This window comes from Rhipicephalus microplus, chromosome 3, assembly GCF_043290135.1.
Source record: "Rhipicephalus microplus isolate Deutch F79 chromosome 3, USDA_Rmic, whole genome shotgun sequence".
NCBI lineage: Eukaryota > Metazoa > Arthropoda > Arachnida > Ixodida > Ixodidae > Rhipicephalus > Rhipicephalus microplus.
Genome location: NC_134702.1, coordinates 179938166 through 180077368, shown reverse-complemented (window position 1 = coordinate 180077368; position 139203 = coordinate 179938166). Strand labels below are relative to the sequence as shown.

General features: G+C 45.6%; 2 protein-coding genes across 9 annotated transcripts; both read left to right on the top strand.

The window, feature by feature from the left end:
* Positions 1–613: 613 nt before the first annotated feature.
* LOC119185076 (uncharacterized) lies at positions 614–38942 on the top strand. Of its 2 annotated transcripts, XR_012894452.1 has the most exons (7): positions 614–851; positions 943–1116; positions 1882–2065; positions 28965–29042; positions 29125–29347; positions 35186–37342; positions 37835–38942. XR_012894452.1 is itself a non-coding variant. In XM_075890609.1 (6 exons), the coding sequence occupies exons 1-6, from the start codon at positions 709–711 to the stop codon at positions 36256–36258; spliced, it is 1875 nt and encodes a 624-aa protein (XP_075746724.1). In that variant the 5' UTR covers positions 614–708; the 3' UTR covers positions 36259–38942. The 2 variants fall into 2 exon arrangements, 1 of the variants encoding a protein (XP_075746724.1); XM_075890609.1 differs by having other exon boundaries at positions 35186–38942.
* Positions 38943–60837: 21895 nt separating this feature from the next.
* LOC119185074 (uncharacterized) lies at positions 60838–138729 on the top strand. Of its 7 annotated transcripts, XM_075890602.1 has the most exons (6): positions 61054–61192; positions 96790–96898; positions 100655–100732; positions 100809–101031; positions 108290–108449; positions 120959–122115. In XM_075890602.1, the coding sequence occupies exons 4-6, from the start codon at positions 100972–100974 to the stop codon at positions 122041–122043; spliced, it is 1305 nt and encodes a 434-aa protein (XP_075746717.1). In that variant the 5' UTR covers positions 61054–61192; positions 96790–96898; positions 100655–100732; positions 100809–100971; the 3' UTR covers positions 122044–122115. The 7 variants fall into 7 exon arrangements, with proteins under 7 accessions (XP_075746722.1, XP_037290098.2, XP_075746716.1 ...); XM_075890607.1 differs by lacking the exons at positions 96790–96898; positions 108290–108449; positions 120959–122115 and adding an exon at positions 137489–138729 and having other exon boundaries at positions 60838–61192; XM_037434201.2 differs by lacking the exons at positions 96790–96898; positions 108290–108449; positions 120959–122115 and adding an exon at positions 115832–115968 and having other exon boundaries at positions 60839–61192.
* Positions 138730–139203: the final 474 nt, after the last annotated feature.

The window sequence follows — 139203 nt, the reverse complement described above, 5'->3', positions numbered from 1 at the left end:
TCGTCGGGAACAACCATCTTTTAATATAGAACTGACGTAGCATATACATAACATATCAAAACCACTTGATCTTTAAGTAAGCACCATGAGAAAAAAAAAAGCATGTTTCCGCCTTCTTGGCAGAGGCAAAAGCTGGCTTCACTTCTGCCGGCAAGGCGTTGCGGGAGCTTCCACTCCAGCAATTTTTTCTTTAATCCTCCTTGTCCTAGATGCCAGAGCGGCGCCTCCTTGCATCCTCACATGTCAAACCAAAACCCAGAACACAACACGCACCTTTGATATTGTTTTTAATTTAACAGCATACGCGAAAAAACAGGCGATTGTTAGCGAACGAAGCGAGAATACTTACACGTTAAAAGCGATCCCAGGCGTCTTCTTGATGCGATTTGTGCATCCATAAGCGACGCACAAAGTCACCATGGCCTTGTAAAATCTTTAAATGTTTAACAAAACTATGTCACAGTCTCCAAAGGCCACTGCGATGGTGGAGCTACGAAGCGCACTTTGTCTGCTTCTGAGTCTTTCCTTTTCCAATAAGCGGCGACCGGCATCACTTATCGTGGCGTATCTCCACTCCAGTAGATATATGGGGAACGTGCATTGAGTCGGTGGCACCGCTGCGCGGGAGGGAACGAAACGAAGTGGCGTGATACGTGCAGCAGCCGCTCCACGAGCCGAGCCGTGTCACGCTGGTCAAGGAGCTTTCCAATGTCGCGCATGAATTGCTGCGTCGTCAACTGCGCTAATAGCTACGAGAAATGCCCTCCTGGAACAAAGTTCTTCCGTTTTCCGGGGCGACAATGCCTCGTAGACCAGCGGGAACGGTGGATTCGCAACGTACGCCGTGTGAAGTAAGTGATCCTGTGCATGGTTATGGAGTACGTGTTGTTGCTAGTTCGATCTGAATTTACGCCCCACGCTAGCGAACCGGTGTTTTTACAGTGCAAACGGAACCGAGTGGCAGCCGGCAAAGTGGTCTCGGGTCTGCAGTGCACATTTTGTTGGCGGAAAGTCATCGACGGATCCAGCTTCTCCTTCGTACGCTCCTGCTATTTTTCCGCCAACGTATTGCAAAACTTCAGCGATCGCTGAGGACAAGAGGTCGCGCTATGAGAGGTCAGTAGGCTTTTCCCGCGTTCAACAATAAGTGCAAGGTGCGAAGCTTTCAGCCTGTTGCACAGGCAGCTGGAAAGCCGCGCGATTTGTGCAACGTCGTGGATATCACGCGCCGCGAATGCTTCGAGAGCGATAACTTTTTTTTTTTTTTTTTTGAAACTGTCGCTAGTTTGGCTCTGTAGAATTATGGCGCAAACGGGAATGGTCACATGGTTAAATAATTGGCGGGATTTCTTCCCTGTATCTTTCAAAAGCGACACGCGTTGGGTATTGAATTACATCAGCACGTCTCCAACAGCGTGAGTACGAAAGAACAGAAATATAAAGGAACAGTACTCGCTTTTTGTATTAATATTTGTCCGCCGCATATTGCGCATGTTATGAAGTGTAGCAGAAATAAATTTGAAGTGTTTACGTGCTTTCTGCTTTTGCTCTTGCCTCACCTATCACTATCTGCTGCTGAGTTACAAATTATGCAGCTGAGCATGAATCATGATTCTAAAGGGACCACTAAACTTTTGTGAAACTGCCTTGTAACTTGCACTGAAATGTGTACGGTACATAGAATTGATGCTTACACCACATCCATTGAAATAGGCATTGAATGCGGCTGGTGTGTTTAGCAGACCCAAAAGTATCGTAGCAACAACAGCCACTTGTGCTGTATCATAATAACAATTGGCTGCTTTTGATCTCATATGTGCTACAAATGGTACTTGTCTTTGGAAGATGCAAAACATGTATCCTGATGTTTTCCATCCCCAGGTGGACAAAAAGGACTCGTGCTTTATTTGCCATTTCAGACCCAAGCAGTGTCAGTTTACATGAGGATGTTGGTGAAGATGAGCCTGTAGACAGCTCCATTTCATCAAATGATGATTGCGGAGTGGTCGAATCACTACCAGATGTCCCACCCCAGTGTGACGAAAATGAACTGTCGAGGCATGAGGTATGTAGCGCAATTTTTTCTTCACAGCGTGTCTCAAAATATTGCCCTAATGAATGTGTGTCTGAACCACCCATTTGTTCAGGTTTCAACACAAACGGAAGAAAGGTGCTCTCACATGACAGCATCGTTTGTTACGTTAAGCTGCTTGCTTGACAGTCGTGCCTGTGAGGCTTCTGTTCAGTGCAGTCACATCCCTGTCCCTCAAAGTGAATCATGTGACAAGAGCACCGGTACAGTAATTGTGCACGAGTTCTCCCCGAAGGCATTCTGCGGCTATGAATCTCTCTCTCCTGGCGAGGAAAATGATGAAGCCCTAAAGTGTTTGGTGGCCGCGCTAGCGATACTTACATTACGGCAAACTGTGGTCTGCTTGACCTGCTCGAGGAAGACGACCTGGTGTTGGCCGACAAGGGCTTCCCCCACATTCGCTATGACTTAGAATCTCGTAAGGTTAGCCTAGAAATTCCCCATTTTGCTCACATGAATGAACAGTTCACTGCTCCAGAAGTTGCACGCACATATAAAATAGCTTCCCACCGAATTCATGTGGAAAGATGTATTCAAAGGATCAAGGCGTTTAACATTCTGTCAGGAAGGCTACCACAAGAACTTAGAAGCCATGTTGACAAGATAATTCCATGTGTTGCCGACTCGCAAACATGCAAAAGCCAATATTCAAAATTCAGCAGTGATGGAATGTAGAGTTTGCAATGGTCCTAAAAGCCACCATATTCAACACTTTTGATCCTATTTTAAACATTACAGGCTGCAAAAATGTACTTTCGTGTGTATAATTTTGGGAGCATATGTTTTTTACTTCATTTATTGGGCTATTTCTGTGTCCTACTGTAAAGTAAAAACTGTGTGTACAGATTGGAGGAATAGTTTTAGTTGTCAAATGTTCGTGCATTTCATGCATGCATTCATGTTTGTAGTCTCAATGGGGAAGCTGTAACAAAAGTAACTGCTTATATGAATGTAGGCATGCGTGAAATGAAGCTGTGAATTGGTCACATGCTGGTCTGTCTGTGCTTGTGAAGCATACAGAGTAGGACGTACACACAAGGGATAGTGTTCATTCACAGTTTCCTGCTTTTATGTCATTCATTGGGGGTTCTTCCTTTACTTTACTTAAAGATGCCATGTTAACAAACCAACGAAGACCTTCACTAGTACTCCTAGCAATCTTGACTTAAGTCAAGCAGCCAGTTTACTCTTCTGGATTTTAAAACTCTTCATTAGTGTTTTTAAATGCACAGGTATTGACCTATCACATTAAAAAGCTGTCTTGATTACAGACACTGTGCATCATCGTATAATAACAAATGTAGGAGCTTGTGAAAACTTCACCGTGCACTGTAGTGATGAAGACAGAGGATGACTGAGCAACAAGGCGATCTGGTGATGCAACATCATAGAAAAAAAGACTGATTGTATTTGCACTGCACCATATATGTTTATTTCACTTTGAGAAGAATGACTTAAAATGAGAGGAAAAACATAACACACTGCATGAAAACATGTCAAAATATTGGAACACAACGGTGTATCACAGAATAGCGTGGTTGGCCTTGGTTTTTGGCACACTTGGGACGGAATGTTCATTATGTCAATTTTGTAAAATATGACATAAAATCAATTCAACAAATCAATTCTTTGTAAATTATCACAAGCAGGAGTACACAAGATATGTTTATTGCACCGTGAGCAAAAACTAATGACTTGCCCTGCCGTGGTGGTCTAGTGGCTAAGGTACTCGGCTGCTGACCCGCAGGTCGCGGGTTCGAATCCCGGATGCGGCGGCTGCATTTCCTATGGAGGCGGAAATGTTGTAGGCTCGTGTACTCAGATTTGGGTGCACGTTAAAGAACCCCAGGTGGTCGAAATTTCCGGAGCCCTCCACTACGGCGTCTCTCATAATCATCAGTGGTTTTGGGACGTTAAACCCCACATATCAATCAATCAATCAAAAACTAATGACTTAGAGTGAGAGAAGCAACATGAATACCATGCTGCATAAAAAAACTTGTCCCAGCGATATGGGAATGCAGTAATGTGTAACAAATTAGTTTAGCTAGCCTTGCAGGTATTTAGCACACTTGGGAATGAATGTTCATTACCTCATTCTTGTAAAATTTAAAACAAAACCATTCCATCTTAGGAATGATGAACTTCAAGAATTCTTCATTTCGCTTCACTTTGATCACAAACAAGCTGGAGTGGGGAGTACACAACAAAGTGACATAATTCAAGATTCAAAACGTACAGTGACACCTGAACTTGTGTATAGTATGCATGATTTTCTTTCAGTTGCAGATCCTCATTTACCACATGCAAGTAGTCCACAGCTAGAGTTGCATTTTCATGAATTTGATTATCCCGACATCGAAATGGGCACTTGATCTCAATTAAGATGACACCGTCATCCTGTGATAGGCCATCCGGGCTACAACAAAGCCAGCTCTGCACTTTGCTGATGACAAGACCGATGCGGGTGCATGTGCTGCCCGTTTCTTTCTCATAGGTCTTTCTTGCAGTGGGTTTCATTGCAGTTCCGTACCTGCAAGCTTCATTGTAAAAGTGCTTCTGGTGCATAAGGTCATGGGCGAGCTTCTCAAAATCCTTTTCCCGCACGCGAACCCTGTGGACTTTGGCGCTCGCAGAAAGTCTTTCTTTCCTGAGTTTGTGCCAGTCTGGGCACAAGCTTTGCTGAATGGTCCTGGCAGCTATAGCACTGCACATGTCCTCGTCAATCATGATGTGTTCCATGTTTGTAACATCTTCTATTTCACATTCTAGTGAATAATAACAAACTGATGAACACAAAATCTTTGGAAGCAGCTCATCGAGCCTCTTTGCATTTTCTTTCAAATCTAGAAATGCTCCAGGCATAACTCCTTGTGAACTGTTCACTTTCAGGACATCTTGCGATATGTATGATGCGAGAACTGGGGGAGATGTTTTTGGTTGGAACATTTCCTTAAATGGCACGCCTTTTGTGTACAGCTTTAGTTGCTTGTTGGAGGGCGACTTCCATTCGTTTGGTTGTGACGTCTTTGTGACGGACTCTTCACTGTTGACAAAAGCTACAACTGCTGCTGCATGCTTGCAATGGCCTTCAACACTACCCCTACAGTTGCAGTGAGCTCTGGTGATCAGCCTAGTTGCATCAAGCTGAAAAAGAGAATACTCAAGTTACACCCGGCCTACGGGCAGTGCGATTGAAAAAGACGCATTTTTGGTGTTACCTGTCTTAAGTAATTAATGGTGAAAAGTACACACATGCATATTACAGAGCACATGCACTTAAAGTTACATCAACCAACAGTTATTTTGCAGTTCACGGCGATGCCCATACAATTTACTGGATGCCGTCGCCTGGCTGTACGTGCGTTACTGTTACGCGGATCGTACTTCAGACAGTTTAATACGTGTCTAAATGCGAGCATTATTCATTCACGCTAGATATCACTTGCAAAGATGACACGTAACAGATTTACTCAATCACTCATGCAGCCCGGGCAACGTCCACAAACAGAACTGCGACATAGTAAGGTTCGTACAATCGTTACGGCATCACTAAATGCGAGACGGGAGGTGATTGTACGTACTAGTGCCGATCGCACTCGGTTGCCCTCAAGACAACATCACACTACAGCACACGTCTCACGTTATTGTCATCGTGTGCTCGGTAATAAGCAGGTAAAATGATGAAAAAGCGTTCGCCCAAACCTCGATGATGATGGCATATGCTTCCTGGTTCGCGTTGGCTTGTCCCACACACCGCCCTTTCAATATACTCTGTCCGACTGTGGTCTCTTCAGTCACGTCAAAAACGTGCCTGCTGCGGCATAATTTGCCTCCTTTCTCTTCGTTTGAAGCTCTGAAAAAACGCTGCGCATTTAACTTTATTGAAGCCGGCGCGCTTTTTAATACCAGTAGCCATTGCGCGCACGCACGTCCGCCAAACGCAGGCGCAGCAGAAGGAGAGACGAGAATGTGTATCACGTCAGTTGACAACTCAGTGGCCACTCGTGGCGCTGACGGCACGCTGGCGCACTGCATTAGCACGCCACCTGTAGGTGCTGCACGTTTCCTATAGAACCTTCTTTGGCTGCTGTTCAACAGTATTGAACAACCTCGAGTATTATCGTAGATCCTTTACTGGGCGATTTCCTGCTTAAAAGTTCGATAGATCTCTAGTGCGGACTTCTTAATATGCCAATTCTCCACATATCGATCTCAGCTTCCTTCACATTCTTCTTACCGATAATTCTTTTTTGTTTGGCCCCCTGCTCTTTTCCAAGTATTTACCAGCCAATTTTCTGAGTTGCTTCCTCCATTTTGTATCGACATTCTTCATGTACAAGTGGATGAATACCTTCCTAGCCCAACGCTCCTCCCCAATTTCTCTCAATCGCTTCTCAAATTTTATCGTGCTGCTAGCTTCCCTGCGCTCAAATGATGTCCATCCCATATCACCTTGTACTCTCTGATTTGGTGTATTCCCGTGAGCTCCTAAGGCAAGCCTACCTATTCCACGTTGCTTTATTTCTAATCTTGCTTGAACTTCTCATCTCATGCACAAGACCGCATTGCCGAACGTCAGACCAGGAACCATGACCCCTTTCCATATTCCTCTGACAACATCATACCTATTGTAATTCCACAGTGCCCTGTTTCTCATTACGGCTGCATTCCTGTTACCTTTAGTCGTCGCGTATATTTCGTGTTCTCGGCCCCATTGCTTATCCATACGCCTAGATATTTGTATTTATCTCTTATCTCTAGCGTCACCTCCTGTATTCTAAGCTCACTACCTTCATTGTCATTAAAAATCATGACTGCTGATTTTTCCTTACTGAATCTGAAATCTAACCTATCTCCCTCATTACCGCAGATGTCCACCAATCTCTGCAAATCTTCCTTGTTGTCGGCCATCAGCACTATGTCATCTGCGTACATCAATGCTAGTAGTGCCTGTTCAATGAGTTTTCCTTGTTTGACGAAAGAAAGGTTGAAGCCCAGTCCACTTCCCTCTAATTTGGCCTCTAATCCTTGTAGGTACATCATAAATAATAAGGGTGACAGAGGACAACCCTGTCTAAGCCCCCGTTTGACCTCTGCAAGCTTGTATACCTGTTTTTCCCACTTTATAACTACCTTGTTACCTTTATAAATATCCTTTAAAAGATTAGTGATTATATGTCCCACGCCTAGTGTGTCCAGTATTCCCCACAATTTCTCTTGAACCACGCTATCGAACGCTCCCTTGATATCCAAAAATGCTAGCCACAGGGGCCTGTGTTCTTTTTCTGATATTTCGATGCACTGCGTCAGTGAGAAAAGATTGTCTTCCAACCACCTGTGTTTCCGAAAGCCATTCTGTAGTTCCCCTAGCAACCCCTCATTCTCTATACATGCCTGCAGTCTTTCCTTTATAATCTGCATCGCAAGCCTGTAGACCACTGATGTCACTGTTATAGGACGGTAGTTGTTTATGTCAGCTTTGTCCCCCTTTCCTTTATAGATCATGCTCATCCTGCTAAGTTTCCATCCATCGGGAACTTCCCCATCGATTATTAGTTTGCTCACTGCCTCTCTCAAAGCCTGCTTAGGCTTCGGACCTAATGTCTTTATCAGCATAATTGGATTGCCATCTGCCCCTGTTGATGTACTGCTAGGAACCCTTTACTCGGCCCTTTCCAATTCTCGTTGTGAAAATGAAGTCATTGCGCCACTTGATTCATCCTTGTCTATTGTGGTGCATAAAGCACTTCTTTGTTGAAATTTTTCTGTCATCCTTGTTCTTATATATTCAATAGCTTCGTCCCATTCTAGCCTAGCACCTTGGGCAGTAGTTATAAACCTCTGCTCTAGGCTCGTCTCATTTCTAAGGAAGTTTAGATGGTTCCAAAATTTCGCAGCTGCCTTTCTATCTTTCTTACGTACTTCTGCCAGCCACTGAGCTCCCTTTCTTCTAATCTTTTCATTGATCAAAAGGGATGCATCCCTTCTACAGCTTAGAAAGGTTTCCCATTTTCTTTCAACATCATCTGTCGGTTCATCCCGCTGCTTAGCATGTCTGTGTTCCCTAGAGGCTTCCTGACGTTTTGCTATGGCTCTCTTAACTTCCTCATCCCACCAACTTTTGGTCTTGTGTCTTCTTTTCCGGGGTGACTTGTCACGCGTCTTAGCAAGCTCTAGCTGAAACAGTCTAATTAGGTTTGTGTATGTCCACACTGTTTTATTATCCTTCGTGATTACTTTCTCAATTTGTTTAGTGGCTATTTCAATTTGCCTTTCTGGATAAAAATTTTCCTGTAGTTGCTGATCTTCTCTCCTTCCCTCTTTCACTGCTCTTCCAAAACTTACCTTGATACGTTTGTGATCACTACCCAGACTTCTGGAGCCACCTTCATCTATGTGCATTCCCCTGAGCTTATCATACATCCTATGTGACATCAGTGTATAATCTATCGTAGAGTGCAGCCTTCCTACCTCCCATGTTATTTGCCCTTCACACTTCTCAGTACTGTTGCAAATGATCAAATCAAGCCTTTCACACATATCCATGATCATTTTGCCTGTCGGGTCGGTATACCCATCTATATCTTCTATGTGCGCATTCATATCTCCTAGTATAATTATCTCGCACTCTCTTCCTAACTCCTGAATGTCCTTTGATATACACTCTATCATTGCCTGGTTTTCCTCTCTGGTCTTTGCTCCCGTCCACACGTACGCGAAACCAAGGAGTGTCATTTGACCTGCCACTTTCCCTTTTAGCCATAAATGTTTCTTGCACTCCTGCTTGACCCTTTGCCAGTCTGTACTTTTATGAATGAATGCCCCAATACCACCCCCCTTTCTGCGGCTTTCTGTTCTACTACAATATTCCCACGCATAGTCCGGATTGTTCGGAGGTTGTTCCATGTCCCTGAGATGTGTTTCTACAAAACGGTATACCATCGGCCTCTCTTCCCTTAGCTGTTCTTCTATCTCTTCCCACTTCAGCCTGTTCCTACCATCCTGCATGTTAATATACCCTATGTCTGAATTGGCTCGGCGCTCATGGCTACGTCTATTTCTGCCCCGAACTCTACCTATCTTGGATACTGGTGCCACTTTGGAATCGTACCTGTCCATACCACCTGTCAAAGAGTCTCCCTGGTTATTTTCCTCGTTACTAGCTATCCTGCACCCCGAAGGGCCCGCTTGCCCCCCAAAAAAGCTACTGCGCGTCCTGCAAGTCGCCAACCCACCTCATGACCTAGCCGCCCATCGAAGTGAATTCTGTCTCGTTGAAAACCACCCCACCTATGCACCTTTCTGTTTATTTCCACCACCTCGAAGCCTTTCTCTCGACTTATCTGCCATATCTCTTGGTTTGCGTTGACAACTGCTCTTTTCACGTTGCTATCACGCACTGGTACCTCCAGTATCGTGCATATCACTACCTGTACCTGAGGAGAAGTAGCGCGCATGTCATTGAGGCCTTTCGCCAGTGTGGTTGCTAGTCCTGCTGTATCTTCATTTAAGACATCGTTTAAACCGCCTGAAATCATCACGAGGTTTTGTCTATCAGCTGTAGTTTTGAGTTTTGTGCTCACTTGCCTCATGACTGCTTCCAGCTTGTGTCCTGGGAACGCCCCTACTGCAACCCTCTTGTCACTTCTTACCCTCTCTTTGATGGCTTCTGTGCATCGACCTAAAATTCGAGTCCCCGGTGATTATCACATGCTGTGACTTTTCAGCTGGAGCGTCCTGCACCTGGGGGCTACTTGCACGTGTGACGCCGGCTGCTTTGTCCCCTCCCAGCTCCACCTCTACTTCGCTGGAGCTGGACCTTGCGACAATTGAACCGGCTGAACCTGTTTTTTCTAAACTTACTTGCTCTTTCTTCTCCGCCGTTCTGGTTGTCGGTTCTCTACTGTTCTCTCCGTAGGTCGCTTCCTGTTTACCTTGGCTAGTGCTTCCTCGGCGGACTTCAGCCTTTCTCCCATTGCCCTCGTTTTCTCTTGCTCTGTCGCCAACGCAGTCTCGAGCTCGGCGATTCTCATCAGTAGTTCACTCTGGGCAACCATCATTTTCTTCATTTTTTCCTCGACCTCACATTGCCTACACTTCGTGTCAGCCTCTTCTCCATCCGCTTCTACACTTGGGTCCACTTTCAAACCCACTCCACATCCCGAACACATTACAGTCTTTTTAACCATGTCTTTCTGACACCAATTGTCCCTATACTCGATAATTACTAAACTCGAGCCCTGCCCTACGAAAAAAAAAAAAGAAAGTCTAAGCTCTACTACAAAAGTTTGCGTGTTCAATGTACGCGCACCTCCCCCACGGGGTGGCAAAAAAAACAACAAAAAATTCAAACACACACACTATCTAATAAATACCTGGTGACTGGCCCCCGAAAAGGCCGTACCATAAAATAAGTGCTACGAAGATTTCAACTGCTGCCTTATAATTATAAGGACAAGCTCAAAACATGAAAAAAACACTTATCTGCGCAGTCGATTGGGAGCGCTAAAAAAACACGTCCATCCACTGTGACAGTACAAACCGAACAGTAGTGTCGGTCGTAAGCGCCATCACGCAGAGCTTGTTTAAAACTGAAAGCACAGTTACAGATTCGCTGTCCATCTACTCTTCATTTTCCTAAGCCTCTATTCAAATCTAATTTTGCTCAGAGCTTCCTTTGCTTTAGTCTGTCCATCCCATATTCCCCATCACAGCCTCAACTGTCGTCTTCCCGTGATTTCCCAACGCGAGGTGTCCCACATTCCTTTGATTTACATCCATTCCTGATTGCACCTCTCGCTTCATGCACACCACTGGGTTCCTAAATGTAAGCCCTGGAACCATTATGCCTTTCCACAATATTGCCACATTCCCTCCTCAAGGTTTGTTATCACCCCGTTTTACCGTCAGTAATTCCCAGCGTAAACCGCGCCTATACTGTTGGAGAACCTTAAGGAGTGCAGTAGATCATTTTGTTAAGATTACACCCACTTCGTAAACGTTACAGATTATTCTGGAACCTACGTCGCCGCTAGCAATAAGGCTAGAATATTCGATGGCAACTGTTTAAATGCCGGACAAGCTTTGCCGCTTGTCAGTTGATTGATGGCCGATTCTCTGCTTGCCGCTGCATTTTTTCTCAGCATATTTCTCTCCAAAGCTGTATACAGTCATCACCTGTGCTCACATTCTTCAATATGTCCCATGAAATTTCCTGATTAACGTTGTCGTAAGCCCCAGTGATGTCCTGATAATCTATGTAATAGTGTCTCTTTTCTATGTTAGATATTTCTATGCACTGAGTAAGAACAAGCAGGTTATCATCTAACCGCTTGTCGATTCGCAATCCATTCTTAAGTTCTCCCCAAATATCATTTTGCTCCGCCCATGCTTCTATTTTACTGCCTGCATTGCCAACCTGTATAGCACAGATGTAATGGTTGATTGATATGTGGGGTTTAACGTCCTAAAACCACCATCTGGACAGATGTAATGGTTAGAGGGCTATACAAGCGAATGTTAACCTTTTCTTTCTTGTCTTTATAGATTAAGTTCATTCTACTTTTCTGCCAAGTGTCTGGTATTTCTTTCTCCTGTGAGTACTTTTTACGGATTTCAGCAGTGCTTCTTTAGTGCTGTTTTCTAGTTCGTTAATGAGGCGGATGGGAACTCTGTCTAAGCCCGTAGTAGTCCGCTTAGGTTGTTTTCCTTCGGCCTTCTTCCATTTGAAATTCTCAAGTACTATCTCTTCCTCGGTTGCGCTCTTTTTCATACTTCTACTCACCTGGCAATGCCCCTGGGCAACCTTTTTAAACAAATCTGCTGTTACTTTTCGTATATAACGTAATGCTTCGTACCCTTCCAATTTATTTCCTCCATCTACCATGTGTTGTTGCATTGTGACAGACTTCCTAGCTAGCACTTTTAGGAGGCTCCAAAATATTCTAGGTACAACCTTCTTTTCGCAGATCTCTGTCGTCTGGCAATCACGTTCACCTTTAATTATTGCTTCGACCAATTTCTGCACTATGGTTTTTTCTGTAAATATACTTCCCATATTTTTGACTTCATCGTGTGGCCACTTCTGTCTTTTTGCCTGTCTGTACTCCCGTGATGCCTCACGCTGCTTCTCGATCGCTTCCCGGATTTCTCTGTTCCACCGACTTTTACGCTTTCTTTTTCCTTTCCAGCCAATAGTTTTCTTCTATTTTTCCATCTTCCTCGTCATTACACGTAACAGCTCAATATACTCTCAGTGTTTGCCTAGTAGTTTCCCTACTTCCTCCTCAACTCTCACGGCTGTATTTGTTATTTGTGTGTCATTTAAATACGAGCTTCCAAGCTTTGACTCTATGTTGCTATTATCAGTTTTATATCCCATTTGTAGTGTTATGCATTTATCATTACCTAAGCTTTCAATGCCTTCCTCGTCTATTCTCATCTCTCTAAGTTTGCCATAGATTCCCTCTGTCATAAGACAATGATCAATGCTCGGTTGCCTCTGTCCGACATTCCCCATAATCTGCCCCTCACACTCAGGCCTCACATTAACTACCTCAAGACTATGTTGATCGCAGAGATCTGGCAATAATTTGCCACTGGTGTCTGAATATCCGTCAAGGTCCTGTATGTGAGCATTCATGTCCCCTAAAAGGGTTATTTCAGCCCCATGACCAAATTTTTTTATACGGTGCATATGCAATTCACTATCTTTCACGTTTTATTTCTCCCTACTGTTCCCGAAACCCAAAGGTGCTCTGAACATGTTTGCTTCACTCTATCCCATTTGGCTTTGCTATATTAACATTCCAACACCCCCACCTTTCCTTTCTGATATGCTCCGGTTGCATCCTTCTCTAGTATAATTCAGAATCTGTGGTGGCTCTCCCTTGTTTAACTGCTCCTTAATCTCTAACTATTTTGCTTTTTTTCTGCCACCCTGCATGTTAATGTATGGTGTTACAACATGCACCTTCTTCTTTCTTTTGCCTTTTCCCTGGTTTTTCCTTATACCACCTGTCGAAGAGTCCTCGTTGTTTTCCTCGTTACTAGCTATCCTGGACACGAAAGTGTTCCCATGCCCCTTTCTCAAAGAGCTACTGCGTATCCTGCGAGTCGCCAACCTACCTCATGACCTCGCCTTCTATCAAAGTGAATTCTGTCTCCTTGAAAACCACCCCACCTATGCACCTCTCTGTTTTTTTCCACTACCTCAAAGCCTTTATCTCGACTTATCTGCCATATCTCTTTGTTTGCTTCGACAACCGCTCTTCACAGATTGCCATCACGCACCGATACCTCTGGTATCGTGCATACCATTACCTGTACCTGAGGAGAAATGGCTTTCATTTCATTGACCCTATTTGCCAATGTGGTTGCTAGTCCTGCCAATTCTTCATTCAAGACATTGTTTAGACGGCCCGCAATCATCACAAGGTTTCGTACATTAGCTTCAGCTGTGAGTTTTGCACTCGCTTGCTTCATCACTGCTTCAGCTTATGTCCTGCGAACGTCTCTATTGAAACCCTCTTGTCGCCTCTTACCCTCGCTTTAATTGCTTCTGCACATTGATTTCCATTCGAGTCCTTGGCGATTATCACGTGCTGTGACTTCTCTGCTAGGGTGTCCCTCACATGGAGGTTACTTGTGTTTGTAACGCCAACTGCTTTGACCCCTCTCACCGCCGCCACTACTTCGCTGAAGCTGAGTCATGTGACCAATTGAACCGGCTGAACCTGTGTTTTCTGAACTTGTTTGCCCTTTCTTCGCTGCCGTTCTGGGTGCCGGTGCCCTAGCGTTTTCTTCGACGGCCGCTCCTTTTTCACCTTTGCTAGTGCCTCATCAGTAGACCTGAGCCTTTTTTCCATAGCCGTCGTTTTTTTCTTCCTTCTTCGCCAACGCAGTCTCCAACTCACAGATTCTCATCATCAGTTCACTCTGGGCAACCCTCATTTTCCCCAGTTTTTTCTCTACGTCACATTGTCTACACGTGGCGTCAGCCTCCTCTGCATTTACATCTGCACAAGCCTCTATTTTCAAACCCACCACACATCCTGGAGGAACATTTTAGTCTATTTAACCATCTATTTTCTGACACCAATTCACCAATGTCCACACTTTTGACACAGATTCAGCAGTGTCGACCAATTCACCAGTGTCCTACTCGATAATTACAGGACGCAGCATATGGCCAACACAGCCCTAAGCAAAAAAAAGATCGAAGCTCTACTACGAAAAATGCCAGGCCTGCGTGGAAGGCCCAGCACAGTGAGAGCAAAAGCTAGAAGAGTGGCTTTTCAGATCCTTTTCTAAACACTCATTGGATAACTGCTGTAAGCACACTTGCTTGGTACCCACTACGGCATTAATAATTAAAATTATTGTGTGGTAGCCTGGTATTTGCTTTGTTATTTTTCATCATTTTTTTGAGAACCGTGGTATTCGCTAAACACGTGCATGGAAGTTTGTGCCAGTTGTTCATGCAGTGGCTGATGACAATGAGGAACTGTGCCTGAAGTGTGTATGCGCCACAGTTAATAAGTGAACAAGAACAAGCTTTTGTAATGGGCTCTAGCATTGGACGACCCATTCGTTACGCTTTTCGCATTATGCGGTGACTGGTTGTTGTTTCCCTGTTCTAAAACGCTTTATAAGTGATATTAACACGATTGCTTTCCCAACATAAGCCTGCTTTAGGTAAGTTTGCCAACAAGTCCCAAGCACCGGCGTGACTCAGTGGAAGAATGCTGTGCTGGCACCTAGTGAACCCGTATTCGAGCCGTACTGTGTCATTGGTTCCAGTTTTTTTTTTTTTGTCTAATTTTATGCGTTGTGGTTACGGACACTGGCGGAGGCGGACAACTACAGTAGCGTGTGACCCAAGTTTCGATCTCATAACAACTTTCGCTGTAAAATTTATGTGGTCGGTGTACTAGCACTCTCATCACGTGCTGGCAGGAGCAAAAAAAACACAAAGAAGAAAAATACTAGGTCACTGCTCCCCCCCAACAGCCGTACAATGTAATAAGTGCTACAAAGGTTTACACTTCTGCATTATTAATTATTAAAAGCAAGCTCGAAGCATGCAAAAGCACTTATCTGCACAGTCGATTCAGAGCCCTCACAAACCACATCCATCTGCCATCAAACCAACTCGCCAAAACTTTTTCGGGAGGAGCCTTCTTCCTCCGGCCTCTGCAGTGAACTTGCAGCACACGGACAGGCACAGTTGAGGCTGGTACGGCATGTGAATGTGCCTCCCGGGCATGAAGACCAGTAGCAATCTTTGTAATATTGCCACATTGAATATGCAGCACCAAGAGAACAACGAAGAACACGCGCAGCGAGAGAAGACGACGAGGTTCTCTTCCGATCAGTTTTGCCAGTGTTCTGGTACAATTAAAGTGAGTTTCCTGTATTCAACTGCTGCTGTTTTTGCATTGTGACACTGGTGGAGGTGCTGGGTACATGTTCGGGACGCCTGATAATAGCCCCGCATCTAGTCCAGAAAGACTTCCGCACATCGACACCCCCGTTCACCGTAGCAGCCGGCGCCTGTTAGGCCTCAGCCCGGAGTTCGGTGGTTCATTGCCGGAAAGCGTGACTGTGCCAGAAAGCTTGACGGCGCCTGGAAGCACTGGCCCCAACATGTCCAGCCCAAGCACGACACAGGTGACTGCTTTGAACCCTCGACTTCCGGTTGACTTCCACGGAAACGCATATGAGGACGCACATGACTAGCTCGAGGAATTCGAGCACACAGCGAATGTTAACGGGTGGAACACCACACAGAAATTGGGCTACGTTTATTTTCCGCTTCAAGATGGAGCTCGAACATGGTTCATGAATCGCGTGTGGTCGTCTTGGGACGAGTTCCGGCAGAAGTTCCTCGACACGTTCGCGAGCACTGAAAGACGAGAAATCGCACAGCGTCTCCTCGTGTCACGGATTCAGAAACCAAATGAATCCGTTACGATGTTTGTTGAGGACATGGCGGGGCTATTTGAACTTGAACTTTATTTCGCATCTATACATTGTACAGATAACAGGGACACAGACAAAAAGCCACATTACGGCTTGACGAGGTCTGTGCCCCTTTTCTTTCGCAACAAACAGTTGGCGGGCAAGATCAAAAATGCAATGCAAAAACAGATTCATGTACACACATGCACAGTAAGAAATAGAGATAATTTAAAACACTTGCATCCGAAAACAATGAACAAATTTATATACAAAGTTTGAAACGCGTCGCTATACACCTTCAACACAAAAATACACAAAAATACATAGTAAACATACGAGCATAAGAAGTGTTCACTAATGAATATACAAAAGTTCAAAAACGCTTCGCCTTGTACTTTTAACATAAAATGCATGTTCATTTAAAACACAATAGCGAATAAGATGTATGATCGGCACATCCAGATCCTTCGGGAGGGGAAATATGGCAGTTAATGAAGAGAGTTTAGCAAAGATGGTAAGGCATGACGTAGCATTTGTTTTCCATAATTTGTTCTACAATGTGGAACATGCCAGGTTTCTTTGTGACATGTACTGAACGTGCTTGAATTTAATGTGAGCCTTGACAAATGCTCTAGAAAACCGTCGAGGAGATCCTAATATGCCCAAAGCCAAAAAGGTTAGCCACCTCATGCGGGGCGTTAAGGAGCAGCTCTTCGCTGGTCTCGTGCGAAACTCATCTACAAGTGTTGATGAATTCTCCAAGGAGGCGACATCTATCGAACGCGCACTGCTACGTTATCGCCAGTATGACCGCCCAACCCACAGTGCACCGATCAGCGTGGCAGCCACGACCACAGCAACGACACCCGAAGAAGGTTCTTTGCGCCAACTAATACGACAAATCGTACAAGAAGAGGTCAAGAAGCTCGTCGCCAAACCGAATGACTGCGCGATCGCCTCAGTAACAAAAGTTATGCGCCAGGAGATCAGGCAAGCGCTCTCGCTTCCTGAGCAGAACACGAGCACCTCCAGAGCAAGCTATTCAGACATAGTCTGCCGACAGCCAGCGAACGTGCCGACACCGCATCAGTACCACCAGCAACATCCGCCGACAGCGCTTTGGTACTACAGAGAAACTTCGACGCCGAGGCAGCCGCCACTTCGCAAAACTGACGTTGGGCGTATCCTTGACCCTCTGCTTTCATTGTGGGGAAACGGGCCACGTTGTTCAGTATTGCCCGTATCACGTCGCAGGGTACCAAGGGTTTCCTTCTACCATTTCTCGGCGCCATTTCAACGAAACACGTGACGTCGACACGAGTGTCATGACCTCGCGGGATGTTCCTTTTGGGTTTCGGTCGCGCTCACCTTCTGGTAATTATTCTCCATCCTCTAGACAGAGCACCACTGACATGCCAAGACGGAGATCTCCCAGTCCACGCCGGGGAAACTAAAAGCAGCGACCTCAGTGGGGAAGCTTGCAAATCGTCCAAGTGCTGAAAATCCCCCTCTACTGCCGAGCAAAGAGACACAAATTTTCAATGATTCGATGATAGATGGTGTTGTTACTGCCGAAGTTGCAATTACAATTGACGGACATGACGTCATGGCATTGGTCGACACTGGCGCGGACTTCTCAATTATGAGTGAGAGTCTGGCAGACAAGCTCAGGAAGGTTACAAGACAAGACCGCAGATTAGAGGGACAAGACCGCAGATTAGAGGAGCTGGAGGGCAGCTACTCACACCTACCAGAAAGTGCACCGCAAGAATGAAGATAGGGGATGCATCCTTTGTCACAACTTTCGTTATTCTTTCCGGGTGTTGCAAACAGGCAATCTTAGGGATGGATCTCTAGCGTCAACATGGTGCCATCATCAATATACCGGACGGTGTACTGACCTTTTCAGCGGATCAAAGCGCAGCGCTACACCGAAAATCCCTGCGAGTCATTGACGATGTGACCGTACCTCCGTTATCGTGCCACCTTGTTTCAGTCACGTGCACCGAGCAGAATACTGGAGAAGGAATCTCTGAACAAGTATTGACGCTTCTACTCTCTCGCAGTGTTGCAATTGCCAGAAGTATCATCAATGTTGTGTGCGGTGAAGCGGAAGATCTGTTGACCAATTTTACCAACGAGCGAGGACACATTACACAAGGCACTGCAGTTGCCTACTTCGACGAGATCACCGAAATCCGCGAGTGTTGCGTAGTACAACAGGACGAGCCGCAAGCCACGTCAGCCCCATAACCTATTGACTTAAGCACGGATTCGTCACGAGCGCAGAGACAGCATCTAGTAGATCTTCAGCAGTTCAAAGACTGTTTTTCATCAACCTCGAGGGTCACTCAAACGCCACTGACGAAGCTTCGGAAATAACGGAGGAGACGGCAAGGCCAATACGACAGAACCCATACCGCGTAGCACCGCAAGAGCATGAAGCAATTTAGGAACAAGGGAAGAAAATGCTCGTTGATGACGTCATCCAGCCGTCAAAAAGCCCTTGGGCATTGCCGGTAGTGCTGGTTAAAAAAAAAAGACGGAAGCTTTCGATTTTGTGTTGACTACCACAAGCTGAACCGTGTGACAAAGAAAGACATATACCCATTACCGCGCATCGATGATTCACTCGACAGGCTGAGGTATGCACGCTACTTCTTTTCAATGGACCTCAAAAGTGGGTATTGGCAAATTGAGGTCGACGAGCGAGATAGAGAAAAACGGTTTTGTAATGCCTGACGGGCTTTATGAATTTAAAGTCTTGCCGTTCAGATTGTGCTCAGCCCCTGCAACATTTAAGAAACTGATGGATACCGTTCTGTCAGGCCTTAAGTGGCAGGCATGTCTGGTCTATCTGGACGACGTCATTGTTTTTTCAAAAATATTTGAGGAACACCTGAGCAGGCTGCTATCGGTATTCAGGGCAATAAGGTCTGCCGGCCTGACACTGAAACCCGAGAAGTGTCATTTCGGTCTCAAGGAGCTCCAATTTTTAGGCCATGTGGTGAGCCATAAAGGTGTTCGATCTGATCCCGATAAGATTGCGGCCGTCAGAAAATTTCCGGTGCCAAAAGACAAGAAAGCAGTCAGGCGTTTCCTTGGCCTATGCGCATACTACCGAAGGTTTATTGCCAATTTCTCTCACATAGCCTCGCCGTTAACTCGACTCACAAGAGAAGACGTTTTGTTCGCATGGGGCGACGATCAACAGGTGGCATTTGACGTTCTCCGACAATGCCTGCAGACTCCGCCTGTGCTTGCTCACTTTGATGAGGATGCTCCTACCATGGTCCACACAGATGCTAGCAACGTGGGTTTAGGCGCTGTACTCGTCCAGTGGAAAGACTCAGCCGAGTGTGTGATCGCATATGCTAGTAGGACGTTTTCCCGCGCCGAGTCCAATTACTCCACAACGGAAAAAGAGTGTCTTGCTGTCGTATGGGCGATTATGAAGTTTCGTCCATACCTCTATGGATGTTCCTTCCACGTAGTCAACGACCATCATTCCCTCTGCTGGCTGACCAACTTGAAAGACCCGTCTGGTCGGCTCGCACGGTGGAGCTTACGCCTTCAAGAGTTTGATATGATGGTCGTGTATAAGTCCGGACGGCAGCACGCCGACGCTGATTGCTTATCAAGGTCACTGATAAAGCGCGACGATGACACTGAAGATGACAGCATGGCGTTTGTAGGAGTCGTTGACACCACTACGATTTCGTACAAGCAGAAAGAAGACAGCGAGTTGCTTCCCCTTATTGAATTTTTGAATGGCCGGGCAACAACCGTCCCTAGAAGATATGCAATGAGCCTCTGCTTACGTCGTGGTGTTCCCTATAAAAAAACTTTTCTCCCAGAGGAAGCACCCGCCTACTTGTCGTTCCGACGTCAATCCGTGAGGAGATACTGTGTGCTTGCCACAATAAGCCAACGTCTGGTCATCTCGGATACACACGCACATTGGCCAGAATCCAACAGAAATACTACTGGCCGAGACTTCCAGCTATTGTGAAGCATAACGTGCACACGTGCCTCGATTGCCAACGACGAAAATCGCCACCGTTAAAACCATCTGGACTATTACAACCAATACAAGTGCCCACGGTACCTTTTGCCCAAATTGGAATGGATCTCCTTGGACCATATCCGACTTCCCATGCTGGCAACAAGTGGGTAATAGTCGCCACTGATTAGCTTATGCGCTACGCCGAAACAAAGGCTTTGGCTTTGTCATGTGGCACCGCCATTGAAACCGCACGATTCTTCGTAGAAAGTATCGTCCCGAGGCACGGTGCTCCGACAGTCATAATAACGGATCGAGGTGCCGCTTTCACGGCCGCGCTCCTGAAGACAGTGCTTGAGCTCAGTGGAACAGCCCATCGGGAAACCACTTCCTATCATCCACAAACCAACGGCTTAACAGAACGCCTCAACAAGACTATTGCTGACATGTTGAGTATGTACGTTGACGTGGATCACAAGAACTGGGACATTATATCGTACATCACGTTCGCCAATAATACAGCCCCGCAAGAAACTACACGAAGAACGCCGTTCAGTCTCCTTCATGGCCGTGAAGTGACGATGCTTGATGCCATGTTACTGCACGACTACAATGACATCGATTTGGACGCTGCATCTTTTACCCAACGAGCAGAAGCGAGGCAGCTTGCGCGCGTCCGAATCACCCAGCAGCAAAATTACGACGCCAAACTTTATAATCTGCGACACCGACTTGTCGTCTATCGGGCCGGCGACAGTCTGGGTATGGAGTCCTATCTGCCGCCGGGGACTGTCTGAAAAATTGCTAAAGAAGTATTTTGGCCCCTACACAGTTTTACAACGCCTGAGCGACGGTAATTACATGGTCGTTCCTGACAGCCCCTCGACAACTCGCCAGCAAAAACCAGAAATCGTGCACGTTGTGCGAATGAAGCCCTACTTTTCGGACTGATTTACACCATACATCTACTACATCGTCTTTTGTAGAAGAGCATTGGGACGCTGCTCTCTGGAGGGGGGCAAATGCCACATTGAATATGCAGCACCAAGAGAACAACGAAGAACACGCGCAGCGAGAGAAGAAGACGAGGTTCTTTTCTGATCAGTTTTGCCAGTGTTCTGGTACAATTAAAGTGAGTTTCCTGTATTCAACTGCTGCTGTTTCTGTATTGTGACAATATTACCCACAGTCGAACCCTATGCAGGAGTATGCACAGTAGTAGGTATGATGGCTGTAGCAGGAACAGCAGAAGAACGTGCCGTTTGGGCAGAGGTGCCTGACGTGTGGTTCGCTCAAGTCGAGGCGCAGGTTTCCACGGCACGCATCATTACGGACCGGATGCACTATGACTACGTCGTCGCCCATCTAGACTCTCACTATGCGGCTGAGGTTCGCGATATATTTGCGAATACCCCGGCTGATGACCGTTACCTACATCTGAAGAGAAAACTGATCCGCCGGCTTTCACCTTCACAAGACGAGAAGGTGCGTCGCCTACTCCAGCACGAAGAACTCGGTGACCGCAAGCCATCGCAGCTCTTGCGTTACATGCGTGACCTCTTGGGCAGCACCCCGGTCGACGACTCCTTCCTCCGTATCATCTGGCTTCAGCGTCTACCCTCACATGCGCAGGCCATCCTCCAGGTGCAGCCGAATCTGCCGCTGGACCAGCTCTCTCACATCGCTGATCAAGTCGTCGAGATTTTGTTGCCAGCATCGCCTCTCACCGTCAACGCCGTTGACACCTAACAGCAGCGTCCAGCAGCGAGCTCACGCGCCGTGTCGACGAAATCACCCGTCAGCTAGACTCAATTCAAAGGCACCTGGATCAAAGCCCGAAGCTGCGTCCACAAAAATGCTCCCAAAGCCAAGACAACAACCCCGCTTCACCGCACGGAAATGATAACGGCCCCTGCTACTTAATCATCGCTGCTTCAGGGACAAAGCCCGGAAATGTCAACCATCTTGCTCAGCTGGACGTCAGGGAAACTTCAACGGCAGCCCGTAGAGACAGCCGCGAGCTGCCAACTTAGAGGTCGTCGCATATTCGTCACCGACCAAGTCACAAAGTGGCCATTCCTCATCGACTGTGGCTCCAACATCTGTTGCTTTCCCCGAACCTTCCCGCGTGACAAGCGTCCTTGCACGTCCTTTGAGCTCAGTGCGGCAAACCATTCGATCATCAAGACCTACGGCTCGCTCCGCCTTAACATCAACTTCTAAAACCTGTGTCGAGATTTTCCGTGGAATTTCGTCATCGCCGACGTCGCAGAGTCGATCATCGGGTCCGACTTTGCGTACTACAGTCTTCTACCTGACTGCCGATATGACCGACTTATCGACGCTACAACAGGCCTCTTCACGCCGGGCCAACATGCGACCACCCAATAGCCTAAGGTCAAGGCACTCACCATTGGGAATCAGTCGCCATACCATGACATCCTCGCAAAATTTTCCGACCTGACTCGACCTAGCGGGCGTCCGCGAGAGGTGCGCCACTCAACCATGCACTACATTCTTACTACTCCCGGTCCCCCGGTCTCATGCCGCGCCCGTCGGCTAGCCCCGGACCACCTACGAATCGCACAGGCCGAATTCGAAGCCATGCTCCACGAAGGTACTGTCTGCCGCTCGGAGGGGCCTTACGCCTCACCGCTTCATCTGGTACCAAAGAAGACCAATGGCTGGCGCCCCTGCGGATATTATCGCGCCCTCAATGCCCGCACTGTCCCCGACAGGTACCCCGTCCGTCATATACAGGACTTTGCACACCGTTTAGACGGCAGCACTATCTTCTCAGTGGTGGACCTCGTAATAGCCTACACACAGATTCCTGTAAACCCGGATGACATCCAAAAGACCACAATTATCACGCCTTACGGTCTATTCGAATTCTCTTTCATGATTTTTGGTCTACGCAACACGGGGCAAACCTTTCAACGCTTCATTGACGACGACGTCCGCGGCCTGGACTTCTGTTTCGTCTACCTAGACGACATCTTGATCTTCTCTCGCAACGAAACGGAACATAGCTAACACCTTCGTCAACTGTTCCAGCGTCTCGACGAATACGGCTTACTCATAAATGTTCAGAAGAGCACGCTCGGCGCCCCTGTTGTCACGTTTCTTGGCCATGAAATCTCTTCAGAAGGAACTAGACCCTTGCCTGACCGCATCCTGGCCCTGCAAAATTATGCGCTGCCTGCCACAGCGAAGGACCTCCGCCGTTTCCTGGGCATGTTCAACTTTTACCGGCGCTTCGTGCCTAAAGCGGCCACATATCAGGTCCCTCTCCATGATGCATTGGCCGGCCAACGCAGCAACCATCCTGTCACTTGGACCCCAGCCTTAACGCAAGCGCGAAGACTGCAAAACTGCCCTCTGCAACGTTACGCTCCTCTCCCATCCCAAGCCAGAGGCGCCCCTGGGTCTTTTCACAGACGCCTCTAGCACCGCCGTCGGAGCCTCTCTCATGCAGCGTGTGGGAAACAACTGGCGCCCCTTGGCGTTCTTCTCGAAGAAACTCTCTTCCCCGAAGCCGCCCCCGCCTTCCGTCAGCGTCGGCGATGCAACATCGCCCCCTGCGGAGACGACCTGGCCAGCCTACTACAGAGAGCTCCTTGCCATCTACGAAGCAGTGCAACACTTTCGCCACATCCTCGAGGCACGGCACTGCATCATATACACCGACCATAAACCTATCACTTACGCCTTTTCCCAACGCTGCGAAAAACTTCCACCGGTCCAGCAGAACCAGCTGCCCTTCATCGCTCAATTCACCACAGATATCCGCCACATCAGCGGAAAGGAAAACGTGGTCGCCGACGCACTCTCTCGCGTCTCGGCTGTCGAGCTACCAACCGTTACAACCGACGCCCTCGCCGAAGCTCAGAAAATAGACACCGAACTCCAGCAGTTCCTCAAGAATGGCTCTTCCCTTCAACTTCAAAAAGTTACCATACCTGGGTCAACGGACGCTCTCTACTGTGACATATCAATAGGTTGAGTGAGACCATACGTCCCTTCTTTGCATCGCCAAAGCCTCTTCAACCAGTTACACAACCTCAGTCATCCCGGCATCCGAGCTTCTACACGCCTCGTGACTGACCGGTACGCGTGGCCCTCAATGCAAAGGGACTGCCGCACCTGGGCACACACATGCATTCAATGCCAGCGGGTCAAAATCTCCCGGCACGTCACGTCGCCACTCGGAGAATTCCCCCTCCCGACAGAACAGTTCCAGCACGTCCACATCGCCATCCTTGGCCCCCTCCCACCAGCGGGCCCTTACCGCTATTGCCTCACCGCCATCAATCGTTTGTTACACTCGTTGGCCCGAGGTGTGGCCGCTCGAAAGGATCACCGCAGAAGACGTCGCACCAGCCTTCTCCGGCTTGGTTTCATGCTTCGGCACTCCTCGTCCAGTCACCACCGATCAAGGAAGGCAATTCGAATCTCAACTCTTCAGGATCCTCGGGCTCTCCACCGGGTTCGAGCGTTCACGGACAGCTAGCTACCACCCTCGCGCCAACGAGATGATTGAACAGTTTCACTGGCAGTTCAAAGCAGCCATCATGTGCCACCCTCACTCAACCTGGCTCGAAGCTCTCCCTGCCGTCGCTCTCGGTCTGCGCGCAACTTTCAAGCCAGACATTCAAGCCACGCCTGCAGAACTCGTCTACGGGGAGCCGCTTCGCCTACCTGGAGAACTCCTCTCCGCTCCGACCTCTGATGTAACCAGCTCGGATCCTGCAGACTTCGTCGTTCCACTCCGTTCCACAATAGGCGCGCTGCTCCCCTCACCATCGGCTTGCCACATCAAGCCGACCCCGTTCGTGTTTAAGGGCCTGGCAACATCGCTCGCATGCCTTCCTCCGCGACGACACCGTACGCGCACCTTTCCGGCCGCCTTACTCCGGACCTTACAAAGTCATCTGTCGCGACGACAAAACATTCACCCTGCAAATCAGTGGAAAGGATGTACGCATTTTCATCGACCGCCTAAAGCCATCATACATCCTTTCCTAGGAGCCTACCAACCCCCGCACGCCTCCCGTAATTCGCCGACAACAGCCCGCAACGCCTAGGCTCACACCCTACACCACCCGCCTTGGACGCCAGGTGCGGGTCCCCAAACCTCTTCAACCCTGAAGGCTCCTATCTGCGTGGGGGGGTTGGTGTGGTGAAACGGGTCGGCGCCGCTTCTGCGCCTGCGTGTCGCGGGGATGCCTCCAAACACGGGCGCCAGCGATAAGAACACTCTCGCCCGAAATAAGCAAGAAAACTGTGTGTGTGCCCCGATTCAAGGGCAGTCATTGTAAAAAGTTCCGTGCGGAAACATTAAAGTTATGTTATCTCACAGAGTCTTATCTGCCGCCGGAGACCGTCTGAAAAATCGCTGAAAAGGTATTTTGGCCCCTACACAATTTTACAATGCCTGAGTGACGTTAATTATGTGGTCGTTCCTGACAGCCCCTCGACAACTCACTAGCAAAAACCAGAAATCGTGCACGTTGTGCGAATGAAGCCCTACTTTCAGACTTATTTACACCATACATCTACTTCACCGTCTTTTGTAGAAGAGCATCAGGGTGCTGCTCTTTGGAGGGGGACCAATGCCGCTTTGAATATGCAACACCAAGAGAACAACGAAAAACACGCGCAGCGAGAGAAAAAGACGAGGTTCTCTTCCGATAAGTTTGCCAGTGTTCTGGTACAATTAAAGTGAGTTTCTTGTATTCAACCGCTGCTGTTTCTGCATTGTGATAATATTATGTCACCTAGAAAGAGGTGCCTAAAAAGTAAATTACAAACAAAACAAAATCCGCGTGCACATCACATTTTTTATGTGAAGGCGCTGCAGCAGATGGGTTACAATGTCAACGAAAACACGCCTTCATTTGCACAACACACTTTGTTCTCTTTATAAGCCAATTCATTCTGTCATGAAGCTAACAAAAATGAATTATCAGAAAAATTATATCTGATATGACATTCTAAAATCTTAATTACCATTGCGCGAAAAGGACCGTTTAGGTACATTCATTTTCTCATGTGAGTTTAGAGTGAAATGCTTGACATAAGAGCTTTAACTGCAGTTTAATTCGACGCAATGATAGCAATTCCCATCCTTGTACATTTTATTTTTGTTATAGCTGTCATTTTTGAGTAATGGCTTAGGACAAACCTTAAAGCGCTTTTCTATATTTTTTAATTTTTGTCACCTAAAGACATATGACAAGGGATCTCATACGGAACAAGCATACAGTGAATGTATGCTAAATACACCGTTGATTGTAAACATGCCGGCACCTGTCTCAGGCTTCGCTGTATAAAGTATAACGATTTGGCGACCTTCGTCACCACTGAATCAACAAGAGCATTTCATGAGTGGTCCTCCATGGTTTTTTATTCGTTCTCCAGCTACCTGCGGCTGCCCAGAAAAAACCTGCTCTTCTTTTCCCCCTTGCAACACCCAGGTTTTCAGGGGGGTTCTTCAATTCCTTCAGGGCACTGGACAGCTATTTGTAGAAGGTGGTCGGCACGTCTTTCGCCATAGACGTCACTTTTGTTTTCTTACCCCGTCTTTAAATCTCTCTCCCTCTTCTCCTGCAGACCCCGAGCCATTCTTCAACTTAGGGCTGCAGAAATAGCATCTTTTGCACTCCTCATGCTCCTCCTCCAATCGCTCGCAGCATTTCAGCATTGTCTTCGTTGAACCTTATAGTGTTTCGAAATATCAATGCTGTCTTTTTTTACATGAATAACCGTTTCACACCACGCTTGAAAACAAAACTAGGGCTTGAATAGCGCTCATATACGCACTCATTTGGAAAATAGGCATTTATAGGCACTATAAAAACACCATAAAAGCCCTACTTAATCTCTAATTTATGCTCATATAGCAATATGGCACGGTAGGAATGCAAGGAACAAAATAGGCATTTGCCTATAATTCGATCTCTAGTTATCACCATAAAATACTTAAGGTTATAGATGATCTGTATGATCTGAAGCCATTTTAAGTGCATGAGGCACATGGAAACTGCAGCACCTCACTTAAAACCTATTGATGATGCATTTGCCTTGCTTGAATGTTACATGCTGTAATGAAAGTTAAAAAAAAAGAGTGGTTGAGTATCCTAGACATTGTGGTACTCTCCTTTGGAATGGGTGGCCAGGGCTCAGACATAAGCACTAAAATGGAAATTTAATTTGTTTCATTTCAATTTCGTTAGAGCAGCAATCGTCACACATGGCAAAGGGATGGACAGTGTTCTTGTTGAGTCAGCATTGCTTAAGCACTCAAAACGAATATCTTAAATGTCTATAAGGTCGAAGATATTCTTACAATCGTTTCTAGCACTAAAAAGGCCTATATGCAGTACTGGAGAGGTATTCGCCTAAACATCTTCCAGGATTGATTATAATATAAAAGGTTCAAAAGCAAACATGAGTATATACAGTCAAACCCCTTTACAAGGGACACTGATGTAATATACAAACGGGTGTAAGTGACATTAATGTGTCCCTTTCAAGGTTGGGGTGGGTCACAAAATGCATTCGTGGTGCCCTGCTTATGAGAGACACCTCATAAAAGAGATGAGTATTGCGCCCAGGTGCATGCCTGGGGTTTCAACAGTAGTGGGTTTGACTTGTTTGAGCACAATTAATGTAAGTTATATAAGGTGAAGCACAGTACAGTGCCAGAAAAGACATGTGCCAGGTGATTTTACTGGAGGGGTTTTATGAGATCTTTTGCAGCAGAGCTGTCGTGGTCGATGTTCGCCATATGTCATTGACATGTAATGATTACCGTCATGTCGTGAACCGGCACCCACTCAGTCGCCGCCTGAGCACACAGTACGAACGATTAACGGGAGCAGCTGCAACCTGCGACCCTGTTCCGTATTTGCTGCCGGTATGTACATTTTTAGTGGACCGGTGCAGTATTAGGATTTTTCCAATTTCCGGAAACGTTCTACACTGGAGCTAGTAGGGGGTCCCTCCTATGTATGGCTGACGCAGAAGCCTAGCTAATGTTCCAGCCGCACACAGTCGTACCATGCACGATTAACGTCCCCTATCCATAGCTGGTCTCATTGCAGCTACACGGGTTCGAGCGAATAAGGCGACAGGCTAGGTCAACAACAACACTTTATTGCTTGGCATTAGCAATAGCGCGCAAATGTCGTGAGGAGATAGTACAGAAAATAAGGGTAGATGCTTACTTCTTGGTCGTTGTCGTCCTCGGCTCCCAGGAGGGTTGCGGGTTCGGCCTCCTTCGTTCCTGGCCGGAATCAGAAAGGGCGTGCGGCCGTTCGCACGCCAGTTTTTCCCCTTCCCCAGTTTCCCTCTCCCTGTCGAGAATAATACCTTTTCTCGCTGAGGGAGGGCAAACCGTGTTCCGCACGCCGGAAAGGGGAAATCGCGAGCGCCGGCTGTGGGGGTATTCCCGCACCTAGGCTTTCGCGTTGCCGTAAAAAAGGGAAAGGGAGGCTGGGCGCGCGTGCTCCCCCTCAAGCTCTACTTTGGAGTTCTACACTGGAGCTGTTCTTGTCGGAGAGTGAAGAAGGTGTGTGGTTAGAAAACACTTCCAGAGAAAAAAAAAAGAGAAGGATAGAGAGACAGAGGCTCAAATAGAAAGATAAATAATAGACAGCAAGCATAGCCATGTATAGTAATAGTATAGAAAGGGTGCTAAGACAGGTGAAAGAGTAACAGCCTTGCCAAGCCAGGGCCAGCTTGATGCCCATCATTTTTGCTGTGTTACAGTCTTGTGTAATTTTGTGCAAGCCATGCAGACCTGTTCAACATATGTGAAATATTTATTTTAAGGATTTCCATAGGTGCCCATTTTGTTGTGTATGTCCCAGTAACCCATCCTTTCATACACTATTGCAGGATCCTAGACTGTTGCTCTCTGGAGATGGAACCATTGGGTGCATGCCAAGACCATGTCATAGCAGCAAAAGAGATCACGTAAGAGGACTTTAATTCTTTTTCTTGGCAATAATAATCTTTGCTGTTGTCACACGTAACAACACAAGCCGACTGATTTCAGGATGACATTGCAGCAGAGGCAGTGTATCGGTCATCACTATATCTGGCCTGTCAGCCGGGAAGAGCTGTAGAAACGTCACGAGAGCTGGCGTGTGAGCTGCACCACGTTGCAAATAAATTGGTTCAAGCTCAAGTATCAACCCGACATGAAGCATCACAAGCAAATGGAGAGAAAGTTCTGTCCACAAGTGCCACACAAACAGATGTTCAAGCTGTTGCTTCACGTATGTATCTGCATTCATGGTAAGATTGAAAAAAAAAAAATAGAAAACAGTGTGGTTTTGCTCCAAAGTGAAGAAAGGAACACTAAATTAACAAATCAGAATGTTATATGAGGTAAGGTTAGCAGCTCAATCCTCTGGCATCCCATCTGGTGTCACGCTAGAAAACAGTGCCATTGAAGAATATGGCCGCTCGTGTGAAGTTTGTGAATTTCGTGCTATCTGTCTCTTTAAGGGCTGTAAACCACCCCTGATATTTTTTCAAACACTTCAAGTAAACACGCGCATTGTGTGTGGAATGCCATAGCGATCAACAATTCTACAGGTGGCAGCGCTACGTGCTGCCGGCGCTCCTCATCCAAAAAACTATCCCTCCTTTTTTCCGGGACTTTTCAGGCCTCCGCCTGATGCGCCGTTCCATACCTCTGACATGCCGAGCGAAATATGCTGTGATTGGTCGAGCAAGAGCGTAAAAATTCGAGTCAGTCTGCAAGCAGCAGTTCGTGCCGCTTGTTGTTGTTTGTCGTGATGCCCACGTGCATGTGCCTCATCTCTGGCGGAGGTTGTCTGGCACGGCGTGTCCCTGTATGGGTCCATCGCAACAGCGATCCTTTGAAGGCGTGTGCCCAATGCAGGGTCCATATCGGCACAATTACCGCAGCCACGGTTCGCGAACAAGCGCTCAGCAATATCACAACTGACGGATTCTACAGCCGGAGTTGCGGCAACCGAAAGTAGACGGTGTTTCAAAACAGCGCATCACTGATCACGTACGCCATGCGAGATTGGGAGGCGCACTCGTGAGAGGGCAATGCGGCTAGGGAGAGGGTACCAAGGGAGGGAAGCGCAGGAGAGAGTGAAATCAGTAATCATTGCGGTTTCAATAATCAAATGTGTCTAACTCCGCTATTACTGCACCGTTCTGAAACATTCTCACAGCTTCGTGTTCGTCGTACACTCGTGCGCAATTTCCCCATCAGAAATGAATTTCGACCTCTGGGTGGTTTATCGGCCCTTTAAATGCAAGATACATGGTGAGAGAGCAGAAAGTACAAATGGTACCAAGATATGAGCCCCCCCCCCTGTTGTGGTGGTCTAGTGGCTAAGGTACTCTGCTGCTGACCCGCAGGTTGCGGGATGGAATCCCGGCTGCGGTGGCTGCATTTTCGATGGAGGCGAAAATGCTGTAGGCCCATGTGCTCAGATTTGGGCGCTCGTTAAAGAACCCCAGGTGTTCGAAATTTTCGGAGCCCTTCACTACAGTGTCTCTCATAATCATATGGTGGTTTTGGGATGTTAGACCCCACATATCTATCAAGATATGAGCCATCAGCTGATGGCTGTCAAGATTGCACGCACAACTCATCCCCCCTTCTCCCCTCTGGTCCTCTTTCAATTTTTCAGCTACACTTGGATGAGCATTAGCATGGTTGAGTGGATTTGCAAAAACACAAGCCCAGAACACCACCTGTCTAGCTCGAATCAATGAATTGCAAAGACTTTGTACAAGCCCCTTGTGTTCCAGACTGAAGCTTAGCACTGTACTCAGTTCAAGCGGTGTAAGTGTGGTAGGACTGCCGACAATTGCAGGAGTGGAACAGCTGAGCCATTGTGAGCCAGACTCACGTGCGCCATCCTGTGCCGAACCACCCCTGCTGGGTCAAACTTGCCGTAGTGCGCCACAGCACCAGAATTTTGCCGCAAAATGAGAAAGCGATCAAGCACCGTACCTGGAAACGTGGCGGGAACCTATTTTTGGTTTGATTGAAACGGTTATTGTTTCCGTTTCGAAAAAGTTGTGATCAACCTAGGAGCAGCCGTAAACTTTGATCCTAAAGCTGTGGTCACGATTGCTATGCATGCACGATCACTTCAGGCATTAGTGCAAATAGCTCATGAACCCTTCCACATGCTGCAGCACTCTCAACATGAAGAGACAGCAAGAGGAGCATCTCTCCCGGTTTTGTAGTGTTGCGCGATATCAAATCTAAATGAATTGGCTGCCAGCCGTACAATTTCTTGCTGTTGCATTCATTGGTTCGCATATTTTGGTGAAATTGTTTTTTAATAACATAATGGCAGCATTCGAAAAAGGAATCAATGATGGCAGTAATGGCGCTCGAAAGAAGGGGGCAGTGTCCGTTTCCCAGAACAGCCTAGGAAAGACATGTGCACATGACTGTTCATTGAGCGTATGCACGTACTCTCATTCACTTGGCCACTGTGCTTGGTGCTCATTCAGGTAAGCCTTGGCTCGTTCAGGTAAAGAAAAGAAATGGGTGGCTGTACATAACTAAAAAAAAACACCCACATCTTCTCACAGGAAGAACTTGGGCAAGTGCGTTGCAGAGTAGTTGGGGTATGTTGCGTAATTGGGTATGGTTTGGGAATGCTTATTTGTTATTTCGTCTTTATCATTCTTATTTATTGAATGAAAGAGAAGTGTTGCTTTCAATGAGTGGTGAGACGCTGATGTTGGGTTGTGCCCCACTATTGGTTGAAGTAACTGCTGCTTCCATCGCATCTATTTGAGTCGAACAAAGCGTCAAGTCAAGCGGAAGCCAAGTAAAGACATCCTTGACTGAATTCTAAACACGCAATCCAGTGCCTACATATAAGGGGTGGCCAGTGAACGATTGTGCTGCGTGAGCAGTCGGTTTTTACTAGCAGACGCTACCTGCGTCGGCTTTGTGAGCAGATTAGATATTAGCTGAACCTCGTATCATTTTCTATGGCCATATGATCAGCTAAAGTGCAGGCTAGAGGTGACTGCAAATCAACGCTATCATCGCTAAATATTAGCAGTGGTAGTGTGCAACAAGAGAAAGTTTGTCTAGAATCGAGTCCATATGAAATGCTGCTGAATAATTGACAAAAATAATGGAATTGAAAATCGAGTACAAAAGACTTGTAAATATATCTGCTCATGCCTTCAAGCACCAGCTGCTCTACAGTACCCGTCTCCAGGCTCTCTCGCCTTCATTCGTACAGCACTGTGTCAGTGTTGCTTTTTGTCCTTGTTTGTTTGTGCGCTAAAAAGTTAAAATTAATCATCAGCATGCCCAAATATATCTTCTTTCACGTTTTCACCATGATCTTACATTGTTTCCTGCAGTGGCAAGCGTGCACTTGCTGGGCACTTCAGTAGCCGAGATGCCAAGGTATCACAACGCAATTGGGGTGATACCTGAATGGAGTGCAAATTCTTGCTCTTTTCTGCATTGTCCTTTTTTTGGGGGGATTAGGGGCTTATTGAAGTATGGTTGAAGCTCCTGACCTCAAGGGCTGAGCTCAGTGGGCTGGTTATATTTTTATGCTAACAGTTTGGCAGTCTTACAGACTGGCCTTCTCTGTTGGAGCCATGGCTTGTTGATGTATTCTAGCAAAGTTCCAGATTTTAAAATTGCTTCAATAAATTGTCTGTACGAGCATGTTGATCATTAATTTCTTGTGCCAGCAGCGATGCAGCCTGTGAATGATCGAAGTAACACTTGCCGGAAATAGATTCAAACCTTAGATCACTGGTTGTCGCGAGAATCGTCTCTTTTTGTTGCGTGTAAACAGGGAACCATGACCCTAAGGTCTTCAGCAATGTCTTAGCAAATAGAGCTGCTGTGTTTTGAATGTTAAAGAGCCTGCAAACAACCCCAAGGTCTAAAAAATTTAATAAAGAGAAATATGCCCACTTTTGCTATGTGAACAAGCTTCTGCTAGAATTTTGTGAATATGTGTTCTAATAAGGAAGTTAGAACATCTAATTCAGCCGGTTTCAAATTTTTGTGCGGCCACTCGCCACTTATTTCTGGGAAGCAGTAGCCCGATGCCATAACTCCGGTTGCTTTGGCGACATAACACGTCATCCTAAATACGTCACCAGTATACTACAACCATAGACAGAGCGGGGCTTCCCCCTCATGAGTTCTTGTCATAGCAGTGCAAACAGGAAACACTAAGCGAGGAGCACTACAGTGTGATACGTACACATTTTTATCTTGGAGGCTTTCGTTCTGGCAATACCGCTTCTCCCCAAGTCTCAGGCTCTACAAAACGACAGAGGGCAGCAGAAAAAAAAATAAAAATGAGGACAGCGCAGGGCCAAGGCACTGTTTCGTAGGGCAAGGAACCTGTCGACGAGCCGAGTGGTGCATTGCCCATGGGCAAGCTTTGGTCAGACTGTGCGTACAAGAGGAGATGGTCAGGCAAGGGAAACAGGCGTGGGAATGTTTTTCGAAATGGAGGATACGCGCGTTGTACAGTGCTGTAATATTCGACAAATGTGATCGCGGTGGTTAACTGTACGAATTGGCGAGCTTGTTTGGTGGGTTTATAAAAAGTTTGCTCCCAATTACTTGCCCTTTAAGAATTGGTTCTGTCTCAGTTTGTCATGTGTCTTTTTTTCGTGTGGAAATGACATAATCTTCTTTAAAAAGAACATCCGCTTGCTTTCAAGTTAGGATGTCATTGAAAGTTTTAATGAAAAGTGTACCATCATGAGATTAGCATTAATTTTAGCCAGCCCATCCAAACTAGGTTGCACCATTGACCTTTTTTGCTTTTCAGTTACTCTTCCTGACAAATTATTTTCAACTTCAACTACTAGCTGTTCATAAGTTGGATGCAATTATTCGACTAGGTATATTATGATTCAAATTCAAGACTTGAGCACTTGTACACCCGTGATTCGCGGGCTTACCAAACGTTATGAATCGTGCTTAACACTCGCCATATTAATCAGTATAACCAATAGTTATTTCCCCTTTCTTGCATTTTGAGTCCTGAATCACCACTGAAGGGGGTCGATAAGTACTTGGGGATGCGGAAATATTTACGTGTGTGAATTTGATGCAGTGCCCTAATACGAGTAGTAGGTATAGTATTAACCAGTAACAGTCGCTTACAGTTCAGGAGAAGACTGTGCGAGCACGACTGCCTTTCAGTGGTAAATGGTTGGTGCGCTGCAGTTATTTGAGCGATGCTGACAATATTTTGATAGGTTTCAACTTAATATTGTAAGTTTTAAAAACAGTTCCTTGCAAAATGCACACACACTGTGGTAGCTTGGCATGCGCTGTATCGCGCTGCTAAGCTCGAGGGTGCGGGTTCAATCCACGGTCGCAGGTACTGCCTTTTAATGGGGGCAAAATGCAAAGAATGCCCATATACCTAAATTTAGGTGCTTTACAAAGAATCCCAGGTTGTGTGAATTAATCCTCTGTCCCCTCATTACAATTTTTCTCATATAACCAGGTCATTATATTGGGATGCAAGACCCCAGGAATCGATTGAATAATGCGTTACAGTTCTTAGTTGCTCTGACAACCATGAACTGTAACGCCATCTTAACCTTTGCAGTCTCCTATCTCTTCTTATTGATTTTTTAGTTTGCTTCATATTAACTTCTTGCACAATTTCTTTTTTATGCTCCAAATTTTGAAATGAGTCATGGTTCTCTTGTTGGCCGGTGTTCTATGAATTTTTCTGTACAAAAAATTATGGGCATGAAATATTTTAATGGCTTAGTATTGGTGCATATTAAAGGAATTTGGCCTTTTAGATGCTGCATTTGAATAACAACTATATTGGATTCTATTTTCTGGAACCTGGCCTTTGAATTTGAAGCATATGTATGGATCAAGCGCAGCGATATAGTAATTCTTATGAAATGTGCTGGGTTGATACACTATTGCCATAACAGTAGCTCTGGTTCCGCTGAAGCACAGTGGTCATCTGTATGCTTATATGTAAAGCAACAGTGCACATTGCCAGCTGTTACAGTCCAGTTCCACTTATTGTATGACACATGATTTGTGTTGCCTTTGTGTGCTCTCGATGGCTTTGCAGGTTCCTTGTCTTTTGTGGCCCCGAAGCAGTCTTCTTCACTGGTGTCTGCACAAAGTCGACTGCATTCCTGCCAGTGGTGCACCTATGTCACCCGCCACAAGTCATCTATGAACAGACACCTTCAGAAACGCCATGGCGAGCGCCCCTTGAAGTGCCAGTTCTGTCCAGCATCATTCAATCATAACTCCAAGCTGGACGTTCATGTACGCACTCACACAGGAGAGCGCCCCTTTTCCTGTGTCCAGTGCAATGGATCGTTTTTTACGAAAGACCAACTCAAAACGCTTATGCGGAGGCACACAGGAGAGCGTCCCTATTCTTGTGCCCACTGCAATGCATCTTTTATAGTGAAATCCGCGCTCAATCAGCACATTTGGTCGCACACCGGAGAGCGTCCACACAAATGTAGCCAGTGTACCGCATCCTTTACTCAGAAAAGAAGCCTCGTCCATCATATTCTCTTGCACACAGGAGAGCGCCCGTTCTTTTGTGCCCACTGCAATGCTTCTTTTTCAATAAAAAAGTACCTTGATGAGCACCTGCGCACTCACACAGGAGAGCGTCCTTTCTCCTGTGTTCACTGCAGTGCATCATATTGTCGGAAAACCAGCCTCATCAAACACATGCGCAAGCACTCAGAAGAGCGTCCTTTCTCCTGTGCCCACTGCAGTGCTTCATTCGTGATGAAAAGCTACCTCAACGAGCACATGCGCAATCACGAAGGACAGCGTCTCTTCTTCTGCGTCCACTGCGATGCATCCTTTATGCTTAAAAAGTGCCTCGACAAACACATCCGCATCCACACGGAAGAATGTTCCTTCTCCTGTGCCCATTGCAATGCATCTTTTTCAGCGAAAGGGGGCCTTGATAAACACATGCGTATTCACACAGGAGAACGTCCCTTCAAGTGTGTCCAATGTAGTGCATCTTTTTCTCAGAATAGCCACCTCCTTACACACAACCGTGTGCACACAGGAGAACATGCCTTCTCCTGCTTTATTTGTAATGTATCATTTTTTAAAAAAAATGACCTCATGAAACACATTCGCATACACACAGGAGAGCATCCCTAATCCTATGTTCAGTATTATGGATGCTTTTCAGTTAGAGGCTTCCTTGTTGAGCCCATGTGCAGAGATAGAAGAGAGCAGGGGTCTCTTCACTTGTGTGCACTGTAATGTAACCTTTTTTTGCAAAGAAGCGGCCTCATGACATATGTCCGCACAAACTTACGAGGTTGTTCCTCTGCTTGCTGCAGGGCATCATTTGTGATGACATGCTACCTTGTTGAGCACACTCCCTCAAGATAGCTCTCTTCTCCTGCGTCCACTGCAATGCACCCTGTAGAGAAGCCGCCGAACACTGAAATGGGTCAAACTCTCAAGTGCTCTCTAGTGGGTCTACCCAAAAAGAATGCCGCTCGCGCAGAGAGTCCGTGCTTGGCCGTTACTGTCGCCATTGTGTATACTCGCTGTGTGCCGGCTAATAAACGCCATAACAAGTTGGTGGAGAGTGCTACGATCCCCTTCGATGACCTTGGAACTACGCTCTCGTACCCTGCAATCTACCATGTCCCACGACACCTCTCAGCAAACGCCTCCTCTCATGCCACCCCCTTGTCCCGGTGTCCCCAGGATCCGCGATCCACCCATCTTCACTGGCGCTGATGGCACTGACGTGGAGGAGTGGCTCGCCATTTACGAGCGCGTGAGCGTCCCCAACAAATGGGACGAGGACGGCAAGGTGACCAACTTGGTGTTCTACCTTACGGGTGTTGCCAGTTTGTGGCACAACAACCACGCGTCCGATTTCGCCACCTGGTCCGATTTTAAGACCGCAATCATCGACGTCTTCGCCCGCCCTGCTGTTCGCAAGCTGCAAGCCGAGCAGCGCTTACGTGAACGTGCTCAGGAGGCTGGTGAGGAACACTGAAATGGGTCAAACTCTCAAGTGCTCTCTAGTGGGTCTACCCAAAAAGAACGCCGCTCGCGCAGAGAGTTCGTGCTTGGCCGTTACTGTCGCCATTGTGTATACTCGCTGTGTGCCGGCTAATAAACGCCATAACAACCCATTTTAAAGAAAAACCAACGCATCAAACATGTCCGCATCTATGTAGGAAAGTGTATCTTCCCCATCCACTGCACTGCATCTTTTCATGTAAGTACCATTTCATAGACCACATATCTCGTCATCATATAAAAAGGAAGCCATTAAAGTGAAAGGCCTACAAGCTTCCCTTAAAGGGAAGGTGTGGCAGGAAAGGCAGTTTGTTCACTCGATTTGACAGTTTAAGTTTGGTCTAAAAGAGCGCTGCAACTCTTTTTGTGAACATGATTGGGAAAGGGTGCTGGTCGACAGTCACTTTCTTCCTGAAAACATGAGAGCCAAACAATATACTATAGCATTGTCCGTGGCAGGCAGTTTAGTCTTACCTAGATCTGAAAGTCTGTTAAAAATCATTTGCTCTTCTCTCGACGAATGATGCCATATACCTCAAATTAACTGTTGTACACACCCAGAAGACACTTCTGTTGGCTTTTTTGAACATTTTGAATGCTGCATAGCTACCAGTGTGACGTGAAGTGCTCATATCGCCTAGTGCTACGTGTCTACTTCTTCTGCTAAAGCTGTTATGACCGTCGTCAGCAGGCGCCATGCTGTCGCTGAGAAGCGTAGCCGGGCCGCGTTCCCACGCCTGGAACCCAGGTTTTCTTGGAACCAGCGTCGAGAGCTGACGGGGGAGCGGCGCTCTTTTAATCCTCAAACAAGTAGCCGACTCGCCGGATGTCTATGCCCGCCAGGTATTGTCCCTGCTAGCCGGCGGATGAGACGTCGTGTCGCCACGAAGCTGTAAGCCGTTCCAGAGGGGACAACAAAGACAGCGTCTGCCTTTGAAGAAACGGCGACCGCCGCCACAAAGTGCCCTGCTAATTGAGCGGACAGATTGGCGGACCGTTTGATGTCTGCTGTCCGAAGCTTGGGACCCCTCGACCAGCGACATACACGACGAGCAAGAGCCTCTCTGGCGCCACCTTTCAGTGCAGTGATCTTGACTCAAAATTGGATGTTCACGTGCGCCGTGCATGCTCGTACCCCTCACCTGTTGTGTGTGTGTGTGTGTGATTGGTGTTCCACTGAAGAAGAAGGAGCCCGACAGGGCTTATAACGGCGCCGCAGAATGTGGGACGTCGCTCTGAACCAAGTAAAGGTTCAACCACTACGTTCGTGGTTTGTGAACTCTTAACCTCATGCTGTAAATATTTGTAAATAGTGCCATAAACCTGTTTGTTTTTCGTATCCCCATCTTGTAAGCGCTCGTTTCCTTAACCCGAAGCTACACCACGCTACCACAAGAGACCGGGTTTTGTTTTCGTGTCCTCCAGCGACTCATCCCCCGAATCACAACAAAGCTTCGAACTATCTTCATTGGAAGGCACCTGTAAAATGTGTACAAATTGAGCTCAATTTTGTGGGCTTGTGCATATATTTTTGGAGATGGATGCCAAGAGTTTCCTTATGAACTGCTCAGCATTTCTTAATGGTGCAAACTCATTTTGTGCATATCTGTATATATTTCTATGGCCGCCTACCCCTTCAGGCTCTGCTCTTACGACTGTATAATTACGAAATTTTGGTGCAGTGGTGTTAAAGAGCTCGCTTCGCATTGTTTCCGGCCTCACCATCATTGCTTGTGAGTGAAAAATTTTGTGCGTGACTGAAAATTCGAGTATGATGCTAATAAAATAAAATTCAGAAATTTCCGAGTCCAAGTAAGGATCGTACTCTGGCCCTTTGCATAGCAAGCAGGCATTCTTCCACACAGGCATGAGTCTGCTTGGAAATACAGAAAAAAAGAATTACTCCTTCTGTTTGAAATGTACTAAAGATAACTGTTATGCTTCACAAACAGATGCCTCCTCTATACAGGCTTCACACTATAACCGTGATATTGCAGTACTATTAGTCGTGGTACTAGCGTATATTGCACCGATTGTCAGTACATATGATTACCGTAACTCTATGCCGGCACACGAGTTCAGGCGCGCTTCTCTCATCGCACGTTGAAAAAGTTGCCTAATTGTTGAAGATGCACAAACTATTTGTTTTGACTTATTTGTGCAATGTGCACTGAGCTCAAGTTCATCAAAAAACATATACATGCAAGAGCCGGGAGTACAGCTCTGCGCCATCAAACTTGTACATTCTGATGTCTGGAAATATTCATTGCTTGTAAGCTCTGGCAATAGTAGTTGAACACTTTAGTCATATGCGCCTGAGCGTCTTGAGTATGGGTGGAGCGTCATTAGTCAAGCAGGTAATCTGCTAATAGTCCCTTAAACCTAGACAATCTTTTTTGTCTGAATAAACAATGAATTAATGAAAGTGAAAACTTTGCTGGGCTTCACAAATTACTTGTTTACAACTTACAATGCTTCCTAGTCGGCTTGTGTGCATAGGTGGAGGGCCTGTTGCTCGCGTCACTCTAAATTGGTTTGTGTAATTAACGAGAATAATTAGGAATTTTTCGGCCATAAGGTCTGTGGATAGTCGGGAGTGGCGGTCATCAACGCCTTTAGGGCAGCTTAAGATAGGAGCGCGTTGAAAGTAGGGCTAAACTGCTTTTTCTAGACATGTTCTTCTACAAACACATTTAGATAGTGCAGAACTGATTTGCACTAGAAAGTTTTAGTTTTGGAGCAAGCCCCTCGCGAACATAAGCAGCTACATTTTTCACATTGTTCGTGGATGTGACTTGCAGTACAAAGGATTGCAAAAGAGCTTGGGGTCCCTGTAATTAATGTTTTCAAGTGGTGTTAACACCTTGACAATGCACACCACCACTCTCAGAGCGTGCACACCACCACTCTCAGAGCGTCCGAAGGGGTTTTTCAGCAGTGAATCCTCTCTCTCTCTTCCTCCATTTCTTTTTACTGCTCTGCTTGGCAGTAACTGGCTGAAACACTCATGTGGACATGGCCTCCGAGAGGCCGAGCGCGTGGCGTGCTTCTCTCCAGCCGTTTCAATCGCCATGCTCTGCGGCAAGATGAACAAGTATCGCCACAGAACACCTATATATTACCACTTAAAGAAGGGAGACAGTTCAATAAAAATAAAGGTAGCGGTGGCGTTGTGAACTAACTTATCCAACCTAGAGATGGCGCTGGTGGGACTATAGTGTACTAGAATATATTCTAGTACACTACAGTAGGACTATCATTATCATTGTGCTAGGGTAATATGGCGGCTGCTTTGGTGGCAGGTGCGGGTGGTCGCGGTGCGGGCCTGCAGGTTTATGGTCGTTTATTTGCTGCTATTGCATGGTGGTATTCGTGCGCACGGATTCCTAACGTTACTATAAATATTTACGCTATGTCGCCAAGTGACCGAGAGGCCTCAGCTGGCAAAAAACACGCCAAGCAAGTAGGCTTACATTGTTTATCGACAATCGTGAATGTAGCAGTTTACATGTTAACAAGTAACACTGTCTCTCACAGAATTGACATGCAAAGAAAGAAAAGAAACAGTGATAGCCACCTGTTTGATAAAATTACCAGCTGAAATTGTGCAACTTTGTTCTTGTCTCTATCAGTCAGACAGCGATATTTACACTGGACACCCCTTGCACAGTACTTTGTACTATGCTGCGCATTGGCTTTCTCACCACACATGCCCTCAAAAAGTGCAGTGTCAGTACGATTAGCCTGAGCCGCAATATGATATTTGACTACGCATTGGCGAGAAGCACATCGCGTTGAATAAAAAGAAATGACCCCATGCTGTTGTGCTAGGTATCCCTGCATATAACATTGTTCTCGATATTGTGTTTAGAATCTGTTCTTGCCTGCGCGTCCGATCTTTTTACATTTAACTAGACTAACTTACAGTTGTGGTAAGCAAGTGCATCCTGGGAAAACACCATTTACAGTATCATGTTGAAAAGGAAACTTGGTTTACGTTTCAAAACAGGTAAAAGGGTTGCTGTGACAGGCACTTTCATTAAGTAACAGTTGGTGAATAATGAAAGCCTCAGTCAAACATTTCAGCAAGTCAACATTCTTGTGAAAGTTGTCACGGATGACAAGTTGAGAGAATTAGTTACCCTTGCCCTAGCTCGCCTACTGATGATCAGCTGATAGATGATGCCTGTTGGTGTTTCAAAAGCACTCATTTGTAAAAAAAGAAATTATGTACCAGTGGGCAGCACTCGCAATACATTGCACATGACATATACGCACACAATAAGGACATATGGAACACTAGTAGTACTAGACAGCTGAGAAGTGCTGAAAGTCACGGTAGCAATGTTGCAAAAATAGGCAGTGAGTAATCATTGCAGTCAAATCTGTATAATGAAATTTTCTACGATGGTTATTCATGAAGTAAGGTCCATTTCCTAATATTTCAATATCATACTGAAACTTTACATGCACAGCACAATCTGCTACTTCTCTGTAAAAGTACTGAAGTGATCGTTCTGGCTCTGTAGTCATCTGCTTGACGGAGAACGCAGGTAACAATGTTGGCAAATATTCTTGCTCTCACGTATTGTGAGGTGCACACTGTAATTACATTTTTGCAGGCAAAAGAATAAGTGGCTTTTATAATTTATGGGGAGTTGTGGCTAGTTCATGGGCCAACTTGGAGGAGTGAAACGTGTCGGAACACTGTGTTGAGACTTCCGAAATGGCTGCACAAATGTGTACGACAAAGAGTGGAGTCACATGCCAAGCATCCAGACCAACCAAACTGTTCAAGTGGACTGGATATCGCAATAGATTGACAACTAACAGTTGGTGGTCTGTAAGACATTTTCCTTTTGTTGGCCTGGCTACAATTTGCACAATTGTAGCTGATATGCCCAGGTGTCGCAAAGCTTGTGATATGATGTGTGGGGTTTAACATCCAAAAACCACCATATGATTATGAGAGACGTCGTAGTGAAAGGCTCTGCACAAAGCTTGTTGAAGCTGGATTCCAAAAATGCTTACTGACCAACTCCAAAGGACGTCAAGTGGACGAGCGTTTTTGAATTGCTGTCGATAAGACAAGGATGATTTGTTTTCGCACACTATTGCGCAGGTGACGACGCTGATAGTCTACGCAACTGCAGAGAGAACACAGTGGTGCCACCACCTCTTTTTACAGAAACCGAAAAAAATTTGAGCAATTAGCTCACTCCTGTTAGAAAATGATGGCTACCATTTCCGAGTCAAAAAGGGCACGTTTAGTGTTTAATTTCATAAAATGTGGGCAACAGTTATAGTTGATGCATACTGTGAAGCACTCACCAGAGTAAAAAGTACGTTAAATATTGATGTCACCAATTCTCATCCAGAACCGTCGTGCCACATTACAACGCGCATCCTTGCACCACAGTTAGCACCAATGGGAAGGCCAAATATTTTGGTTGGGAACACTGATTGCACACCCTACTGTCATGAGCCAGCACCATGCGATTATTTCCTCGTCTTTCACTCGAAACTGTGGCTCTGGGTACGATTTGAAGACAGTGAGAAATTCAAGATCACTGTTCACAACAGGTTCAATCACCAGGCTGCAATCTTTTATGCAGATTGATTAGAGAAACTACTGCGGCGCTACGAAAAGTGTTAGCAGTGATTTTGTTGAAAAGTGAAGTAGGTTTTTGCTAAACTAAGCCCACCAACGAAAACGTTTGCTAATGAATATTTGCTTGTTTGGAACCACATGGCCCTTACTTTTTGAATGACCTTCAAAGATTTTATGCTTTGCATTGACAGATGAATAAATTAGTTTTTTTTGTGTTCATGGTGCATAGTCATCAAAGAGACTGCTCAAACGATGAACTGCGGCTGAAGCTGAATTTACATTTTCATTCTTCACTACTTCCCAACTGTCTGCCTCAGTCTTGACATGCGTATAACTAATCCTTTGGGCTACATATTTCGCAGCAATATCAAGGAAATCGCTGTTAGTAGATATTTGAATCATCAACATGCACGAACACTGGCCAACTTTGATTTCACCTACTGAGTGCACTCAGTCATTGTTTTGTTAAAAATTAACATACCTTTAAAAATGCCTTGTCTTGCATCAGGTATTTTACATTGAACAAATAATATTACAATAAAAGATCATTACTTGAACTTGGTCAATTGAAAGCACACAGCCCTGTGTATTTCTAAGGGTGAAATCTTTCAATAATTTGAACACGTTGGTATCCACAACGGTTAATTCAAACTGGGAGCCACTCTTTCGTTGCTGCTCCCAGAAGTCTATTTAGAGTGATCACAATATTTTGCAAAATCAAACCAAACTAAATTTGCTAGAGGGGAAAAACAACCGAATAGCAGCATTTCTCAACAGATTGGATATTAGATGCTGAACTGGAGCCCTTGAACAAGCTATGAATGATGGTCATGGTCACGCTTGAAAAGCAGCAGTCCATTGGCATCGATTGCGTTTTTGTCGGGTAATTTCACAGATGAAGGAAAGGTAGGAGAGGCCCAGATATGGTGGCTAGAAGGGGAAAGCCGGAAGTCGGCCATATTGACTGGGCAAATTCTCCTCTCTTGTTTAAAGCAGAAGGCGCGACTCGCTCTCCGGATCGAAAAGCACGTGGGCTGCGCAGCGTGCGTGTCATGACGATCCGAAACTAATGAAACGGGGCTCAACACTCTGGGCCAGCGCGACACCTTCGGCGAAATCATTTCGTCCGAGTATTAACAGGGAGTGACGCCTCGCCGACAACGAAGCAACTACGAGAGAACGCGCGCTAGATGCACTGACAACGGCGAGTGTTTTCATGTAATTAATTCAGCAACTGTACAGACAACACGATCGGTTGTTCGCCTTCTACGGTTGCAATCCGCCCACGCGGCCGATGCAGCGTCCGGCCACTGTGTCCGTGTTTCGTGTGAAACTCGCCGGCGTCAGCATTCTGCGACCGCAGTAGCTTTAAGCACAGTGCAAGTGACACTTGAACGCGGTTGCTGTGACGTTGACATTACATGAAATGCCGGTGGAGAGTGTACGAATCGGAAAAGAAAATAGGTGTTTTAATACGCACGTGCAAGTTGTTACTGTACACACACAACACGAAACTTAGACGTATGTGCACATGGTCCTCATGGCGTCTTGCCGGGCTCAACAGCGTTGTCCGTTGTCACAAGCAGGAGCACTGCTCAACCGTTACTGACCTGCAAGGCGTTCGTCGTCGTCCAGCTTCGTCATGGTGCCCAACGCAATTTTGCTGAACACTAACTGCTTCATCCGCGTCATCCGCCGCACGACACATGGATCCCATTAGCTGTGTTGCAGTTCCTTATCTGCATAACGTGTCGCATTGGCTGAAAAAAAAAAAAAAAATCGGTAGACGCGCTGGTGTCACTGTTGTATTTTCCACCCCAGAAAAGCTTTCAAAGCTTTGTAAGCCGGTAAATATTCCAGCTGCTATTAGAGGAAGATGAACTGTGATCGAACACAGAACGCGCTTTGTACCTTGTGTTATTGGTGTCGTATATCTCATTCCGCTATCGTGCGGAGTACATACGGCAAACCTGAAAGTGCCTCAATGACCGTTCAAGAGAGCACAATAATAATGTGCACAATGTAGTTCAAGGACAGCTCGGAATCCACTGCCGAGACTGCGGCTGCGTGCCAGTTTTTGAGCGTTGCGAGGTATTAAGCAAGCACAACTCGCAGGCCACGCGTGAGATAATTGAAGCTGATCAAATAAATGAGTCTGACGGTAAATGTGTAAGTTGCCTCTCGGTTGCGTTGTTGCAAAAAGAGATTGCGTATCTCAATCTTTTTTAAGCTACATGTGTATTTGTTTTGAGCTCATTCAACAAGAGCTTTGCTGACACTGTATCGCAGTGGTTTCTGCACCCTTCTACGCATGCCCAATTTTCTCTTTTTTTTTTTTTCGCCTATATATGTACACCACTCCGATATCAAATCTTTGTTGAAAGTCAGTGCTCTTTCCTGTCCTTGTTTTTTTCGGTCCCTTAGTTACGAAGTAACTGCTTCTAGGTTGCGCTGTTCCTACATTTAGTTATGTTTTACCAACTTTATAAATTTCTCAATTCAGTTTCGTGAGATTGTGTAAATAAATTTGCAATTATTTTTCAGCGTCATGTCCACAGAAGAGTACGTAAATCAGGGTAACGTGTCAATATCTGAGATTCATCTGTGGAATCAAGGAAGCTGTTGCGTCTTGACAGATTCTTTCTTGCCACAATGCCACCACACATTCAAACGTAGGCACTTCAAACACTGTCCCCAGCTTTCGTTGCAGCCGTCCTAAAACTTTCGTAGCACTTTTGTAGCAAGTTTGAGAGCCCAGAGACAAAATATAAACATGAATGTGCTTGTCGGAGAAAGAAATAAAAATGTGCAGTACTTCTTTGATCTTGAAAAATTGTTGTTACTTGTTGTCAAGGCAAGGTACACAGAACAGAATACGCGAGTAGTAGCTCATTTTTTTTTTTTGTTGAAAAGTATATTTTAGAGGTGCGCAAATTAGGCAAGGCCCCAAATCAATAATAACTACAGCAATTCAGGTCAAATCAAATATAATCCAATCCACAAAATGCGCGCGTTTTTTTTATTTTGCGCATCTGGTTGCACATAAGGCAAGTATTTTTTTTCTGTTACTACATATACTTTGGTCCAATTTACAAAGAAAGACCTGATAATGGCCGAATTTTTTCGATATATTTGTGGCAGGATTACTTTTTTTTTCATTACGGCTCGTTTTATCTTGTTGCTAAATACCTCGACTAGAAAAATTAAGAGGCATTTTAACATTCCTCCTTTCTGAAGACATGTGCATTGGGAAAAACTGGGCTAATTATCATCGTTGAATCATATTGTCCTTCTATTGTGACACATCGTTTTGGTATTTTGCCACAAGTGTACTGTGGGTTCACCGGTTCACGACCTACTGCACCCTTGACCTGCACAGATAGCAGGGTCCCTATTAAAGCGCGTGTCCCCGCTCTCGTTCAACCACTCATCGTTGGTGACGCTACCTATAACCTGTTCGTCTGCTATTTTACGGTTGTTTTGAAGGCGCTAGAGTAAGAATGCCTGCATTTTGTTGTGAAATCTCGGCGTATATGTGACAATTTCTTCACTTAGATGGCTGGTGAAATAAGCTGTTCAGTGCGCTTAAGTATGGCAGCGTCTTCTGCTCCGCGCGCGCAGCAGCCATCCTCACACAGAAATGGCTTCTGCGCCGCACAAAAGTGATGTCACTTTAAAAAAAAAGTTAACGTAAAGCTTCTTTACTGTGCAAATTATTACTTGTTAATGCAATAAACTCACAAAAGTGTTATTAAACAAGTGTGTAACGTGTTTTATAGTGCATAAATTAACTATTAACGCATTGTATCAAAATGTTTGTTTTGTATAATGTTTTTCTAATATTAGTATATATTGCTCAATTGAACAACCAAATAAATTATTTTTTTGGTTTATAAGTGTTATTAAAAGGAAAATAAGTTGATTGTTTGTTCTGTGCTCGAGGGTGCAGCGGGTTTGCCCCTGGTTTCGGTTTGGAGCGTATTTTGATCCTACGACTACTGGCAGTAGACATTACACTGCCCAACTGCACTCCTTTCACTTTAGTTAATATGTATTTTCCGGATGGAGTTCAAGACACACGAAGTTTGGATCTAGCTACAAAATCATGGTGCAAAGACAAAGTTTTAGTTGGAGACTTTAATTCTCACCACACGAGTTGGGGTTTTAGAACTGATCTTAGTGGGAAACGCTTGTGGGAGTGGACAATGGCTAATGACCTGACGTGCCTCAACGTGAGAACCCCCACATTTATTCGTACTCACTACAGGTCGGCCTTAGATTTAAGTTTTGTCAGTTCAGCCATTACTACTTCTTCTTGGAAAGCGCTGGACTGTGGCACCAACAGTGACCACTTACCGATAAGTTTTGAAATTTCTTGTCCGATAATTCCATCTTGTTCAAATGTAAGAGTATTTGTAAATTACACTAAATTTAGGAATGACCTGAAGTCAGCACTGGCTACTCACTCGGAAGAGAGCGATGATAAAAAAGCACAGAAAATAAACGCAGTCATGAAAAGATCCTACAAAAGAGCTGAATTTACTGTTGAATCCACAAAAAGAGTATATAGCCGTTGGTGGAATGATGAATGTACAAGAGAGCACCGACGACGTAAGGCAGCTTGGAAGCAGCTCTTACATAATCAATCCCCACAAAACTGGGCCGATTATAAATTCATTGCTGCGGGCTTTAAAAGAACGGTAGCTCAAGCTAAACAAGATTATGACAAAAGACATTATGAATACCTGTCGAAGCCTAAACATATGAAAGCACTGTTCCGATATATGAGAGCTCGGAAAATCTTGCCATCACCAGTTAATGTAGCTTGTGATAATCTGTCGGCACAAGAAATGACCACTACCTTAGAGGCAATAGGTAAAGGTCTGGAAAGCAGATTCACTTCAGTAGTGCCAAACAACTGGCACAAGTCTACGACAAGGTCTGACTTTGAAGAAGTGACACAGACTGAAGTATCCAACGTGATTAAACATTTACCCTGTGCATCTCCTGGCCCAGATGGGATCACAGTAGCCATGATTAAAATTCTGTTCAATTTATCGCCTCGAGACGTCGCCAATGTTATTAACTACTCCTTAAAAAACTCATGGGTGCCGCAGGATTGGAGAATAGCAAAGGTGATTCCTATACTAAAAAATCCGGGTGGAGGATTAACAGTCGATAATATCAGACCAATCTCTCTAACATCTAACATGGTCAAACTAGTAGAGAGGGTCCTTCATAGCCGAGTAAGTATCTGGATGACAGACAATTTAGTAATAAAACCGAACCAAATCGGCTTTCGTAGTGATTTCTCAATTTGGTGTGCCCATGCTGATTTAGAGAGCCGAATACAGCTCGCGCGTAAAAGAAGGCAATACGCTGCTTTAGTAACGCTTGACATAGCCAAGGCGTATGACAGTGTGGAGCACTTCATATTGTTAAATACGCTAGAGAGATTGAACTTCCCACAATATTTTATTGAGTGGGTGGCAGAATTCTTAAAATCAAGAGAATTCTACTGCGTCAAGGATGGATGTTCATCATCTAGATTTAAACAAACGCGCGGAGTTCCCCAAGGAGCAGTCTTATCTCCAATATTATTTAATGCTTTAATGAGCACAATTCCAACAGATCAAGAAGTTACTGTCTACATTTATGCTGATGACATCGCACTCTTTGCTGCTGACTGTAATATTTACTCACTACAACTTAAATTACAAAGATATATTAACATGTTAGAAATTTGGTTGCAGTCGATTTCGTTATCGTTAAATGTCAACAAAAGCGCGCTCATGGCATTTCCGCTTGCAGAACCAATTTCAATTTCAATTCTATATAAACAGGAACCCATCCAGCAAGTAGACTCTATAAAATATTTGGGAATCATTTATAATGACAAACTTAACTGGAGTCCACACATAGAGTATATAACTACCAAAGCACAGCGGGCTTCAGGCTTACTACACAAGCTAAGTAACCGGAAATATGGATTACGGAGGCACACCTTGATAACGTTGTACAAGATGTACATGCGCCCCATCATGGAATTTGGCTGCATATTATTCTCGGGTGGCCCTGCTTATAAAACGAAACCTCTAGTCGTCTTGGAGCGAGAAGCACTGCGAATGTGTCTGGGACTCCCTAGATTTGTGGCTATCAACGTACTGTACCAGGAAGCGCGCCTGCCTACACTACTTTGTAGATTTCGAATTTTGACCGTACAAGCATTTTTAAAATTTTATAGCTTACCGGCAAGAAGATCTCAATATGCTTTTATCGCAAACCCAGACGCCTTCTTTCTTGCTCATTGGCCACGGTTTCACACACCTCAGATAATGTTTGTACAAAAAAATCTACAAAGTATAAATGTGAACATTCGAAATGTAATTGAGACTAATGACTCGAATTGTCATGTTATTATTGAGTATGATGATATATTCCCCCAAAACGCCAAATTACAATCCCTCACATTTTTAAATAACATATTATTAGATTACTTGGAGCATGCAAAAACTAAAAATATAATAGCCACAGATGCTTCCGTAAATAATCAAAAGGCAGGTGTAGGCATTGCGTCTGATTTGCTTGACTGGTCCTTTTCAGTGAGACTGCCTGATTTTACTCCAGTTTTTGAAGCGGAGCTCTTGGCGATTATTTTAGCTCTTCGAAAACTTCCATCAAATCAAAACAACGCAGTAATAATGACGGATTCTCTTTCAGTTTGTGCAGCTCTGACGGCTTCAGAGAACTCTCGAATCCTAAGCACATTCAAAACATTAGTACCCCCGCAGTTGAGACTCCTGAGATTACTATGGGTTCCGGGACACTGTGGATTAAGATTAAATGAATTGGCCGATTCCTTAGCACGAGCCGCACTTGATGGGCCAGTTTTGTCCATACTGCCAGATGTTGAATATATCACGGCAATAAGATATCGAAAATCAGCAATCTCCACTGATACGATAGAAAAAGTAATTACACGGACAGACTATAACCACCTCATGTTTCCATGGCAACACCACTGGAGTCAGTCCAGAAAGCTCGAAGTCTTAATTACTAAATTTCGATGTCGTGTCCCCCCTCTAAACCTGTATCTACACAGAGCTGGTCAGACAACATCACCCCTCTGCGCATTCTGCGGAGAAATGGAATCACTAGATCATTATTTTTTGTATTGTCGCCGCTACGAGATACTTAGAAAAAGGTTACTAGTTATGCAATTTCGGAAAATAGGCCTTATATTAACGGTGGAAACGGCGCTAAGCTTTGGCGCCTCAGCTTTGGGACATTGCCACAGGGATGTTTTCAATGCCGTTTGCAATTATATTCAGGCAACCAAGCGTATACCATTGTGATCTTCAATCAAAAAAAAAAAAATTATTTATTACTCCCCAGGGCAGAGTGAAGTGAACGCAGCTGAGTGCTAATCATAACACCTCAAATCTCAAAATTGCTCAAATTGATTCTTTTTTTTCGTTTGCTCTTTTTATGTTGTTTTTATTTTTACATTAATCTCATTATAATACCAATTCATTAAACATTGTTAAAATGATTACAGAAAAACTGCACTACACTTTCTTGGCCAATCCCCCTGAGTGGGTATGAGCCAGCCTCCCAGGGAAACAAAACAAAACAAAAGACTACCCAAATTATTGTACAGTGCATGTGTACGTTCTACATCGCAATGTCCCATGTTAACAGAATTCACCGAACACCGTGTGATAAATCTGCATCGCAACGTCAACAGAGTGTTTCTTTGATAGACCGAGAGGAAATCCGTGGTCTGGTGTCAAATTAATGTGCATCCTTGGCTGTCGACAGAGTGTTTCTTTGGTACCGAGAGGAAATCGGTGGTCTGGTGTCAAATTAATGGGCATCCTTGCCTTTCGTTCGCAAAATCTATGCGTCCAGTGACGCTGTTCTGGTACCCCGTCTACTGCGGCGCGTTTTTCTGTCATCAGAGCCTCAATAAATAGCGCGAACAGCATTGCTTACCCAGTGGCGGAGGAAACGATGCAGTCAGCTGCATCGTTTTCGCTTACGGGCCTTGAGTTTTGTGTGTCCTTGTACGTCTCGGCAAGAAAGTGCATCGATTGTTGAACAAACGTATAAATGTCCAATTCTGCGAGGATAATCAAACATTCGAAATCAAGAGGCGGCATTCAGGAAGATCAGTCCAATATGTGCTTAGGAGAAACTTGTTAACTTGTGTCGCTCGCAGACAGCACATTATTGTTATTGATTTCAGCAGCGCTTTGAGGGACGAGGATCTTTCAGTGCGCTGCTAAAATCAAGAATGCGTTCCAACTTGCGTATGCAATTTTCAGTTTTCATGCAGCACATTATTGATCGCCTTATATGAAAAAGTTAACAAAAAAGTCATTTATGTACGTGCTATGCATGCCACGTTAAGCTTCTGTGTTAACTATACCCTTGCACTGGATATTAAAATGTTTACATGCTTACACTCTGAGGAAGAGATCTCGATTCCAGGAGATTAGCTGATATTTTGAGAGTGTGTCCTGCACCATGGGTCCTCATAGGTGATTTCAATGCGCACAATCACGCATGGGGAAGTACGCGGACAAATGCAAGAGGAGGCAGGTTAGCAAACATCGCCTACAACTATGGCCTTACTCTCCTGAACGACGGCAGCCCCACTTTTCTTCGAGGGGTGACATACGGCAGCTGTCTCGACCTTGCTTTTGTCTCCAACTCCCTCGCGAGACACGTCAAGTGGTTTCCAGATGTTGAGACACGAGGAAGTGATCACATTCCAATCTACCTTAACATCAAAGGCTTGTCTAGTTATGGTCCACGGACGACCATTCGAGCAGTCCAATGGACCAACTTCAAATCTGACATGGAAGATGTTTGCAGCGATGGCCTACGATCTGGGCTAGAGGAAACAATTAAGAGCACAATGCAAAACTCCACTCGCACGGTGACGATATCTTCCACACGAAACGACTTTGATATAGAGTTGGAGCGACTCCGAGCACTGCGACGCCGGGCGGAGCGTCGGTATCGGCGTACAAAATCAATTCACGATCTTAGGGCAGCCAGGAGGATGCAAAAGAAGATTCGGCGTCGCATGGATAGATTAGCGTCGGAACGATGGACAACGTTTTGCCAGTCACTAGACCCTCGCAGGCCACTCTCACACATTTGGAAAACGGTGCAAGGTCTGCGTCACCCTACGGAACAGCGCTTTCCATTCAAAGCGCTCGCGCTATTTCAAAGGAGGCAAGACATCGATGTCGCAGAAGATTTCTGTGCGCAGATCGCCAACCAAGCCACTCGTCCAGATTCTCCAGTAAGAGGTGACGTCCCCCGTTCCCGTGACTACCACATGGACCTCCTTTTTGCAATGGAGGAGCTTGAGGCGGCACTAGCTCTCTGCAGGCGTTCAACTTCTCCGAGCCCAGATGGTATTCCGTACCGAGCCTTGTGCAACCTTGGGGAAGGTGCAAGGAGAGAACTGTTGAGCCTCTACAACATCTCGTGGCAGGATGGCAATGTTCCTGATGACTGGAAAGTAAGCCGCTTGTTACCCATCTTGAAGCAGGGCAAATCCCCACTCGAACTAACCTCATACCGCCCAATAGCACTGGCCAGCTGCGTAGGGAAGATAATGGAACGGATGATACTAGGCCACCTGGAGTGGTATCTTGAATACTACAAGATTTATACGAATTCAATGGCTGGTTTCCGACGCGACCGCTCTTCTATTGACAATGTCGTTGATCTAGTTTCGTACGTTCAGCACGAAAGATCCCGTAAGCGACTATCTGCAGCTTTGTTTCTAGATGTGAAAGGCACTTATGATGATGTACTACATGAAGCCATTTTGGGTGCTCTTGCGGTGGTTGGCCTTGGTGGTTGAGTCTTTCGGTGGATTTCGAGTTACCTGGCTGCAAGATCATTCTTTGTGTTAACAGAAGATGGCCCAACTACGCGACGCTATACTTCCAGGGGTGTTCCTCAAGGCGGAGTTCTTAGCCCGACGCTATTCAATCTTGCACTAATTGGCCTTGCTGAATACTTGCCAAGCACCATTAAAATCTCAGTATACGCAGACGACATCTGTGTCTGGACATCGGCAGTCACACGTCCTCAGATACGTTCCCGGCTTCAAAAAGCAGCAACTATGATTGCCAACTACTTGTTCAAACAAGGTCTCAGCATATCACCAGAAAAATGCGCGCTGGTGGCTTTCACTCGCAAAGCAATGACCCCTTATGTCATCTAAATCTGTGGGCGACCGATTTCTTACACCAAAACCCACCGGTTTCTGGGCATCATTATTGATAGGGACCTCTGTTGGAGTCCGCATGTGACCGATATAAAGAAGCGCCTGACCGCTATTTCTCAACTGTTCAAGTTCCTGGCAGGAAAGACGTGGGGGATGTCAGTAGGCGCAATGATGGAGCTCTACAGGGCCCTGTTTCTCGGTTTCCTCAGATATAGCTTGCCCGTGCTTAGCAATACCTGCAAGACCAATGTTCGTGTTTTACAGGCAGTACAAGCCCAAGCGCTGAGAGTGTGCCTCGGTCTGCCCAGATGTACGTCAACAGAAGCAACAACTGCAATTGCTGGTGACTATCCGATACAAACTCACATTGTTGTAGAAGTCCTGAGAACGCACATCCGACACTTCGCACGTGCCCCCGGCCATCACCTTGCACTGTTGCCTTCAGAGAGGCGCCAAGCATCGTTCGCCAAAATTATCGTGAAATACAACGATAAGCTTCCCTCGGGCTTCACTCATGCATCTAAACCATCCATACCACCTTGGTGTCTTATTCGACCCACAGTGCATCTTAGTGTACCAGGGATCCGGAGGACATCTGAGTTTTCGTCGCCCGTGCTGAAACAACTGTCTCTTCTTCTTTTGCACGAGAAATATTCAGACAGCATACATGTATACACCGATGGTTCCACGAACCACCAGTGTTCGTCAGGGGCAGAAGTTATCCCAGCAAGAGGTGTTACCATCAGCTTTAGGACTGACCACTCCACGGCATCTACAGCAGCGGAACTAGCTGCTTTGCGCGCTGCACTTTGTGTGGTCAATCGGGAACCACCGCAACAATGGTCGATTTTCAGCGACTCAAGGGCTGCTCTACAATCTGTGCTCTCAGCACTGCGTCGCGGCCCGTACGAACAGCTTGTTTTCGAAATTCGATGCCTTCTCCACACTTTACTCGAGAAAGGGCATCATGTGACGCTTCAATGGCTGCCAATTGATTGATATGTGGGGTTTAACGTCCCAAAACCACTATATGATTATGAGAGACGCCGTAGTGGAGGGCTCCGGAAATTTAGACCACCTGGGGTTCTTTAACGTGCACCCAAATCTGAGCACACGGGCCTACAACATTTCCGCCTCCATCGGAAATGCAGCCGCCGCAGCCGGGATTCGAACCCGCGCCCTGTGGGTCAGCAGCCGAGTACCTTAGCCACTAGACCACCGCGGCGGGGCTCAATGGCTGCCAAGTCATTGCGGCATCATAGGGAACGAACATGCCGATATTGCCGCGCGGGCAGCCCTTGAAGGAACACGAGAAGAAGCCATACCACTTTCGAGGACTGATGCTGCCAGTAATCTTCGACGACTTGCGCGTGAAATCACGTTTTCACTATGGTGCCCACCAAGCATCGATACGAATCGTCAACACCACCTGTCCTCTTTGATGGCTCTCCGCATGCCCACTGGACTCGACCGAAGAGAAGCCACCCTACTTCATCGCTTATGGCTAGGAGTGGCATTTACAAAATCTTACTTCTTTGTCATAGGAATGGCCGACAACGCTCTCTGCGATGCCTGTCATTGCGAAGAGACGCTACACCACATCCTGTGTGACTGTCCATTGTATGAAATCCAGAGACAGTCACTGGCGTCTGCTTTTGCGCGCATCGACAACAGCCAAATGTCTGTGGACACTATTCTGTCAAGTGCCCGAGAGAAGACACTGCAACAGAAGGCGACGAAAGCTCTGTTGAAATTCCTACGCGACACCGACTTGAACAAGCGACTGTAACAGCAATGTCACACACCGCGAAAGACAAGACTGGACTATGACTGAGTGTGCGCGCATGTGCTGCCGAATGTGCTGTTTCTATCTTCCCTCTCTGCTCTCTTTCATCTCCCCCATCCCTCTCCCATGCACAGGGTAGCAAACCGGCTGCCTATAGGCTGGTTAACCTCCTTGCCTTTCTTTTCCCTCTATTTTCCTTCCTTCCTTCCTCCGCTATTTTAACTATCCTATTCATATTGGTTGTTATTTTGCCTTCTTTGTCCCTTAGTGCATACATCCGATTTTTGCCTATCCCAAGTTTTCTCTTCACTGCGTTGACACTTCCTCCGTTTTTCAGAGCGCGTTCAATTCTCTCCATGCTATACCTTCTTACATGTAAGAATGTATAACACGAAGAGAAATGTGTGTACTACCCATCATTCCCATGCTCGCTAAAGCGCCGTGCTATGGTGCCTAGGAGGAGAGGTGTCAGCATCGGCGTGCCGGAGAGTTATCGAAAATTGCGATTTTCGATCGCTCTCCTCTGGATGCGGCGGCGCTGCGGTTGCTTTCGATCGAGATGCCCCTCAGCGCACCCGCGCATCAGTCGTTTTTCGTTGCAAATATTTCACGCTACCCTGTGGATTATAACGAAGTCCACCTGTCACAATTCTAGCGGTGCCCTGCAACGTGTATTGGCCCAGAAATTTAGTGTTTTCAATTCACTTTGTAGTATATCAGCTACGAAGCTTAGAAAATATAGAATCAAGTGACCTGCCTTGAACTTGACATCAGAACAAAGTTCACGCAGTTTTCACTTCGATGCCGCAGTTTTCTCCGTGGAGTCTCAGAGCACGTAAAGGTATCGGCAACAATTATTTTTATGACTTGTGCAATCAAGGTATAGTTTTACAAGCAATACATTTATTTTCAAGAAAGCGAGAAACACCATGAAAAATAAACACAACATATGCATTAAGGTTGGAGAGACTTGCAAGTTATACGAAACTCAGCTAAAGCAAGTGAATGAGGCAACTAAAAAGAACATTAAATATACGATGATACAAAGGGCATACATGCACACATGACATTGACATTTGATTGGCAAACATAGATACAGTCACAAACCAGTTCACGAAAAAAATGATTTCTGTATATGTAAAGCCCAGCCAGACAGTGACAACCAAGTCGTTTATGACAGATTCGCAACAGCAGGAACAAGACAATGGTAAAATCACAAGAAACAGCATAGTGTGAGTAATGCACAATAACATAATATAAAACCTTGTTCGCTGGGTTAACACTGACAGTTAAGTCATACGTCTCAACTTCAAGAAATTCATTTTCTCTCTCTCTATTTTTGATTAGACGCATTTTCTCTAGAAACAAGAAAATGCATTCTGGTCAGTGTAAAGAATCTAATTATCTGATTGGTCACTTCCAGTTTGTGTTGTGCACAGCCGACCATATTTAACCTCTTCACAAACAGGCAAGAGACAAGATCTAGTTATGCTGTCACTTTTCAACTTGTTGAAACTGAAGAAATAGGTGAATGCATATTCCGTAGCTTTGACCAGGTCTCTTAAGGGCTTGGACGGGTACAAAAGGCATGATTCTGCCGGAAGCAAGCTGGAATTCTTAGAGTGAAACAACAATTAACCTTCTACATTGCATGCACATTGTCTTTTTCACCATTTTCCCGGGCCACATAGCCACGGACGTAATCAGTGACCCGGGAGTCACTTTTGCGTCCAATGAGATCAGTGTGGTCAAGAAGGGCTTCATAAGCAACAATCATTTCATGAACCTCATTGAGGCGCCCCACATCTAGCAGACCATTCAGCTTATTATGCAATTTTATTGAATGATTGTGGATGCCCGGACATAGAAGGCTGCTCAGAACTTCATAAGGTATGCTTCCACTGGAGGGTGACTGCCAAGCTGTAACTGAGGCAATTCACAGAGACAAAAAATTGCATCGGCGAAGTGTGATCACTCGAGCCAGACATTTGCTTCAGAATTCAAAAAAGATTTTAAGCGCATCTTGGCAGAAAAATTAAGTATTTGTAGCCCAATATTTTCATGACATAGTGCCGGATGGATAGGGTGCTGGTGACGCGGATTCCTTTGCCAGATGTTAAACTCAGGAACCTACCCTCCTTACAGCTTTTTTACAAGTTGCTAAGAACCCGTCGATAATATGCTTGTAGCTACGGATGATGAATCTTTAGTCGAAATGAGCTTCGCACACAACACAGTTCTTTTCCAGTGGTTTGACAGCGCGAAAAATCACACGCTCCCAGGCCTTACACCGTTCATTGTCAGCGGGAGCAGAGAAGAGAGACGCTTTCTTCCCTTGTTTGCGGCTTGAAACATATCTCGCATTGCATCCAGGTGCAAAGCAGTGTCTTTGCTGTTTACCCATCACTGTGGCAAGGTCACATTGGCACGTATTCATCCCGAAAAAGTCCATACAGGCAAAGCGCAGACGTCGCAACTCGCGAGCACTCGAACGAGCGACTAAAAGTGCTGCGCTAGCGGCTGGCGGGTGCTCTCGACCGATCACAGTGGCGACTTGCACGCCGATCCACGGCGAAATGAAATTCCAGCACGTCTCTTTTCAAGGTGCGGCCGGGACGATGCTGACACCTCTCCTTCTAGCCACCATAGCAGAGCTATAGTGTACTAGAATATTTTAGTACACTATAGCCGTACGTTGCAGCTCCCATAGGAAAGATGGATGGATGGATGTGGCTGTACCCTTTAGATCGAGTGGCGGCAAACGCTGCCTAGCCGTAATACTTAGTGAACTAACCACTAGATTTATCTTCCCCCCCCCCCCCTAAATAGTGAAGTATGGGACTGGTACATTGCAGTGAATGGTTTAACTCGTGCCTTGACTTTGGGCACCAATCAGATAACCTACTTCTAGTTATTTCTACCCGCTTAAAGTCTATTTTGCCCTCCATGTACCTAAACCCCAGTGCTTTGAAAAACTCTGCACCATCATCCAGAACTATAGGGTGAAACCCTTTACAGAACATTATCAACTGTTCGGCAGTTTCCTCCTCCTCTCCACACGCAGTGCATACCGTGTCTACCCCTTCGTATTTGACCCGGTATGTCTTGATTTGCAATACTCCCGTCCTGGCCTCAAACAGTAGAGAACTACCCCAAGTATTATCATAGATCCTTTCCTTGGCAATTTCCTGCTTAAAAGTTTGATAGATCTCTAGTGCGGACTTCTTAATCATGCCTATTCTCCACATGTCGGTACAGTGGCTCCTTCTAGCCACTGTAATGTCGGTCTCCGTTCCACTCACTTTATTCTTGACTGATAGTTGTTTTTGGTTTGGCCCCCTGCTGTTTTCTAAGTATTTACCAATCAATTTCCTGGTTCGCTCCCTGCATTTTGTATCGACATTCTTCATGTAGAAGTAGCTGAAAACCTTCCTAGTCCAACGCTCCTCCCCCATTTCTCTCAATCGCGTCTCAAAAATGTTCTTGGTCGCTAGCGTCACTTGTGGCGAAAGGTGCAACAACGCAACACTTTGCATAGCCTCCGAAACGCAGTGCACAGTTGCAGGTCTCAAACATTTCTCGACTGACGCGTTCCTATGGGCCGCAGAAGAAAAACGCTTAGCTGGTACCGCCCGGCTTATGCCGCCCGCCGCCGTGATGATAGTGTTTGTCGCGGACGCCAACGCGCAGAGGTTGTTTAAAACTGAAGGCACGTCAACTTCCCTGGGAGCGCGAACCATTCCTCAGACATCTTTTTAGAGGAGGCGTTGGATGAATGGAGAAATTGATATGGCTGTACCCTTTAGATTAGGCGGTGGCTAGCGCCACCAAACCGTAATACTTAATGAACCAAAAACTAGATTTTTACCTTAAATAGTGAGATTGAGGATTCGTACTTTGCAGTGAAGGGTTTAATTTTCACTCGTGCCTTGACTTTAGCCACCAATCAGATAACCTCCTTCTAATTAACTCTACCCACTTAAAGTCTATTTTGCCCTCCCTGTCCCTCAACCCCAGTGCTTTGAAGAACTCTGCGCCATCATCCTGAACTATAGGATGAAGCCCTTAACAAAACATTATCAAGTGTTTGGCTATGGTTTGGCAGTTTCTTCTTCCTCTCCACACGCACTGCATACCGTGTCTACCCCTTCGTATTTGAATAGGTTGATGATGATGATGATGATTAAAGGCCTCCCCTTTGAATCGGGGTGACGGCATGCGCCATCTAGCCTACCTTAATAGTTCGAGTTTAAATTCTGTCCCTCAACTCGGATGTCTTTTTAATTTAGCCCATCCGCTACTCTTGGCTGGGATGTTATTTTATCGACTTCTCTGCTTTTCCTCCACCAATACTCCAGCCGCTGCTTAGTAATACCTACTGCTGACCAGTTAATGCTTCCATCAACCGCGAAGCCCAGCGCCTCAGGAAGTGTGACCTTCCCCCCATTTCTATCCGGCTGAATCTTTTGACATTCCATGACTATGTGGTCGATTGTTTCTTTATTTATGCCACATCCAACACATGTCTCATCCTGTGACGAATATTTGCTCCTGTAAGTTAGAGTTCTCAAGCAGCCAGCCCGCGCCTCAAAGAGCAACGCACTACCTTTATTGTTGTCATAAAAGTTCTCTTTCCGGATCTCTTGTTTGCTTGCCTTGTAGATTCCCAGCGATCCCTTCTTTTCCATCCTCTCTTTCCACATGAGCGTCTCTGTTTCCCTCACTTGCTTTTTAACTGGCCCCCTTTGCTTATTTGCCGCGGTCAAGTTATATTTAGTCGCCAGCTTTCACGTCCTCTTCCGCCATTTGGTGTCCACACTTTTCAGGTACAGGTATCTGTGCACTCTGGCTGTCCAGTTCTTCTCATCTAAATGTCTAAGTCGCTCCTCGAACCGTATTTTACTTTGTGCTTCCCTCGCCTCAAATGAAGCCCAACCCATATCGCCTTGTACAGCCTCGTTTGTAGTCTTACTGTGAGCTCCCAGAGCTAACCTGCCGACTGCCTTTTGGTTAACCTCCAGCCCCGACAGGATATCTGACTTTAAGCATAATACGGCATTAGAGAACGTGAGCGCCGGCACCATTACCCCTTTCCAGATGCCTCGTACTACCTCGTACTTATTGTGTCCCCAAAGTGCTCTATGTTTCATTACTGCTGCATTCCGTCTCCCTTTCAGTCTGAGGTGTTCTTCATGAGCATTCAGGTAGTCTTTTCCTTCATTAAGCCAGATCCCCAAGTATTTGTACTTATTTACTAATGGTATGGCTTCCTGTTGTATCCTTATTGGTGCTACATGAGCTTCCTCGTTGAACACCATGACTCCAGATTTCTGTGGGTTAAAATGTAGGCCTAGGTACGTTGCCTCATCACCACAAATGTCAGCCAGTTTTTGAAGTTCTTCCGCATTATCCGCCAGCAGCACTATATCGTCTGCGTACATCAATCCCGGAATCCGTTGCTCCACTAACACTCCATTGCTTCGGTGTGACAAATCAAAGCCCAATCCACTCTCCTCTAGTCGTCTTTCCATTCCTCTAATGTACAGTGTGAACAGCAATGGCGAAAGAGGGCACCCCTGTTTTAAACCTCTTCGAATGTACACGGGCTCTGTGTATGTACGCCCTTCCCATGTAATGTGTGCCTTGTTACCCTCATATATTTCCCTTAGCAGCCCTACAAATTCCGACCCAATCCCCTCCTCTTCCAGTATATGCCACAGCAATCCCCTGTCCACGTTGTCATAGGCACCCTTTATGTCCAGAAACAGTAGCCATGTTGGTCTGCCCTGTGCTGCCGAAATTTCGATGGTCTGGGTTATGACGAAAAGATTGTCTTCCAAGCGTCGACCCGGCCTAAATCCATTTTGCAGTTCCCCTAAAATACCGTTACTTTCAACCCACTTCAACAACTCGGCTTTGATGGCTTGTATAGCTAATCTGACTAGGTTTACCAGCGCCCTCTCTAGGTTGAATAAGTTAGTTCTCAACGCCACCGCTACCCTCTTTTTCGTTGCATTGTCAAAGGAACAGTTTCCGTTCTATAGTGGTATTCTGTGGCAGCATGGTGGGTGTATGTAGGTGTTCTGTGCTGTAGTAGCGGTCGCATGCCCTTCGTTCATTCGATATGAGGGACCTGCGGAGGCAGCGATGTTCAGTCGTTGGATGCAGACCGAGTGACTGGACAACGGAGCCGCGTCGGCACCAAGTGCCTCGCGGTGGGGCCCTACGCACTGCGTGGCTGGAGAGAATCGGCCATCCGGTGACGCACAACGGGAACCTGTACGTTTGTGGTCGACACTTCGCTCCCGAAGATTACACCATTTACCTTCGGCGGGTGGAGTCGATAAACTTCAAATCAATGCTGAGGCAGAAAGCTGTGCCGACGCTTCACCTCCCCGTGAGTATATAGTGCCGATTTCTAGAAACGATTTCACCAGCCTCACATGTAATAATTGGGGCAAGGTTCTGTTTGGCCATAGTGTACTACAATATGGGGTAGTGTGTTCAGGCACCTTCTCTAGCCATGCATCGCGTGAAGCGGCGCACGTGGACAAAAAAATCGGTTCTCAATGCGGTGCTGCTGTAGCATGGACTCGGTTCGGACTGTCACGGTGGATGGACGTGTTTTTTGAGCGCTCCCGATCGACTGCGCAGATAAGTGTTTTTTTCATGTTTTGAGCTTGTCCTTATAATTATAAGGCAGCAGTTGAAATCTTCGTAGCACTTATTTTATGGTACGGCCTTTTCGGGGGCCAGTCACCAGGTATTTATTAGATAGTGTGTGTGTTTGAATTTTTTGTTGTTTTTTTTGCCACCCCGTGGGGGAGGTGCGCGTACATTGAACACGCAAACTTTTGTAGTAAAGCTTAGACTTTATTTTTTTTCGTAGTGCAGGGTTCGAGTTTAGTAATTATCGAGTATATGGACAATTGGTGTCAGAAAGACATGGTCAAAAAGACTGTAAACTGTTAGGATGTGGAGTGGGTTTGAAAGTGGACCCAAGTGTAGAAGCGGATGGAGAAGAGGCTGATGCGAAGTGTAGGCAATGTGAGGTCGAGGAAAAAATGGAGAAAGTGATGGTTGCCCAGAGTGAACTGCTGATGAGAATCGCCGAGCTCAAGACTGCGTTAGCGACAGAGCAAGAGAAAAACGAGCGCAATGGGAGAAAGGCTGAAGTCCGCCGAGGAAGCACTAGCGAAGCTGAACAAAAGAGCGGCCTACGGTTAACCGGCAACCAGAACGGCGGAGAAGAATGAGCAAGCAAGTTTGGAAAAAACAGGTTCAGCCGGTTCAATTGTCGCAAAGCCCAGCTTCAGCGAGGTAGTGGTGGGGCTGGGAGGGGACAAAGCAGCCGGCGTCACAGGTGCAAGTAGCCCCCAGGTGAAGGACGCTCCAGCTGAAAAGTCACAGCATGTGATAATTGCTGGGGACTCGAATTCAAATCGATGCACAGAAGCCATCAAAGAGAGGGTAAGAGGTGACAAGAGGGTTGCAGTAGGGGCGTTCCCAAGACGCGAGCTGGAAGCAGTCATGAGGCAAGCGAGCGCGAAACTCAAAACTACAGGTAATAGACGATATGTCATGATAATTTCAGGCGGTTTAAATGATGTCTTAAATGAAGATACAGCAGGACTAGCAACCGCACTGGCGAAAGGCGTCGATAACATGCGCGCCACTTCTCCTCAGGTACAGGTAGTGATATTGTCACGAAGTCGTGACGTGGCCGAAGACAGGAGACTTCGTGTTGGGATTTAACTGTTTATTTGGGCGAATCTGTGCCCGGTAAACGGAAAGTCCAATTACAGCAGCAGTCTCGAACAGATAGCAGTCTCGGACTAATAGCGGCGAACAGAGCGTCGGCCTTCGATCAACAACTGACAAGCGGCGAAGCGCGTCGGCATTTATACTCTTGCCGTCGAATGTTCTAGCGTTATCGCTGGCGGTGGCGTAGGTTCCAGAACAATCTGTACCGTTCGCACAGTGGGCGGGATCTTATCGAAATGATCTACTACAGTCCGGAACCTTCTCGAAAACTGCAGGCGCGGTTTGCGCTGAGAATCGTGTGGTGTTTTGGGACGATAACAAAAACTTGGGAAATAGAACGTGGCATTGCCCCCCTCTGAAAAAAGGCATCGTCCCGATGCTTTAACTAAAGATGAAGGTACAATAATAATGCAAGAAAGTACAATGAATAAATTACAATACAGCAATAATACAAAAAAAAAACACTGTTTCAGTTTGTTAACGGGCATGAAACGGCTTGAGGTGCGCGACATGGACGACTTCAGGTCGCGATCGGCGTCGTTGAGAGTTCGTGTTGCCTTCGGGGACAACCTCGTAATCAAGTGGGCTGAGACGTCGAACCACCCTGTACGGTCCGAAGTACCGTCGCAGAAGCTTTTCACTTAGTCCACGTCGGCGTATCGGCGTCCACACCCAAACACGATCACCGGGCTGGTATTTCACGAAGCGTCGTCGAAGGTTGCAACGGTGGCTGTCGGTCGTCTGTTGATTCTTGATACGGAGACGCGCAAGTTGTCGGGCTTCTTCGGCGCGTTGAAGGTACTCGCTCACACCGAGGTTTTCTTCGTCGGTAACGTTGGGTAACATGGCATCGAGCGTCGTTGCCGGGCTCCTTTCGTAGACCAATTTGTATGGAGATATCTGCATCGTCTCCTGCACCGCCGTGTTGTATGTGAAAGTCACATACGGAAGAATGGCGTCCCACGTCCTGTGTTCGACATCGACGTACATTGACAGCATCTCGGCGATCGTCTTGTTAAGCTGTTCGGTGAGGCCGTTGGTCTGTGGGTGGTACGCTGTCGTCCGGCGGTGGTTTGTTTGGCTGTATGCCAAGATCGCTTGAGTTAAGTTGGCAGTGAATGCCGTTCCTCTGTCGGTGATAAGGACCTCCGGGGCGCCGTGACGTAGGACGATATTTTCGACGAAGAACTTGGCTACCTCGGATGCACTATCTTTTAGCAGGGCTTTTGTCTCGGCGTAGCGGGTGAGGTAGTAGGTAGCTACCACGATCCACTTGTTTCCGAAAGCCGACGTCGGGAACGGCCCCAGTAGGTCCATACCAATCTGCTGGAAAGGTCGGCAAGGTGGATCAATTGGCTGCAGAAGTCCCGCTGGCCCTGTCGGCGGTGTCTTGCGTCGCTGACAGTCCCGGCATGTCCTCACATAACGAGTGACGTCGGTGGTAAGTTTTTCTTTTGTAGAAGACCGTTTCATAGAAAGAACGACGCAAGTGCGCACTTGAATACCTTCGGGACCTCGGCGGTCCTGCCTTCGAGGTATTCTATTAAGGCCTTAAGTTCCGGGTAGGCCCGCTGTCGTTCAGCGAAGTCGTCTGTAGTTATCGTTCCCAAGAAGTAGTCGTCATCCGGATCGTCGGGTAGCGGTTGGTCGACAGGCGCACGAGAGAGACAGTCGGCGTCGGAGTGTTTTTTTGCCGGACTTGTAAATGACAGTAATGTCATATTCTTGAAGTCTCAGGCTCCATTGTGCGAGGCGACCTGAAGGGTCCTTCAAGGTGGCAAGCACACACAAGGCGTGGTGGTCGCTCACAACTTTGAAGGGCCTGCCGTACAGGTAGGGGCGAAATTTCGACGTAGCCCAGGTGATGGCGAGGCACTCCTTTTCTGTTGGGGAATAATTTGCTTCTGCTTTGGATAGCGATCGGCTGGCGTAACTATTAACCCTAAGTCCGTCAGCCCTCTGCACAAGAACGGCGCCAAGACCTACGCTGCTTGCGTCAGTATGTATATCTGTCTCGGCGAATTCGTCGAAATGGGCAAGTAACGGAGGCGTCTGGAGGCGATGTTTAAGCTCCTGGAAAGCGTGTTCCTGTGGTGTTTCCCACTTGAACTACACGTCGGCCTTGGTAAGGTTAGTGAGAGGATCGGCAATGCGGGCGAAGTTTTTCACGAACCGCCTATAATAGGCGCACAGGCCCAGAAATCGGCGCACGGCTTTCTTGTCAGTGGGCGGCGGGAAGTAGGCGATGGCGGCTGTTTTCCGTGGATCGGGACGAACTCCAGACTTGCTGATAACGTGCCCCAGAAATAAGAGCTCCTCATACGCAAATCTGCACTTTTCTGGCTTCAATGTGAGTCCGGAAGTCTTGATGGCTTGAAGTACAGTCTCAAGGCGCCGAAGATGCTCGTCGAAACTCGAGGAAAACACGACGACGTCGTCCAAGTACACAAGGCAAGTCTGCCACTTCAATTCTGCCAGTACTGTATCTATAACGCGTTGAAAAGTTGTAGGCGCTGAGCAAAGGCCGAAGGACATCACTTTAAACTCGAAGAGGCCGTCCGGTGTTATAAACGCCGTCTTCTCTCGGTCTCTTTCGTCGACTTCGATTTGCCAATAGCCAGTCTTGAGGTCCATTGACGAAAAGTACTTGGCGTTATGGAGCCGATCAAGTGCGTCGTCTATTCGTGGGAGAGGATACACGTCCTTTCTTGTGATTTTGTTCAGGCAGCGATAATCGACGCAGAAACGTAGGGTCCCATCCTTTTTCTTCTCTAACATCACGGGGGTTGCCCATGGACTCTTGGATGGCTGGATAATGTCATCCCGCAGCATTTCATCAACTTGTCTCTTCATGGCCTCACGTTCTCGCGTCGAAACCCTGTACGGACTCTGACGGAGTGGTCTGGCATTTTCTTCGGTTATGATGCGATGTTTTGTGATTGGGGTCTGCCGAATCTTCGATGACGACGAAAAGCAATCTTCGTATTGCAGGAGCAGGGCCTTGAGCTGTTCTTGCTTATCGTTCGGAAGTCTGGGATTGACGTCGAAAGCTATGGGAGGGGCTTGGTTCCTCTGAGCAGGTTCCGCAGAATCGGCGAGGGCGAAAGCACTGGTGGCTTCGACAATTTCTTCTATGTATGCGACCGTTGTTCCTTTGTTCACATGTTTGTACTCATTGCTGAAATTCGTGAGCATAATCGTTGCTTTGCCTCCCCGCAGCTCTGCAATTCCTCTTGCGACGCAAATATTTCGGGTGACCAACAGATGCTGACTGTCTTCAAAGACGCCTTCCAAGTGAGGTGATTTAGGAGCGCCGACTGAAATAATGACGCTTGAGCGAGGCGGAATGGTGACTTGTTCTTCCAGCACATTCAAGGCATGGTGTCCTGACGACGTGCGCGGCGGTAGTGCTTCTTCTGTGGATAATGTTATCGACTTTGTTTTTAGGTTGATGACAGCACCATGGAGGCATAAAAAGTCCATGCCAAGGATGACATCTCTCGAGCAACGCTGTAGGACTACAAAGTCTGTAGGATAAATACGGCCGTTAATGGTGACTCTCGCTGTGGCGTTACGTTACGCGATGACCTCCGGTTGTGCGGATTTCAGGGCCTTTACAAGCTGTCCTAACTTTCTTTAACTTCCCGGCGAACGACCCACTGATGACAGAATAGTCGGCTCCAGTATCGACGAGAGCGGTCACACTGTGGCCGTCGATAAGAACGTCGAGGTCGCTAGTTCGCCGTCTCGCATTACAGTTAGGGCGTGGCGTCGGGTCACGGCTGCGTCGGCTTGTTCCACTGCTTCCATGTTGCGTCGTCAGGCCACCTTCGGTAAGTGAGCTTTCGCCGTCAGGGCTTTGCCTGTTTGGTGTTGTGTTCGGAAAGCTCTCTCGCGTCGTCGTCGTCGTCGTCGGAGGATCTTCAGTAGTTCGTCGCACAGCAACCGCACCTCCACCGGTTGCTGCCCTTAGTTTCCCGGATACGGGCTAGGAGACCGGCCCCGCGTTGGGCCAGAGTACTGCCGGTAGTGCGGTGTCGTGCGGCGCCTGGGCGACGGCGAACGCGAAGGACTTCGTGGTGTCCACCGAGTTCCTGTCAGGTAGTCGGCGATGTCACGTGGTCGTTCTCCTGGCTGTGGACTCGGTGCATTGATGGCGAAGCCACGCAGTCCCATCTGTCGGTACTGGCAACGGCGGTATGTGTGTCCGGCCTCGCCGCAGTAGTAGCAGAGCGGGCGATGGTCAGGGGTGCGCCAGACGTCAGTCTTCCTCGGTGCACTGCGCTGGGTTGCTGGCGAACGGTATGAGGTCGGTGGGGGTGGTCGCGGCGGTGGCGTCTGTCGACGGAAGTGCGATGGGGCGGCGTTTTGGCGTGGACGGGGAGGAGCGTTGTGGCGCAGTGCAGCGGCGTAGCTCATAGCTTCCGGCTCGGGCAGCGGTGCGTGGGGAATTTGAAGCGATTGCCGAACTTCTTCTCGCACAATGTCGGCGATTGAATCCACTTGAGGCTGCCCCGAAGGCATCTATAATAGATATAGGGATATCTATAAAGGTAACGAGGTAGTTATAAAGTGGCAGAAAACAGGTATCCAAGCCTGAGGTGAAACGAGGCTTAGGCAGGGATGTCTCCTGTCACCCTTATTATTCATGATGTACCTACTAGGATTAGAGGCCAAATTAGAGGGAAGTGGACTGGGCTTCAACCTGTCTTTAGTCAAACAAGGAAAACTCATTGATCAGGCTCTACCAGCATTAATGTACGCAGATGATATGGTGCTAATGGCCGACAACAAGGAAGATTTGTAGAGATTGATGGACATCTGCGGTAATGAGGGAGATAGGTTAAATTTTGGATTCAGTAAGGAAAAATCAGCAGTCATGATTTTTAATGATAACGAAGGTAGTGAGCTTAGAATACAGGAGGTCACTCTAGAGATAACAGATAAATACAAATATCTAGGCGTATGGATAAGCAATGGGACCGAGTACCCAATGGAACACGAAATATATGTGACGACTAAAGGTAACAGGAATGCAGCAGTGATGAAAAATGGGGCACTGTGGAATTACAATAGGTATGATGTTGTGAGAGGAATATGGAAAGGGGTCATGATTCCTGGTCTGACGTTCGGCAGTGCAGTTTTGTGCATGAGATCAGAAGTTCAATCAAGATTAGAAATTAAGCAGTGTGGAATAGGGAGGCTTGCTTTAGGAGGTCATGGGAATACACCAAATCAGGGAGTAGAAGGTGATATGGGATGGACATCATTTAAGGCCAGGGAAGCTAGTAGCAAGATAAAATTTGAGAAGCGATTGAGAGAAATGGGGGAGGAGCGTTGGGCTAGGAATGTTTGCAGCTACTTCTACATGAAGAATGTCGATACAATATGGAAGAAGCGAACCAGGAAATTCCAGGAACAGCCGCGAGATGGTGCCACCTTAGCATGAGCAATACAAAATGGAGGAAGCGAACCGGGAAATTGACTGGCAAATTCTTAGGAAAATAGCAGGGGGCCAAACCAAAAAGAATTATCGGTTAAGAAGAAGCCGAAGGAAGCTGAGACCGATATGTGGAGAATTGGCATGATTAAGAAGTCCGCACTAGAGATCTATCAAACTTTTAAGCAGGAAATCGCCAAGAAAAGTATCTATGATAATACTCAGGGTTGTTCTTTACTGTTTGAGGCTAGGACGGGAGTATTGCGAACCAAGACATATCGGGCTAAATACGAAGGGGTAGACGCAGTATGCAGTGCATGTGGAGAGGAAGAAGATATTGCCGGACACTTGATAATGTTCTGTAAAGGTCTTCACCCTATAGTTCAGGATGATGGCACAGAGTTTTTCAAAGCACTGGGGTTTACGGACAGGGAGGGCAAAATAGACATTAAGCAGGTAGACTTAACTAGAAGGAGGTTATCTGATTGGTGGCTAAAGTCGAGGCATGAGTGAAAATTAAACCCTTCACTGCAAAGTACGAATCCTCAACCTCACTATTTAAAGGAAAAAAAAAAGATAAATTTAATGGTTAGTTCACTAAGTATTACGGCTAGGCGGCGTTAGCCGCCGTCTGATCTAAAGGGTACAGCCAAATTCATCCATCCATCCATTCTGGCAGCACGGAGACACGGAACACCTATGCACTACCAGTTAGAGAAGGGAAACTGTACCTTGGACAGTGCAACGAAAATAAGGGTAGCGGTGGCATTGTGTACTAACTTATCCGACCTAAAGAGGGCTCTGGTAAGCCTATCATCTTGGTGGCGCCAGCCACCGCCCGATCTAAAGGGTACAGCCATATGCATCCATCCATCATCATTGCACTAAAGCAATATGGCTGCTGCTTTGGTAGTCACGGCCATAGAGTTTCTCAAAATAACTAGAGGACACTCTTGCGCTGCGATCGTTCAGCGACCATGGGAATAATGGGTAGTACACACGTTTGCCTGGTCTTCGTACTTGCGGCTTCGTTTATTGCTGGTTACGGTTTTGTTTTGAAAGAAAAAACGAACCCTTTTGAACTTGGTGAGCCGATTTGGAAAGTAAGTCTAAAAAATAATATGGTGAAGCGCAACCGCTGAACACTTGCTGATTTTCTTTTCGTGAAAAAATAGCTCCAAGCCACACGAACACACACGGAGCGAAAAGCAGGCCAGAAGTACGAAGTTTAGACAAATTTGTGTACTACCCATCATTCCCATGCTCGATGAAACGTCGTGCATTGCAGCTCCCATATACACTAGCGCCAGAGTTCCCTCTAGTGTATATTGGGAAACTCTATGGTCACGGCCTGTTATAAAAACTTCCGACCTGCTCATGGCGTCGCTCCCCCTGTCGCCAGATTTGCTTTTGCTTGTTTAGTTTTTTTGGGGTTCTCGAAATGGCCACAGAACGCCGTGGCGCCACCACTAACCCCCATCGTGTTAGCGGCCACTTCATTCTCCGTACGCTCCCACTCGCCGCCAACACAGAGTCTGAAGTTTGCTACGTGCGATAGGTGCTCCTTTGTGAAGCTGTTGCGTGTAATTAGTTGATATACATAGTTGGCAATATCGTCAAGGGACGGCAGTAGTATAATACCATTTTCTGCGATGGTATACTGCAAGTCCAGCAGGCTACTTTCTAGGAAGGGCAACAAGTGTCGGCCGCGCTAGTAATGGGTGATTGGGAGATTGTGCATTTGGGTACACTTTGGAAGTGAATTAAACTATATTTTGAACGTTTGTTGCGTCCGACCCTTCGTGTGGAGTCTCCTTGCGTATGGAGAAAACCCACGACTGGCTTGTTAAAAGTTTGGTGTCGCCACCTCTTTAAATGATGCTTTAAACTCGAGGAGTTGCATAAAATATTTTGCCATCTGCCCCCCTCACACCAAATTCCACTTCAGAACAGCCTTTTTCCTGCCACAAAATACAAAATATCGATTCCATCACTGATAATGACTGCACATTCAATGTTGGAAATTTTAACTGGAATGTGCCTGCCAAATGAAGGTGTTTCAGTGTATGCTGAATGAAATAAACTCATTTAAATTGTGGACTTGCTTCTTAATCCTGCTTCTTGCAGTGGGAAAGCTCGCACAGGTACCGGCAATAGCTTCTGAGGAAACCACTTTTGTATCTTCAGCACCAAACATGGAATTTATGAACTTGTGTAGTAGTGAATTATATATGGGACTTGTCTAGTAAATTGCCAGGGTGAATGTGTAAACAGCATTGACATTTCGTTTCTTCGAAATTATTGCCAAACAGGCCTTCAGGATGCATTATGTGCATGATTTTGTCAACCAAGAAATTTGGAAATGCAGCCTTTGATCAGAAACAGTGCATGCATAGTAGGTATTGCTGTGTAGCTTAACATAGTTTTGCAAACTGTAAAACGTGTTGGCAGATATAAGATTTTGTGAAACAAGAAAGTGATATTGGAAAGTGGATAGTTGGAATACATAAAGTGATAAGGAGAGCAACTGATTAAGTTGGGTTTGTCTCGTAATGCTTTTAATGAAGCATATTCTCAAGATGGTGTACAAGCAGTCATGAGAAAGCGTTGTGGGCCCGCCGATGCAAGATACGTGGTAATTTTATTGAAGGTGCATCAATGATTCAACTGACTGTAACCACGATGACTAAATTTGATGGTGGACCTTTGGAAAATACTGTTGGCGCGAACTGTCGTTGTAGCGGCAAGCCGCTACGTTGCTAAAAATTTGACATGTGCAATAGCCGCACGTTTACGTCGCCTTAAGTTTGCTTGACCCTGACAGTTGCAATTATCGCTCCTCACACACCCTTCGCATCTGTACAGCGTGGGAATGGTGCGTCTTAAAACGAAAGTTCTTGCAGCGGCAACGAGTTGGTCTTGAAGACAGGCGACAGCGTGAGTCCAGCAGGGCAGAATGCCCTGCGGAGACTCCTGTCTCAAGATGTGCCGTCAACCCCTGAATTACTTTTCCACAGCTGATGCGAGGCTCTGTGAAGCGAATTTAGAAATGTAACAGTTGTATTGCCCACTTCATTTTTAGTATATTATTTGTTTTTGCGGCCTACGTGTTCCCGACCGTCTGTTGGCCGTCTGACGGAAAGTCGGCTGATCAACATCAATTCCACTCAACTCCTCTGCCCATTATGACCAGCGTGTTGCCTCGAGATATTAAACACCATGAATAAGTCAGCGCACGCATTAAAAGCAGAAACACACACACACACACTCATGAATGCACGCACCAGTGCGCGGGGACTTCGCCGCGCGCTCATGCAAACGAGGGCGCATCGTCTGCTGTGTGGGTAAGTTTTGGCGGCATCTGGGAGCACTTTTGGTCCCTACACATCAATTTTGAGGCCCATACGCCGCCGTACAGGAGCGCACCGATGAGCAGGTCGGAAGTTTATTTAGGAGGTCGTGTTGGTAGTGGGTGCGAGGGGCCGCAATGCGCGCCCGCAGGTTTATGGGCGTTTTTTCGCTGCTATTGTGGGGTGGTATTCGTGCACAAGGCACCCTAGCGTTAACATAAATATTTCTGCTATGCCGCCAGGTGACCTAGCGGCCTCAACTGGCAAAAAACACGCCAAGCAAGTCGGCTTACATTGTTTATTGACAATCGTGAATGCAGCAAAATACATGTAATCAAGGAACACTGTCTCTCACAGAGTTGAACAATACATGCAAAAAAAATGGTGATAGCCATCTGTTTAATAAAATTACCCGCTGAAATTGTGCAACTTTGACCCGGCAACTTTGTCTCTGGGCTCGTTCAGTCAGACGATATTTACACTGCACACCCCTTGCACTGTACTTGGTACTGTGCTGCCCATTGGCTTTCTGACCACACATGCTCTCAAAGGTTGCAGTGTCAGTACGATTAGCCCGAGCCGCAATATGATATTTGACAACGCATTGGCGAGAAGCACATCGCGTTGAATAAAAAGAAATGACCCCACGCTTTTGTGCTAGGTATCCCTGTACATAACATCTCAATATTGTGTTTAGAATCTGTGTTCTTACCTGCTCGTGGGATCTTTTTACAACTAACTAGATCAACTTACAATTGTGGTAAGCAAGTGCATCCTGAAAAAACATTTACAGGATCATGTTGAAAAGGAAACTTGGTTTACGCTTCAAAAGAGGTAAAAGGGTTGCAGTGACAGGCATTTTAATTGAGTAACAGTTGGCGAATAATGAAAGCCTGAGTCAAAAAATTTCAGCAAGTCAACATTCCTATTAAAATTGTCACGGATGACAAGAAAATTAGCTACCCGTGCCCTTGCTCGCCTACTGTAGATCAGCTGACACACGAGATGGAGGATGCCTGTTGGTGCTCCCAAAAGCACTCATTCGTAAAAAAGAAATTATGCACCAGTGGATAGCACGCGAAATACACTGCACATGACATATACACATACAATAGAGACATCTGGAACACTAGACAGCTGAGAAGTGCTGGAAGTTATGGTAGCAATGTTAGAAAAATAGGCAGTGAATAATCATTGCAATCAAATCTGCATAACAAAATTTTCTATGATGTTTATTCACAAAGTAAGGGCCATTTCTTAATCTTTAAGTATTTGCACATCAGGCTGAAGAGTTATGTGCACAGCACAATCTGCCATTTCTCAGCGAAAGTACTAAAGTGATTGTTCTGGCTTAGTAGTTATCTGCTCGACGGGGAACGCAGACACCAATGTTAGTGAATATTGTTGCTCTCACCTGTCGTGGGGTGCACACTGAATTTATATTTATGCATGCAAAAAAATCACTAGCTTTTCCAATTCACGAGGAGTTGTGCCCAGTTCATGGACCAACTGTGAGGAGTGAAACAAGTGTCGGAACACATTGTTGAGGCTTCCGAAATGGCTGCACAAATGTGTACGAAAAAGAGTGGAGCACCACGCCAAGCATCCAGACCAACCAAACTGTTCAAGTGGACAGAATATTGCAATAGATTGAGGACTAACACTTACTGGTCTGTAAGACAAAGTTCCCCTTGTTGGCCTCACTACAATTTGCACAATTGTAGCCAATATGTTCTGATATCAGAAAGCTAGGTTCTAGAAATGTTTACCGACCAACTCAAACACTAAAGAACATCAAGTGGATGAGCGTTTCTGGACTGCAACCGATAAAACAGGGATGATTTGTTTTCGCACACTGTTGCACAGGTGACGACGCTTCATAATGTACGCAATTGCAGAAAACACACAGTGGTGCCATCACTTCTTTTCACAAAAACTGAAAAAAATTTAAGCAGTTTGCTTACTCCAGTTAGAAAATGATGGCTACCGTTTTCCAAGTCAAAATGGGAAATTTTAGTCTTTAATTTTATAAAATTGTGGGCCACACGTACAGCTTAAATATACTGTGAAACACTAACCACAGTAATAAGTACGATAAACATTGATGACGTCACTAATTCTCATCCAGAATCGGCCTCCTACATGACAACATGCATCCTTACACTACAATCAGAACCTATGGGAAGATCGTATATTCTGGTAGGGAACACTAATTGCTCGCCCTGCTGTCTTGTGCCAGCACTGTGTGATATTTCCTCTTCTTTCACTCGAAACAGTGGCTTGGGGTACAATTTGAAGACAGTGAGAAATTTAAGATCACTGTTCACAACAGGTTCAATTACCAAGCAGCGATCTTTTATTCAGATTGACTAAAGAAACTACTGCGACAGTACAAGAAGCACTAAGAAGTTAGCGGTGATTCTGTAGAAAAGTGAAGTAGGTTTTTGTTAAACTAAGCCCACCAATAAAAACTTTTGCTAATGAATATTTACTTGCTTGGAACCAAATGGCCCTTACTTTTTGAATGACCTTCAAAGTTTTTATGTTTTGCATTGACTTTTTGAATGACCTTCAAAGTTTTTATGTTTTGCATTGACAGATGAATGAATTATTTTTTTTTTCCTTTTTTTTTTGTTCCAATGGTGCATAGTCATCAAAGACACTGCTCAAACAATGAACGGCAGAAGCTGATATCACATTTTTATTCTTCACTACTTTCTAACGGTCTGCCTCACTTTTAACATGGCTATCATTTGGGTTTGGGTTTATTTTGCCTGGGGAACCCCCAACACAAAAAGTTGGGGGTTCCCCAGGCAAAAAAGCTGTTGAAAAACAGTTTGAAGGGACCTGGGGGACCGTACAGTCAGCAGCGAATAAAAAGTATAACTAACACGACATGATACAACTTATACAACTTGACAAGACATAATAGCATCGGTACATAGCAAAGTAAATATAAGGAGGTACAACAAAAATGCACAGATACAGTGAAATGAATGTAACAGGGAAATGCATCAGAAATTAAAATGCACCCATATAACTAGGATAACTGCACATACCGAAAATGCAAACGTGTGAACGTATAAAAAATGCAATGCAAGAACAGTCTTGCAGTGACAGTTAATGAGGTTATGCTGTTACGGCTGCACAGTCATTTAATAGGAAAAGTCTTATTTGTTTTTTAAATCTATGGAATGGGATATCAAAATTTATTCGTGAAGATACACAATTTATTAGTGCAGGTGTCTGATAAGTGAGGGCTGACCTTCCGTAGTTCGTAAGTGTTCTTGGTATTGGTGTCTGTGTATTACATAGTGGATAACGTCTTGATGTTGCATGTGCCATGTCTATCAGATCATGTTTCTGTATGTGCAGGAGGAGTTTATAATCGTATAATTTGGTTGCTTTAAGCAAATTATTCTTAACAAATAAATTAACTTAACAAATGCAAAACTACTCCTTCTTGCTAGATATTTCACAGCAATATCAAGGAAATAGCTATTAGTAGACATTCAAATTATCAACATGTACAAACACTGGCCAACTTTGATTATACCTACTGAGTGCACTCAGTCATTGTTCTGTTAAAAATTAACAAACCTTTAATAAATGCCTTGTCATGAGTCAGGTATTTTGCATACAACAAATAATATTACAGTAAAAGTTCATTATTTGAAATCGGTTAAGTAAAAGCACAGAGCCCTGTGTATTTCTATTGGGGGAAATCTCTCGACGATTTGAGCACATTGGTATCATTGGATTTGAGCACATTGAGCCCCTTGTTTTCGTTGCTGCTCGCACAAGTCTGTTCAGAGTGATCATAACATTTTGCAAAAACAAACCAAACTAAATTAACGAGAAATGGAAAACAACTGAGCAACAGCATTTCCGAGCAGATGAGATTTCGGATGCTGAACTGGAGCCCTTGGACAAGCTAGGAATGTTAGTCATGGAGTTACAGTGGAATAAATGCAAGCAAATACAAATTACTGATTATTTTTCATTTTGATTGCGTTAACTCTGTCATGTAAACAAACATGTTTTTGAAGCATAAGCACTGTCATATGTTTCAACATTAGGGCTCAGTGCTTGCGTGCATGTCGGTGCTTGTTTTTGGCGTATCATCAGCCTGATAACACCCATTGCAGGACAAAGGCCTCTCTCATGATCGGACAATTAACTTGGTCCTGTGTTTTCTGCTGCCACATTATACGTACAAAGTTTTTAATATCATTGGCCCACCTAACCTTCTGCTTTCACTTCATGCGTTTTACTTCTCTGTGAATCTAGTCAGTTACCCTTAATGACCAGTGGTTATTCTGCCTGGGTACTACGTGCCCAGCTTACGTCCATTTCTTCTTCTTGATTTAAACTACGATATCTTTAACACCGATTTGTTCCCTGACCCACTCTGCTCTCTTCTTGTGTCTTAAAGTTACAACTATCTTTTTCCTTTCCATCTCTCACTGCGTCGTCCTCAATTTAAGCTGCACCCTCTTTGTAAGCCTCCAAAGGTAAGTACGGGCAAGACGCAACTGTTATATACGTTCCTCTTGAGAGTTAGTGACAGATTATCATTCATGGTTTGAGAATGCTTGCCGAATGTGATCCACCCATTATACTTCTTCCTTATTCTTCTAGGTATTTTACTGTCATGGTTCAGCTCCGCGATTGCCATCTCTGCAGGACATGTCTTGCTTAATGAAGGCACGAGTTCTTGAGTAATTTTTTTTTAATACTTTGATAGTGTGACTCCCAACATGCACACGATCCCCGCAGGGGCGCCTGCGCAAGTAGGCGTTTGGTGTGTAGCGACACCACGGACCCGAGCTAACGGGGGAGTTTCGGCTCCCTCCCACGCCTAGCCGTGCGTGGCTTTGCCGTGTCCGGGGAAAAGGGGATCCTGGGGGTTGAGCCGACGCTGGGTGATTGGACCTTTAAGGCCCCCCGGCAGAGGCAACACACCCCTTTGGCCCCGGCTTCACGTAGACGGCACCCCTGGGCTGACCCACCCAGGGGAAATCGGCAGTCGCCTTTTCCTATCTCTCTCTCCCTACATCTTCGTCTTTATCTCTCACTTTTTATCTGTCCTGTCTTCTCCTCTCTTCTGTTTACTTCCAAACTTCCTGGCGGCTAGGGTTAACCCTGTGCAAATAGCCTACCTTGGTCTAGGCGCATTGGGTTATAGTAGCGTTGTACGGCTGGCGTCTGCAGGTTTTAGCACCCGCAAACTTGTAGCGTCCCCTCGTTGGGCTCCGTGGTGGGTGGCCGCCAACGCTTCTGAAGAAAATTAAACTGGAATGCATAGAGCGTTTCCCTTGTTAAATGATCGTACCGCCTTAAAGCGTGTACGCACCGAAGACTTGGGCTTTTTCAAACGATCAAGTGAAAACTTCCCCCATTTTCATGTTATACATAGTGAGATAAGCAGCAAGCAAGCCAGAACCGTGTCACCCTTTGTAGTAGCCAGATGTCTCACAGAAACTCTTGGAGCCGGGTACAAAGTTACCAAAATGGCCAGCGGAGACCTCCTCCTTGAAGTTCGAGAAAAAGAACAGTTTGAAAAGCTACAGAATCTATCAACTTTTGGTGACACTCCCATCACTGTAACGCCACACAGATCCATGAACACAACCCGTGGAGTAGTATCTGATGCTGATTTGCTCAGCTTGTCTGAAGAGGAACTTCTGGAGGGGTGGAAGAGTCAGAATGTGACCAATGTACAAAGGATCACCATTAGAAGAGACAACAAGGCAACTCCAACAAAACATCTAATACTCACGTTCGCTTCCAGTAATCTCCCAGAAAGTATTCAAACAGGCTACACAAAGACCTCGATCAGACCATACATACCTAACCCACGTCGTTGTTTTAAATGCCAGAAGTATGGCCACGGCTCACAAAGCTGTCGTGGTCACCAAACTTGTGCACAATGTGGAGTGTCAGGCCACAATTCTGACAATTGCGAAGAACCATCACACTGTGTGAACTGTGGTGGAAATCATGCCGCATACTCACGGTCTTGCTCATTTTGGAAGAAAGAAAAAGAAATAATCACTCTTAAAGTCAAAGAAAACATCACATTTAAGGAAGCAAGACGAAGAGTGTCGCCATTTTACGGCACAACATATGCTGATGCGGCGCGTCAGGGGGCAACGCCGCACCAGCCCTCGCCACCGCTTCGGCCTGCGCAGAGCGAGCCGTCGGCTGTGGCACCTGCCCCCAAGGCGGCTGTAGCCCAGGCTACACCGCCTACTCCCAAACAGAGACCGGAGACTCCAGAGTCTTCGGGTCTCAAGGCCTCCCCTCACCAGGCGAGGCCCAAAATCCAAACTAACAGCCCGCACGTGCGGGCATCCAGTGCCTCCGAGGAGGCAATGGATACGTCGGCACCCTTGGTGCCGAAAGAGCGGCGTGGCTCCTTAGAGCGCGCCAAGAAAATAAAAAAGCAAATAACAGGGCCTGGTGACGGCCCTGTTAAGTGAACTCAAACTCCCCGTCTAAACAGCCACTCGCTTTTCGTACACACAGCATTATTTTACATTCACCTTGAACACTCAAATTATACAATGGAACGTCAGGGGCCTTCTCAGAAACCTTGACGACATGCAAGAACTCCTACACGAACACTCACTAAAAGTGCTGTGTGTACAAGAAACACACCTTAATTCAAAACACACAAATTTCCTTCGCAAATACGTTATTTTTCGAAAGGACCGTGATGATGCCATGACATCACCGGAGGTGTTGCCATCATAGTGAATCAAGGAATTGCATGCACACACTTACAACTCCAAACATCCCTTGAGGCAGTGGCTGTTCGAGCGGTTCTTTTTGATAAACTGATCACAATCTGCACTATTTACATTCCTCCTAGCTATCAGCTGCAGAAAAGTGAGTTACACTCTCTAATTGATGAACTTCCGGAGCCTTATGTTCTCCTTGGAGACTTTAACGCGCATAGTAGGCTATGGGGTGACTCTCGGTATGACGCGCGAGGTCGACTGATCGAACAGTTCCTTCTCTCGTCGAGCGCGTGTCTCCTGAATCGAAAAGAACCAACCTATTATAATATCGCCAATAACACCTACTCCTCCATAGACCTAAGCATAGCATCTCCATCTCTCGTCCCTCTACTCCAGTGGAATGTCGTCACTAATCTGTACGGAAGTGACCACTTCCCCGTAGTCTTGAGCACAACTACAGTAACCGAGTGCCCACCACGTGTTTCCAAGTGGCTAATAAACAGAGCCGACTGGGAGCAGTTTTATACTATCGCTAGTCTAGGTTGGAATGACATCTGTACTTCGAACATTGATGTTGCTGTGAACTACTTCACAGCGTTTTTGATTGATGCTGCTACAAAATGCATCCCACAAACAAATGGACAACCTGGAAAACGACGTGTGCCATGGTGAACTCTGAATGCCGAAACGCGCGCAAACAGCAAAACAGAGCTTGGAGGCTGCTTCGGAACTCACCGACAGCCGAAAATCTTGAAACCTTCAAGAAAATAAAGTCTCAAGGCAGGAGAACGCGTCGGCAGGCCAGAAGAGAAAGCTGGCAGAAGTTTTTATCAGGGGTTAATTCATACACACAGGAGGCTAAAGTCTGGAACATGGTCGGTAGGATAGCAGGAAAACAAGTACACACACTTCCCCTCGTAAACACTCAGGGTGAAACCTTGGAAGATCAGGCTAACTTCCTCGGTGCACACTTCGAACAGGTATCCAGCTCGTGCCACTATACTGACACTTTCCAAAAATACAGAACAAGAATAGAAAAGCAGAAACTCGAACACAAATCCACTAGATACGAGGCATATAACCAAGCTTTCAGTCTAGCTGAGCTCCAAACATCTCTAAACTCCTGCAGTACTTCCGCCCCAGGTTCAGACCGTGTGATGTATGAAATGTTAAAAAACCTACCAAACGAAACCCGAAAAACCTTACTTTGTTTGTACAATGCTATTTGGTCTTCTGGCACTATTCCTACCTCCTGGAAAGAGGCGATTGTTATTCCGATTTTGAAAGAAGGCAAGAACTCATCTTTAGCTTCGAGTTACAGGCCGATTGCACTTACAAGCTGCTTGTGCAAAGTCTTCGAAAAAATGATAAACGGCCGACTTGTACACTTTCTTGAAACAAACAATTTGCTCGACCCATTTCAGTGCGGGTTTCGAAAGAGTAGATCCACGACAGACCACCTTGTTCGTATCGAGGCACAGATCAGAGACGCTTTCGTTCGTAAACAATATTTTCTCTCTGTATTCCTCGATATCGAAAAGGCTTATGATACAACATGGCGTTTCGGAATTCTAAGAGACCTGTCCCACCTTGGCGTACGCGGAAGAATGTTTCACATAATCGAAAGTTACCTGTCAAACCGGACATTCCGTGTCCGAGTAGGCACGGTTCTTTCCCAAACTTTCGTTCAGGAAACAGGCGTGCCACAAGGTGGTGTACTTAGCTGCACACTTTTTCTCATCAAGATGAATTCCTTGCACTTGTCCATCCCTCGCAATATGTTCTATTGTACATATGTCGACGACGTTCAGCTTGGCTTCAAGTCATGCAACTTGGCCATGTGTGAGCGGCAGGTTCAGCTTGGTTTAAATAAGGTCTCCAAATGGGCAGATGAAAACGGATTTCGACTTAACCCACAAAAAAGCACGTGTGTCTTGTTCTCTCGAAAGAGAGGCATGCACTCGGAACCCGACATTCAACTGAACGGGCAACAACTGTCCGTCAAAGCCGAGCATAAATTCTTAGGCTTAATCTTGGACAACAAGTTGACCTTCGTACCCCACATAAAGTATTTAAAAACAAAATGTTTAAAAGCCATGAATGTTATAAAAGTGTTGTCACGTACTACGTGGGGTAGTGACAGGAAATGCCTCATGAACCTGTATAGAAGCCTTATTCGTACCCGCTTAGATTATGGAGCCATTGTTTATCAGTCAGCGACTCAAAGTGCTTTGAAGATGCTGGATCCCGTGCACCATTCGGGCATCCGCCTTTCTACGGGTGCTTTTCGCACCAGCCCCGTAGAAAGCCTTTACGTTGAGTCAAATGAGTGGTCCCTTCATCTGCAAAGAACCTACATGTCCTTTGTATATTTCCTTAAGGTGAAAGCAGACAAGAGGCACCCCTCAAACTCTACAATTAATGACTTATCGAGCTTCATTCTTTTTCAAAACAGGCCTTCAATGAGGCAGCCCTTCTCAGTTCGCCTGAAGGGTCTAGCTGAGGACACTGGAGTGTCACTCGAACACAGTTTAATGGCTCCTGTTGCATACCCGCCACCGTGGCAGTGGCAGACTATAGATCGCGATGTGTCTTTTTTAGAAGTTACAAAACATGCGCCTATTGCCCATATTCGAACATACTTCTTGGAACTTCAACACAAATACACACGTCCTGAGTTTTTTACAGATGCCTCTAAGTCTAACTCTTCTGTGTCCTACGCTGCTGTTGGCCCTTCCTTTTCGGATGCTGGCCCTCTACATCCAGGCACAAGTATCTTCACAGCGGAAGCTTACGCGATACTTGTGGCAGCTAAACACATCAAACAATCACAAATACAAAAAGCAGTAATTTATACAGACTCCCTCAGTGTGGTAACGGCTCTGCACAGTCTTAAAAAACAAAAAAACCATGTCCTCGTTTCACTTTACTCCATTTTATGCACCCTCTACACACTCAACAGACATGTTGTTGTGTGCTGGGTGCCAGGGCACCGTGAGATTCAAGGCAACGTGATGGCGGATCAGCTTGCTGCATCCGCCCACGAAAGCACCGCCGTTACACCGACATCAATCCTGGCCCTTGATCTTAAGCCGTCTCTCAAACGAAAACTCAGGGACTACTGGCAGAGCAAGTGGGATACACAGACACAAAACAAACTACACGTTATCAAGCCACACCTTGGCCATTGGCCACCAGTATCAAAATCGCGTCTAACAGAGGTAACACTAACAAGACTCAGGATAGGACACACATACACGACACACACACACCTTTTGTCTGGTGGCAATCCACCATTGTGTGACAGATGTGGTGAATACTTAACCGTCCTTCACATGTTAATTCAGTGTAAACACTTAGAAACTCTTAGAAAACAACATTTTCCAATACTCTACCGACAACATATACCTTTACACCCTGCAATGTTTGTCGGTAGGGAACCACTTTTTAGTCATAATTCATTGTTAGCGTTTTTAAAAGAAATTCACAGCTTTCATGTCATATACCCGGGCACACCGCAGCATGACCTCTCCAGAGAGGTTTTTGCTGCGGTGGCTACACAAAAAACACATGCCTCACGGCCCTTGGACGCAAGGGTTTGAACGAGTGAGGCACTTGTGCTATTGCCATACATATCCACCATCGTCTTTTATTATCACCAACTTTTGTCATCTGTTCACATCACACACACCTTTCACGGCATGGTCATGATTTTATTACTTGTATGTTTTTACCCGCCTTACTGCGAGGAATTTTATGGCCCTTATACAGCCGCTTATCACAATCATTGTCCATATTTTTAGTAAGATGAACTGGCGCTCTTTGGCCGTGAATCGGCCCTTGCGCCATAAAACATCAAACATCATCATCAACATGCACACGATATCAGTAACTGTTTGAACATTACTATAGCTGTACCTACCACTGCCTTGCAACAGTCCTTACATTCACAGCAATCTGTACACAATGTGAAAAAGAAGTGCTGCTAAATATGAACTACTACAAGCCCATTTGTTACCTAGTTATATGTGATACTCTATGCAAAATTTGACATGTAGCGTGAAGTACAGTATGTACACCCCATGACATGCACTGTCCCAGAATTTTGAAGCCTGCACATTTTCGGTAAACTGAGTAAGTCTTAAAGCAAGAAACAACAATCTGTGCACCCAATTTTATACAGCTTGAACATACCGTACGCTATTACTGCTTTTTGGTATAAGGCTTCCATTTGTCCGCCTGGTATATTGGTGTCACATGGGGCTGTCACTATGGCAACTGTAGAGCTTCTTACGACTGGATGTGGGCAGCTTGGAAATCAATGGTCTCTCTTTAGTCCAGTTTCCTGAGAAGAAAAAAAAAACAGACTCATGAGCATGGTAAGACAGAAATAGTTGAACAAATTATAGTCAATAAAGTGACTTCAACCATACCTTGCGAGGATTTTGGCCCATGAGCTTGCTTTCAGTGATGACACATTCTCCGCTGACTTGAAGTAGGTTCAGAGTGATGAGGCATCCAAGCGTACACTGATATGAGCAGTTTCTTGGAGACTGTGGTTGGGTTGTAAGAAAAAAAAAAACAGTCCTGGTTACTCTGGTAGAAGCGTGGACAGATTGGTGATGCATGACTAAAAAAATGTATATGGGAACAGTGCATATAAGAAAGGTAGTGTAGACGTTGATGTTTTTTTGTGAATTTGCCTTGTGGGTAGTATTATAATAAATTTGTTTTAGTGACGTTCTTCAGAGGACAAAGGTAGGTAATTCCCCGACTGGATGGACTATATAGTTCATGCAAATGTGATATGCTTCATTGCAAACTTACGAAAAATGTAAAAATGCGTATATGTACTAAAGGTCCACTTGGCTCTACTATGTATAAAAATTATGACCATATCATGCAGCAGACTCATCTTGAGCAGAAGCTACAAATTTTAGCAGTAAAAATATTTTCAGCGAATGTGACAACGAAGTAAACAATCTCAAACATTCACAAGGTGTGCATCTCATTAGCTGTACGATTTGAAAAGCCTTATGAAAGGACAAGAACTGTAGCGCATGCAAAATAAAAGGGCCATGTTCAGATGCAAAGCAGCGCATTTTCACTCACCGGCAAACACGCCGACACTGTGCAAGATTATTCCGTCTTCGTAGGCAGTCTCCGAGCAATTCGCCGGCGTTGAATTTTCACGCTGGAGGCTGCGCAGCTGGACGTCGGTGAAGCACTGCAGCTGACATCGTTCACAGCCTCTAGACACGTTCGCTTTGTCATAGCAGCCCGTAAAGTCTGACACACAAGCTCGCATTGATAAATTAAAGCTGGATTAAAACGGAGATTCGCAATGCCAATCGCCAAAAAGTACCGCGGCTAACCGCGGACAATTAGAACAAATTAACCGACAGAAACGCAATCGATGCCAATGGGCTCCTGCTTTACGAGCGTCAAGATAATCTCAGTTTTTGAACTAAAACAAACACTGCTCTTGTATTATTAATAAAGGCAAAACAAAAATATTTTATTAAATTTTTTATTGAAAACGATGTAGTAACTACCTTTTAATGGTGTTTTGATACATTCTAAAATAAAAATTTTAGCCGCATTGACTGCCGCTAAGAGGGAAAATGCACACTAACTTATCTGACCGCTAGAAGAGGAGTTAGTACTTCCACTATACGTGCAAAAGCCGAAACTCGCGCCGGTCGATTTTTTCGCCCTCTACGGCCATCGCGGGAACTTGAGAGTTTCCGGGGTCTGACGGAGAAAGGAAAGGTAGGAGAGGCCCTGACGTCACTCATTGTAAAGCCGCATGGAGGAAGGAAAACTGAGGAGAGGCCCTTGCTATTCAAGCGGCAACATAAAAAGTGTGGCGAAAGTCACGTGCTTCTCCGAAATGGTTGCTATGGCAATGTGGACAAGTCGTTGATGCCCTGTCATGACCCCGTCGTCTCACGTCGTCGGCAAAGCACACCTTTGATCGGCTTGTTGTCTGTGAATCTGCATTTTTATGAGATAGTTGTGCTTGCGGATGATGTAAGGTTTTAGAAGTTCATCATTCAGTGAGTGTATGTCGTCATGGTTGCATGCGCAGCATTCAGCGTGCCATCGCGAGGGGTTTTCGAAGCCCGTGACAGCTTCGCCGAGAAGCCTTCGCGCCGCAACTTCGCTGTTAGCCATCGACATCGTGCTGGTGCACTCCTAAGCGATGAAAGGGTACATTTCTGATAACAGAACGACACCTCCGGTGGCTTTTAATGTTAGAGACAGTGGTGACCCATTTCCGTACACGACGGTTACGATTGGAAAACATTGGCCCGGTGCTCTCACTGAACGCTGCATCGTCAAGAGTAGAAACGATGTGCCTAACCCAATTGTGTTAGACACGCGAAGGCGATTTGCGAAGCTGCTTGACGTGTTCAGATTCCATTACGTTTTGTTTGAGGTGGTTTTATATAGGCCGAAGTTCTCTTCGAAGCAGTCGTATCCTAACGTCCGCCCCGCCCCACAGTAGCTTGACTGAAGTTCCGCCACGTTGGTGTGATTGTATGAAACTCTATGGTGCGAATGTTGTGACGCGCAGATGCAAAGGATAATCTGAAGGTGCAACATGCTTCTATAGGGAAAGGCCAACGCAGATGGCACTGTTAAATTATGTCTTGTATCCTCCACTTACTGGTTCACCTAAAAAAAAAAAAAAAGTCCATGGCGATTACTCTACCGAGTTGCAGTTTCTTTTTTTTGCATTCAGCTAAATAGGCTTGAAGCACGTAACTGGAAGCTTATTTGAAAAGCTCTGTAGCAACGCTTGCACTCAGTAAAAATTTGTTCTATTTCCTTTACACTCACCTGGGCAATGTACCGACGTATAAACATGCAGTCAATTTACATGTCTCTCCTATAAAGGTTGAGCATTTAAATCTGCAGCACACGCGTCATTGCGATTTCTCATGGCAGTAGGAACCGCATCCTTCCGAAGACGACCTGCCACTGGCGCGGCCCGATTGAAGTGCTCCGGTGGGAAGTGTTTTGAGCTTACAAAACACCATTTCGTTGGTTCCCAATTGCGTTTAGCTGGGTCTAATGGCCTTCACACTGAGCCTTCTCCGATGGGGATCTTTGGGAATTCTGCACGAAAGCAATTATAAATGTACCCAAATTCGCTGCCATTACTAACACATGGACAAATGGTCATGAATAAATGAAACACACATGATATCGCGACGTGGACAAAGTGAACGAAAGAAGAAACTCTGGCGTTAGCTGCACCGTTTTGTCAGCATCCTGGTTTATTGTGCTGTGTTTTATTGTGTTCAAGAAATGTCACCAAGAGCTGTAAATAAACCCCAGGAACACTAGCTGACACATGCGGTATTGTGCATTATGTTCTGCGAGGACACTCTCGATCAAACCATACATCGAACATAAAGAAAATACAATACACTTACCTGTGAAAGCTGACGCCTAGTTCCCGTTTTATTGAGGGCATCGCAGCTCCTTAGCCGATGCAATCAGATGTATCGCTTTCCGGCTCGGTCAGCTGGCGATGTCCCTATGCTCTGGCAAGCGTGACATGATAGCAACCAGATGAGCGTGCCCACAAATGCAAGGAGGGGCCCTCCTACTCTTCCCTATTTCTGGCTTCACAAAATGTGACGTCACGGCCTCTCCTCAGTTTTTTTCTTCCTCCATGTGAAGCCGTGATGAAGCCGAAAGTCGGCCATATTGGCTGGTCAAATTATCCTCTCTTGTTTACATCCGAATGTAAAGCGAAAGGCACAACACTCTCTCTCTGGCTCGGAAAGCATGGGAGCTGCGCAGCGCACGTGTCGTGACGATCTGAAACTAATCGAACAGGGCTGAACAATCTGGGTCAGAGCGATACCTTCGGCGAAATCATTTCGTCCGAGTATTAACTGCGAGTAACAGCTCTCTGACAATGAAGCAAGTACAAAAGAACGCGCTAGATGAACTGACAACCGCCAGTTTTTCACGTCATTAATTCAGCAACTGTACAGACAACACGATCGGTCGTGCGCCTTCTACGGTTGCATTCCAGCACGCGGCCGACGCAGGTCCGGCCACTGTTTCCGTGTTTCGTGTGAAACTCACCGGCGTCAGCATTCTGCGATCGTGGTGACTTTGAGCACGGTGCAAGTGACACTTGAACGTGGTTGCTGTTACGTTGAGATTACATGCAATGCTGGGGGAGAGTATACGAAGCGCAACAGAACAGGTGTTTTAATACGCACATGCAAGTTATTACTGTAGCTACACAACACAAAACTACAAGTGTGCACATGGTCATCATTGCGGCTTGCTGGGCACAACAGTTTCGTGCGTTGCCACAAGCAGGAGCACTGCCCAACCGTCACTGACCTGCAAGGCGTTCGTCGTCGTTCCGCTTCGTCATGATGCCCAACGCGATTTCGCTGAACACTAATTGCTTCTTCCGCATCATCCGCCGCACAACACATAGATATGCACTTGTTCTATGCCCTGTTGAAACTCCGTGATGGAAAAAAGAATTTGTAAACGTTGCTAAGAGTACAGTTACTGCAAAGAGAACACTGCGTAACTAATAATGCAGCGCAGAGCACGGATATTGTTTCCATGGCTCAGCACGAGACGTGGGGAGGCACACATGACGCCGCGGCCGCTCACTGCCAGACCAGCTTCACTGCGCCACACGTAACCATAGCAACGCCACCATTGTGTCCAGCCAATATGGCCCCATGATGTCATTTCCTCCACACTTTTCATGTAGCGCGCCGGCTGGGCATGCCCTCTCCTACCTTTCCTTTCTCCGTGGCTCGCAGGATTGTCAGCTTCGCGCTACTCTGCCTTCTCGGGTGCTGTTCAGTGACCTAATGCTTGTGTCCGCGCCCGCTTAACGAAAGTTCTTCTAGCAATGTTTTTGCTGGTCACGTGACAGTGAGGCAATACCTTGTCATCGGCTGCAACGACACTGCTTTGCACCTAGGTGCGAAACAGAGTGTGCCATTGGAAAAAAGGTGAGCAGCTGTCGCTTTTCACTGCACCCAAAGAAGAAGCACGGAAAAAGGTTTGGGAAGAAAATTTACATCGAAAGGATGGGACCTTGAACGAAAGCTGCTCTGTATGTGAGCTTCACTTCGAGCCTTCATGTGTTCACAGAGACTACGTGCACGTTATAAACAGCGAAGAAGTTCGCGTACCACATAGGAGACCCAAAGCTAACGCCGGACGCCGTGCCGATGTTACTGCCCAACGCTCTAAGCTACTTTTCGAAGAAAGCACCGCATCCAGGACCTCCGAAAAAGCGGAAGAACTCGGCGGTCGAATCTACCATCTTCAAGAAAACTGCAGCACCCTTTGTTGACAGTGAGGCCACTGATTCAGGTTCATCGATGAACCTTCCTGCTGACTACGAACCCGAGGTGGCTAAGACTACAGGGACTGCAGCTTTGCTGAAACACTTACTCAAGCTTTGTTTACCTTCAATCGATACGAGCTTGATCACACTGCATCTCGTGTCAAAAAGAGCGGTAAATTACGTGCTGTCACGACTTCATTTTTTCGTAAAGGGTGTCAACCAGTCTCGAGAGGCAAAACTGAAAAAAAAAGCGGCTCGCGAAAATCAGTCAGTGTTCATAAAGGTGCCACCGTGATGAAGTGATCGTGAACTGATAATTCCACGAAATGGCGTCGAATTTGATCAGTGTTACTGCTCACTTCAGTATGTGCGCTCGTAAATAAAGGGTTTCTTCTTACAGTCTGACAGTAGCGCCAAGTGACGTTTCCTTTTGACTGTACAGTGCAATATCCTGGCCACAGCAGCAGTATTTCGGCAGGCGCGTAATTGTTTAAGGACTCAAGATTGTCAAAATTATTCCGAAGTGTTTAGCATTGGCGTGCCTCTCAAATAAATGGCAGATTTGTCACCTTAGCCACACAATTACAATAGCATGATGCAACTATCGACAAGAACGGTGCCGCGCCCGTAGCGAAAGAAGTCGGAGCTGTCGCAGTGTGCAGACTACAATTCGATATAGCAGTAAGATAACAAGAAACTTTCGGGTTTATAGATGTTTCTTCGATACCTCGATTCAATCTTCCTAATCTTTTATTTGTTCACCAACCGAGCTTTAAAAACTGCAGGCAGTTTCCCCAGCGATGACTGCTTCGCCGTCGTTTGTTAATACCTGCATTTGGACCGTTCATTGCAGCTTTGACATTTCGTTTTCTTTTGAATGCAGTATGAACACAACCATTCAGAAAGCTTTTCGCGAATGGTTCAGCAATTAAACACAAAGATTATTAAGCGTGATGTATGCAAGCGCATGTCACAGGATCGAATCCCGGCCGCGGGGGCTGCATATTTAGCGGAGGCATAAATACTGAGGTGCGTGTACCTAGATTTAAGTGCACGTTAAAGCACCCCAGAAGGTCAAATTTCCGGAGCACTCCTCTATGGCGTCTCTCATAATCATATGATGGTTTTGGGATGTTAAACCCCTGCTGTTACTAATATCAAAGCAGAGAAGTGCATAAGTGACAATGCGTGGGGTGGCAGGATGAATGGATTGATTGATATGGCTGTACCCTTCAGATTGGGCGGTGGCTAGTGCCATCAAGTCGTAATACTTCGTGAATTAAAAACTAGATTTGTTTTTTTTTTCCTTTGAATAGTGTGGTTGAGGACTCGTACTTTGCAGTGAAGGGTTTTTCACTCATGCCTTGACTTTTGCCACCAATCAGATAACCTCCTCCTAGTTAATTCTACCTGCTTAAAGTCTATTTTGCCCTCCCTGTCCCTAAGCCCCACTGCTTTGAAAAACTCTGCGCCATCATCCTGAACTTAAGGGTAAAGCCCTTTACACAACATTATCAAATATTCGGCAGTTTCCTCCTCCTCTCCACACCCACTGCATACTGCGTCTACCCCTTCGTATTTGGCCCGATATGTCTTGGTTCGCAATACTCCCGTCCTGGCCTCAAACAATACAGAACTACCCCGAGTATTATCATAGATCCTTTCCTTGGCAATATCCTGCTTAAAAGTTCGATAGATCTCTAGTGCGGACTTCTTTTAATCATGCCAATTCTCCACATATCGGTCTCGGCTTCCTACGGCTTCTTCTTAACCGATAATTCTTTTTGGTTTGGCCCCCTGCTATTTTCCTAAGTATTTGCCAGTCAATTTTCCGGTTCGCTTCCTCCATTTTGTATTGCTCTTGCTAAGGTGGCACTATCTCGCGGCTGTCGATACCAACTGCGGCAGCCACGGCTCTTCCCTGAACACACTACCCCATATTTTAGTACACTATAGTTTGGCGTTGCATAAGCTGTTGCCAGACTTGGGGGGTCGGTGTTGACAGACTGCTGCTAGATTTGGCGGAGAAATTTGGCCCTGTAGCTGTGACTTTCCCTTGAAGGTTTTGTGTCGTCCATGGTGCTTTTCACGAGTGTGTGAGCGACGTTGGCCGTTTTAATTAACAAAATGAATGTAAAACAGGCATTTCAGAAGTCGGGACGCGTTCTCTTGTTGTGTGCGCAGCTGTGAAAATAAGAGACAGTGTCTCAGAGTTAAGGAAACATCGACGCGTCGTCCGCTGTGCATTTCACCAGTGTGTGTGCGATGAACTAGTTTGCGAGTGCGTGTGTGACGTTGGCCGTTTTAATTAAGAGTATGAACCGCGCGTTGCAGAAAAGGGGACGCATTTTCTTGCTGTGTGCGCAGCTGTGCAATTCAGAGATCTTGTCTCGATCATTATTAGGGACGACGCGTATGAATACGGGGAAGTGAATTTGTGAGCCGCGTCGCCGAAGCACGGAATATCTCCGAAGCTGTGTGTATCTAGTGGACTGCGTACAACGACGCGTTTTCTGGGAAAACTGAATAGGGTCAGACGATATGTCTATTGCTGACACAGCTAGGGGAAGTGTAGCGCCTCCGTCGTCACACGTGGTCGACGCGGCACGATCAGCTATGCAGAGAGCCTATTTCTGAGATTATGATCTTCGGACACGATCATTAAAGGGAATCGCAACGCCTGATACCACTCTATTCAGTTTCTCCAGAAAACCTGTCAGTGTGCGTAGTTGACTAGGTACGCACCGCTACGGAGATATTCCGTGCTTCGACGACACGAGTCCGACGTATATTCAAACGCTGCTCACAAATTCACTTCCCCTTAAGCATTCATGCGCGTCGTCCCTAATACAGACACACGATGTCTTAATTGCACAGCTGTGCACACAGCAATAGAACGCACCCTTCTGCAACACGTCCTTCATTCTGGTAATTTAAATGGCCAGTGTTGCACATACAAACAAGTTCACTGCACATGCACTCGCGAAATTCACGGCGGGCTGCATGCACCGCGGAGGACACAAAGACCCCACGGAGAGGTCACAACTACAGGAGCACGTTTCTCTGCCAAATCTAGCGGCAGTCTTGCAACAGCCACCCAAAAGTCTGGCAACTGAGATATTCAACGTGAAACAGAACCTTGCCGCTATCGCTTGATACACCAGCACCCGTACTGCTTGTACCACGACGCACTTATATGCACACGACGCGGCGAATTTCTCTCCTCTTTCTTCGCGCCAGTTGTCGTCGCTTGTGCGCCTAGACCTATGAGTTCAATGCCGATCGCTTTTCCAAATGTTGCATCGTGCGTTGGACCCGATGAACAGAGAACAATAGGGCCGGCGTCCAAAGCGCCGGGCAAGAATTCACAAGGCCGAGGCCGGGGCGGCAACTGTTTATGTACGAATGGATGCTATGAGCGTCTCCTTTATAACGTGGTGGTGACATGTGTGCCACCAGGATCTCAAGAAAAAAAAAATGAAAAGAAAGCTTTCTTTTTATGTTGGCCTAATGCCATATCTACTTCAATTCAATCAATCCTAATGTAACAAGGAAAAATGTAAATTTATGTTCTCTCTCCAGCCTCCTTAGGCAGAATGACCCCATTTTCCCTCTATTTTTTCCTTCATCTTTACTTTTCTGCCACCAATGCTCAAACCGTCTCTTACTTGCTTCTATCGCGAATGTGTTCAGCTTTGCGTGTTTGTCCCTAAAACTCAAAGCCTCGTGTAGGCTTGTACCCACACGAATACCTGGGTGGATATTCCTTCATTCAATCAGGACATGTTCTCTTGTTTCCTTAGCTTGTCCACAGCATGTACATTGTTCTTATTCATTGAATCTCGCTTTATGACTACGCTTTCTGAAGCAACTCGATTTCGCTTCGAACACTTAGCTTGTCCACAGCATGTACATTGTTCTTATTCATTGAATCTCGCTTTATGACTACGCTTTCTGAATCAACTCGATTTCGCTTCGAACAGTAAAGCGCTTTCCCTTGACATATCATAAAAACTCTCCCGCATTATATCGTTTTTGCCCTTTCTGTAGTGACTGAGTGCCAGCTTCCTTTCCATCGCTGCCGTCCAATACATCCTCTCCGCGCCTCTGTCTTTGCGCTTAATGCTCCTTGCCATATTGCCCACTTGCCAGCTGTATATTTAGTGGTGAGCCTCCTAGTTTTTTTTCTGCACTTAATGTCCATGCTCTTTCTATACAACTACCTGAACACATACCCTGCCCATCTTTCATTTTGCTCTCTTTCATTTTGCTAAGCCTCTCTTCAAATCTCATTTTGTTCTGAGTGTTCCTTACTGCAAAGCCTGTCCATCCCATATCCCTCTTTGTAACCTCATTCATGTCTTCCTTTGAGCACCTAACGCAAGGCCTCCCACAGTCCTTTGATTTACATCCATACCTGATTGCCCCTCTGACTTCATGCACACCACTAAGTTTCCAAATGTAAGCCCTGGAACCATTACAGACCTTGAAGCACTTTGTACCCATTCTATCCTCATAATGCTCTGTGATTCATTATTGCAGCTTTCCTCTTTCTCGTTGCTGCCAATATTTTTTCTTGCACCTCGATATATCTATCTCCCTGATTTACCCCTACTCCAAGGTACTTCTACTCGCTTACCCTCAGTATTTCTTGGTGCTGTATTGCGACTGCCTGGTGTTCACGATAATTGAATACCATCAATCCACATTTCGTTGCACAAAATCCTAGGCCTAGAGCCTCGCCTTTCATTTTGCATATATCTTGCAGTTGCTGTATATCGTCTTGACTGTCTGCAAATAGGACAATATTACCACATGCCCTCCTCAAGTCTCTTTTTTCTTTTCTTTTTTACTCCCCTCACCCTCCCCATGTGTAGGGTAGCAAACTGGACGCATAGTCTAGTTAACCTCCCTACCTCTCCTACATTTCTTCTCTCTCTCTCTCTCTCTGTTATCGCCCCGTTTCACTGTCAGTTATTCCCAGTGTAAACCGTGCCTACAGTATTCAAGGAGCTTCAGGACTGCAGCAAATCATTTTTTTTAAGATTTTGCTCACTTCGTGAACATTACAGGTCTGGAACCTACGTTGCCGCTAGCGATAATCCTAGAATATTTGATGGCAATAGTATAAATGCCAACACTCTTCGCCGCTTGTCAGTTGATTGACGGCCGACGTTCTGCTCACCGCTATGAGTGCCAGTGTCTTGCTGTAATGTGACTTTAGTTTTATGTGGCCATAAGCTCGGCCCAAATAAACAATTTCATATTCGAGCTGCAGTCTGCTCTTTTCGTCCTTCGTCATGACCTCGTGGCATTATTGTCTGCATAAAAGAAATCTCGAAGCTGCTGCTCAATCATCTCAGCCCCTTGTCAATTTTAATGCTGGCATTGCTACTTATTCCTTTCCATTTCTAGGCAAACTATTTTCTCGGTATATTTCTCTCAAAAGCTGTATACAGTCGTCATCCATGCCCACTTCCTCCGATATGTCCCACAAAATTTCCTGATTAACGTCATACGCCCCAGTGATGTCCAGATAAGCTATGTATAAGGGCTTTTTTAGATATTTTCATGCACTAAGTAAGAATTAACAGGTTATTGTCTAACCACTTGTCAAATCAGATTGTAATCGCAGTTTTCCCGAAATATCATTTTGCTCCGCCCATGTTCTTATTTTTACTTTTATTGCCTGCATCGCCAACCTGTAAAACACAGATGTAATGGTTAGCAGTCTATACGAGTGAATGTTAACTTTTTCTCTCTTGCATTCATAGATTAAATTCATCTGACTTTTTCGACAAGTGCCTGGTATTTCCTTCTCCTGAAAGCACATTTCTATGAATTTCAGCAGTGCCTTTTTAGGGCTATCTCCTAGTTTGTTTATTAGGCAGACAGGAACCACATCTAAGCCAGGTGTAGTGCGCTTAGGAATTTTCCCTTCGACCTTTTTCCATTTGAAATTCTAAAGTGCTACTTCTTTCTCGGTTGCACTCTTTTCCATACATTTACTCATTTGGGAAGTCCCCTGGGTGACATTTTTAAACAAATCTGCTGTTACTTCTTGGATATAACCTAGTGTTTCGCACCCTTCCAATTTATTTTTCCATTCATCTATCATATGTTTTTGCATTGTGACAGACTTTCTACCCAACATTTTAGGTGGCTACGAAATATTCTAGCCGCGGCCTTCTTTTTTTCGTCCATCTCCGTCATCTAGCGTTCACGTTCACCTTTAATTTTTGCCTTGACAAATTCCTGCACAATGGTTTTTTTCTCTAAATATATTCCCCATATTTGGTTGACTTCGTCCTGTGTCTGCTTCGTCCTTTATTGCCTGTCTATGCTCCTGTGATGCCTCACGTCACTTCTCGATCACTTGCCGTATTTCTCTGTCACCGACATTTAGGCTTTCCGCTTCCATTCCAGCAAATATCTTCCTTCTTTTTTTCCACCTCCCTCGTCATTACATGTAACAGCTCTGTATACTCCCAATGTTTGCTCGTTAGTTTTCCAACTTTGTCCTCGACTCTTGTGGCTATATTTGTTGCTTGTGTGTCATTTAAATACAAGCTTCCAAACTTTGATTCTATGTTCTCATTATCAGTTTTATATACCATTTGTAATGCTATGCGTTTATGATCATTACCCAAGCTGTTATGCCTTCTTCGTCTATTCTCATCTCTCTTAAGTTTGCCATGGATTCCCTCTATCATAAGACAATAATCAATACTCAATTGCCTCTATCCGACTTCTCACGTAATCTGCCCCTCACTCTCAGGCCCTGCATTAACTATCACAACACTATGCTATTCGCAGAAATCTAGCAATAACCTGCCATTGGTGTCGGAATATCCTTCAAGGTCCTGTATGTGAGCATTCATGTCCCCTAGAAGGATTATTTCGGCCCCATTATCAAATTTATTTGATATTGGTGCATATGCAATTCATTATTCTCAAATTCTTTTCCCAGTCCACAAGTAAGCTACACCTAGTCATGTTTTCTTTTCCCCTACTGTGCCCAAAACCCAGAGGTGCTCTGATTAGGTTTGCTTTGCTCTATCCCGTTGGGCTTTGCTATGGACTAGCATTTCAACACCCCCATCTTTCCTTTGTGATATGAGCCTCTCGCTTCCTTCTCAAGTATAATTCAGAATCTGGGGTGGCTCTTTCAAGTCTCTAACGTGCGTGTCTGTAACAACATACACACCTGTCTGTTCCTTGTTTAACTGCGTCTCAATCTATAACCATTTTGCCTTTTTTCTGCCACCTTGCATGTTATTGTAACTAATTGCAACATGCACCGTCTTCCTTTTTTAATCTTTTCTCTGGTTTTTCTCTATACCACTTGTCAAAGAGTTTCCCTGGTTGGTTTCCTTGCTACTAGCTATGCTGGACACTGAATGGCTCGCGTGCCCCCCCGAAGAAGCTATTAGGCATCCTGCTAGTCACCAACCCATCTCATGAACTAGTCTCCTATTGAATTGAATTCTGTCTTGTTGAAAACAACCCCACCTATACACTTCTCTGTTTATTCCCACTACCTCAAAACCTTTATCTTGACTCATCCGCCATATCTCTTTGTTTGCTTCGACTACCGCTCTTTGCTGGTTGCCATCAAGTATAGGTTCCTCTGGTGTCGTACATACCACTTCCTGTACCTGAGGAGAAATGGCGAGCATGTTATCGACCCCTTTTGCCAATATAGTCGCTAGTCCAACCGATTCTTCATTAAAGACATTGTTTAGATAGCCTGCAATTACCACGAGGTGTCGTCTTTAAGCTTTAGTTGTGAGTTTTGCACTCATTTTCCACATCACTGCTTCAAGCTTATGTCCTGGGAACGTCCCTATTGAAACTCTCTTGTCGCCTCTCACCCTCTCTTTGATTGCTTCTGGAGATCGATTTACATTCAAGTCCTTGGCGATTATCACATGCCATGACTTCTTTGCTAGAGTGTCCCGCACATGGCGGTTACTTGTGCCTGTAACGCCAACTGCTTTGTCCCCTCCCACCCCCACCAGTACTTCGCGGAAGCTGGGTCTTGTGACCATTGAACCAATCGAACCCATTTTTTTTCTAACATGTTTCCCCTTTGTTTTCCACCATTCTGGGTGCCAGTGCCCTACCGTTTTTTACATTGCTCCTTTGTTCACCTTCACTAGCGCCTCCTCGGCTGACCTATGCCTTTCTCCCATAGCCCTCATTTTATCTTGCTCTGTCACCAACGCAGTCTCCAGCTCAACAATTCTCATCATCAGTTCACTCTGGGCAATTGTTTTCCCCATTTTTTTCTTGACCTCACGTTGCCTACACCTGGTGTCAGCCTCCTTGGCATTTACATCTGCACTAGCCTCCATTTTCAAACCCACCCCACATCCTGAACATTTTTGTCTTTTTAACCATGTTTTCTTGACACCAATTCACCAGTGTCCACGTGTAGCTGAATTGTCCCACTCGATAATTACAGGATGTGGCTTACAACGAACACTCTTCGAAGTAAAAAAGTAAGCTCTACTACCAAAATTACATGCACCCCCCGCCACATGGTCGCAGGAGAAAAAAACAAAACAAACAAATACTAAGTGACTGACCCCCGCCCTCCCAACAGCCGTATAATGTAATACATGCTATTTGCGGTGAGATAGGGCTAATAGTGGCAGCACCCTCCCAGCGCAAGTGTGGATAGGCGGTCAACGGCGCGCATACAAATACACGCAGCAGCGCTTCTTTGCATGCGATCTGAGCCGATTGTCGGCGGATAAAATGCGTTGACTACAGTTTATTGTTAATATCTACACTCTTCTTTACTGAATCGGTGCACAACGCCTATGCATTGTTAACATTACCCCCGAGTAAAGTGCATTCTGCCTTTCGTAGGGTGCTCACCTCGGGTGACTCTCTTCACGCCTCTGCACTAAACAAGCCTTCTGTGCTGTTTGTAGGTGTTTAGCTTGTATTCTGCCTGCTATGCACGGCTGTAGCATGACTGAACTACCTATGTAATCTTTATCATCTGCATACTACAACAGAGAGAAAGATAGTAGAAAGCCCACATATCTGTGCGATTAGTGCAGTACCATTGTTCGCACCTAATACACATGTGATTTTTTTCTGATTCTGTTCATCATGCAATGTGGGACAGTCGATAAGTCTAGTCAGGAAAGCTTAGTGGCTACACTGGCTACACTTGGGCTACACTGTCTTTACCATGTGTACACAAATTTTTTTGCACCAGTAAAAGAATAACAATCTTATTTAATAGTTCAAAAGAAAGCTTTTATAGATGTATTATGTGTGCTATAAAAAAAGCCTGGTTAATGGACAAACATGTTTTTTTTACAGACAAAAAGTGACCACTGCCTTCCGTCGGTCACTAACAATGCTGCACAAATGCTGAAGCCAATGTAAAAAAGATGAAATTGTCAGTGAAATATACGACATTGCATATAAGGTATGCCTTCAGAGTTAATTTTCAATGTCTGGGCTCTTTAAAGTGCTTTTAAATCTAAGGAATCGGCTACGCAGGGTAACTCTGTTTTAAGTACAGTTTATGTACCGATGCGTCACAGTTCATGTACCGATGTGTCACAGTTCATGTACCGATGTGTCACAGTTTATGTGATAGTAATATTTCTGCGTAATGGTACCACGGCCAGATAAACACAACTAAGGCTCCTCGCATGATCGATAAACTACAGTGTTGTAGTTATTCACCTACTAACAGTGCGCAAGTGCATGGCCTAGACCCTGTGTTTCTTTCTTTTTTTTTTACAACTCTGTAGCTATAAAATGCTGCATTCACACACCATTTAATAGTCCTCATGTTTGGGAGGCTGCCAAAAGCATTTTGTGATGTGCTTGAAACAAAGTGGCACCCACTCTGAAGTTATTTTGGTAGATGGAGGGTACGACGACAAAAATTAGGGTACCCTTAAGCTTCGCCTTTAAGTGTTAAACACGATAGAGAAATCCGGCCCCCAGTGTGGCCTTTAAGCACTAAGTGCATACTTATTATGTTTGGTTACACACACAAATGCATGCAAGCGTGACGCATCTATAATAATAGTGCAGGTTTTCAATCTATATAACAGCACTTTTTAACAACTTCATGAAAATGTTATACAGTGATATAGTCACATGTCCTGTATTATGAACTGCGCCTAGGCGTGACACCTGTATTTGTAAATGATCAGTGAAATGGCAACTGCAGTTCTTCACTTCTTTTATGGTGTCATGAGAATAAAAAGCTAAATCTATGCAAGCGTTGTGGTTTATTAAAATGGCATTTTCTTGAAGGGGCATAAAGAGTCTCACAATGCCTCACAGATGGCAGCACATTATCTAGCACTTGCTGTTTGCTTGATCAACGCCTCTAGAAAGGCATGACGTGTTTTCCGCTAGATGGACATAGTTGTCCATTTCTAGAGCTGTTTGAAAGTTCCTGTGTGTTTTAGCCGCGATGGCTGCATTATCGCGGCCTTTTTCGACATCTTTATGGCCTCCCAGATGCGCCTACAAATTGCCGAATGGGCTAGTTTTCATCGTGACAGCTGTCGAACAAAATACGTTTAGGAGACTTTTTTCACTACATCCCATTTGTGTAGTGTTTTTGCCCAAAGCAGTTCCAAGGAACATCGGGGCTTTGTGGTAGAATACCTGCTTGCCACGCAAATGACCCGGGTTTGATCCTCAATGGGACCGAATATTTTCTTCTTTATTTTATTTCCTTCTTTCTCGATTTTTCCCTCACAATCAACGCTGCCGACTGCGGGATTTCTGCGACACAAGCTCTCTAACGCTCTCGCGTTAATAAACAGCACTTTAGGAAGTTGCACTCGCAAATCTCATTACAATGCATTAGCAGCCGAGCAAGACCAAATGCTTTCGTTCGTCGTTTCAGGCAAACATAAAAGCTGTTACACTTGCGTGGACATGACTGTACAAACCACACTTTGAGAACGTGCATGACGTACACGCACACAGAAACACGACGTCGCTAGCAGACGACGCACGGAGCAATCCACACTTCCCCTCTTCGGCTAGTTGCCGCCAGGTGGCGACTTCGCTCAGTCTCACGGCCAATAAAGGTTCATACTACTGCCTTAATAATTAATAACAGCAAACTCAAAGCATACAAAAAGACATCTGTGCAGTCAGCCCAGAGCCCACACAAAACACGACCATCCGCTGCCAAACCTACTAACCAGAAAAACTTTCCGGTAGGAGTCTTCATCCTCTGGCCTCTGCAGTGAACTTGTAGCACACCGACAGACACAGTTGAAGCTGGCACGGCATGTGAATGTGCCTCTGGGGGCACGAAGACCAGTAGGAATCTCTGTAATACCACCCACACTTAATAGCCTCGCAGCAGGAGTATACACATTAGTAGGTATGATGGCTGTAGCAGGAACAGCAGAAGAATGTGCCGTCGGAAAACAAGTAGGTGCAGCATAAGCCATAGCAACAGAACCGACCTGAGCAGGCATCACCAGGGCAGGAGTCGTCATTCTGTTTTGTAAGGTCTGGCATGACTCTTGTCCAAGTGGGAACATATGTGAATGCTGTGTCACACAACATCAATGACAAAGCAGGGGCACGGGCAGTTGGGACGCGAGCCAGTGAAACATGCCCTGTCAAAGCAGGTATCGTCGAAGTACAGGAAATCGCATTATGGCCGGATCTGATAGCAGAAGAATGTCTTGAGAATCGGCAGACTCCTCCATGATGTCCTTTTCTTCAGCATTGCAAACAGGTGTGATTCCTTGCCGGAAAAGTGGTAGCGTCGGCTCAGTGCTGTGATGAACCACAGAGGAAGCACACTCCCACGGGAGCCGACGGCGACGCCAGCGAAAAGAAATCACACGTGCCGGTCAGTGAGGTAGCTCTCACAGTTGCCCGGCAGCAAGAGAAAGGGGGCGCAAAGAAACGTCAATTTAGACACTTACTGATGTGTGCGGTTGGAGTGCTTTTTTTTTCGCTAAATCCAGGGTCTTTGTACTGAGAATTTCGCTCCCATCTTTAAAAAATTCTTCTCTGCAGATTCGGGGACACGATTCCTGCTATAATTTGGCCGAACGGCAGCACGTCCGTATTCGCACCAAAATTACCAAAACCGTTTAGTAGAGTAATATAGGTGTTCTATTGTTGTACATTGAAGCAGAGCCGCTGTGAAAAAGACGCATCCCGGGCACCTTCACTGTCACCTTGTGTAGGTTTTGCGCGTCAGTCGCCTTTCTTATGCTAAATCATCAACATCCCGAACCTACGTTTATAATTTACGCTACAAAATAGATGTGCCAGACAAAAAAACTTAGTCTCATAGTCTGGCCATGCCTTCCTTTTGCTTTGCGCACGGTTTGAGCAATGACGGCCGAGACGATGTAAGTAGGGCTTTGCAACTTTTTGCTTCAGACAAAAAGAAAACAGATAAATGAGCTGACTGCTGCTGTGAAAGGAAGTGAATTTGAGCTTTCACGAACCAGTGTTCTCTGCTCAAAACATTGTTGCGACAGGCACTACCATCAGGGTTTATCGCCATTCTATTTAATGGGAATGCCGGTGAAGTCTGCATCCTGTATGTCGTGTTGTGCCATCCATCTTTGTCCACGAGTAATGGTGGGCAGGCTCCGAGGGTGGCATTCTCGACAAGACGAACGAAGCAGGTGTGATTTCGTATTCGTATCGTACTCCACACAAGCAATCCGTACTTCTGTTAGATGTCAGTTTGCGATTTATTACGTACCGCTGACGACTTGCAAAGTAGATGTAGCGCCAGCTAAATGAAAATGCAGATAAAGCTCAAAGCAGCAGATGCCTTCTTCCTGTTCTTTACTACAAGTATTTCAATAATTTACAGCTCTGCAGAGGCTTATTTACAGAATTTAGGTTATCTTCAACTTCAGTACTGTTGAATCGCATAAATGTAGTTCGGTATCTGATACTATTCTGTCATACCTCCCAAATCAAACTGCATAATTAAGGGTATAGTAGGTTTGACTTGTCATAACAACATTAATGTTGATAACAAAAAGACGAAGCTGAGATCAATGCTAGAAAAACGGGACACTAGACGATTATGCAAAAGTATAAGTAGTTTCACTATCTCACTTTAAACACATCTCAAAAGTATTCGTTTGAATACATGCCCTAAGTACTCCTTTTATTCTGCATGTGTCAGTAACCCATCTATTCATATATACTGTTGCAGGTTATTCGAGAGCTGCTTGCTGTAGACAACAGCATTGAGCAAGCGTCAAGACCCAGTGATTCTGGTGAAAGAGATTACGTAAGTGGGCTTTCACATCTCTTGGAAATAATGTTTAGCATCATCACTAGTAACAACAGAAGCCGGTTTATTTCAGGATGACATTGCTGCAGAGCCAGTGTACAAAGCAGGACAGAGTCTGGCTTATCAGTCTGGCCAAGCAGTAGAGACACCACCACAGCTATTGTGTGAGCAGCATCAAGTCATAGATAAGTCTGTTCAAGTCGGACTGCTAACACACCACGAAGCATCACAAGCAAATGAAGAGAAAATTCTGTCAACAAGTGCCACACAAACAGAGCCCCAAGCTGTGTCTTCAGGTATTTCTCTGCATTTGCCGTAACATAAAGTCAGTGTTTGCTGCAAGAGCAAAGGAGTGAATGCTACAGTAACAAATAGGAATACTATTTTAGGATAACAGCTGACACTTTTGAGATTCGTTTTGGCCTCATTCTACTAAACGCCAGCGTTGAGGTTGTTTTACAGTGAAAGCTGTTATGAGATTACCACCAGAGCCAGTTGGGCACCGCGGTAGTTTGTGGAGATAGGTTTGCACTAGGCTTACCTACTAAGCGCAATCGTGTAGGGATGCGACGACCTCCGCTGCGTGCGACAACGCTGCAGCTGGGTTCGTCGTTTTCCACGACGCGGCGCAGAAACCACGCTTGAGGCAGGATAACATCAATGGGTTTATTAACCCAAGATGCAGGACAGTGCGACACTCACGGGCTTGCAGGCCGTGTAGGGAACTTTGCAAGACCGAGCAAGTACGCTTGCCTACGGCGCGACGGCTCCTGCACAAGGGCCGAAGTCGTACGCACGAACGAGAAGCTGCCTGCTGAGTAGCACGTCAACCCCTCGTGAAGGCCTGAGAGCATCTGTCGCGACGAGTGAATCCTCGGGCACAACATAGCTCGTAGGAAAGGCGTATGTCACGCGCGGCCCAAAGGAAAATGGCGCTGCGTTGTGACATAGGCCCGCGCAGCGTGCCAGCGTAGCATGCCTAGACAGGCGAGCACGAGACGGGGCCGAAGCTTGATTCGCCCAGACCAAGAGGCGCCCTGGCAGTCATCTTGGTGAATTCGGGCGCTTATGCGCGCCCGGGCTATGCGGTCGGAGCGCGCATAGCTGGGGCGATGCTGCACCCATTTAGCTAGGATACGTGCTTTATGCGGTCTTGGAAAAAAGGTGCTCGACATTCAATGTGTTTGAGGCAGGTCTGAGTACTGCGGGCAGTCTCAGAGGAAGTGTGTGAGGTCTCCCTGAATGTTGCAGGGGCTGTAAACGTCAGTCTGACATTTCTAGGCCACCAGAGTGTGGAGGTTAAAACATGAATTAAAGTTCCGTAAGGCTGGTCAGGTTTGCATAAAGTGTGAAGCTGAGAAAATGGCATTTGAAGTTTCAACATGCACTGAAAAGTTTTCTGTAATGAACTTTTACCACAAATTTTATACACGTTTTCCAACTATTACCCTGCAAAACAAAAACGATGTGCCTTATTTTACCCTTGGAATCATTTCTAAAAAATTTTTCCAATGTGGAAAGCATTATCAGAACCCCACCGCGACAAGCTGTTGAGGGGTTCAGAAAAGTTGTGGGGTATGAGGCTCAAACTCCTAGATGTTAGGCAGCATGCTACCTTGGGTAATAAGTTGCCGCCTTCAGAATCCTCAAGGGACCATGAAAATGTCTGGAAGACATGCTCAGGGGTGCCTGGCTGTCCCTTCTCTATTTGTTAAGAGGGGCTCATGCTGTCTCTGCAGGTTAACTTTAACTCTGCGGCAGCCATTTCACAAGCCTTATATACAACTGGGGGGAGTGAGCAAGCACTCTATATAGGTCACCGGCTACATGGGCAGGATGGGCAGGTAGTGTTGTAGACTGTAGGGCCCGATGAGGCTCTTCGTTTTGGCAAAGACCCTGCAAGCATTCCGGTGTGTACATGCTTCCCACGAATGTTGGCACTTGAATGAAAGAGTGGAATCCAAGGGGTTAGCTACTGCGAATGGACAGCTCTGCTGCTAATGTTCTGCTTGAGCTATTACATCAATGACATCTTTGGCACCTGTTGCGATGTATTGTCCTGAGGAGCCGATTCCTTTCAAGAAGTCGAGTGAGTTGTTATACTATATGTGTTCAGCTGGTTTTGATATGGTGGTTAGCATAAATTGTGTTAATCGTAATTTTTCAGGAACTTTAGTCAGTGTGCCTTGTAACTCCGACTCATCCATGATGAGTCGCATCAAGGACGATACACTTAAAGACAGGCGCGTACCAACGCTGCCGCTTATTCCTGTGAGAAGACCTAACACCCTCGAACCACACGCTGTACTTTCTGTGAGAGAATAGAACAGCAAAAGCACATAACACCCAACTTAGCATTATCCTCAGAGCCTAGACACTGTTACTGAAAGCTTTGTGGGGATCTTCTGGGATGTGGCGATTTTTATATTGTAATTACATGCGTTCACCTATCATGGGCCTTCACAGAACAAGTGGTGTAGGTCGAATTTGATCATCAAAGTTCCCCAGGTGCACTTTGGCTTCTGTGTATAGTTCTGCTTACTAAACGTAAAAAATAAGCAGCCCAATAGGGTACTTAGGAGGAGGGCTTGCCATACTTCCTCAGGACAAGTCTTCGCAACCGATGATGCAACCAGATTTTAGCGTAATTGTGCCAGCGCCTGGTGCACCACTTATGGTTGTTCTACCTAAGGCGTCCTCCATTTCGGTGACCCTCAAAGGCTGCGTTTGAGCATTATCCCTGACACAGATTGCATTTCTAGCATCGTTTGTCTCAGAAAGGCAAATTCTGCTACTTTTTTTCTTTTTAGACTTCTGCTCTGCTTATGCCTTACTTGAGCACAACATGTCTTGCACCACCAGATGTCCTGCATTAGCCCAAAAGGAATCTCAGAATATCCTACGCTTCGCTTGAAGGTGTTGATCCATTATTCTGTTCACAAATTTGCACCCGCTGCTTGAAAGCTGGCTCTCCAGAACACTTCTAAATTTTTTTTTCTGTGATGAACGCACTTACCCATGTAGTAACCCATTCCAGTCTCTGCGGCGGCATCTTTGGTTTTGAGCGAAAAAGCAGTGCTCGTTGTGAACAAAAATTCGAGCAATAGATACAAATGAAAATATCAGCTCTGCAATTTCACTCATGAAATGAGTCGGCGGCACCGACTCGTAATTTTTCAGGAACTTTAGTCAGTGTGCCTTGTAACTCCGACTCATCCATGATGAGTCGTATCAAGGACGATACACTTGAAGACAGGTGCGTACCAACGCTGCCGCTTATTCCTGTGAGAAGACCTAACACCCTCGAATCACACGCTGTACTTTCTGTGAGAGAATAGGACAGCAAAAGCACATAACACCCAACTTAGCATTATCCTCAGAGCCTAGACCCTGTTACTGAAAGCTTTGTGTGGACCTTCTGGGATGTGGCGATTTTTATATTGTCTTTACATGCGTACAAAATGAAATGTATTTCATGCCACAGCACATCTAATAGGAGAGAAGGCATGACTATGCACAGGAATAAATATCGCAATCAGCAACTAGAAAACAGCCTTAGTGAAAATAGTAGTAGTAAATAAGCTAGAAAGTTAGAGCCTCTAACTTTCGTGGTTAGAAGTGGAATGCAATGTCGGCATGCATGCACACTATCACCTTCTCAATCGCTAGACCGCATTCGATTCTCAGTGGAGACGTAAATTGTGCCACTTGGAAAGTGAAATTGCAGAGCTGATATTTTCATTTGTATCTATTGCTCGATTTTTTGTTTACAACGAGCACTGCTTTTTCGCTCAAAACCAAAGATGCCGCCGCAGAGACTGGAATGGGTTACTACATGGGTAAGTGCGTTCATCACAGAAAAAAAAATTTAGAAGTGTTCTGGAGAGCTAGCTTCCAAGCAGCGGGTGCAAATTTGTGAACAGAATAATGGATCAACACCTTCAAGCGAAGCGTAGGATATTCTGAGATCCCTTTTGGGCTAATGCAGGACATCTGGTTGGTGCAAGACATGTTGTGCTCAAGGAAGGCATAAGCAGAGCAGAAGTCTAAAAAGAAAAAAAGTAGCAGAATTTGCCTTTCTGAGACAAACGATGCTAGAAATGCAATCTGTGTCAGGGATAATGCTCAAACGCAGCCTTTGAGGGTCACTGAAATGGAGGACGCCTTAGGTAGAACAACCACAAGTGGTGCACCAGGCACTGGCACAATTACGGTAAGGTCTGGTTGCATCATCGGTTGCGAAGACTTGTCCTGAGGAAGTATGGCAAGCCCTCCTCCTAAGTAGCCTATTGGGCTGCTTATTTTTGACGTGTAGTAAGCAGAACTCTACACAGAAGCCAAAGTGCACCTGGGGAACTTTGATGATCAAATTCGACCTACCGTATATACTCGTGTAAGGGCCGCCCTCGTGTAAGGGCCGCACCCCAACTTTGAAAGCGGATATTTCGAAAAAAAAAAAACAAAAGTTCAAAATGTCCCGCCAGAAAAGTGTAGTTAGTTCATTTACAGCCAGATGGCGCTGCACGCTTTTCCGCTTTTATTCTACTTCCGCCGACGCGCCGACCACGCTGTTGACAGCGCGCCGCCATATTTGCCTTGTGCGGCCTCTTTGTTGGCATCGTTCCTAGCATCGTGTCGATACGTTGGCAGCGCGACTTCAGATCGGTGTCGTCGGTGTCACTTTGTTGGTTGTAGTGAACCCTGCAGAAGCCAGCGCACGTGACGGACGATGGGCCGGCATCTGAGATCATTCACTGCAGCATTTAAGCTGCAAGTGATTGACTATGCCGAGGAGCACGGGAAGCGGGAAGCTGGACGAAAGTACGACGTCGATGAGAAGCGCGTGCGTTACTGGATGAATCAGAAAGATGCCCTCGCCGCTACTAACAGGAGCCGAAAGGCGTTTCGCGGGAAAAAGTGCAAGTACCCGCAACTCGAAAGCGAGCTCGTCAACTACGTCGTCGACACACGAAGGGACGGCTACGCCGTATCGACTGACATGATACGCGTCAAAGCCCTCAGCATCGCTCGCCACATGGAAATACCCCCGGCACAATTCAAGGCAAGTCGGGGCTGGGCTACGCGGTTTATGAACCGTAACCAGCTTTCTATTCGGCGCCGAACGACGATTTGCCAAAAACTGCCGCGCGAGTACGAAGACCACGTCATTAAGTTTCATCGCTTCGTGAATGCTCTCAGGAGGGAGCATGAATACGACCTGTCCCAAATTGGGAATGCGGACCAGACACCTGTGTGGTTCGATGCACCGGAAAGCACCACAGTGGATTTAAAAGGTGCGAAAAGTGTGTCTGTGCGCACGACTGGTGCAGAACGCCAAAGGTGCACTGTGATGTTGTGCATCACGGCAGACGGCAGGAGGCTTCCGCCGTACGTCGTATTTAAAAGGAAGACTCTCCCAAAAGAGAAGTTCCCTCAGGGAATCGTCGTACGTGCGCAAGAGAAGGGCTGGATGTCCGAGGAACTGGTCGTTGACTGGATTAAGACCGTCTGGGCAAACAGACCTGGAGGGCTGTTACAACGGAAAGCCCTCCTTGTTTTGGACAGCTTTAGGGGCCACTTGACCGACCGCGTCAAGAACCGAGTTGCCGCAACTCGTACGGACTTGGCCGTCATTCCCGGTGGCCTGACGAGTGTGCTGCAGCCGCTCGACGTATGCGTCAACAGACCATTCAAAGTGGAATTTCGCCGATGTTACTCTGAATGGATGGCTGGAGGCGTCCACGAGAAGACCCCTACAGGACGGCTGAAGCGGGCGTCGCTCCAACAGGTGTGTGAATGGATTTTGAATGCGTGGCGTGCCATGTCAGTAGAAGTAGTTGCTAAAAGCTTCAAGGTAACGGGAATTTCGAACTCCATGAACGGCACCGAAGATGACCGTCTCTGGGAAGACGCGGACGCCGAGGCGAGCTCCTCCGAGAACGAGGACAGCGAAATGGAATCCGAATAAAAACATTTCTGGCATGTCATTTGTGACTCTTGCACTCTGCTACTGTTGCATAAACAGTACAGACCTTTGGCCTGTACTGCCTGTACTAAATCGGCCTGATTCGTGTAAGGGCCGCACCTAGCAAAATTTTCGAAAAAAAAGTGCGGCCCTTACACGAGTATATACGGTACACCACTTGTTTTGTGAAGGCCCATGATACTTGAACATACCAACCACAAAATGGCTCTAATCCATTTATTATTCAACTGTTTTAAACTATCTCCCCTTCAAGCTTTATAGCATAGAACTTCTTGTATAATAGACAAAGAGACATGACAGGCTCACAGGTTTACTTTCAAATAACTTTTAATATTAGAGCTTGGAAATATCAATGCAGTGAAAGAAGAAAAGGGGCATTGAATCACCTGATCAAAGCAACACGCGTGCATTACATGGCACTTTCACCAGCAACCATCGAAAAACCGTATTTTACTTGGGATAAAAGAAGTTAAAAGTTACTTGGAAGCAAGAGTTTGTAACTGCCATGTCTTTTTGTCTTTCGTGCAAAACGTTTCGTGCTATCAAGCTTGTAGCTAAGGATTACCAATTAGAACGAACCAATGCCTTGCTCAGTTCCCTTCAATGTAAACTGTTTTTACTTATGAGCTACAAAAGGCCTTGCACCTTCTACTTCATTCACAGTAAGCGCTCCTCCTACAGCCAACGAAAAAGAAGAGAGGAACTTTCATCTGCGATGCCTTGCTACAGTTTTATAAAAAGTTCAGAGAGATTCTGACTATCGAATCAATCATTCCTAAATTCCTGGTTTTCCAAGTTGCTTTACTGTTACTTCGAAATATCCGCTCCATTTTATATATCTGTAGTTCCTACTCATCAATTCTTAGTATTTATTTTTTTTCTTTCATCACTGTCAGCATATTAACCGACATAATCTAACAAAATTTACGACTTTATTTTATAACTATCCTGGTTCTTGGCGCATCCCTCCCGCATGTGTCTGTTATAGATACAGGGCTCTACTCTATTCCACTCTAATCTGGACTGGATGCTTACTTTCCTCCTCTGCATTCACATAATCACAGCATGCCTAATGTCAAAGAGTCCTCTTTGAGTTCAGGAGGCGCAGAGCATGATTCCTGGACCTATGGTAGCCTTGTACGAGTTTTTATGACGGACAGTCATCTCGTGCTCGCCCTCATTAGTGTATAAGTTCGTGTAGTAGTAGTTTAGCATAGCAAACACACATGTTTCTGCAGTCTAAGAGAGCACGGCTCTGAGGAGTCGCTGGTGAAAAAAAAAACAATAAAATGGGAGGGACAAAAGTAACGGAAAAGAAGAATCAACCCTATCAAGATAAAAGTATACCCATGACACAAAGCTAATAGCACCTTCTCTGCGCATTAGTAAAACTGTGACACTGGAAATAGAACCCAGAACCTCCCAGAAGCTTGCACATTATTTTACTTCCTCTTCAACTAGTCCCGTTTCCTCGCACAAGTTCGTGCCATTCTCGCTTGCGTGTGCCTGAAGTAAGCATATCATCTAATCCTAACTGCACACCTAATGCAAATTTCAACTCTTTACAGTATTGCCAGAGTCATTCAATACTTTTACTGGTCAGGAAGCTGCGCCATAACTCTTTATGGGAGAGTTTTGTGCAATGCAAGCGGAGGCCGGGGTGTATCTTTGCATCTTCGCCGGGGGCATCAGGCAGACGGTGGCCGCATGCCACCCCGGGATTTGATCGTTAGTTTGGTGTTGTGCGTGTTTTTATGTTTGCATTCCCTTACCCATGTATACCTCATTAGAAGCAAGTAGCTAGTTGCGCGCGGGCCTACATCATTTCCACCTCCATCAGAAATGCAGCCACCACAGCCGGGATTTGATCCCGCGACCTGCGGTCATCAGCCAAGTGCCTCAGCCACTGTACCACCGCGGCGGGGCATGATGTCAAAACTTCTATTTTGATTTGGTCATATAAAAACGTATGAAATAGGCTATTCACTTTTTCATCATTGGTCTATTGAAATAGGAGAGAAAATAGCAGATATCATTACAACATTTAAATTTGAATTGTTAGCGTGAAGATGACCTTGGCTCGCAAAGCGCTCATTCAGACTAGCTATTTAGTAATCCATATACTTTTGTTCTGACATGTCAGTCTGTGCTTATAGAAACAGTTTTGATTGCAGATAAGCTGGCACAATGCATGATAGTAGCACTTCTATTTGACATTTGAAAATGGAAAAAAAATATTCTTGACTGTGTAACAGGCTGAAGCATTATCTGGTGAACCGGTGACATTGCATTGCCTGGTATAATCTCACTCTTTTTGAAACAGTACAGAGGCATTTGTGGGAAATCTGTAAAGTCTGACATCAATATAACGAAGCAGTTTTCTGTCTAATGTCCTTTAAATATCCTTATATCTCTGAACTCCTAACAGTGAAAAATCGTGGTACCATTGTAACTTTTACAAATGATTTTTTTTCTTCCTTGATTCATGATTTTTTAGTTAGCTTTATGAAAGTTGCATTCATCATTTACAATTTCACAAACTTCATGTGTTATAATTTGTAATAATCCTTTCTCTGTGCACTTTGTGGATACGTCTATGCAACATGGATGGAGTTGCCTTATGGTGTCCGCATGTATATAGCATAGAACTCGTGTGCTGCAAGAAGAGATTAGGTGAAGTTTGCCGAGTTGCTGCTCTGTAGCGATAGCAAAGTTTGGTTTTGGCTTGACCTGAAGATCATTTGCTTCATGTACATGCTGGTCAACCAGTGTTGTACACGTTCCTCCAGAACAAAAACGGAAGTCCGTTCCTCCTTCCTTTCCAATCTTGGAACGAGTTTCCGTTCCAAGTTCCCTCAATGTGAGAGGAAGCCATTCCAGTTACATTTTGAAAGTTTGAATGCATCATTACATTTTAATGCTTGATCAAAATATTGCTCTAGATAGATTTGAGGTGAAAGCAAGTAATAAATTTGAAGCTCACTTTACCCTACTCATGTTGTATGAATTTAACATGTAAATCGAAAGAGTGTAAAGAAACGATTCCAAAGGAACGCTTCTACACAAACTTTTTCATCCATTCCAGCCATACTACAGACACGTGAAACTGGAACTTTTGAGCTCGTCTATCACAAGTGCCACACATAGGACTTTTTCCGCGTCTGTTTTCGAAATGCGCAGTCAGAATACTACGCTTTAGGTATTAGAGCGCAATAACGTTAAGAGAATGTTTCACATAAATTAATGTTTCTGCGTTGCTTGTGGTGAGTGAAAAATCAGTGCTGTCTGTGAGTGAAAAAGTCGAGATAGCTATTAATGATACCAAATGGTTGAAGTGCAAATCGACTTCGGGCCTTCCATGCAACAAGCATGTTTTATACCAGAGTCAAGTCATTGGTTCAAGCTGCTTTAGAAAGAAAAGTGTCCTGGAATTAGAGGACCTATCTTAAGGCATATAGTGTTGCATGGCAGAAGCGTAGAATTGCGATAGACCTCAGCACATGAGAAACACGCAATGAAGGGATGTTTTAAAAGCCCACCCACTACAAAGCGCTCAGGCATACTAAAGTCCCTATCAGCATCAAAAGCATCAACCAGGTCAACAGCTGCGTAGGTTCACATTTGTCTTACATACGTGTGGTGGACTCCTCCCTGATTAGCCAAAGGAAGAAATTGGGCATAGTGGGCACTTTGCAACTGTACTTCAGTAGGCATTCCATAATAGTTTCAAATGGACAACGTCACATGTGGAAACATTTGTTTCCTTGTACAGTTTTGGCATTCACTGAGAACCAAAGTCAAGTTTACTGATTCGGCGATGCGCACGGGTCCCGATTACGCTATAGGGTTCTACTTTTAAAGGCGTAGTTCAAGCATGCTTAAAAGTTTTCGACAAATGGAAATTGCCACACACGCACCAATATAAACACATTCACATGAAACAGCACCAAAAGGAACCATACATAGGTGCTTAACGAGTGCTGATTCAATATTGCAGTGTTAGTAGAAAATAATGTTTAGGATAGATATTCACAGTGTAGTCTCTCATTCCCACTTAGCAAGTGTTGCCTCTCGATGTTGATAATCAACAGACAAGCCTGTTTTGTCGTCGGCACTTTATTGGCAATGTTGAGGAGCTGTTCCCTCAAGCAGAAGGGGGTACGCTGTCATACACAAAAAAGGAACAATGTTGACCGAGGTCAAATAAGTGACTGCAGGCTCAGCAGGTGCAACAAGAATGTAGCTCTGGATGTACGCCTATTGCTTACTAAATGACAGTCATTACCGCTGCTCTGGCTGTTGCATTGAACAATAATTAAAAAACTTCAACTGCTCGTACTTGAAGGGCCACTCTACAGATTTGACAATTCTGAGCTAACACGCGCAATGTGAAGGTGGGGCATTAACGATCACATCTGCCAAAATTCGCACTGCTACATTCCACGGAAATTGGTCAAATTTCGAGATGAACGATGCTCCCCTATTCTTTCGCGGGTGTGTGCTAACAGAATGAGGGCTTGATGTGCACGTATGAACTGCCTTACGTACACGAAAGTGCAGTGACGTTAATACTCTGAGTAGACTACTGTGCTCTGACGATGGTAACGATGGCACGTGACATGGCAAAAATTATTTAACACAACATGTGTAGTTTATACAATTTCTTGCTTAAAGAGGGGAATAAAATTTCAGATAAATAATGAGACGCAATAAGGGAATGTGCACATCTTTTTTATATTTTTTCCCTTGAATTGCAGCGAGATGCGGGGCTAATTTGCCGGCATCTAGCATGCGTTCGTGTTACCATGGTCAGCGCATTGAGCAGACAACAGCCGTGGATGCGAAAGTAGCGCTCTTACACGTTTACACACTCATTGTGCTCATCTATTCTACTGCGTCTTAGCCAGCATTTTCAAACCATCCCGCAGAAACAGGCAATAGAGCATAAAATTACGCTGGTCAACAAAACAACGCCGCTCGCGTGTTCTGGGTTGGGGCTTGTTCGGGCACGTCATGCGCACGTGACCTTTTGGTCGGATGCCGGAGAGGGTAGGGAAGAGATTTTGCCTGCAAAGGCTACTAGGGGGAGTGGCAAGGGTTTCGAGCTCACCTCCTCTCATCCTCGTTTCGTGCCGCTGAAAAAAAACAGTTTTCTCAGCTCGTAATGACCCGATTCAAAAAACTTTTTGTGAAGTAATGTTCCTCATTAGACACACAACAACTCTTCCATTGACTAAATAAAATTTGGTATAGGGCCTGGTGAGTGGTTCTTTAAAAGGAGATGCTAGTCTTGAAATTAAAATTTTTATTTAAAAAGATACTGTAAATAAATTAGGTGTGTATATGTATTTATGCCTCCTCTTTTCAAAAATATTCGTTTTAATATACACCAACTGGTTACTGAATTGTGAGAGCATAATTGAAGTCGAATGTGTAATTCCTTAAGGGTTGTTAAAGTGCCCATAAATCACCTCCAATATTTTTTCAAGCATTTCAAGTAAATGCACCCATTGTGTGCAGAATGCGTCACGATCAATGATTCTGCACGTGGCAGTGCTACGAGTTGCCAGCGCGCCGAAAATTCTAACAAACAATCCATCCTCCTTTTTGGGCCTTTCGGGCCACTGCGTGATGCGCCGTGCCATATCTGGTGCACCGAGTCAAATATGCCAAATATGCGGTCGAGCAAGAGCCTATGACTTCCGGTCAGTCTGCAAGCAGCTAAGCTGCTTGTTTTTCGTCGTGTTGCCTGCGTGCAGGGCACGTTGCGTCCCCGTATGGGTCCATTACGTAGACAATCCTTTGAAGGTATGCCCGCAATGCAGGTTTCATACCGGCACGATTACGGCAGCCACGGTTTCCCAACAAGCACGCAACTGACAGAGTCGACTATCGGGGTCGCGGCTACCGGATGTAGACAGTGTTTCAAGGAGCGAGTCAGCGATGACGTATCCCACGTGAGATTGGGAGGGGTGCTCGGCGAGAAGGCAAAGCGGCGTGGAAAAGGATATCAGTGGAGGAAAGCGCTGGAGAGAGCGAAAGGTGTAGTCATCGCGGTTTCGATAATCAAACGCGTCTAACTTCACTATTACTGCACCATTTCAAGAAATTATCACGGCTTCGTGTTCGTCGTACACTCATGCGAAATGTTTGGCTTTAGGCCACACCTGTCTGCGCAAGATGTCCTCTTGCAACTAAAACGAGACATTGTCCAACCCATTCCCTCGACGCACAACGACAGGGCAATCCTTGCACTCGACCTTAAAGGCGCATTCGACAACATTAAGCATGAAAGCATCCTGAAGAACTTGAGTAGTACCCATTGCGATAAGAAAATCTTTGCCTACAATAGAGACTTTCTCTCTGAGAGACTGGCGTTCATTCACATAGATAACGAGGAACATGGACCATTCAAAATGTGGCAGAACCCCGCAAGGAGCTGTCCTATCTGCGCTGCTATTCAACATTGCCATGATGAAGCTCCCGCAAGCATTGGCAGTAGTGGAAGGAATATATCATGCAATAAACGCCGATGATATAACAATCTGGACGAATCGGGGCAGTTTAGGAGAAATTGAAGACCGCCTGCAGCAGGCCGCCTCCATTGTGGAGGACTATGTGGGTCAGTGTGGGTTGCAGTGCGCTCCAACCAAATATGAATTCCTGCATATCGGAGAAAACAAAGATAGGACGACCCTAAACTTGATGGTATCAGGATGAACCATACGAAAAATTTCAGAACTACGAATCCTGGGCCTTCTGATTCACAACAGAACAAAAAACAGCACCACGCTAGACAAGCTACGGAAAATTGGAGAATAGGTAGGGCACATGATCCGCCGAGTGTCAAACAAGCGCGGGGGGCTACGAGGAAGGGACGCGATTCGGCTCACCCATGCTTTTGTAACTAGCAGGATTTTATATTCAATACCGTACTTACGAATGACTAAACACGAAGAGAACAGAGTCTATGCTATTCTTAAGAAAGTAATTAAGCATGCACTTGATTTACCCATCAGCACTTCAAATCAGAAACTCTGTGCATTGGTAGTCTTCAACTCTATACAAGAGCTCCAAGAAGCCCACCTCACAATTCAATATACGCGTCTTACGCAGACGCCCCCGGGCGGCGCCTACTGGACCGGCTCTTGATCCGGCACGAATGCGAAATTGAAAACGCGGAGCGTATTACTGAACTTTGTAGAACAAAACTCTGGGTGTCCCCGCTTCCCCGCAATATTACCAGGGAGATGCACCAGGGTAGAAGGCAAGCGCGCGCTGAGGCAATTGAACAACAGCTTGGCTCCTGTAATGGGGTCTATTCCGTCGATTTGGCCGGGCCGTCACCTAGGGGATACTACACGGCGGCGGTAATACATCAAAGAACGCAGGTGGACGGCCTCACTTTCAAAGCCACAAGCTCAAGTAAGGCGGAGGAGGTGGCCATTGCACTGGCATTATCCCATCCAAACTCAAAACAAATAGTTACAGACTCTCGAAGAGCCTGCGAGAGCTATCTTGCAGGAGAAATCTCTCCATTGGCTTCTAGACTTAAAATTCAGCATCAGGAACAGCGATCCTACCCCAAAACGTCTTATATGGACTTCGGGACATCAGGGTCTACGGGGTAACGAGGGTGCACATGCAGCGGCTCGCGTGCTTACTTCCCGGGAAGCTCCCCGTTCCCCTGATAGACCTGAACGTCCCACACCTTTAACACGGTTTCGAGAAATCAAAGAATACTACATTGGGCAACGCTGCTTGTATCCCGCACCAGCGAAGGGACTCTCGAAAACGGAGGAGCAGGTCCTGCGGCGTCTACAGACGAACACGCTGCTCTGTCCAGTCATACTCAAATATTATCACCCAAAAATAAGTGCGCAGTGCCAGTACTGTGGGGAAGTGGCCAACACTTACCATATGGTCTGGGCCTGCCAAATGAACCCAAAATTAACCTCCTTTCCCAACCCCACCAAAGAGGACTCGGAGACGACCCTACTCAATAGCTCCACACGAGAGGAACATCGAACTATAGTCCAGCGGGCTTGGGTGGCGGCCTCGACTAATGACGTCCCGGACTAGGCATGTCAACCAGCCTAGTGGGGATAAGGGCTATCTGGCACAGCCAGCATCAATATAGGTTTTTTTCTCCTCCTCCTCCTCCTTGTGCAAAATTTCCCCACAGCAACTGACTTTCGACCTTTGGGTAATTTACGGGCCCTTTAAGGCACTTTCTCTTAATAATTTTAGGTTCTGTTTAAGATGCAGCTGTAGCCAAAGACCTGTCATGTGGAGCTATGCTATTTATATTGTCACTGAGATACATCATCATATCAAAATTCTCATTTGCATTAATGCTGCAAAATTTCACATTTATTTAGCTCAGATTATTGTTCATTACATTTCATATGTCCCTCTTAGCCCCAGAAAAATAGCATAGCTCCGTAGTCCTGTTTCTTGAGTTAAATGGTATAAAAGTAAAAAAATTGCTTCACAAAATCATGAATTAAAGTTGCGTAAGGCTGGTCAGGTTGGCAAAAAATGTGAAGCTGAGAAAATGGCATTTGAAGTTTCAACATGCACTGAAAAGTTTTCTATAATGAACTTTTACCGTAAATTTTATATATGTTTTACAACTATTACCATGCAAAAAAAAAACCGATGTGCCTTATTTTACCCTTCGAATCATTTCTAAAAAATTTTTCCAATGTAGAAAGCATTATGAGAACCCCACCGCAACAAGCTGTTGAGGGGTTCTAAAAAGTTGTGGGTTATGAGGCTCAAACTCCTAGCTGTTGGGCAGCATGCTGCCCTGGGTAATAAGTTGCCGTGTTTCGAACCCTCAAGGGACTATAAAAATGTCTGGAAAATGGGGCATCCCTCCGGAAAAACAAATGCCCACAAAAATGCCCCTTTTTTATAGGTATTTTTAGCTGACGCAGAGGGTCACGACTGTAGTACAAATTCTCATTGCAATCTTGTAAGTGCATCATTTAGGTGGCTCTAAAAACAGCTGTTCATAAAAAAAATATCGATGTGTCTGAAAAAATCTCGTATTTTCTTTTGCACGACATTCCGCTTGCCCGCGATGATGTCTGCTTCAATTTCAGCTACACGTCATGCTGTTGCTGTTAACCGATGACATTGTCATCGGTGCTCGTGTCAACTCCGAGCTCTCTGGCTGTGTAGGCGCTGGGGAAAATCGGATGGCGAAGGCTATAAGCGCTGACTCCAAGGAGGGTGAACTTTCGGTAGGTGACTTTCCCAACAAAACTCTCTTTGTTTGTGCTGATTTCCCAACTCGTTGCGTCTGCTCCGCCATTGAGTAGTACGCAGCATCAATACAAAGTGCATCGCTTGTTGAACTTGGTCCCATGGCATCGTCAGTAGACAGTGTCCTTAAAGTTTCCGACAGATTCGATGGGTCCGGCCGCGACTGCAACTAGCTGCCAAAGGGCACTTGTGGCCGGTGCCTTCTTGTTCCAAGGCTGTTTTTCTACGGTTTTTGAAAGCTCGTCGCATCGATGTTTTCAGATGAGAGTCTCCAGGCATCTCGATCGCAATTGAAATGTACAAATGCAAAGCGGAAACAAGGTTCGTCGAGAAACACGCACGATCGTTAGAGCAGATTCACACAATCGTACAGCCACAGTGAACGCAACACAAATAAAAATTTTAAAAAATGATGCGTTGGTCATTCTAATCAATGGGAGACTCGGAAAAGCACGCCGCGTGAACGCCAATCAGCGATGTGGAAACGACCTTCAGAAAACCTGCGACGGCAGAAATTCTGCTTGAGCTATGCCATTTTGAGATGGCGCAAAATGTGCACAAAGAAAACAGCTTCATATCAAGCCTAAGGCGGCGGCGCTCGGTCCGTCCCAAAGCACATGGCGCGTGTGGGAAGTTGGAACAAATTTCGTTCTTTTTGGGGCATTTTAATTCCACCGGGGTGCATTGAAGGTTGATTTTATCGCGTTTCCCAAATGAGCTTTGCAAAAAATAGATTTTTTTTACCATTTTCGACCGTTCTAAAACCCGCGCCCCCCTTAAAGGGCCACTCACCAGGCCCTATACCGAATTTTAGTTAGACAGTGGAAGTTGTTGGGTGTCCGATGAGGAACATTTTGCCACAAAAAGTTTTCTAATCGGTTGATCACGAGTGGAGAAAACAGGTTTTTTGAGGCGGCACGAAACGAGGATTTGAGGTGGTGAGCTCCAAACCCTTGCCACTCCTCCGCGTAGCCTTTGCAAGTTAAATCTCTTCTCCACCCTCTCCAGCATCCGACCATGAGGTGACGTGCGCATGACGTGCGCAAACAAGTGCAACCCCCGAGCACGCGAGCAGCGTTGCTTTGTTGACCAGCGTTATTTTGTGGTCTTCTGCCTGTTTCTGCAGGATGGTTTTGAAATGCTGGCTTAGACGCGGTAGAGTAGATGAGCACAATGAGTGCGCGAACGCGTAGGAGCGTTCCACGGCGGTCATCCTCTTAATGCGCTGAACGTGGAGACACGAACGCATGCGAAACCCTGGCACATTAGCCCTGCATCTCTTAGCATTTTGCGGGAAATAAATTAAAGAAAAACGCGCAAAATTTTTTATTGTGTTTCATTATTTATTTCAAGTTTGATTAATCTCTTCAAGCAACAAATACATAAACTGCGCATGTTGTGTTCAGCAATTTTGGCATGTCAGGTGGTATACTGTTGACAGCGTCACAGCACAGTCGTCTACGTAGAGGACCAACGTCACTGCATTGCCGTGTGCGTAGTGCCATTCCTACGCCCACGTTATGCCCTCATTCTCTACGCGTGCGCCGGCAGAGGGGAGAGGGAGTAGCGTTCATCTTGAAATTTGACCCATTTCCGCGGCGCGTAGTGTTGCAAATTTTGGCAGGCGTGATCAGGAACGCCTTGGCTGTGCATTGCGCTTGTCAGCTCAAAATTGTCAAACCTGGTGAATGGCCCTTTAAGAAAACTATGTGTAGATGCAAAGCAGCAGGTGCTACCCCTTACACTGGTGGCAGCGTTGACGTTGGCGCTCATAGTGGCGTCGCGCAGGAAGTGGCGTCGCGCAGGAGAAAAACCCGGGGAGGCACAACAAAGCACGTAGTGATGGATTGGTGTTTCCTACTGGAACATGCCAATCGCTGCTAATGGTCAGTGAAAGACAGAAGACTCAGATTGTAGTTAATGCGCACGCTGCAAATTTTTATTGTTCAACGCACAGGGGAAATCTTCCATTGGGATTATTACATTGGAGGTCAAAGTCTAGTGCCTATATAAACGCGGTGGCCAGTGAACAGTTCTGCAGCACGAGTAGTCTCTTTTTTCAAGTGCAGGAGACCAGAATGAGGGAGGGAATGCGTATGCGCAGTGGTCTAGTAAACCCTGCCCTGCCGTGGTGGTCTAGTGGCTAAGGTACTCGGCTGCTGACCTGCAGGTTGTGGGTTCGATTCCCGGCTACTGTGGCTGCATTTCCGATGGAGGCGGAAATGTTGTAGGTCCGTGTACTCAGATTTGGGTGCACGTTAAAGAACCCCAGGTGGTCAAAATTTCCGGAGCCCTTCACTACGGCGTCTCTCATAATCAAATGGTGGTTTCGGGACGTTAAACCCCACAAATCAATCAATGGTCTAGTAAACGCAGCGTGGAGGGATGCCTCGAGGAGAGAGGGGGGAGCAAGCAGACGCTGCCTGCATTGGCTTTGTGATGCGAGAAAGGGGGGAGCGTAGGAGAACCGAAGCAAGCAGTGCATTGAACGTGCACAGCGCTCTACCCGCTTAACATTCACACTTGAAGGAGAGTATACTAGAGGAGGAGCGTAGCGTACGTGCCTCGAGAGCAGAATTTGAAAACGCAAGCAGGTGGTATGAGAGAAGTAGAAAGAGTAATATGCAGCTGTTGGATAGAGAAGAGGAGAGTTGCGCATGCGAAGTGTGAGTGTGGACTCCAATGCCACGGTACATAAACCCGAGCAAGACATGTTCCGCATCTAAAATTATAAGTCAACAGCCATAGAGATAACACGCGTGTTGAAGGAGTGCCTTGCCTAACAGAATTGTCGCAGGCACCGGCCAGGCGCCGCCACTGTGGTACCCGCTTCCACTGCATTTCGGTCCTTCTCCCTTTCTTTGACGTAACAGGGTGTTGAAAGAAAGATTTGTTGATAGCTGCTGGTACCAAGCTCAAAATTCTAAAGAGATGTTAAAGACAGCAGCTGCTAGAAAAAAAGCACCCCCAGGAACTATGATGAAGCTTTGCAATGTGATATAGAAGACTGACGAACTTGGAACGAACCGATGAACTCTGAAAGACACACGTCCCTCGCTTTTAATAGCAGCATGGCCAACTCTGGGCGCATTGTCCGCTTTTTCAGCCAAGGTGATGCTCGAGTTGCCACACTAGAATCATCCCCTATTTCAGGCACTGTGATGCTCAATAATTTGTCATCCTACCCATGAAGGCGGCACGACACATTTCATAACGCACTGGAGAGAGGGAAAGTTCCCAAACAGATCTCCCACACAACACCAAACTTCAGTACATGGTAGCACAATCACGTTTTTGGGCGAGGACCTTGGCTTGGCCTTGAATATGCTTTTGATGAAGGTAACTGTTTTAAGAGTGTCCTTCTCTCACAGCTAGCCCAATGGAGGAATGGAAGAATGGGGGAGGAGTTGACAAGCGAAAAAAAAGGGACACTGGTCGTTTGCAGACCAAGTGCACGTTGCACCCTTGCATGTCCTATGAACAATGGCAGAGGAAAAGCTTGGGGCTACATTTTATTATACCCTGGTGATTAGGAGAGTAACCTGCCCCTCTCGCCCGGAACCTGTTTTGGCCTCGGATCGAGCTCGGTTGAAGGCACGGCACGGGCATTTTTTCCTTCAAGAATGCAGCACTGAATCCTTGTCATCCTGCAGCCGCCTGGAAAGCCCTGATTACGTTGAAAGTTTCAACCGTACAGACTACCCTTCATTGTACACTTCAGTGTACCACATGTAGACAAGTCATGGTGCTGAAGTTGGTTGGTGCTCTGAAAACTAATCTGAAGAATAATTTGGAAGAAAGTTTAATCAAGGTGAAAGAAAGTAGCCGAAAAGGGGCATCATTCCAGTATTTGTATGATAAGATCGTTGGCTCAGTTGATGAAGAGAAATGGGAGACTTCTCGGCCAGTATGCGGCGTGCAGTGTTAGCGATATGGTGACAAATAGTGTAAGCAAAGCACTCATCATGGAAGTGTAAAAGTTAATAGGATATCAGCAATGGGAGAAAAGGGGTCCTGGGCAACTACCGAATGGGAAAAATGAGCAAGGATACACTTTACGATCATTCAAGAAAATAGAAGCAATTAGCTGTTTTACAAGCTCGGGTTGCCTTGGCATGCATAGCTGTAAAACAACATTAAGTACAGAAGAGAAAGACTCATGTGGGGAAAGGTAAGAAAACGATGGTACCTGCTTAAATGACTGTGAGGGCATTGACTTGTGTTCATCTCAAGGCACTAGTCTACATGAAGCATAGAGTTTTGGAGACAACGTTGGAAAGATAGTGGTGAAGTATATTTTGGTATCAAAAAAAAAAGTCAAAGTAAGGTTATCTAGCACTAAGGCACAGAGATTGGGGCTATTAATTTATAAGGTTTTTATAGAAAGATAATGTCAATTCACCTAAATTTAGTCCTTAATGGTATAATGTTAGCAATAATAATAATATAATCTTGATTTTTTCTAAGCACAATTATCTACCTGTTTAAAGAGGAGACACTCTTTTTACTGTCATCAAGAAAACTTTCGCACTCCTATAACACGTGGCTATAGCTACCTCCTTTTTCGTCGGGTCTCTTGATCGTATTTATTGCACACCCTCGAAAGATTGACATATTATCTTTTGTGACTACCGTTTGCTACTGTGATGTGAATTAAGACGGTTAGAGTTTTTGCTCAAAGAAAGATTTAGCTTTTGCATGTAATTAAGAATATCAACCTCGGGGATGTCTTGTCGATTGTCTGCTTAGTTTACTGATACTGATCAGTGAAAAGTACAAATTGCCCTACACCTGAGAAAAACATTGTATTATCACACTACTATCCCACAATGCCAGAAAAATTATAAAAATACCCTAGAAGTAGGCTAATTAGCCTGTGGTTGGCAACCTTGTGTGGTAGTAGAGTTTCATGTAGCTCATGACACAATTTTTATTACCTTTGTTTTTTCTCGGTGGTTTTGCAGGTTTCTTGTCTCTTGCATATCTGGAACAGTCCTCTTCATCGGCGCCTGTGCGACGTCGACTGCATTCGTGCGAACACTGCTTCTATGTAACACATGATAAGTCAACTATGGCCAGACACCTTCGGAGACACGTAGGCAAACACCCCTTCCAGTGCCACATGTGCCCTAGTTCATTCGCTGAAGACTCCAAGCTAGAGGCTCACATGCGCACTCACTCTGGAGAGTGTTCCCTTTTCTGTGTTCACGACAGTCAATCCTGCTCACGGAAAGATGCCGTCGATGTCCTCGTGCGCATTGGCTCTGGGAAGCGCCCATTTTCATGCGTCCACTGCAATGCATCCTTCGTGCAGAAAAAGTGCCTCGTGAAACACATTCTCACCCACCACAAAGGAGAGCGTTCCTTTCCTTGTATCCAATGCAATGCATCGTTTGTGATGGAAACCGACTTCGTGGCACACAAGCGCATTCACACAGAAGAACGTCAATTTTCCTGTGTCCACTGCGATGCATCCTTTAAGCGTAAAAGTTCTTTATTGAGACACGTCCGCCTCCACACAGGGGAGCGTTGCTTTTCCTGTGCGCAATGTAGTGCGTCGTTTGTGACTAAATACGATCTCAATCAGCACATGCACTCTCACACGAGCGAGCGTCCCTTCTCCTGCATTCACTGCAATGCACCCTTTAAACAGAAAAAGAATCTTTCCAAACACGTTCGCAAGCACACAGGACAGGGTTGCTTTTCCTGTGTCCACTGCAGTGCACGCTTTGTGACTAAGTATTACCTCACTGAGCATACCCGGATTCACACAGGAGAGCGTCCCTACTCCTGTGTTCAATGCAATGCATCCTTTATACGGAAACCGGACTTATTGTCGCACATGCGCACTCACACAGGAGAGCGTCCCTTCACCTGTGTTCACTGCAACGCGTCCTTTCCGTTCAAACAGAGCCTCGTGCTGCACATCCGCACTCACACAGGAGAGCGTCCGTACTCCTGTGTTTACTGCAAACGAACCTTTTCACGAAGGAACAACTTCATGGCCCACATTTCCCGCATGCATAAAATCCAAAAGCTACAATTGTGAGGGGCCTATAGGCTTCGAAGAGGAAGTGTGGCCAAGAGAGCAGCGTTTATTGAATAAAAGTCAGAGTGAGAATTGGTTGTTTGAGCAGTGTTGTAGGTGTTGCCGAGTACTGTATAATTTGGTATAGTCTGGTCGTTGGGTCTTCTCAAGCTGATTGTGTAGCTTTTAACTCAACGAAACCATCCAGCATGTATTAACTGGAAAAATAGAAATTGAATTGAATTAAAAAGGTAACTGAATTCATTACTCGTTACTTCAACAAAAAAGAACGGCACTGCCCTATGTTACCTCTTAAAAAGGTAGTACGTCGATGTTATATTTACTAAAAAAAGTAATGGCCCGTTACTTCAGTTGTTACTCCGTGGTACAAAATATTTAATCTCTGCATTTTGGCAGCAGAAATCTTAAATAGCAATTTCGCATTCTAAATAATAGTCTAATAAAGTTGATATCAGTATTTCAAATATAGATTTTATAGCTGAAGCAACAACTTTACGTGAAATACTGATTTAACCAGAAGTTGCACGAATGTGTCCGAGCTTGGCGCTATAGCTTAGGGATTTAAGGTTGCTTTTAGGTTGCATGGAATAGCTTCTAAGTCTGGCACATGATAAACGCATTTTCTTCAGTGTAACATTAAAAAAAAATCAATTTTCAGATTTCAACACCGGGGCTCCTATTGAATAAAAAAAACATGGCAACCCAACTAATTCAGAAGTCACGATGTGCCTTTAAAGGCAGATGTTAAAACATACAAAAAATTATGCCTAAACCATTTAGTTCTGGGGGAAAGATACTTGTGTACATGTATGGTTTTTCTTTTAGGCTGTGTATTTGCCGAACAAGTTAAGATACTTGTGTGAAAGTATTGAAGGTCAGCCTCGTTCGTGGAAAAATTGAGTAACTATTGAAACACATACTCATAGAGGCTAATGGAAAGACTCAAACAACATTGAAAAGAAAGTTTATACTAGTGCTTGATCATTTCAAGGATTTTAAGGCAGAATTCAGAAAACGGTGCATTTCGAAGTTGCCATAGGAAAAATTGCCTCGCCTTTTAACGAGTGCTTCTGCAGATACGCTAAATGGGCTCCCGACGGGCACTTTGGATGGTATCGATGGCTGCACTCTGCCACTGCGAAAAAAGAATGTACGAGCGAGCTCTGCAATAGAGGCACCTATGCAGCAAAGGAGCTTTTTGTGAAACTCCCGGCATCCTTGAAAAAAAAAAAAAGTAACGTGGCACCTAACGCTACCGAAGAACTGTGAAGTAAGTACATTACCCATTATAATTCAGATGTGGCAGGGAGTATGTTAGGTTGCTGAAAAAAAGCAACAAATCACCATGGTAACGCTGTTACCTGTAAGGCGTTACAGCCAACATTGTTTTAAAGAGACCCTAATGCAAATAACATTTTCAGTCCGACTGAAAGGTTAATTATGAGAATGTAAAAAATGTCAGTGTTATCAGCAACTGTGCGCCATGAGAGGGACATTTTGGAATGAGGCTGACGACGCCATGAGTCCCAGGTACAATAATCTGATTACTCAAGCTACTTATAATGAAAAATAACATTCCATGCATTTCAAGGCCTACTACTACTCTGCTTGTAGTAGGCCTTGGCCATGCTTGTGTGTTTGGTGGATTCATCGAAAAACAAAAAAAAGGGACGCTTGAGCTTCTCTTTCCAAGAGAAGAGCGCGATAGCATAATAAGCCTCGTCCACATCCCCTGAATTGCTAGTCTGCTTTGGTACTTGGTGAATACCTCAACCGCGATAGAAGAAAGTGAATGATTGTGCACGTAACTTTGGTCATTTCACTGTATAAATGAATGCCTAGTGTCAGCGCAGTTCAGTGCCCACTATGCCATAATTGTTCATTTTGCAAATCGGCAAAAGGCCCACTGCGAATCCGTTCTGCAACACACAGACCTATGCAGCTGTTCACTGTTGATGTTTCTGCTACTGGTAATGATAAAATGTGTCAGTGTTTTTTGTCTTTAAAGCACCCACTCGTTGCTTATTTGACATCTTTTGACGCCTGGCATGATTCTACGCTTCTGCCACGCAATAAATGATGTGTTAACGAGACTCCTTGCACTCTATGAGATGTATAATGTTCTTCTGTTTTGTTTTTAAAGCTGGAATTTTCAAAGGTCACCCCGAGTCAAGGCTGCTCTACTTTGTTTATTTTATTATTTATTTTACAACATTGCGGTCTTGAAAAGACCAAGCAGGAAAGGCACAAAATTTAAGTGGAAAACACACGTAAGCGTGATAGATGAATGCTGAGCACAAAATACAGAAGATAAGTACATTATACAGAGATATATTGATCAGCTTAAACACAGGTTAATACGACCTTCAGAACAACGGAGATGGGTCTATCTCCCTATTATACATTCACAATTACGATAAACAGTAAAGCAAGTCGAGTACAGACTACAGCACAGACAATATGGCACGCTCAAAATGGCAAATAGACTGAGATGAGAAAACCACTTCAGGCAGTGAATTCCATTCTGATACTGTACGTGGGAAAAACGAATTCTTGAACATGTTTGTGTGGGCTTGATACGGAAGCAAATTGTGCGTGTGCCGATGTCTCGTGGGGCGTGATTGAAATGGCTGAATGTATACCGATGCATTTACCTTTGTGGAACCAGTATAAAGAGCAAATAGCAGTTTCAGCCTATCGATTTTTCGTCTATCTTGCAGGGTTCAAATGCTATTCGCCAGCATTAGAGAAGTTGGTGAGTCGGTGGTCCTATATTTGTTGAAAATGAAGCATATAGCGCCTCTTTGCACTATTTCAATCTGGTACCTATATTTTTCAAGGAAGGGGTCCCATACGACCGAAGCGTATTGCAGTTTAGGAAGTATTATCATTTTGAAGGCCAGTAATTTGACATGAGTTGGTGACGCTTTGAGTTTATGCCGTAAAAAGCCTAACTTGCGTGTGGCAGATGCGCAGATGTTTTCTATGTGCTTTGACCACGACAGAGTATTGGTGAACGTTATCCCGGGGTATTTGTACTGGCTTTTTTCTACCACTGGTGCACCATTTAATGAATAGAAAAACTGAAAGGGTTGTTTTTTCTTCGTTACAAGAAGTAGAACTGTTTTGTCAGCGTTCAAGTTCATACCCCAGGTAGTGCACCACTGACCAATTCCCGTTAAACTGCTGTTTAACAAGACTTGGTCATCGGTGCCAGTGATTTCCTTGAAAATAAGACAGTCGTCTACAAACAATTTTATGGAAACTCTCGGGTCAATAGCAGATAATATGTCATTGATGTAAATTAAAAAAAGAACCGGTCCCAAAACACTGCCCTGTGGAACGCCAGATGTCACACCAAGTCTTTCAGATGCGCACCTGTCAACTTCCACAAACTGTGTTCTGTTTGTTAAGTATGATTTTATCCAGTTAATTATAAACGCAGGAAGGCCCAAGAAGAAAGCTTAGTGAGTAGTTTATCATGGGGTACGCGATCAACGGCTTTACTGTAGTCAAAAAAGACTAAATCTATTTGGCTGGATGAATCTAAAGCTTGTGCGATTTCATGAGTGGTTGTAACAAGTTGAGTAGTGGTAGAAAGGCCTTTGCAGAACCCATGTTGGAACTCGAAAAGGACGCTGTTTGTTTCCAGAAATTTTTTAATAAAAGAGGCGATTATGTATTCCAAAATTTTGTAGCAGGTTGATGTAGTGAGATGGGTCGATAATTTTTCATTTTCAAGCTATTTCCTTTTTTAAAGACAGCCACAACGCGAGCTAGGCACCAATCAGGCAAGACTGAGTGGCGCAAGCATAAACGAAAGATGACGGTCAAAATGTGTGATATCGGCTCGGCATAAAGGCGCAAGAAAGCATTTGAAGTTAGGTCTGGCCCTTCTGACAACTTTTCATTTATATCCAGCAGAAGTGCAAGAACGCCTTCACAAGATATGCCCCGCCGCGGTGGTCTACTGGCTAAGGTACTCGGCTGCTGACCCGCAGGGCACGGGTTCCAATCCCGGCTGCGGCGGCTGCATTTCCGATGGAGGCGGAAATGTTGTAGGCCTGTGTGCTCTGATTTGGGTGCTTGTTAAAGAACCCCAGGTGGTCAAAATTTCCGGAGCCCTCCACTACGGCGTCTCTCATAATCATATAGTGGTTTTGGGAGGTTAAACCCCACATATCAATCAATCAATCAATCAAGCCTTCACAAGCTATAAATTCAGGATCGATATCAGTCACATTCGTGAACAGCCCGTTTGTTTCAGTCTGGGGAGAGAAGACCGAATGGAAATACTCGTTCATTGTATTAGCAATGGGTTCGGTTGAGTTATAAGGACGGTGTTTTGTTCAATTTGTTCCAAGTGTTTTTTACTGCCGTCCAGATAGCACCAGAACTTTTGTGATTGTGTTTTTATAAAATTTTGCAACGTGGTCAAAAAATATTTTTTTCTGGCTGTAGATAAACTTGCTGAAAGCTGTGTTTTAAGACTCTGAGTTCAGCTCTAGGTGGTTTTGTTTTCTTGGCCTGTTTCAGTTTCCGCTTTAAATGAACAATATTCCTGTCTACCCAGGGACATAGGTACGAATACAATCGAGGTCCATTCTCCTAAGTTCAAACCATAGTGAGAGGGGATTTTCATTTGATAGGTTTTCGGCAAACGCCCAAAGCTTGTCTAAGATTGCCTGGTCGTCAGCGCGGGCAAAGTTACTAACAACTTTTGCCTTGGGCTTCGCGTTTTTAGCACAGTTTTCAATGGAACAAGCAATAAAAACGAGCTTATGGTCCGATATGCCCTCTTTTATGCAAACATCATGCTGTAACATAGCTTTGCTGATAAAAACAAGATCCAGAATTGTGCCACCATCACCAGACGGACGGGTGACCTCCTTTACCACTTGGTCCAAGTCACATGCCATCATTATGTCAAGAAGTGGGTTATCCTCTGTTTGGGAAAGGTGGTCACTCGTCCAGTTGATCGATGGCATGTTGAAATCACTCGCCATAATAATCTTGCCCAGATTTGTTGCTGTCATATAATTCAAAAGCATCGTTAGAAACCCGTGTGGGGAAGACGGTGGCCTGTATACCGCGCAAACTGTAAACACATGACCCCAGAAAGTTACTTTCAAAAAGAGGATTTCATGAGAATCAATCTGCGGAAGCAGAGTGACTGAGAATGGTTTTTTTAATATGACAGCAACTCCTCCTCCCCGAGAAGAGCGGTCGGGACGGAATATTTGGTGCGAGTCAGGTACAATACAGTCGTCGCTGACACCATCGTGTAACCATGTTTCAATTATGACCGTCAGATGGGGATCATATTTGTACAAGAGATTTTCTAACTCAGCAGTTTTATTTGCTATGCTTCGGGCATTCATATTTAGGATCCCTAGCTGTTTTGGTGCACCGCAAGCTTCCCGTCAAAGCTCGGCAGGTGTGACTTTGCAGATGCCATGTGCGCAGTACCCGGAAAGGGTTTCACACGAGTTACACGAGTGCTCAAGGCAATGCGTTGTTGCCTAGTGTCATCCCAGGTATAACTTACACCATCGATCTTCAGCTTATCATAGATAAGCGAGACGCTTTTGCCATTTGCCTTGTCGGCTTTCGCGGATTGCCATAACAGTTTGCGCTTGCGTAGTGTGGATAGACTAAAATCGTTTTGGATGAATATATTAGTACCTTTGAGTTTGCTGGCACTACGTAGGATAGCTTCCTTCTCTAGGAAATCCTGGAAATATACGATCACTGGTTTATTTCCAACACGCTTCCCGAGACGGTGAATTCTTGCAACGGATGTGTTGGGTTGTTTGAGTATTTTTGTGAACACATTATCGACTTGCGCACGCAACACGATCACTTTCATCAGCCTGGTACTCAATACCATAGACAACAAGATTGGACGGTACTGCGGTCTTCAAGGTCAGTTATTTTGCTTATCTGTCGCTCTATTACTTTCTCAAGGGAAAGTACTTTATCCTGTAGTGTCTGAATTTGCGAAGATTTTTCGCGTACATCGTGTAATACCTTATCCAGTTCGGTCCAACGATTATTTAACAAAGTGACAGCATTTTCGGTGTCTGTCAGTCTACTTTGGATATCAGAAAGCTCTGATATATTTGATGACTGACCCTTCATTAGTTGCTCAAACATTTCTTCGACTGTTGGACAAGGATTTTCCTCTACGTCACCGCAGACGACGAGTTTACAGGCATGAAAACAACTATACGCAATGAGAACACATGTCCGTGGGCACGGCAAAACAAGGAGTGTACGATCATCACTGCGTACTTTGGAATAGGTTGAACTAACCTGGACAGTGAATAAGAATTGTTTGGTTATCGGCATGTTCTCTGCCGCTTCGCCGTGCCCACTGAAGAAGAAACGCTGTGGGCCGTCCTTTATAGCCAGCCCGGTGTTGTCCCGGTCGAGAGTTGGTCATGAGGTCCAATCAGATGTAGAACCGTTGGTGACCAGTTCTGGTAGAATACGCTGTCGTGTCTTGCGTCATGCACAGGAAACGCTTGACACGTGCTGGTTGAGATGACTAGCAGGAAAGCCTGGACAGTGAACAAGAATTGCGTGGTTATCGGGACGTTCCCTGCCGCTTCGCCGTGCCCACTCATAAGCACTTGCGCCTCATAAGCAGAAACGGTTCTGCGCCGGGATACTATGGCCTTCCAAACATTCAAAGATGCTTGAGAAAATTTACACTTCGCATGCTGTTTGGACACAGCACCCTGTCGCCACTGTAGTTGCAGACTTTTCTCTGCAGTGCAGTGAAGGCTACAAAGCCAAATCGCACATATCCTACTGCTAACAATTGTAGTCGTACAATTGTGTGCCTCTTTTCTACGTGAGAAAAGAAAAAAATCGCAGCATATCGATAAAGTGAGTGATGATGAGTGGGGTGAAGCGTCCGTCTGTCTGCCGTTTGTCTGTTCGTCCATCCGTCTGTCTGTTTGCCTGTCTGGCAACGAGCGCGAGCCGTCTAGGCTCTCCACTTGGCTTTGTCCATGCCCCACTAACAAGGCACCAATGAAGCAGAGGCGCCGCGGCGCTCTGCGCCCTCCACTCTGCTTCGTCCACACCCCACCAATGGTCCGCTACGTACGGCGACGATTCTGGAGACTGAGAGAGGCACTCCTTCGCGCACCCAGGCACAACCAACGTAGCAGCCAATCGGAGAGTAGCGGTACAGCGCGATTTAGGATTTAGGATTTAGTTTGTATGTACTTCAATGACGCAGCACCGTCTATTGTACTGTTCGGAAGATACTGTTTTCTTTCTCGTCTCTTCTCTCGGTTACGCCTGACGCAGGACAAGGTTAGACTAAGAGGAGCTCCTCCCCTAAAATACTGTCTTCAGATTTTGCATGTAGCTCTCTGACACGTAACACAGCTCACACCATTAACATATTTGTATTTATTTAAATTTATTCTTTGTCACTTCACGCTATTGAATGCGTGTCAAAGCTGCGCCTTTTACGTGTATCACGAATGCCTAGTGCCGTCTGCATCACTTTGAAACGTTTGTCGCGAACAGCCATCACTTTTTCATTACGGCATGGAAAGCATGACATAGCGGTCTACTTCGCATAGTAGTACATATGCAGAAGCTCTGCCCCTGTAGCTTTCCTTTGTGAGAAATGCTTACCCCCTGCGAGAAACTCACCCATTTTGTTAATCGTATGTCAAACATTTTGAGATTACAAACAAGTTATTTTATATTGCAAGGCACCACTCGATTCTTGGCTGGTCGCCCATGGTGGGTCGCGCCAGGTTAAAAGGGTCAACCAACCTATCTGTAGTGACGGGAGCCTCATGTCATTCTATTTCGTTTCTCTGTTCACGAGTGCGCCCACACAACTGCGGGCTTCTGTTGCTCGAACCGCCCTGCAACAAAACAAGAACCTCAGCACGGACGAACTGTGCCGGCTGATGGAGTTCTGCTTCAATGATACATATTTCTCTGGCAGAGGTGAATTCTACAAACAAGTTAATGGTACTGCTATGGGTGCTGCCATTTCAGCCACAGCGGCAAACATGACGATGAAGCACATCGAAAAACAAGCTATGGAAGCATTTGTCGCACCCCCAAAAAGGTTTTTGAAATATGTGTATGACGTCTTCCATAATACCAAGAAGTGTAATATTGACAGTTTTCTAGCACACCTAAATTCAACCGAGCCGGTGACTCTGTTCACCGTGGAACATAAAAAGAACCACGTTCTTTTTTTTCTGGATGTGCTTGTAAAACGGGAAAAAGAGAGAGTGGAGGTGAAAGGACGCTTGAGCTTCTCGGTTTATGGAAAACCAACACACTCCGGGCAATATCTACATTTCAGCTCCAACTACCCCACCTCACACAAGGCATCAGTTGTCAAGACGCTAATGAGGCACGGTAAGGCTATCTCCAGCTCCAAATAAAAACAAAGAAAAGAAGAAGGGATCGCCACCGACTTCGTGAACAATGGGTACACCAGCTTTATTAGCCGAGTATGCCAGCGATGTGAAGACCAGAAAGGTAACCCCCGCATGCCCTCTTCTACAAAAAGTGGCACTAATAGTGAAACCTCACCCAAGCAACCATCCCGGCTCGTGGTTTTATACATTCTGGGAATCTGCGAGCAACTGGCAAGGGTGTTTGGGAAGGAGGGTATCTAGGTGCGCATGAAAAATTGGGATTGGCAACTCGTGCCGTAGCCAAAAACACCAGCTGCCAAGAGTGATTTGCCAGGTTGGTCTACAAGGTTTCATGCACTAATAGCCACACGATTTACATCGGTGAGACAACGCTTTCCGGAAAGTATATGGCAACACTGAAATGACGTGAGCAACTTCAAAGCTGCATGAAGCCCTTTCACAGAACACAGCGAAAAGATGGACCATAGCGGCAATTTCAATGCTGCTTGAGTCATCGACAACTTTGCCGACGAACGGCCTCTCAACCCCACTCACTGGGATGTTGGAGCCGGCTGCGATATTGCTTACAACCAGCTTCTCGACCCCTTTTACCCCTACATCGCAACGGGCCACAGCATCACTTTCGACATCACTTTCGATTGACATCATGACTCGCCTCACATCGATGTCTCACCAGGCCACGACTTCACTTTTGGCCGACCTCACGGCTTTTCTTCCATGGACACTACAACAGGCGACGACTTCGCCTTCGCTTGGTCTCCCGACTTCGTCAAGTACAAGTACAGCGAGTTTTAGGTACACGCAGAAATACCTGTTGCTTTGCATGCAATCCACGATGCTTCACAGTGGTTGAGGGCGTGCGTGACAACATATTTAAGTCGGCGGCGAAGGTTAGCACTCGTAATTGACACATGTGCGCCAATATCTATCAATGCAATGACACAAACATTGTTGACAGTAACGTCCAAAAGGTGCCGGTTCGTTGTTAACGTTAATCGAGGATTTATTATGAAGGTCGTCAATGCAGCTCCACCTCCAGAAGCTGCACGGCCTAGTTTTCAAGTCGGAGGTGCTGCGAATAAGTCGGGGAGGCAGCACGGCGTTGTGGGGGCGACCGGGACTGATGACGAGCAGGGGACAGTGACCGGTTGTAGCGAGGTCTGCTCAGAGGTGCTGCAGGAGTGGGAAATTTGGTCGGCGTTGATGGAGAAAGTGATGGCGTTGTCACACGAAGAAGTGGCCGCTGTGTTCGGAAGGTGCACGATGCTTTGGGCTTCGCGGCGGGCTTTAGCATGTTCGAGACGTCGGAATTCTTTGAGGATGGTGCCGATGCTCGACACGTTGTTAAAAACCAGCAGGTTGAAAGCACCGTCGGCAATGCCTTTCAAGACGGGGTTAACCTTTTCGTCTTCCGACATGCACTGGTCGACCTTGGAACAAAGGGCCAAGACGTCAAGAATGTAGGAGACGTAGGACTCGGTAGAAGACTGGGCCCGTGTGGCAAGGGTCTTTTTCTAAGCGAGCTGACGACCAGATAAATCGCCAAACAAGTCGCGTATCTTTTCTTTGAAGAGATCTCAGCTTGTTATGTCGGCTTCGTGGCTTTCAAACCATGTTCGGGGAGTGCTGTCCTGGTAGAAAAGCACATTGGCGAGCATGAGCGTGGGATCCTAGCAGTGAGTAGCACTGACGTGCTCGTACCGGTTCAGCCAAGTGTCAAGATTGATCGTACTATCATCAAAGAAAGTGCCGGGATCCCGGAGGTGCGGGGGTGTGACGTAGGTAGTGACTTGGACTGATGAGGGCGGCGTAGAGGAAGTGCCAGAGTAGTGAAGCAGTCGAAAGGTCGCCGATGGTGCGACCACCGCGCGTCTTCATCGAGGTACGGGGGGGGGGGGGGTCCACCTCCACCAATAATGTTACGAGTAGTGTTCTTTAATAATATATTTAGAACTCACAGAACTCGACGAGCAAGATGGCGCCAGTCCAGCATCAAACGAAAACTCACTTCGTCCTTCTCTTTCATGCAGCCGTGTTTAGCTGCTGTTATGTATGAATATTGAGCATCTCCAAGAAGGATTTTAGGGTCTGGAAATATTAGTATTGTGACGTAAACATGCTGAACAGTGTGAGAACACTCAAGAACCTGCTAGGCCCACCCAGGTGACTAAGGGTCCTGTGTTTCTTTCGTGTGGCGCCTCACTCATCTCGATGGTAGCTTGATGTTCGAAGCATCAAAAAGGTCATTGACCATCTTAGTGAATGTTTCAGTGCCTTCAGAGTTTTCCATGCCTGGCACTTTGGCTTTTTTGTACAGCTTGATGCCAACTGCTGTGCAATGGCTGAAGAGCTGTTAAAGAAGCGCATTTTTGTTCAGAATTATTAACACGAACTGCGTGCAATGGGTAACAGGCATAGACTATAGTAGGCAAATACCTGGGTGGCAAGCCTGACACTCATCTTCTGAAGACTTGCGTCAGTTTTGGCACGACTCGTAGGTGTTTATCTTTTTCTGTGTCAAACAGCATGACATAGTGGCCAAAGTTAATCTCATGATCACCTGCCTGGAAATAGAAAGTGAAGGATTAAAATCTAATTCAAAACATTTAGTTTAGTTTTTTTCTACCAGTCTATAAGTACGCATCTTCAGATGATTTCTGATGCATTTTATGATGTGTGGGACATCACAAATAAAATAGATCCTCTGAGAAGACTCCCTAGGGTGTTCTATATGATGGCATGGACAGTTCAGCTTCCTCAATATACCAAGCTGGGTCCACATTGGGCAGTTGTTCCCAGCTCCGTCACTTATGATAGCAAGCACTGAAGAATTGGTTTTGTGCTGTTTAAGCACAGCACTCAGCACGACTTTAGAAAGAACCTTCTTTTGTTGCGAAGCTTGCTATTGGCGGCACCCAATCCTCAAATAGTGGCGCAAACATGAGAGCTGGTCTATGATCAGCGAGTTTATCTGTGGCTGGGGATGCTACGTCACCATAGCCGACGAACCCGTCCATTTTGCAGAACATCTTGTGGAAAGCAACAGACTGCTTGAGCTTTACCTCATCGACAAGTGGGATGCCACTTCTTTTGATGTGGCTCTTGCTCTGAAAGTGCTCCTTAATGGTACTTAGCTCAGCTTAATTGTATTCGCGTTTGCATGGAATACCACTGATGATTTGATGAAAGCGGGCTTGCGGAAGCGGCAACAGCTGCATGTCTCAAATGAGAGTATCAGTTTTTGGGCTAAAATTTTGCAGTAAAAGGCACGTCATCAGCCATTCATCGTCATAACGCCTTCCATTTTTTATCTTGGCTTTTGCTGCCATTATGGCCGCTTTGAATTCCAGTTGCTGCTTTTCAGGGAGAACATGAAGCATATTTTTAATATTAGGTGCAATCACGTTTCAAAATTGTTTTTCATAGCAGTCGTCTCTTTGTTCAGCTTTTGTGTAGACAGTTGATGGTGCAAGCCACCCATTTGCAGTGACTGACAAACGAAAATCACTTGTGAACGTCGCAGTCTTAGGGACTCAAGGGACTGTGTTTTGTACTTCGAGGTTGTACCGGACGACAGTAGAACCAAGAAGTTCGATCGACCAGCATTGCACCTGCCGTCTCTCGTGTGCTATCGAGTGCGACACTGCCTGCCACAAAGCAGCCTCTCTTCCCATAATCGAAGGTGCTCGGTGCTATGCTATCTTGTTTGGCGGCGTCCTGAACATTCCGACGTTTCGGTTGGAGAGGTGGCCTTACAGCAGGTGCTTTGCGTTTCTGCACATGCTTTTACAAATATTTTGGACAGTTGGGTAACAAGCGAGGTAGAGCATCATCCTTGAGGCTCCATTTGTCTCGTGGTACGACGACAACGTGACCGCCTTTCTTGTACACGAAGTTTTTCACAATGTCTTCTTCCTGAAAGTGAAGGTCACACACAACACAAGAGCTCGTGAGCTTTTGTCGCTTCTTAGAATCGCGCGTTGCAATTCATGAAGTCGCAAGGCATTGTTAGACGGTTTGGAAGAGTGCCTCTCCTCAGCTTTACCCCTCGTAGAGTCGTAGCCGCTTTTGCAGCCGGTCACAAAGCACGCGGCATTAGTTCTCACTACACAGGCACAGCAGCCATTGACATCCTAAGGCTATGCATGAGAAATCAAAGCAAACACCTGCATGATAACAAAACCAAAACGCCGCAGTCGTCTTTAGCAACGTTGGCCATGCAGTCCAGCTTCTCCGTGGTCTCACCTCTCACTGAGTCATGCAAACTGAGAACTGAGTCGCGTGCCCCCCCCCCCCCCACGATGCTCAATGGAAAGGCGTCACGCACAGCAGCGGAGTTTGAAAACTGAAAAAAAGATCTACTTATGTTAGGGTGATTAGACCTTCAAGCCCCTCCCCTCTTCCTTGGCAGAAAACAACAACCCCTTTAGCCTCAGCTTCACGAAGACTGCACGCCTAGGCTGACCCACCCAAGGGAAATCTATAGTCACCTTTTGCTATCTCTTTTTCTCCCTGTACTTTCGTCTTCATTTTTCACTCTTTATCTCTCCTGTCATCTACTCTTTTTTTTTACTTCCAAATTTCCTGGTGGCAAGGGTTAACCGTGTGTTGTTATCCAAACTAGGGCAGTTACATTTGGTTATAGCGGCCATGTATGGCTGACGATCTCAAGTGTTCTAGATTGTCACGTCCCCTTGTTGGGCTCCGTGGTTGGTGGCCACCATCGCCGCCGAACTCCAAAACTTGTTACGGCAAACTCTTTTTCCGCCTTACCTGATCACCCCCCAAAAAGGTGGCGCACCGGCAAAAACTTGACCAAAAAATTTTTCCCCTAGTACCACGTCATCCATAGCCGACATGAAACAAAAATTGATCGAAATATTTCACCATATTTCGTATAAGTCTCTCACAGAATCTTTAGCCCAGGTTATAAGGCAACAAAGATTGGAAGCGGCGATCTTCTGCTCGAAGTTCGTGACAAGAGCCACTATGACAAGCTCTTGAAATTCGTATCGTTTGGCAATATACCAGTATTGGTGGGCCCACGATCAACACGGTGCGTGGATCTCGAGTCATCTCTGGCGATGACCTTGCATTCCCTGCAGCCCGTAAGATTTGGGCCACCTCACAACGCACTCTGGCACATGCACATGATGCTCAACTTCGTCCGTCGGGCCCGAGACCACAGGCACTCCACAGCCACGGCACTTCACCTTCTCCTTCTCACTGCTAAGGCAGCTGAATTCATGCTGTCAAAAAGCACCACTTCAACCTAGGTGGTCTTAATCTGCTTCACCTCCTAGACTACTGGGTTCCGACAAGTAACAACCATGCGCTTAAGTGCCTCATCATCAATCGATGGGTCACTGTTGCGTACAACCCCTTTACAGGTGTTCTCTGGGGTCGTGACATGCGCAGACATCGCAAACGACCCCATTCGAATGTAAATCTGGCGGACCTGCTCATACGTCTGCGCATCGAACTCGTGCGCGGTAGAAACAAGTGATTTCCTGCACCTTATGGTGTACACTGCATCTTCCTCCGTCTGATCCTCTGTCTGGCCTACTGTCATAGATAGAGCTTAAGCTAGGAGAACAATGTCCGCCTTCGCCACATCAAGCCTGCCTCGCGGGCGGACTATAATCTTAATATAATTCCTTGTAAGTCTCGACATCCATGAAAAATGTGCAGCCCACCTCGAGCCTCGTCGCACTGCATCTTGCACCTTGCCAGAGTCGGCCAACGCCACTCTCCATTGCCTTTGCTGCACCATAGTAACTGCCGCCACTCGACGATCCGTGTCTCGCATCACCTTTTCGGGCACGAAATGCCGCAGTCCACGCGGCATTTTCCAGCTCTCCAGGACTCGCATCCATCCCTTTCATTCCTACAGTGGCAGGCAAATTACTATTGCCTCCCTCAATCAGAAAAACGAAGGTGACCGCAAAATTAGGTCGATGCCTCACTCTCACTGCCTACCCAAAAAATAGGCTTAGGACGTTTGGCCAAGCACCTATGGACGTGGCCAAATGGTCAAAGTTCCGGGAAAAGGGTCAAAAATGCACCCACTGGCATAAACATGATATCGCCAGAATCCGTGCATCTTGCTACTTTAGAACAATTTTCTAAGGTTTCAAGGGCAAAAAACAAAAAAACTATTCAAATAGCAAGAGCCGACGTGAGCCTGTCTGCACTGACCACGTCCCCTGACGATCTCCCTTAACGATGCATACTTTGTTTTTACAAATCTGTCTGTGCTTAATGTTTTCTAGATATGTTAACGCAATGTTCAGTTGGGGACTTGATATTGCAAGATGTAAATTATGATTCGTAAGTGACTGTGTAAGTGACCTAACAATATCGGGTGAATAAGTGACACTGTATTCCCAGGTATCACCAAATTTTTATTCAAGCAGTTTAGAGACGTTTGCACGAAAGGTGTATTACTGTGATGCAAACATAATGAAACATTTTTTTCTGTAATGTGCATCAATGCTATTGTAGTTGGCATCTCCTAGAACCATATTTTCGTTGAAGCATTCGTAAATATTTCCCCTTGTATGTTTTTTAAGTGCAATCGATAAAAGATTTCTTCATGCCTAATTTATTTTATTTGCCTGATGTGTTGAATATGAAATTGTTTTTTGGCTGCACACTGTTTTCTAGGTACTTCTATACGTACGATAGTACAGTAAGCAGTTTAGTGTATTTATGGTGTGTCTTCACAACATTGAACTCTCAATATATCAACAGAGTGACATATAATTCATATTCTATTTTTTGGCAACCAAGTGTATGCATGTGTGTACAACAGGATGATAATATTGGTTAAATGGCCTTGATTAATGCAGTGGTGCATAACGGTAGCTTTCACTTTGGTTAAACAGTGTTTGTCTGCTTCGTGCTTCGTTTAGATGTGTAGCTACCATAGTGGATTGCCCCAGCTGAAGTCCAGTTCCGCATAATGTGTGACGTGTAATTTGCATTGCCTTAGTGTGCTTTGGGTGACTTTGCAGGTTCTTTCTCTAATGCATCTGTGGGACAGTCTTCATCGGTGTCTGTACGAGGTCGACTGCATTCCTGCCAACAGTGCACCTATGCGACACGTCTTAAGTCACATATGACCAGACCAGACACCTTCGGACACACATGCGTGAACGCCCTTTGCAGGGCCACTTGAGCTCTGATGCATTCACTGAGGAGTCCAAGCTGGTGGCTCACGTGCGCGCTCACTCAGGAGGGCCTTCGTTTTTCCTGTGTCCACTGCAATATGTCGTTCACAAAAAAAAATATGCCCACGATATCCACATACTCAGACACGCAGGATATCGTCCCTTTGCTTGTGCTCGCTGCAATTCATCATTTTTGCGGAAATGCTACCTAAAACCACATGCGCGTTCACACTGGAGAGCATCCATTTTCCAGTGTGCACTGTGATTCACTGTTCTCGCAGAAAAATCTCCTCGATGACCATATGCGCGCTCACACAAGAGAGCGCCCCTTTACCTGCATCCACTGCAATGCATTCTTTTCGCGGAAAAACTGTTTCAGGGACCACATGCGCAGACACGCGAGAGATTTCCCCTTTTCTTGTGTCTGCTGCAATGCATCCTTTTTATGGAAACCGAGCTTAATGTCACACATCCACACTCATACAGGAGAGCATCCCTTCTCCTGTGTACACTGCAATGCACCCTTTTCACGGAAGGTTAGGTCTTTTAGGGCATTGATAAGAATAGCATGTTCAACACTATCATATGCCTTGGCTAAATCAATGGTTACTAGGGCCGCATATTGTCGTCTGTGGCGAACAAGCTTTACACAAGCCTCTAAATCAACGTGCGCCCACCATATAGAGTACCCTGGTCTAAATCCAATCTGGCACGTACTGAGTGTTACACTATCTGTTTTCAACTTTATAATTCTATTGCAAGGTATTTTTTCTAGTAACTTAACTACATGTGATGTTAAACCGATTGGCCTAATGTTACCTATCTGCATTCCTAGTCCCTGTTCTTTAAGAAGCGGTATAATTTTTGCAAGTCTCCAGTCAGGAGGTATCCAACTATTTTCAAGTGAATGATTGACAACGTTAAGGAGGTCTTCAGGAGAGATGTTGAATAATATTTTTAACATTCCTGAAGTGACGCCATCTGGTCGAGGACCTGCGTTTGGGAGAATACGAATGACGCGCGCAAGTTCATCTCTACTTGCTTTAATAAAATCATTTCCGAATGAAGGTTTTACAAACTTTGAATTTGTGATGTAAATGTCTTCTCTAATCCTAATGCAATTTCAGTTAATGTATCTTCCAACTCCTTTGGAGAAAAAAAAATAACTGAGTCAATATTTACGGGTGCTGTAATAGCTTTACGATTACGGAGAAATCTGAATAGAGCTTTCTTGTTGCCGCTCTTGGATACCGTTTTTCTTCATAATCGTCTTTTGCTAATGAAACTGTTCACTTAAATGTAGCTTTAGCAAATAAATAATTTCTCCAATTAGTAAGACATTGGTTGGTAAGGAGTTTTTTCCATGCAGCTTTGCAGCACCTATAATCTCTGGCACAATCCAGATTCCATCAGGCAGATATGAATTTTCCTTTTGTTGAAGATATAGTGAACTGTGATTTTTTAATTGTATGCTTTGGAGTGGAACAAAAGCTCAAAGCTTTCATATTTTCAGTGTCTGTTTCCTTCACTTTCTTCTTAACCGATCGTTCTTTTTGGTT

Coding starts and splice junctions, on each gene's coding strand:
- LOC119185076 (XM_075890609.1), top strand. CDS start 709: ATGTCGCGCATGAATTGCTGCGTCGTCAACTGCGCTAATAGCTACGAG. Junction 2,066..28,964: donor ATGAACTGTCGAGGCATGAG/GTATGTAGCGCA, acceptor ACACTATTGCAG/GATCCTAGACTGTTGCTCTC. Junction 29,348..35,185: donor TGTTCAAGCTGTTGCTTCAC/GTATGTATCTGC, acceptor ATGGCTTTGCAG/GTTCCTTGTCTTTTGTGGCC.
- LOC119185074 (XM_075890601.1), top strand. CDS start 60,920: ATGAGGGACCTGCGGAGGCAGCGATGTTCAGTCGTTGGATGCAGACCG. Junction 100,733..100,808: donor ATTCTGGTGAAAGAGATTAC/GTAAGTGGGCTT, acceptor GGTTTATTTCAG/GATGACATTGCTGCAGAGCC. Junction 101,032..120,958: donor GCCCCAAGCTGTGTCTTCAG/GTATTTCTCTGC, acceptor GTGGTTTTGCAG/GTTTCTTGTCTCTTGCATAT.